At 41.7% G+C, this 144,179-nt stretch overlaps 8 protein-coding genes, 2 long non-coding RNA genes and 1 other non-coding gene across 17 annotated transcripts in view; 5 read left to right on the forward strand and 6 right to left on the reverse strand.

Moving 5' to 3' along the window:
* The window catches only part of cart4 (cocaine- and amphetamine-regulated transcript 4), a 14,254-nt gene extending 12,386 nt beyond the window's left edge, over positions 1–1,868 (forward strand). Inside the window, exons 4-6 of one of the 2 annotated variants that reach the window (XM_061908393.1) lie at positions 1–95; positions 724–807; positions 1,050–1,868. The exon at positions 1–95 is cut by the window's left edge and continues 8 nt beyond it. In XM_061908393.1, the coding sequence (XP_061764377.1) occupies positions 1–95; positions 724–807; positions 1,050–1,157 (287 nt within the window). In that variant the 3' untranslated portion in view covers positions 1,158–1,868. The remainder of the gene's footprint in view (positions 96–723; positions 808–1,049) is intronic. The other variant, XM_061908392.1, reaches the window with a different exon arrangement.
* Positions 1,869–11,928: 10,060 nt separating this feature from the next.
* LOC133558431 (zinc finger protein 84-like) lies at positions 11,929–28,592 on the forward strand. Its single transcript, XM_061909817.1, has 3 exons — positions 11,929–12,056; positions 15,739–16,563; positions 26,140–28,592. Exons 1-3 carry the CDS (start codon positions 11,996–11,998, stop codon positions 27,108–27,110), a joined length of 1,857 nt encoding a protein of 618 aa, XP_061765801.1. The 5' UTR covers positions 11,929–11,995; the 3' UTR covers positions 27,111–28,592.
* A 4,613-nt stretch (positions 28,593–33,205) lies between these two features.
* LOC133557697 (uncharacterized) lies at positions 33,206–35,345 on the reverse strand. The gene is made up of 2 exons (XR_009807831.1): positions 35,060–35,345; positions 33,206–34,445 (listed from the first exon to the last, which is right to left on the reverse strand). It is a non-coding gene; the product is annotated as an uncharacterized LOC133557697 (long non-coding RNA).
* A 446-nt stretch (positions 35,346–35,791) lies between these two features.
* On the reverse strand, positions 35,792–40,349 carry LOC133557696 (uncharacterized). The gene is made up of 3 exons (XR_009807830.1): positions 40,075–40,349; positions 39,066–39,134; positions 35,792–38,969 (listed from the first exon to the last, which is right to left on the reverse strand). It is a non-coding gene; the product is annotated as an uncharacterized LOC133557696 (long non-coding RNA).
* trnan-guu (transfer RNA asparagine (anticodon GUU)) lies at positions 39,726–39,799 on the reverse strand. The gene has a single exon. It is a non-coding gene; the product is annotated as a tRNA-Asn (tRNA).
* On the forward strand, positions 40,138–44,151 carry LOC133557695 (gastrula zinc finger protein XlCGF57.1-like). The gene is made up of 2 exons (XM_061908394.1): positions 40,138–40,543; positions 42,668–44,151. Exons 1-2 carry the CDS (start codon positions 40,489–40,491, stop codon positions 43,972–43,974), a joined length of 1,362 nt encoding a protein of 453 aa, XP_061764378.1. The 5' UTR covers positions 40,138–40,488; the 3' UTR covers positions 43,975–44,151.
* A 1,769-nt stretch (positions 44,152–45,920) lies between these two features.
* LOC133557699 (gastrula zinc finger protein XlCGF17.1-like) lies at positions 45,921–55,618 on the forward strand. The gene is made up of 2 exons (XM_061908402.1): positions 45,921–46,063; positions 54,599–55,618. Exons 1-2 carry the CDS (start codon positions 46,009–46,011, stop codon positions 55,543–55,545), a joined length of 1,002 nt encoding a protein of 333 aa, XP_061764386.1. The 5' UTR covers positions 45,921–46,008; the 3' UTR covers positions 55,546–55,618.
* A 7,573-nt stretch (positions 55,619–63,191) lies between these two features.
* On the forward strand, positions 63,192–69,437 carry LOC133557700 (gastrula zinc finger protein XlCGF8.2DB-like). The gene is made up of 2 exons (XM_061908403.1): positions 63,192–63,343; positions 66,768–69,437. Exons 1-2 carry the CDS (start codon positions 63,286–63,288, stop codon positions 67,637–67,639), a joined length of 930 nt encoding a protein of 309 aa, XP_061764387.1. The 5' UTR covers positions 63,192–63,285; the 3' UTR covers positions 67,640–69,437.
* LOC133557698 (polyhomeotic-like protein 1) lies at positions 68,956–90,472 on the reverse strand. 6 transcript variants are annotated; one of them, XM_061908397.1, is made up of 16 exons: positions 90,233–90,472; positions 90,037–90,145; positions 83,026–83,156; positions 82,800–82,916; positions 82,646–82,717; positions 82,434–82,562; positions 82,206–82,364; positions 82,071–82,137; positions 81,141–82,003; positions 80,955–81,072; positions 74,460–74,617; positions 74,332–74,389; positions 70,478–70,565; positions 70,209–70,392; positions 69,957–70,146; positions 68,956–69,888 (listed from the first exon to the last, which is right to left on the reverse strand). In XM_061908397.1, the coding sequence occupies exons 3-16, from the start codon at positions 83,149–83,151 to the stop codon at positions 69,737–69,739; spliced, it is 2,481 nt and encodes an 826-aa protein (XP_061764381.1). In that variant the 5' UTR covers positions 83,152–83,156; positions 90,037–90,145; positions 90,233–90,472; the 3' UTR covers positions 68,956–69,736. The 6 variants fall into 6 exon arrangements, with proteins under 6 accessions (XP_061764381.1, XP_061764382.1, XP_061764384.1 ...); XM_061908398.1 differs by lacking the exon at positions 90,037–90,145 and having other exon boundaries at positions 90,288–90,472; XM_061908400.1 differs by lacking the exon at positions 90,037–90,145 and having other exon boundaries at positions 74,460–74,599.
* A 711-nt stretch (positions 90,473–91,183) lies between these two features.
* On the reverse strand, positions 91,184–115,836 carry LOC133557701 (solute carrier family 2, facilitated glucose transporter member 1-like). Its single transcript, XM_061908404.1, has 11 exons — positions 115,581–115,836; positions 115,340–115,444; positions 109,515–109,616; positions 102,316–102,476; positions 101,950–102,190; positions 101,718–101,880; positions 101,198–101,385; positions 93,869–93,973; positions 93,694–93,792; positions 93,414–93,617; positions 91,184–93,334 (listed from the first exon to the last, which is right to left on the reverse strand). The coding sequence occupies exons 2-11, from the start codon at positions 115,349–115,351 to the stop codon at positions 93,023–93,025; spliced, it is 1,587 nt and encodes a 528-aa protein (XP_061764388.1). The 5' UTR covers positions 115,352–115,444; positions 115,581–115,836; the 3' UTR covers positions 91,184–93,022.
* A 16,008-nt stretch (positions 115,837–131,844) lies between these two features.
* The window catches only part of si:dkey-14o18.2 (neuronal pentraxin-1), a 19,704-nt gene continuing 7,369 nt past the window's right edge, over positions 131,845–144,179 (reverse strand). Inside the window, exons 4-6 of the mRNA XM_061908406.1 lie at positions 141,032–141,282; positions 135,474–135,653; positions 131,845–135,400 (exon numbers count right to left, since the gene is read on the reverse strand). Coding sequence (XP_061764390.1) covers positions 135,191–135,400; positions 135,474–135,653; positions 141,032–141,282 — 641 coding nt within the window. The 3' untranslated portion in view covers positions 131,845–135,190. The remainder of the gene's footprint in view (positions 135,401–135,473; positions 135,654–141,031; positions 141,283–144,179) is intronic.

A 144,179-nucleotide genomic window follows, 5' to 3' on the forward strand; every position in this document is an offset into this window, starting at 1 on the left:
CTTTGGAGGTGAGAGGAAGCCGGAGTACCCGGAGGGAACCAACACGGTCACGGGGAGGACATGCAAGCTTCACACGAACCCAGGATCTTCTTATTGTGAGGCACTAGCACTAACCCCCAACAACATTTCTTTGTACTTGTGCAATGATATAAAATATACATCCATCCAAAATAGAAAATGACACAATAAAAATAAGAAACATAAGAGTAAACATGATGAGAAGAACGAGCGCTAACCACTGTAACACGTGCTCTCCTGTCTTTAACCTTTTTTTTTTTTTTAAATGTCAGCAATCTGTGCAATCCTTAGGCTCAAAAATAAAGTAAAATCATTTGATTTTTAAGAAGCCTCATGCCTTTTGTTTATTTTAGTGTTTTAATGAGACGGTTGTAGAAATGAACACTACGGGAGTGTTATGGGCGGGGCTAGGCCGGGAAGTCTTCTCTTGTTATCGAATGTGACAACTGCTTGTTTTGTTTTTTTTTTCATTTATTTTAGTGCTGTTATGTAGCCCGCTGGCTTAGCATGTATTTATGTGCACGTTTCATTTTTATAATGTATCAAAAGTATTGATTTTATTATTGTGACTGCTTGGTAGCAATAATGTCAACGAAGCGACTCCTTAAAGTGTTTTTTCACACCAGCATCTGACAAAGATAATGAACTGTCACCTTGTTGTCATTGTGTGTGTGTGTGTGTGTGTGTGCGTGTGTGTGCGTACAGGCAGAGGCGCTGCAGGCTTTCGTGGATGAGGCAGAAAGCAGGGTGGGCCACTCGGTGGAGAAGAAGGCCAGCATCATCCCGCGGGTGAGGACGTGAGCGACAGCTGTCATTCAAATGTGTTTGTGTAGAGCAGAGTATGCGCCCCTGTCATTTTTGCCTCATCCTTCACTTTAAGCACTACCGACCTGATGTGATGATGCTACCTGGTGGTTGTTTGAGCTAGTACCGGATGCTTCAGTCACACGCAGGATTCTCACAAGAATGAGGCAAAAAATACAGTGTTGCTTACTGTGTGTGTTAAAAGAAGCACGTTTTTTGTGTCACAGTGTGATGTTGGCGAGCGCTGCGCGATGAAACATGGGCCCCGATTTGGCCGACTGTGCGATTGTCTGCGGGGAGCGGCGTGCAACACCTTCTTCCTGCGCTGCTACTGAGGGCACCTAAAAACATTCTCGACCCATTGTTTCAACTCAAATGTGTCCTTGTTGTCCTTTGTCAAATAAATGTTGTTCCCCACTTCCACTGTAAGACACCTAAACGCTCACACAGGACAATAAACATGTCCATTATGTCTTTGTCTTTGTCCATTCACCATGCAGCCGCGTCACTAATCAACGTGCGGGGTTATGTCTGGCTTTAGGTACCTTACCTCCAGGCATGGTCACCCAAAAAGGTACCCCAAAAAGGTCGCAAATTGCGTCCCTTTGTGTTGCTTGGTTGCGAGAATATTTTTGGCAATCACAAGTTGATCGTCCAATCAGAGGCGAGCGCGCTGAGGTCAGCGTCCTACGTTGAAGCTTCTTTTCGTTTCTCAGCTTCACACGCAGGACGCTTATCAACAGCATGACATTTATTCCTCAGATAAGAGCTGGTAATGACACACTCACACACGCACACACGCGTCTTCTAGCTGTGTGTCATGAAAGGACAACATGGCCTTTTCACAACAAGACTCCGGATGGACAAAATAAAATTTAAAGGTTGTCCTTTTTCTGTGTTCCTTTGAAGTCAAATGTTATAAACATGATTTTTATTTAATATAGAGGGACTTATTTGACTTTTAAAGATGAAACCAGAAGACAAACATGAACATGTATGGGTTGGGGTTCTAAATCATAATAAAAGTCCAGCCATCCATCCATTTACTACCGCTTGTCCATTTTTGGGGTGGCGGGGGGTGCTGGAGCCTATCTCAGCTGCATTCGGGCGGAGGGCGGGCTCCACCCTGGACAAGTCGCCACCTCGTTGCAGGGCCAACACAGATCTACCATGAATTGATTAACGTGGATCCCGACTTAAACAAGTTGAAAAACTTATTGGGGTGTTACCATTTAGTGGTCAATTGTACGGAATATGTACTGTACTGTGCAATCTACTAACAAAAGTTTCAATCAATCAATCAATAGACAGACAACACTCACACTCACATTCACACACTAGTGTTTTTAAAATGTAATAAATAGATATATAACAATTTATTTTATATTTAAGTCATACAATTATTTTATATTGTCCACATGTTTAATGTGAATGCCACTGTGACACTAATAATCCAAACTAAAATCTATTCATGCTGGATGCGGCGTAACTATTAGGGCTGCGAATCTTTGGGTGTCCCACGATTCGATTCAATATCGATTCTTGGGGTCACGATTCGATTCAAAATCGATTTTTTTTTTTCAATTCAGCACGATTCTCGATTCAAAAAGGATCTTTTCCCGATTTAAAAGGATTCTCTATTCGTTCAGTACATAGGATTTCAGCAGGATCTACCCCAGTCTGCTGACATGCTAGCAGAGTAGTAGATTTTTGTAAAAAGCTTCTATAATTGTAAAGGACAATGCTTTATCAGCTGATTGCAATAATCTAAATTTGTTTTAACTCTTAAACAAACCAAAAATATGACTTATTTTATCTTTGTGAAAATATTGGACACAGTGTGTTGTCAAGCTTATGAGATGCGATGCAAGTGTAAGCCACTGTGACACTATTGTTCTTTTTTTATTTTTATAAATGTCTAATGATAATGTCAATGAGGGATTTTTAATCACTGCTATGTTGAAATTATAACTAATATTGATACAGTTGATGATAATATTCATTTTTTTTTTCATTACTTTTGGTTTGTTCTGTGTCGTGTTTGTGTCTCCTCTCAATTGCTCTGTTTATTGCAGTTCCAAGTGTTGCTGGGCCAGGTTTGGTTTTGAAATGGGATTGCATTGTTATGGTATTGCTGTGTATTGTTTTGTTGGATTGATAAAAAAAATTTAAAAAATTAAAATAAAAAATCAATACATTTTTTAAAAATGAGAATCGATTCTGAATCGCACAACGTGAGAATCGCGATTCAAATTCGAATCGATTTTTTCCCACACCCCTAGCAACTATAGTGACACGGTGTTTTATTTTGAAACACTAAACTGTACATAAGGGCTTATTAACTTCCTCAAATAGTCGCGATGTAATTCTACGCACAGTAACGACGCAAATTAGCCCAAAGAATGGACCAAAGTACTCAACTGAAATCAGCGTTTGGGGGTTTGTGATATTTGTACTCTACAAACATATGCTTTACGAACTTAACAGCGACATTGATCGGCTAAATCTAGCTAAACGTTCATACGATACAACCCCCTTCTTCTGACCAAAATAGACTTTTTCTACACTTTGTTTGTCAATTGTTTTGTTAAACCAAGACTAGCTGGTAGTATGTCAGATTATGTTGTAAAAAAAAAGATTTTCCTCAGCAGATTAAAATCAATAACAGCCAGACACTTCCGGTTTACTTCCTGTTTTGATTGATTGATTGAAATTTGTTTTAGTAGATTGCACAGTATAGTACATATTCCGTACGATCGACCACTAAATGGTAACAATTCATGGTGTATATTGAAATGGATGTGTTATTGATGACATCATTTGGTTGTGTTTGTTTCAGTGTTTCCATCACACATCGTCAAAGTTGTCGTTGTGAAAGAAGAGCAGGAGCCAAAGCTGTTGAATGTTAACACAAAGCTGTTAAATGTGTCATAGTAGACGACAATCTTCATATTTTATAATCTTGTTAAAGAAAATGTTCATCAGTGTCATGGAAAGGACAAAACTGCCTGTAGGAGCCAAACGTCTCCAGTAGATGTCAGCATCACGACGTCACGGACAGAGTCGTGTATAAAGAGGGCGTGGCAAACTCAACAACAGGCGCCATGACTGCTATCAAGGATGTGTGTGGCTGTGCCCGGATACATGTGTCATGTTCTGTGGTCATGTTTTGTTTAGTTATGTTCTGTTTATTCAAGACTCCACTAGTTCCTGTTTTTGTGCACCCTGGTTTGGTTTAGTTTCCATGACAACTCATTAGTTTCACCTGCCTCATTTGTTTGGACTCACGCACCTGTAAATCATGACATTATTATTTAAGCCTGTAGTTGCCAGGTACTCGGCCTGGTGACATTGACAGTATTCATCTTTTGCTCTGCCCATGTTGGATCACTTGTTTTTGTTCGGTCCATGCCATAGTTCGGTAAGTGTTTTTGTTTCATGTTCATAGTTCTGCCTTAGTGTTAATTTGTTTCCTGCGTTACGTTTTGTGCCTCCACTATGAGCGCCTTTTGTTTATACCCTTTTTGAGTAAAAAAGAAATATGTTCTTACTGTCAAGCCACGACTGGTCTGGTCCGATTGCTTCTCGGGAAAACCATCCTCGCAGCAAGCTGCGAAAAAATCCACGTCCTTACAACATGAAATTGCAGATGTTTCGACGTTAGTTTTTCTGGCGAAACAAACCAAAACAATAGGTCTTCTTATAGGTTTGAACATACTCCAGCTAATAGGCTTACAATCAGGCATGTGAACACATTTTTAAACTTTAATTTTCACATCAAAATATCACTTTTGCATTTTTTTAAATGAAATATTGTAACGTGTAAGAACGGGAGTTGGAAAAGGAGTGTCAAAAGATGTAGTGAATGGTTTTAATGATATTCACACTTCGTTTTCTTACGAGCAATCGAGCAGTGTCTACACATCCATGACCTCTCAGCGCTGCAACACCGGAAATGTGTCGCGTGAAAACCTGTCTGCCTGAAACTGTCTAACAATAACAAAACGTACAAGGAATTATGTAAACCCAATACAATATAAGAAAAATGGAATCCAAACAAAATGTGTTAAAAGCTCACGTCAGCCACAGGCACTTTCTGTTTCTCTTGCCCAAACGACAAATTAAAATTTTCAGCACAATCCCATTCAAGATCAAACAAACATTACAGGGAGACAGAGCTGATGCAACCAGACACTTCTACATACAGCTATGAATAAAAACTAAAGGAAACATATCCACTGTTGTGGCCTCTGCGGTGTTCCACGCCATCGTCCAGTGGGGGGGAGGGAGCATGGCCAAAGACAGGAGCAGACCCAACAAAGCAACCAAGGCCAGTGTCCAGTCCGCATGGATGAGCGAGGATACGTCCAAGGTCACTGAGGTGTCCGACACCTGCTCACCCAGCCAAGACACCGCGAAGCCTCTTCGTCCCAGCGCTCAGTGCTAGCTCTGCAGCCCTTCCCCTCATCCGCATCTCCTCCAGTCCCTCCAAACCGACTGCGGTGTGGCAGACACCCGTCAGCTGGTCTCCATGGCCAAAAGGCTCCCGCGAGGCAGATCCAGAAGTCCACAAATTAAGCACCGTAGAGGTCACGAAAGTGCCACCCCTTGTCACACAGTCCCAAAGGGTCCCGCATCAAAAGGCAGACAAATATAATAACACATGAAAACAAGAGGGAAACACAAAAGGATGACACAAGAGCACAGAGCTCCTGCCAACAGCAGCCACTACAGAAGCGCCATCTTCGAAAAAAAAAAAACACCTTAACGTTTGACAACTAAACAATTACACAAAGCGAGTGTGGATGTTGTCTTTCTATCTGTGTTGGCCCTGCGATGAGGTGGCGGCTTGTCCAGGGTGTACGCCGCCTTCTGCCTGAATGCAGCTGAGATAGGCTTCAGCAACCCGGCGACCCCGAATGGGACAAGTGGTAGAAATTGGATGGATGGACTCGGTAAAGAATCTGGGTATTATCTTCCACCCAACTCTCTCATTTGAGTCACACATTAAGAGTGTTACTAAAACAGCTTTCTGTCATCTACATAATATCGCTAAAATGCGTCTAATTTTGTCCACCAGCGATGCTGAGATCATTATTTATGCGTTCGTTTCGTCTCATCTCTATTACTGTAACATATTATTTTCGGGTCTCCCTATGTCTAGCTTTAAAAGATTACAGCCGGTACAAAATGCGGCTGCTAGACGTTTGACAATAACAAGAAAGTGTGATCATATTACACCTATACTGGCTTCCTGTGCCCTTGAGACGTGACTTGAAGGTTTTACTACTTAAGTACGAAATACTTAACGGTCTAGCTCCATTCTATTTTGCTGATAGAAATCTGCGTTCGAAGAACTCCGGCCTATTAGGGATTGTCAGAGCCCAAACAAAGTCTGCATTCTTTAGAGCGTTTTCTACTCAGGCTCCAGTACTCTGGAAGGCCCTACAGGCAACAGTTAGAGATGTTACCTCAGTAGAAGCATTTAAAAGCCTACTGAAATGAGATGTTGTTATTTAAACAGGGATAGCAGGTCCATTCTTTGTGTCATACTTGATCATTTCGCGATATTGCCATATTTTTGCTGGAAGGATTTAGTAGAGAACATCGACGATAACTTTTGGTGCTGATAAAAAAGCCTTGCCTTTACCAGAAGTCGCAGACGATGACGTCACAAGGGTGAGGGCTCCTCACGTCCTCACATTGTGTTTAATGGGAGCCTCCAGCAGCAAGAGCTATTCGGACCGAGAAAACGTCAATTTCCCCATTAATTTGAGCGAGGATGAAAGATTTGTGGATGATGATATTGATAGCGAAGGACTAAAAAAAAAAAATAAATACAAAAAAAAGTAAATTAAAAAAAAGGCGATTGCATTGGGACAGATTCAGATGTTTTTAAACACATTTACTAGGATAATTCTGGGAAATCCCTTATCTTTCTATTGTGTTGCTAGTGTTTTAGTGAGATTATATAGTACCTGATAGTCGGGAGGTGTGTGTCCACGGGTGTCTTGAGGCCAGTCTCTGAGGGAAGTCGACGTCAGCTGCATAGACGACGCAAGCTCAGCTGATCTCCAGTAAGAGGTGCCTTTTTACCACAATTTTCTCACCGAAACCTGCCGGTTGACAAGTGGTTGGGAACCATGTTCGTTTGACCGCTCTGATCCATAATAAAGCTTCACCTCCGGGAATTTTAAACAAGGAATCACCGTGTGTTTGTGTGGTTAAAGGCTAAAGCTTCCAACCTCCATCTTTCTACTTTGACTTCTCCATTATTAATTGAACAGATTGCAAAAGATTCAGCAACACAGATGTCCAGAATACTGTTTAATTGCGCGATGAAAATAGACAACTTTTAGCCGCAAATGGTGCTGCGCAAATATGTCCTGACAGTCCGTGACGTCACACTCACGCGTCATCATTCCACGATGTTTTTAACAAGAAACTCTGCGGGAAATTTAAAATTGTAATTTAGTAAACTAAAAAGGCTGTATTGGCATGTATTGCAATGTTAATCTTTCATCAATGATGTATAAACTATCAGACTGCGTGGTCGGTAGTAGTGGGTTTCAGTAGGCCTTTAAGTCTCTTCTTAAAACTAATTTATGCACCCTGGTCTTTAAATAGACTTCTTTTTAGACCAGTTGATCTGCTGTCTCTCTTTTCTGCTCTGCCCCCCTCTCCTTCATGGAGAGATTATCAGATGACCACAGATGACGTGCTAGCTGTTCCAAGCCGGGAACCAGGATGGACCACTCCTCTGTGCATCAGTTGATGACGTCTCTGCGCTGCTGACTTGTCTCCATTCAAGATGATCTCCTGCTGGTCTCCCATTGGACTGAACTTGCATATGAAATCGGGATCCGGGGTGGACCGCTCCTTATGCATCAGTCAGTGACGTTTCTGTGCTCCGACATGTCAAAATGCAAGAGGATCACCCGGTGGCCCCACTTTAGATGGGACTCTCACATTATAAAGTGTACCACTCAGCATCCATTGCACCCACATTTGTGTTCCCTTCCAGGGTTTCTTGTTGTTTCCATTGGGTTGAGTTTTTTCTTGCCTTGATGTGGGATCTGAGCCGAGGATGTCGTTGGGGCTTGTGCAGCACTTTTAGACATTTGTGATTAAGGGCTGTATAAGAAAACTTTGATTGATTGATTAATTGATTGAACATAGAGGTTGACTGCTGTTATATCTGTGAAGAAGATGTGAATCATTTGTTTTTGGAATATGAGAATGCAGATGAGACAGGCACCCGCAAGCCCCACGACCCCGATAGGGACATGCGGTAGAAAATGGATGAATGGATGGATGGAGACTGTACATTTGTTTTGGGAGGAGATCTAAAATTGGCTAAGAGACAAGGATGTTGCGATTTCCCCATTTACAATAGAGGAGATCAAATTTGGCATATTTATAAATGATGGTGACGTAGAAATGATTGTTAATATTATGTTGCGAGCTAAATTGTGAATGGGTTATACTTGTGTAGCGCTTTTCTACCTTCAAGGTACTCAAAACATTTTGACACTATTTCCACATTCACCCATTCACACACATTCACAAGCTGATGGCGGGAGCTGCCATGCAAGGCCCTAATCACAACCCATCAGAAGCAAGGGTGAAGTGTCTTGCTCAAGGACACAATGGACGTGACGAGATTAGTAGAAGGTGGGGATTGAATCAGGAACCTTCAGGTTGTTGGAACGGCCACTCTCCCAACATGTTTTATACATAAATGTCGATTTCTGAAAGTAAAACCTACACTTTTATATTGGCTTAATGATTTCAAAAGTATTACAAAGCCCGTTTCCATATGAGTTGAAAAATTGTGTTAGATGTAAATATAAACGGAATACAATGATTAGCAAATCATTTTCAACCCATATTCAATTGAATATGCTACGAAGACAACATATTTGATGTTCAAATTGATAAATATTTTTTTTTGTGCAAATAATCATTAATTTTAGAACTTAATGCCAGCAACACGTGACAAAGAAGTTGGGAAAGGTGGCAATAAATACTGATAACGTTGAGGAATGCTCATCAAATAGTTTTTTGGAACATCCCACAGGTGTGCAGGCTAATTGGGAACAGGTGGGTGCCATGATTGGGTATAAAAGCAGCTTCCACGAAATGCGCGGTAATTCAGAAACAAGGATGGGGCGAGGGTCACCACATTGTAAGCAAATTGTCGAACAGTTTTAGAACATTTCTTAACAAGCTATTGGAAGAAATTTAGAAATGTTACCATCTACTGTCCGTAAAATCATCAAAAGGTTCAGAGAATCTGGAGAAATCACTGCACGTAAGCGATGATATTACAGACCTTTGATCCCTCAAGCGGTACTGCATCAAAAACCGACATCAGTGTGTAAAGGATATCACCACATGGGCTCAGGAACACTTCATAAAACCACTGTCAGTAACTACAGTTGGTCGCTACATCTGTAAGCGCAAGTTAAAACTCTACTATGCAAAACCAAACCCATTTATCAACAACACCCTGAAACGCCGCCCGCTTTGCTGGACCTGAGCTCATCTATAATGGACTGATGCAAAGTGGAAAAGTGTTCTGTGGTCTGACGAGTCCACATTTCCAATTATATTTGGAAACTGTGGACGTGGTGTCCTCCGGAACAAAGAGGAAAATAACCATCCAGATTGTTATAGTCGCAAAGTTCAAAAGCCAGCATCTGTGATGGTATGGGGGTGTATTAGTGCCCAAGGCATGGGTAACTTACACATCTGTGAAGGCACCATTAAAGCTGAAAGGTACATACAGGCTTTGGAGCAACATATATTGTCATCCAAGCAACGTTATCATGGACGCCCCTGCTTATTTCAGCAAAACAATGCCAAGCCACGTGTTACAACAGCGTGGCTTCGTAGTAAGAGTGCAGGTACTTTCCTGGCCCGCCTGCAGTCCAGACCTGTCTCCCATCGAAAATGTGTGGCTCTACATAAAACAAGAATGGGAAAGAATTCCACTTTCAAAGCTTCAACAATTAGTTTCCTCAGTTCCCAAACGTTTATTAGGTGTTGTTAAAAGAAAAGGTGATACAACACAATGGTGAACAAGCCTTATCCCAACTACTTTGGCACGTGTTGCAGCCATGAAATTCAAAGTTAATTATTATTTGCAAAAAAAAAAAATAAAGTTTATGAGTTTGAACATCAAATATCTTGTTTTGTAGTGCATTCAACTGAATTTGGAGTGAAAATGATTTGCAAATCATTGTATTCCGTTTATATTTTCATCTAACACAATTTCCCAACTCATATGAAAACGGGGTTTGTAATAAATCCTGGAAATGGTTAAAAGAAGAAAAGCCCTTACATTAGTATATTTATTGGATGAATCAAAATCTATGTAGATGATCCATATCTTTTTGTTTTGTATTGTATTGTTTATTATTCTTGTTATGTTTTCAACTCTCACTTGATCGGTCCGCAGTCGAGTGTGAGAATCAGCACCTTCAAGTCCGAGTCCATGGTTCTCACCCGGAAAAGGGAGGAGTGCCATTACCGGGTTGGGGAGGAGATCCTGCCCCAAGTGGAGGAGTACTACTACCTCAGAGTCTTGTTCACGAGTGAGTGAAGACCAGATTGTGAGATCGACAGGCAGATCGGTGCGGTGTCTGCATTGATGAGAATCGATCCGTTGTGGTAAAGAAGGATTTGAGCCAGAGGGCAAAGCTCTCATTTACTGCTCAATCTACATTCCCACTCCAACCTATGGTCATGCGCTTTGGGTTATGACAGAAATGACAAAATCACGGGTACAAGCGGCCAAAATGAGTTTCGTCCACCGGGTGGCGGGACTCTCCCTTAGAGATAGGGTGAGAAGCGCTGTCATCGTGGAGGAGTTCAAAGCAAAGCCGCTGCTCCTCCACATCGAGAAGAGACAGAAGAGGTTTGGGCATCTGCTCAGGATACCCCCTGCAAGCCTCCCTAGGGAAGTGTTTAGGGCACGTCCAACCAGTAGGAGGCCACGGGGAAGACCCAGGACACGTTAGGTAGACTATGTATACCGGCTCTTCTGAAAACGCTTCGAGATCCCCCGGGAGGAGCTGGACAAAGTGGCTAGGAAGAGAGAAGTCTGGACTTCTCTGCTTAGGCTGCTGCCCCCGCAACCTGACCTCGTATAAGCGGAAGAAGATGGATGGATGGATATTATTTTTTCAATAATCTATATGTATTGTCTTTAACTTTTTTTTTGTTGAAGACAATAATTGCTCAATCATGTGGATGTTTGGAAAATGTTGAGATGTGGTGTAAGTGCCTTGATTTGTGTCTAAAAAAAAATGGGGGGGAGTCCGTGGCGCCTCCGTGCATCATTAAATGCCCACTCCGCCCTCATTTTCTTTTATTTTTTCAATTTGTCGCACTTTTATTATTTCATTATTTTTTATTTGCAATTTTACTTTTTATCCGAACCCTTTCACTGTATTTCTTTTGCACTATCTTTCTGTGCGGAGTTTGCATGTTCTCCCCGTGACTGCGTGGGTTCCCTCCGGGTACTCCGGCTTCCTCCCACTTCCAAAGACATGCACCTGGGGATAGGTTGATTGGCAACACTAAATGGTCCCTAGTGTGTGAATGTGAGTGTGGATGTTGTCTGTCAATCTATGTTGGCCCTGCGATGGGGTGGCGATTTGTCCAGGGTGAACCTCGCCTTCCACCCAAGTCCAGCTGGTATAGGCTTTAGCACCCCCGCGACCCCAGGAGGGACAAGCGGTAAAAAATAGATGGATAAATGGATATCCTGTTTAGCTTATGCAATGTTTATGTTCTTTTTTTTGTTTGTTTGCGCTATGCTTTTTAACCTAAAGCACTTTGGTGCAATTTTAAAATAGTTGTAAACGTGCTATATAAATAAAGATGCCTGGCCTTCCCTAAATAAATGACTGAAGAAAGTTGTTGAAAATGTGGCGATAATACTCCGTTTTTTTTTTAATCCATCCCTTGTTTTTGTTTATATTCTCATTCCCTTGACCTCATAAAAAAGCAATTTTATACAAAACATAAACTATCACAGATTATGACGTCACAAAGCTTTGTTGTAAAAACAAAATGCAAGTCTAAGAAGTGCCGTCATTTCGCGCATGCGTAAACCGATCGTGTCTTCCTGTGCGAATGAGTTGGGAAAACCAGCACCAACAGAATGGAGACGGAACAATGCCTACATTTGTTTCGTAACTCTAAACACAAGTCAACGACGGAAGGTTCGTCACTTTTGTGCTTTGTTAAAAATATGTTATTGACGGAACTCGACGCTAAGCGAATGCTAGTTAAACATCCACACAGCTAGCTCATCATGCTATCGTGCTCATTACATTATAGCTAAAGTAGATATACAACAATCTTCATCGTTGTGCGCTTTTTGTAAATTTTACGATAAAATGACGAACTAGTTTGTGGAAAATGGATGTGATAGGGTCCATGTGAATGTAACATTTATGGTGGCTGATAGGGGCAAACGCGCAGCGACTTCCAGGCCACCGTACTTAATGGATCTAAATCAGGGGTCTCAAACTTAATTTACCTGGGGGCCACTTGATGCAGAGTCTGGGTGAGGCTGGGCCGCAAGAAAAGATTTATTTAAAAAAGTTTGCATACTAGTGATTTAGGGCTATATAAGTAAACATTGATTGATACTCCTCAGCATGTCTAGTTATATAATGACGTTTCAAATTGTATTCCTTTCTCTGTACAAATAAGACACGTCGGGGTGTCCCTGTGCTCAACAAAGAAATATTGCATCTCCCACTTTTCCTACAATTTTCTTTACTCATCACTATCCCTTCTCTTCACTGCAGGCTTTGAAAAAGACGTGTTTGAGGTTGTGAAATATATTTGAATGTATCCGACGCACGGAGAATAATGTTATTTCCGCAATGTCTGTCGTTCCGCTTTTCTTCCCTACAGCAACACGGTGGACAGCGGAAAAGTACCGAGATAGCGAGTGCAAAAAAGTGACGGCTCCCGGGGTGTTATCCGGCATCATATAGAAATATACGTAATGTTCATCGTGTGAGGCAATGCAAATTAAACAATAAAAAAAAATAAAAAATAACGGTTTGAATTGGTCCAGGTTATCAGGGACCGTTATTACTGACGGACAGGTGTCATGGTCTGACTGCAGCTGGGCATGTAATAAAACCCTCGTCTCCATGGCAACGTCTCTGTCGCGTTCACTCACTTGCTACTTGTCCACTAACGCAGGGGTAGGCAAACCAGAACGTTCAAAGAGCCATTTTGGACCCAAATAACACAACCCTGTCAACCGCCATTCATATAAAACTCGCGAGCCACACTAACATTAAACTTTCATATTATAGTGGGGGTCGCAAACTATCGTCTCGCGGGGTGCAATTGGCCGCGTGTCTGAGACCCCTGATCTAAATGATATAGAATACAATAGAATACAAAGTACTTTATTGATCCCTGGGGGAAATTCAGCACCATAGTTCGCTCACAATAGACAATAATAATAATAAATAATATATAACATATATTATATATATAATATATGAATAATATAAATATATTCTACATTTAAGTGCAGTCAAGAAGGAACATATGCATTATACAGTCTGATGGCTGTCGGTATGAAGGACCTCCTGTGTCGTTCCGTGTTACATTTTGGGAGTCTGAGCCTTCCACTGAACGTGCTCATTCTCTCCGCAAGGTCCGAGTGTAGTGGGTGGGAGGTGTTGTCCATAATGGCTAGGAGTTTTGCTAGACTTCTCCTCTCTGACACCACCGCCAGAGAATCCAGCTCCACTCCCACCACGTTACTGGCCTTCTCTACCAGTCTGTTTGTGTCCCTCACTCTTAGCCCGCTGTCCCAGCAGGCCACGGCGTGCAAGAAGGCGCCCGCCACCACCGGCTCGTAGAACATCTTCAACGTCTTTGTACAGACGTTGAAGGATCCTAGCCTCCTAAGGAAGTAAAGGCGGCTCTGTCCCTTCTTGTAGAGTGCCTCAGCGTGTTTTGACCCATTCAGCTTGTTGTCCATGTGTACTCCGAGGTATTTATAATCCTCTACCATGTCCACATCGACCCCCCTGATGGAAACAGGGGTCGCTGAAGTACTCCTCCTCCTTCCCAGGTCCACAACCAGCTCCTTGGTCTTCGTCACATTGAGCTGGAGGTGGTTCTTTCCACACCATGTGTCAAAGTCCTCCACCAGTGCCCTGTATTCCTCATCATCACCATCCTCAATACAGCCCACTATACCAGAGTCATCAGAAAACTTCTGAAGGTGGCAGGACTCTGATTGATAGTGGAAATCGGTGGTGTAAATGGTGAAGAGGAAGGGGGAGAGGACGGTGCCCTGTGGGGCCCCGGTGTTGCTGACCAGCCTGTCAGACACACAGTCCTCCTAAAACACATGGCACATAAATGGCGTGTAAAATTAAACTATACAACTCAGGGCGACAAACCAAGCAGTCCAGTTGCCAACGATTGAACACCCTGAGATGACAATGACCTGGATGAATGAGAACCTTCATAGGTATAATGATACTAAAATTTTTATTTGGGAAATAAATATTTAGCAGATTTTTCAGAGCTCTTTTAAATTTAAATATACATTACAAGGTCTCGAATCGTGACGCATCGATGGTTCCTAGTTTTTTCTAGTACAAGACGTTGCTGCATGTTTGCCTTTGTCGGCCACCGTAATAAAGCTATTAAAAATGTTTTCTGAATAAACAGCAACATATTCCATACATCCATTTTCTACCACTTGTCCCTTTCGGGTTGGCGGGGGCTGCTAGACCTTATCTCAGCTGCATTCGGGTGGTAGGCAGTGTACACCCTGGACAAGTCACCACCAGGGCCAACACAGATAGACAGACAACATACACACTCACATTCATATTAATTACGACAAATTAGACTTGTAGGATATTATTTGAAACATTAACGCACCGTGTCTTTTGGGGACGTTATACATTCAAACCGCTATTTAAAATTAAAATTAAAAGTATTTCTGAGAAATCAGTAAAATAGATTTTTTTCAAAATAAAACAATTTTATTCATTTTTTAAATTTATTTTCTGTAGTTCCTCTTTGTAGACAATTCCTGCGCACTCCTCTCAGTGATTCCTGCTGAAAAGGCAAATTGTTAGGTTCCCTGCTCAGAGCACAGATTTTAATTCCAGTGGTTAGAAAGATCTCTCTTTTGTGCTTTCGAGACACTTCATTTTTGAGTCATTGAGCCAATATCTCTGAATGTGCCAATCTCTTTCTAACTTTACCTTAATATTTTCAAACATAGAAATTATCTAACACCACAATTTACTCAATCTTATTAAACAAATACTATGGGGAGATACTGCAATTACATAAACACAGCAGTATTAAAACATTTGCATGACAGAAATGTGACGAGTTGATGGAAGGAAACAAAACAGAGGTTTCTAGAAACATGGAAGCTAAACCTGATCGTCCATCTTGGATTTCATTCTAATGCAGATTCCTATTTATTAATGTGTTTGTTGTGGCCTGCCATGAATACATATGAACCGCCACAAACAGATTTGTTCATTTTAAATTGACATGCATAATGGACAAATATGCAAATTGGACAATGCAACTCAATGCCACAGATGTTTTTCAGTCCTGTGGGTTGTGCTAACATTAGATTTTTTAATCGATTGAGCTCTAAAATTGTGAGATGTTAGGATAAACACCTTTTTTTGCCAAAAGTCAGCCAAATGTCTACTGGGCATCTCGCTCAAGGAGGAACCTCCTTCTGGTCTGTCTCCCCTGGTAGCCTCCCTAACTTTTGTTTGGCGAATTGTGTTTTATGGTTCGGATCAATTGTATTGCGCGTTTGAATGTAGCTGTGTTTGCCCCCGTCAGGATATTTTATTGACAAGAACGTGTGTCTGTCAGTTTTACCTGCAGATGTTAGAAAGGTGATTGTTGGAGAAGACAAACAGCAGGGTTGTATCTCCAGGCTGGAACAGCAGGAAGACATGGAAGAGGAAGAGGGGGAGGCTGACGTCAGCAATTCCCATGTGAAGACTGAGGAAGAGCAAGTCGAGTGGTCACAGCTTCATCACAGAGAGGAGGAGACGCTGAGGTATCGCGATGCTCTTGTGGGAGGAAAACCTTTTTCTTGCTTGCTTTGTGGCAAAAGCTTTTCTCGCAAAGGACACCTGATCACGCACACACGAACTCACTCCGGAGAGAAAACATTTACTTGCTCAGTGTGCGGCAGAAACTTCTCAGATAAGAGCAACATGAAGACACACACAAGGACGCACTCTGAGGAAAAACCTTTCACTTGCTCTGTTTGCGGCAAAGGATTTTCTGTCAAGAGATATTTGGTGTCCCACATGAGGATACACACGGGAGAAAAACCTTATTCTTGCTCAGTGTGCAACGCAGATTTCAGTTACCGCATGTCGCTGGTGCTGCACATGAGAACGCATACCGGAGAGAAACCTTACACTTGCTCGGTTTGCGCTAAAGGTTTCTGCCAGAAGGGACAGCTAAGAGCACACATGAGGACGCACACGGGAGAAAAACCTTTTTCCTGCTTGTTCTGCGGGGAGCTGTTCTCTCAGAAAGGACACATGATGTCTCATGCGAGAACACACTCGGGAGAAAAACCCTATTCATGCTCATTTTGCGGGAAGGTTTTCTCTGATAAGCGAAACATGACAATACACACGAGAAGACATGCTGATGAGGAGAAGTGTGTGTGTGATGGATGATGGCCGCCTCTGGTGACAACCACATGATGCTGACAGAAGATGACAACTTCCATGAGTAGCACCAGCAGACATCTTCATCTCTGTAGATTTTCCTTACAAATGTTTTAAGATTAGTCATCATGTGATCCTATACAAAGTCCTGAAACTCTGGCAAATCAACACATCCACATTCTGTTTTTAAATGAGCTTATTTATATACAAAACCCATTTCCATATGAGTTGGGAAATTGTGTTAGATGTAAATATAAACGGAATGAAACGATTTGTAAATCCTTTTCAACCCATATTCAATTGAATGCACTACAAAGACAAGATATTTGATGTTCAAACTCATAAACTTTATTTTTTGTTGCAAATAATAATGAACTTAGAATTTCATGGCTGCAACACGTGCCAAAGTAGTTGGGAAAGGGCATGTTCACCACTGTGTTACATCATCTTTTCTTTTAACAACACTCAATAAACATTTGGGAACTGAGGAAATTAATTGTTGAAGCTTTGAAAGTAGAATTATTTCCCATTCTTATTTTACGTAGCGCTTCAGTCGTTTAACAGTCTGCTGTCATATTTTACGCTTCATAATGCGCCACAAATTTTCGATGGGAGACATGTCTGGACTGCAGGCGGGCCAGGAAAGTACCTGCACTCTTTTACTACGAAGCCACGCAGTTGTAACACGTGCTGAAAGTGGCTTGGCATTGTTTTGCTGAAATAAGCAGGGGCGTCCATGATAAAGTTGCTTGGATGACAACATATGTTGCTCCAAAACCTGTATGTACCTTTCAGCATTAATTGTGCCTTCACATATGTGTAAGTTACCCATGCCTTGGGCATTAATACACCCCCATACCATCACAGATGCTGGCTTTACAACTTTGTGCCTATAACAATCCGGATGGTTATTTTCCTCTTTGTTCTGGAGGACACCATGTCCACAGTTTCCAAATATAATTTGAAATGGGGACTCGTCAGACCACAGAACACTTTACCACTTTGCATCGGTCCAACTTAGATGAGCTCTGGCCCAGTGAACCCGGCGGCGTTCCTTGGTGTTGTTGTTGAATGGCTTTTGCTTTGCATAGTAGAGTTTTAACTTGCACTTACAGATGTAGCGACCAACTGTAGTTACTGACAGTGGTTTTATGAAGTGTTCCTGAGCCCATGTGGTGATATCTTTTACACACTGATGTCGGTTTTTGATGCAGTACCGCCTGAGGGTTCAAAGGTCCGTAATATCATCGCTTTAGTGCAGTGATTTCTCCAGATTCTCTGAACCTTTTGATGATTTTATGGACCGTAGATGGTAACATCCCTAAATTCCTTGCAAATGTTGTTCTAAAACTGTTCGACAATTTGCTTACAAATTGGTGACCCTCGCCCCATCCTTGTTTGTGAATGACTTAGCATTTCATGGAAGCTGCTTTTATACCCAATCATTGCACCCACCTGTTCCCAATTAGCCTGCACACCTGTGGGATGTTCCAAATAAGTGTTTGATGAGCATTCCTCAACTTTATCAGTATTTATTGCCACCTTTCCCAACTTATTTGTCACGTGTTGCTGGCATCAAATTCTAAAGTTAATGACTATTTGCAAAAAAAAGAAATTGTTTATCAGTTTTAACTTCAAATATGTTGTGTTTGTAGCATATTCAATTGAATATGGGTTGTAAATGATTTGCAAATCCTTGTATTCCGTTTATATTTACATCTAACACAATTTCCCAACTCATATGGAAACGGGGGTTGTACTTATACTAAAACACCACAAAAGATAGCAAATTATGCGGAAAGTAGAACAAAGATTAACAAAATTATTTACTATTCCGTGCAAAGACATGCACCTGGGGATAGGTTGATTGGCAACATTAAATTGGCTCTAGTGTGTGAATGTGAGTGTCAATGTTGTCTGTCTATCTGTGTTGGCCCTGCGATGAGGTGGCGACTTGTCCAGGGTGTACACCGCCTTCTGCCCGATTGTAGCTGAGATAGGCACCAGCGCTCCCCGCAACCCCAAAGGGAATAAGTGGTAGAAATGGATGGATGTTTGAAAATAAATGCTGCTGCATATAGGTTTTCATAGATACATGATCTACACATTGGTACTTTAGCCGTAATTGCGATGTATGGTGGGTTGCATATGACTTCACAACTGTTTTCTTCTTCGCGGCTTAATTCACATGATGGTCAAGCAGCTTGAGCATAGCATTAAATCAAGTGAGAGTGAATGGAGAGTTTAATCAGAAAACGCTGAATTCCTGTTCTGTTCTGGGGTGTTCCAGTTGTTCATACAGAGTGATAGGAAATAGCTTTCATAGAGTCCCTAAAGAAGTGGCTCCTAAAAGTAATAAAGTCAGGGGAAAAACGAAAGTGCTTTGAAGGAAATAGCTCTTAAAAATATCACTTTTGCCATCTTGTGGAATACAATCAAACTACTTGTGTCTGCAACGATGACTTTGTAAAATGTTTGTTTGGAGTTTGCATGATCTCCCCGTGACTGCCTGGGATTTTTCCGGGTACTCCAGCTTCCTCTCACCTCCAAAGAAATGCACCTGGGGATAGGTTGATTGGCAACACTAAATTGGCCCTAGTGTGTGAATGTGAGTGTGAATGTTGTCTGTCTATCTGTGTTGGCCCTGCAATGAGGTGGCGACTTGTCCAGAGTGTATGCCACCTTCCGCCCGAAAGCAGCTGAAATAGGCTCCAGCACCCCCCGAGACCCCGAAAAGGACAAGCGGTAGAAAATGAATGGAGGAACGTTTGACAAACTTTCTGTGATGCAATCGACTTTACTCTGTACTATTAGTAGTGTTTGAGAGCAGAACTAAATGTGAAGAAAGGACAATACATCGCATGAGTTTTTTGTTATTTTGTTGTTGTTATGCCTAAATATAAACATGCTTGTGCAAATAAACTAATGTCATGTTAAGTCCTCGTAATAAATATTGTAATTGTTGGTACAATCCACCATATTTTTGTTGTCGATTTTCATAACAGTAACTAAAAGCTTAGTTGTGCAGGAAACCAGGTGCTTTATTCGACATTGGTGACCACATTATAGCGTCTTTGGAGCAATTTGCTAGCATTAAGAACATATCCTTAATAGAATTAATAAACTAGATAAATACATCTCTTGTAGGCTCAACAGCATACATTAAATCTTAATATTACTATTAAACATTGCTGAAAAACAGGGATAAATAAAGCTAAATAATGGGGGGGAAAAAACTTCACAGCATAAAATAACTACAAACAAGGATTGTAGATTCGATTAATTTTTGTAGCGGGAAATCAACTTCAAACGTCACTTTTTCTCATTAGCATCACGATCACAGCAGCAAAGTTGGACGTGTCCATATAAATCCATCTTTGTCTTTCACAGATTGTTTAATTGTGTAAAGACATGATCTGCCTTCAATCTTTTCTTGTCTAAATACCGAAGGTGTGAAGCGAGGTAGCAGTAACATCTTGGTGATGATAAATTATTTAAATCTTTTTAACAAATATTTTTCATTAGAGTGTAAAAATTTCACTCCATCCCATTTTAAATATGTTTTCATGATTGCTTGTATATTGGCCTCTAAATCTTTCAAAATAAGCCTATATATGCAAGGATTCAGGTAAATAAACAGTTGCGTACTAGGCCCTAGGGCAGACATGGACATACTACGGCCTGTTGAACATTTTAATCCGGCCCGCAGAACCTGTCCAAATTATAGATTTTTTTTTTTTTTTTTTTTTACAAAAAACTCTTATCAATCTGTTGAATCGCTTAAGCCGCTGAAATCCGAGTCTGAATGCGAGCTAATGTCGCTATATCTTACTGTGGTATCCACCATGTTGTTTGTATTGGCAGCACTGTATGACGTCACAGGGAAATGGACAGTTGCATCGCAAATAGCGAAAATCAAGCACTTTAAAGCTTTTTTTAGGGATATTCTGGGAGATGTAAAATTTGGAAAAAAACTTCGGAAAATAAAACAAGCCACTGGGAACTGATTTCTATTGCTTTTAAACCTTTTGAAATTGTGATAATGTTCCCCTTTAAGGCTTCTGCCTCCCGTATGCGTTTTCAGCGCTTGACTATCATTAAGGAGGAGCCACCCATTAAATTATATTATTAAATTACATTTCATATTATTATCGTCGGTAAACCTCGTACATTTCACTATATCCCTGTAATACTGCGTTTCCCATGGCGCTCATTGACCTTTTTGGCCTGTGGGATATTACTCCCCTTGATTGATTGATTGATTGAAACTTTTATTAATAGATTGCACAGTTCTGTACAATTGACCACTAAATGGTAACACCCGAATAAGTTTTTCAACTTGTTTAAGTCGGGGTCCACGTTAATCAATTCTGTTTAGCTTTGTCCTGTGAATCCCCTCTGTAAAAATTAGCTTATCAAAGCAAAGAAAAGTGGACAGTGAGTGCTCATTATTTAATGCAGAGTGGACAACAATTTTTTTTTTACTGAAGTCCGATCAAGGCTGTGTGTCTGATATGTCAAGAAACTGTCGCGGTTTACAAAGAGGACAATATCAGCCGCCAATTTGTTACAGAAGATGCTAACTTTGTTTGGCTCGACCTACGTCTGTGAGCAGACATTCAGCGTCATGAACATCAACAAATCCCGTCACAGATCCAGGTTAACTGACCAGCATCTCGGAGCTATCCTGAGAAGTGCCACAACCAAACTCACTCCAGACTTTGATGCATTGGCCAAAAAGGGAGATCAACAACACTGTTCCCACTGAAACTGTGAGTTTCTCTGCTGTTATTTTGTGATAATCAAATGTAAATAACTCAAGAAAATCAAATGTATATTGTGAATTTCTCTACTGTGTTTATTCTTAATCAAATTAGATTAATGCATTTGAAAAAAAAAATGTACAATGAGCCTTGCTGCTTACTCATGATATGGTACATGTTTGTAGGCCAAATCCTCTCATGTAATGGTTTTTACATGTAATTTATATTATTTCACACAAACACTCCATCCATCTGTTCCTGGCCCGGCCCCCCTGTCAAATCTTAGAACCCAATGTGGCCCTCCTGGCAAAAAGTTTGCCCACCCCTGCTCTAGGGGCTCTAGACTAGGGTTTTTCAACCTTTTTTGAGCCAAGGCACATTTTTGGCGTTGAAAATATCTGGAGGCACACCACCAGCAGACATCATTAAAAAACGAAACTCAGTTGACAGTAAAATGTCGTTGTCGCAATTGTTGGATAGGACTTTAAACCATCACCAACTATGTATCAAAATAGCTTTTGTTTCAAAGTAGCTCTGTCACCACCTGTCACATCACATCATTTTTTGCTTTTTTCCTGTGTGTAGTGTTTTGGTTCTTGTCTTGAGCTCTTATTTTGGTGGCTTTTTCTCTTTTTTTGGTATTTTCCTGTAGCAGTTTCACGTCATCCCTTTGAGCGATATTTCTCGCATCTACTTTGTTTTAGCAATCAAGAATATTTCATTTGTTTTTATCCTTCTTTTGGGGACCTTTTTTTGATTGTCTTGTCATGTTCTGATGTACATTGTGGACGCCGTCTTAGCTCCACAGTAAGTCTTTGCTGTTGTCCAGCATTCTGTTTTTCTCTACTTTGTTGCCAGTTCCGTTTTAGTTTTGTTCTGCATAGCCCTCCCTAAGCTTCAATGCCTTTCGTTTATTTTTGGTTTAAGCATTAAACATCTTTATACCAGCACACTGCTTCCCGCTGTTTCCGACATCTACAAAGCAATTAGCTACCGGCTGCCCCCTACTGATACGGAAGAGTATTACATGGTTACTCTGTTGATCTCTAGACAGCACCGACACTCAACAACAATACTTAATTTGCAGACTATAATTACTGGTTTGCAAAAAATATTTCTAACCCAAATATGTGCATGCGGCTCTTTGATCACTCTGGTGTGGCTCAGCTGTATACTTGCCGACCTTCCCGAATTTACCGGGAGATTTCTGACCTCAGTGCCTTTCCCTAAAATTGCCTGGGGTATGCATACTGCGATTTTCACTCGGACAGCAACATTGAGTTTGTGCTGTGGTGGTAATACTCATAACATCTTCTAATACATGTAGTTGTGCCCGCTGTTACACAACACTATGTGCGTGCCAGCCGGTCAAGTATTGTGTGAAACCTCTATTACAATCATCCAGCGCAAGGCATACTTGATCAACAGCCATACAGGTTACACTGAGGGTTGTGATATAAACAACTTTAACACTCGCCACACTGTGAACCCACACCAAACAAGAATGACAAACACATTTCGGGAAAACATCCGCACTGTAACACAACATAACAAATACACAGAATCCCATGCAACCCTAACTCTTCCAGGCTACATTATTCACCCCAGCTAGCACCAAACCCCGCCCCCCAACTCTGCCCACCTCAACCGACGCAGGGAGGGCAAAATGGGGAGGGGGGTGGGGGGGGGGGCGGGGGGGGGGTGGTAGGGGGGTGTAGAATGTAGGCTGGAAGATTTAGGGTTGCATGGGATTTTGAGTATGTGTTATGTTGTGTTACACTGCGGATGTTTTCCCGAAATGTGTTTGTCATTCTTGTTTGGTGTGGGTTCACAGTTTGGCACATATTTTTAACAGTGTTAAAGTTGTTTAAACTGGCACTCTCAGTGTGACCTGTATGGCTGTTGAACAAGAATGCCTTGCAGTCACATACATGCGTCTACTGAAGCTAAATACAACACGTGACTTGATTGGTAAGCTGTTTGTACAAGTTGTGCTTAAGACAGTGCCATCGAAGCACACCCTTAATTTTATTGTAAGAGTATTACTCAGCAGACGTCTAAGGGAATAGTCACTCTGTAACCCGCGAGTCTACTGGACAAATCGGGAAGATTTGTATGCGTGATGCTAATAAGGGCCATCCTAATAAAACTCACTGGCCGCACTAACATCAAATCCTCATAATTAATTGCGGGCCGCGTGTCCGAGTCCCCTGGTTTATACATAGCACAAAGCAAAAAAAACCAAAAACTCTGTATACAGTGTTATTTCATTATAAATTTCAAGAGTTGTGGCTCCCATTATTTCCTTTATTTTGTGAAACAGTCAAAATGGCTCTTAGAGTGGTAAATGTTGCCGGCCCCTGATCTAGATGCCCCCATCTCCCAAATTCAGAGGTTTCAAGGTTGACAAGTATGGTTTCACCACATGTTGATTTTATTTTGAAAAGGCATTGGCACGAGAATATGTATTTTCTTGTTAAACTGCAAAGTAGACTGTCAAGCTGGACTTGTCAATTAGCCCGTGCTCACGTGACAATTTGTTGGTGTTATTTCAAAATAAAATCTATCGCGTTCCCTTTTTGATTAAAAATGTATCCGCGTAATAGCTTTTACCTGTACATTATGATAAACCATATGAATATTAATAATCAATCCGAATATATTAACCGTAACTGTGGTTTCACGATGTGACAAGAACGCTGTTGGTTCCCGTTGTTTATTTTATTTTGAAAAAACAAATGGGAGGTACAGAACATGTACTTCCTTATAATGGATGACGAGGGAGTGCACTGTCACAAGTGATCTCAATCGATCATTATAAAGGAAGAAGAAATGGAAAGACGTGTGCAATTGAGTTTACGTTTCCAACCTAATTCGAAAGCGGAAGGTTTGTAATCGCTGTAATCTCAAATTGTGTTTTATGAGCACAGTGGATACCCAGTGCTATGCTAAGGCTAGCTAAGCGGCGACTAATATTTGTAGCCGCAGCTGTGCAACATGTGCAATGACACTTTATTGAACGCTTATTTATATTTATTCACACACGCACACACACTGCGTTTGTATTGCATCAATAGACTACCTTTACAAATCGCCCGTGATTAGGAAAATCGTTCTAATTTTTATCACAAAAGATAACCATAACCTCTCGATGAAGTGGCGACTTATCCAGGGTGTACGCCGCCTTCCGGACGATTGTAGCTGAGATAGGCGCCAGCGACCCCAAAAGGGAATAAGCGGTAGGAAATGGATGGATGGATGAATAACACATAAATATTAGGGCTGTCACGTGGTTACTTTTTAAAATCAGTTTAATCACACTCTTCAACTTTGGTTAATCATGATCAATCGCAGCTTCCTATTTGCTTGCATTTATAACATTTGCTTAAGAAAATACCCCAATATTTGGATACAAATGTAATCATGTCATGCGGGAATGTTTATGATTGTTATACTGAACTGCAAGTCATTGATTTGCTCAAAACTTGGTGACAGTAAGTATACTAAGAATTAAGTGTACATTTTGAAAGTCTTAGCTATAATGTCCATGGTTCTCGCCTGGAAAAGGGTGGAATGCCATCTCCGGGTTGGGGAGGAGACCCTGCCCCAAGTGGAGGAGTTCAAGTACCTAGGAGTCTTGTTCACAAGTGGCGGAAGAGTGGATCGTGATATCAACAGGCGGATCGGTGCGGCGTCTTCAGTAATGCGGACGCTGTGTCGAGCCGTTGTGGTGAAGAAGGAGCTGAGCCAGAAGACAAAGCTCTCAATTTACCGGTCGATCTACGTTCCCATCCTCACCTATGGTCATGAGCTTAGGGTCATGACCGAAAGGATAAGATCACGGGTACAAGCGGCCAAAATTAGTTTCCTCTGCCGTGTGGCGGGGCTCTCCCTTAGAGATAGGGTGAGAAGTTTGTCATCCGGGAGGAACTCAAAGTAAAGCCGCTGCTCCTCCACATCGAGAGGAACAAGTTGAGGTGGTTCAGGCATCTGGTCAGGATGCCTCCGTAACGCCTTCCTAGGGAGGTGTTTAGGGCACGTCCAACCGGTAGGAAGCCACGGGGCAGACCTAGGACACGTTGGGAAGACTATGTCTCCCGGCTGGCCTGGGAACGCCTTGGGATCCCCCGGGAAGAGCTAGACGAAGTGGCTGTGGAGAGGGAAGTCTGGGCTTCCCTGCTTAGGCTGTTGCCCCCGCGACCCGACCTCGGATAAGCGGAAGAAGATGGATGGATGGATAGCTATAATGTTTGCTGGCTTACCTACTGTACATTACCTTTTGCATTGTATTATTAATATTATGTGTTGTCTACCTTGTACTTTTTTATGTAATTCCCTGAAATAAATGGGAAAAAAATGAATGAATGAAATTAAATGTAGCAGACTATTAATATATGGACTATATCAATGAATAAATTAAGAAAGGCCTCATTAAACAGTGTGACATAATTTATAATTTACATCTGCATTTACTCTTCCCTAGTTTAACCAGTTATTTTACCAGACGAGCATTTTTACTTCTTTATACGACAGTGCTGGTCTTTTTTTAATTAGCTCAGTTTTATCCAAAGTTGCGTGGGAGTTTGAAGGCCGTAAAGCACAGCACGTTAAATACACTGGGGTGTGACGTGATCATTGCATGTGCAATGTGTGCCACCTTCTGGCAGTCCAAACAAACACTGTGATTAATTTTCTTTTTTTTTTTTTTTTATTAATCACAGGCGTTAACCTGTTAACGTTGATAGCCCTAATGTTATCCGTCCATGTGTCCTAATTTTATTCCTTTATTTATTCATGTCGTGTGTGTGTCTGTGCCTCAGCTTTACCATCAGACGTGTTCAAAGTGATTGTTGGTGAAGACCAGCAGCAGGATTGCAGCTCCAGGGTGGAGCAGGAGGAGCCACAACCCCCCCACATCAAGGAAGAAGATGAGGAGGCTCACGTCGCCAAGTTCCGTATGAAGAGTGGAGGTGATGAAGAGCAAGCTCAGTCGTCCCAGCTTCATCGTCGCAGCCGAGACTGCCGAGAAGGAGCTGAAGCAGACTTTCATTCAGGTCCGGTCTCGGATTCTGATGACACCGACTCTAATGACGATTCCAAAGTGGACAAAAAGCAGTTCCGCTGCTCTGAATGTGACAAAATATTCGCTAATAAGTATCAGCTGGTCTACCACATTAGAACGCACACCGGAGAAAAGATCATCTGCTGCGTGTGCGGCAAGGACTTCTCCAGCAAGAGCAATCTGAGGACTCACATGAGGACGCACTCGGCGGAAAAACCGTTCACTTGCACTGTTTGCGGCAAAGGATTCTCAGTCAAGAGATATTTGATGTCCCACATGAGGACGCACACAGGGGAAAAACCTTATTCCTGCTCGGTGTGCAATGCAGATTTCAGTTATCGAATGTCGCTAGTGCTGCACATGAGAACGCACACCGGAGAAAAACCTTTCTCTTGCTCGGTGTGCGCCAAGAGTTTTTGCCAGAAGGGACAGCTGAGAGCGCACATGAGGACGCACACAGGAGAAAAACCTTTTTCTTGCTCGTTCTGCGGGAAGACTTTCTCCGAACGTGGACACATGATCTCACATGTGAGAACGCACACCGGGGAGAAACCGTTCTCCTGCTCGCTGTGTGGGAAGCTGTTTGCCACGAAGAGGAATATGATAATACACACGAGGACTCACACTGGAGAGACACCTTTCAGTTGCACTGTGTGTCACAAAAGATTCCCACACAAGTACCAGATCACCAGACACAAGTGCGTGCATGACAGCAGCAGCAGTCAATGATAGCTGGACATGTCTTCACAAATGTCTTTGTACTCAATTGAAGTAACTTCTAATGACGTACTCACAATTTTCCATTCGTAACGTGATGAACTTTGGCGCAACACCCGCTCTTGTGCTTATATTGTGCTATTTTACTGCAATTTCCCTGACTTTGGATATTATTTCCACTCTCACGTTGAGTATTTCTGTTTATTTCCACTGTAAAAACGGGAGGTTGTCATTACTGTATTTTCCGGGCTATAGAGCACATGGGTATTTAACCCTCACACACCAAATTTTAGAAAAAATAAATATTTTAACGTTTATTAGCCTCACCAAACTATAAGCCGCAGATATATACAGGTACGAAAGATTTTGCAAATGTTTATTCACATACCTTAATTGTTTCCAAACAGTGCACATGGTAGTAAAACGGCGGATAAAAAAAAAACAGAAGTCTTTGTCATGGACCCACTAGCTGCGGAAACTAGCTCTCCAATCAGCTAAACAGATTTAACAACTCCACGGTGACATTTTGGTGAATTTACTGAACGGAAACCACACAAAAACAATGCCGTTGTAAGTTATTAATACTAACACTGACACTTGTAAACGTGTTAACATATTGCTTAGGCTAACAACGCTGGCTTGATTACATTACAATCGCACACACACACATGCGTAAAAACATTCCTACAGACATCACACATAGGATGGTTTCATAAGTATTACTTGTTTTAGTTATATTGTAAGACTTAGAAAAGTTGCTTGGAGTGATGAATGAAGAATCCTTTGCGAGCCAAAATGCTACAGATCAGTCCTTCTCAAATAGTCGGGTGGGGCGTGTAACCTCGGGGGAACATGTTTTTTTTTGTCATACCAGAATATGTTCACGTGTATGTAGCGTACGGCTTCACTGTAACCACGGTGGGAGGCGAGGAAACGCTGGTGTGTCGTTCCTTTTAATGTTAATAAACTTACAAAGTTATGCAAAGGTGTAATTATAAAACAAATATAGACAAATTATACTATTTATAGTCACAGCGGAAAGTGGGGTGTGGGCACAAAATATTTTCTTCTCCCTAGTTGAGAAGCACTGCCATAGAGGAATACTTCCACAGGGTTTAAAACATGGGAGAAAGTAATGGCTTATAATCCGGAAAATATGGTATTCACTGGGAGGAGCAACAGCATCAAAATAAAAGTTAGTAAATGTAGTGATGGTTTTTTTTTACTGTTGGATAACGTTCTTTGTATTTCATTTCCATTATGAAATATATTGGTTATCATTCATAACTGGTGAGGAGCGATCACATTTGGACTCATGCCAATCCCCAGACCACCTCTTCAAAACCGTGTCAAAGAAGGGGAAAGGTGCTGTACTTGGGCTCGTGTCAGTGCACTCACTCTTGCTAAATACCCTAAATAAAGTAAACCTGTCAAGTGATGTAAATGTTGGTTCTTGTCACTCAATAAATACTTTGTCTCAGTCGTCCCACTTTATACAGTATTTCCACTTAAGTCTTTTGAGTGAATAAGTGCATTTACACTCTATTCACAGTACAACAAAATGCAGTGCAATGTCGGCAACCGGATGTTGCACTTCGAATGTTGAGTGCAGAGATGAACACTTACTACACACAGGTGTTTCTATCTTGGCTACAAGCTGAAGGGGAGAGACTAACTTGAAATGATGGTGCTTGAGAAGCAACCCTTGAACAAAGGAAGAGGGTGAACAGCAAAAGCATAAGGCATATTTAGCCATTTGGGGGCCCAAGGGAAACCTTGTCATTGGGGCACATTCCATTAGAAATACAACATTGTAATTTAGCATGTTGTTCCATACAACCGTGAGAGCTGCACAATAAATAATTGGTTGATTGAAACTTTTATTAGTAGATTGCACAGTTCAGTACATATTCCGTACAATTGACCACTAAATGGTAACACCCGAATACGTTTTTCAACTTGTTTAAATTGGGGTCCATGTTAATCAATTCGTGGTACAAATATATACTATCAGCATAATACAGTCATCACACAAGTTAATCATCATAATATATACATTGAATTATTTACATTATTTACATGCCGGGGGGTGGGATGAGGAGCTTTGGTTGATATCAGTACTTCAGTCATCAACAGAGAAATGGACATTGAAACAGTGGCATGGCGTAGTGGGTAGAGCGGCCGTGCCACAAACCTAAGGGTTGCAGGTTCGCTTCCCACCTATTGACATCCAAGTCGCTGCCGTTGTGTCTTTGGGCAGGACACTTCACCCTTTGCCCCTGGTGCCGCTCACACTGGTGAATGAATGATGAATGAATGATAGGTGGTGGTCGGAGGGGCCGTAGGCGCAAACTGGCCGCCACGCTTCCGTCAGTCTACCCCAGGGAAGCTGTGGCTACAGATGTAGCTTACCACCACCAGGTGTGAATTAATAATGGGTTCCCACTTCTCTGTGAGCGCTTTGAGTATCTAACAATAGAAAAGTGCGATATAAATCTAATCCATCATCATCATCAGTGTAGGTCTTACTTAGTAGGATATGTACAGCGAGCAGAGAACATAGTGAGTTCAGATAGCATAAGAACAAGTCTATACATTACAAATACATTGGATTATTTACCTTAGGTTATTTACAATCCGGGGAGATGGGATCGGAATGGAGGAGGGTATTAGTAAAGGGTTGAAGTTGCCTGGAGGTGTTGTTTTAGAGCGGTTTTGAAGGAATATAGAGATGCACTTACTTTCACACCTGTTGGGAGTGCATTCCACATTGATAGAAAGAGAATTAGTTAAGACCTTTGTTAGATCGGAATCTGGGTTTAACGTGGTTTGTGGAGCTCCTTCTGGTGTTGTGGTTATGGCGGACATGCACTTCGGTACCAGGGAGGTCTAGCGGGTTTTATAGACTAGGCTCAGTGCAAGTTGTTTAACTCTGGCTTCCACCCTGAGCCAGCCTGTTTTGGAGAAGTGGGTTGGAGTGAGGTGTGATCCGGGGTGGAGGTCTAAAGGTAACCGGACTAGCTTGTTCTGGGATGTTTGGAGTCTAGATTTGAGGGTTTTTGGAGGTGCTGGGGTACCAGGAGGGGCAAGCGTAATCGAAAAAGGGTTGAATGAGAGTTCCCGCTAGAATCTTCAAGTTGCTTTTGGTGACCAGAGAGGAGATTCTGTAGAGGAATCTCGTTCTTTGGTTGATCTTTTTGATTACCTTGGTTGCCATTTTATCACAGGAAAGATTGGCCTTTAGAATGGAACCTAGGTAGGTGATCTCATCTTTCCTGGTGATAACAATGTCACCCACTTTTATAGTGAAGTCACTGACCTTCTTAAGGTTGATGTGGGACCCAAATAGGATGGATTCCGTTTTACCTAAGTGTATGGATGCCTTGTTGTCAGCGAGCCAGGTGCAAATACTGAAGAGTTCGGATACTAGCAGGGCCGAGTCACCCGCAAACAGGAACAATTCACAGTCGCATGCTGATGGCATGTCATTTACGTATATTAGGAACAGTAAAGGTCCTAGTATACTGCCTTGGGGGACTCCACAGCTTACTGAGAGGGGAGGGGACACGGTGCCGTTCACCTCTACCACCTGTTTCCTCCCCTCTAAGTACAAACCCCGTTTCCATATGAGTCGGGAAATTGTGTTAGATGTAAGTATAAACGGAATACAATGATTTGCAAATCCTTTTCAACCCATATTCAGTTGAATGCACTACAAAGACAAGATATTTAATGTTCAAACTCATAAACTTTATTTTTTGTTGCAAATAATAATTAACTTAATATTTCATGGCTGCAACACGTGCCAAAGTAGTTGGGAAAGGGCATGTTCACCACTATGTTACATCAACCTTTCTTTTAACAACACTCAATAAATGTTTGGGAACTGAGGAAACTAATTGCTGAAGCTTTGAAAGTGGGATTCTTTCCCATTCTTGCTTGATGTAGAGCTTCAGTTGTTCAACAGTCTGGGATCTCCGCTGTCGTATTTTACTCTTCATAATGCGCTACACATTTTCGATGGGAGACAGGTCTGGACTGCAGGCGGGCCAGGAAAGTACCCGCACTCTTTTACTACGAAGCCACGCTGTTGTAACACGTGGCTTGGCATTGTCTTTCTGAAATAAGCAGGGGCGCCCATGATAACGTTGCTTGGATTACAACATACTGTATGTTGCTCCAAAACCTGTATGGACCTATCAGCATTAATGGTGCCTTCACATATGTGTAAGTTAGCCATGCCTTGGGCACTAATACACCCCCATACCATCACAGATACTGGGTTTTGAACTTTGCGCCTATAACAACCCGGATGGTTATTTTCCTCTTTGTTCCGGAGGACAGCACGTCCACAATTTCCAAATATAATTTGAAATGTTGACTCATCAGACCACAAAACACTTTTCCACTTTGCATCAGTCCATCTTAGATAAGCTTGGGCCCAGCGAAGCCAGCAGCGTTCCTTAGTGTTGTTGATAAATGGGTTTGGCTTTGCATAGCAGAGTTTTAACTTGCACTTACAGTTGTAGCAACCAACTGTAGTTACTGACTGTGGTTTTAGGAAGTGTTCCTGAGCCAATGTGGTGATATCCTTTACACACTGATGTCGGTTATTGATACAGTACCGCCTGAGGGAACAAAGGTCTGTAATATCATTGCTTACGTGTAGTGATTTCTCCAGATTCTCTGAACCTTTTGATGATTTTATGGACTGTAGATGGTAAAGTCCCTAAATTCCTTGCAATAGCTCGTTGAGAAATGTTCTAAAACTGTTCGACAATTTGCTTACAAATACGTGACCCTCGCCCCATCCTTGTTTATGAATTACTTAGCATTTCATGGAAGCTGCTTTTATACCCAATCATGTCACCCACCTGTTCCCAATTAGCCTGCACACCTGTGGGATGTTCCATATAAGTGTTTGATGAGCATTTCTCAACTTTTTCAGTATTTATTGCCACCCTTCCCAACTTCTTTGTCACGTGTTGCTGGCATCAAATTCTAAAGTTAATGATTATATGCAAAAAAAACAATAAGTGTATCAGTTTGAACATCAAATATGTTGTCTTTGTAGCATATTCAACTGAATATGGGTTGAAAATGATTTGCAAATCATTGTATTCCATTTATATTTACATCTAACACAATTTCCCAACTCATATGGAAACGGGGTTTGTATGATTGCATCCAGCTCGATGAGGTTTTATCGAATCCGATTGCTCTGAGCTTATCCAACAGTATAGCGTGGTTAACGGTGTCAAAGGCCTCTGAATGTCCAGCATGACCATGCCGCAGTATTTGCCCGCATCCACCTCATGTTGGATGTGGTCGGTCAGATACAGTTCCCAACACATTTACACTAATGATAGGAAGTTACAAACATTTAATAAAGTAAAAGCCATATTTGGAGAGCATTGTTTTATTAGCACAGTTGGACAGGATGTAACACGTGTCGCTATTATTGTGAAGGCTGGAAGTGTGTGACTGGTGGAAAACAGAGATCTCTTTTTGGTGGCCGTGAACGAGAGATGAGACTGTTACTTTTTTTTAAATTACATCTCAAGCTCCTACCTGCCAAGCTTGCCACATCTTACCAGTTTAGCATTTTGAGTGATAGTTTTATTAAAAACGGTTTGCTTTCTTTTTGTTTTCTCCTCTGCTCCACTTGGGTAACTGTGCTTAGTCTTTAGAAAAACCTCTCATAACTGTGCCTCTGTTTTGGTTTGTTTTCCAAAATCAAGTCTGCAAATGTGTAATAGCATGGGGAAAAAAAAAGATCATGATCGATGAGGTGGTGACTTGTCCAGAGTGTACACCGCCTTCCGTCCGATTGTAGCCAAAATTGGCTTCATTGCCCCCGCGACTTCGAAGGGAATAAGCGGTAGAAAATGAATGGATGGATGGATTGATTTAATATTTTTAATTAATTTATGAATAATTAGTACCTGCGATGAGGTGGCGACTTGTCCAGGGTGTACACCGCCTTCCGCACGATTGTAGCTAAGATAGGCACCAGCGCCCCCCCTGACCCCAAAGGGAATAAGCGGTAAAAAAATGGATGGATGGATGAATAATGAATTAAGTAATTAAAGATAGAAGCATACACATTTAGAGAAAAACGTGTTTATTTTTTTTTATTTTTTCGGGGTCCCTGGAAATCTCTGTCTGCACCTGAACAACAGAAGATGTTCATGATGTCATCGTGATTAATGCAGGAAGTGTGTATCTATTGACACACACATCCTGCATTAATAGTTTGTAACAAAGTGTACTTCCATTATCGCAAATTAACAAACATACTTTACTTAGTTTTATTGCAAAGTGAACTTGTCACTCCCACCCACACGCACACACTGAGAATGTTCACATTTTGGAATTTTTGTGTATTTTGTTGATGTGATTCAATGAACTATTGACCTCATTTTGTTGGAACAAGTCAAACAACATCTGAAAACCTGTTTTCTAACTTCAACCAGGAATGTAAATGTTTTTTCCTGATGCAAAAAGCGAGCCTGTCTGCACAGTCCAGCCTCTAAAATCAGCATTGAACCAGCGACCGCGACTCCCTGGTGAATCAAAGTTAAGTACAGGCACTACACAATGAGTAAAAGCCCTGAGTTATCAGCTCATTTTCTACCGTGGCTCCCAAGGCATAACGTAATCCAGTAGACTTTGTCAAGACAAAATAAATCGTAATGATAAATGCACCTGGGGATAGGTTGATTGGCAACACTAAATCGGCCCTAGTGTGTGAATGTGAGTGTGAATGTTGTCTGTCTATCTGTGTTGGCCCTGCGATGAGGTGGCGACTTTTCCAGGGTGTACCTCGCCTTCCGCCCGAATGCAGCTGAGATAGGCTCCAGCACCCCCGCGACCCCAAAAGGGACAAGTGGTAGAAAATGGATGGATTGAAAATAAGGAATAACAAGTCAGGAGAGTCCAAATGTTCACAGTTTTGTGTGGAGTCTCATGTGCCAAACTGACGTGTACGCTATTGGAAGCGCTTGTGACAAATGGTGCAGAGTAAAGGTTTCTCTCCGGTGTGGACCTTTAAGTGAGCAATGAGTTCTCGGTGCTGCTTGAATCTTTTGGCGCACAGCGAGGAAGGGAACTTTCAGGTGCTTCCTCAAGTATGACTTACGGCTGAAGGTCTTGTTGCAGGTGAAAGGTTTGACGTGAGAGCGTGCGTATGTCAATCCTGGACCTGTCTTGTTGGACCAGTCCTGATCATCCAGGGCAAGTGTGACTCGGCTCCTCCCCATCATCTTATTCTTCTTTGATGTGGGGGTCTAAGGCTCGTCCTGTTCCACCCTGGAGGACAAGAAGAATGAGGAGTCTTCTGGGCCTCTGCAGAACACCAGGACACAAACACGTGATTATCTTATACACAGTAACTGATATTTGACGGACACTTTTTCAATAGTAATATATTTTCTTTTTTTAATTAAACAATGACTATACAAACTAAAGGCCTACTAAAATGAGATTTTCTTATTTAAACGGGGATAGCAGGTCCATTCTATGTGTCATACTTGATCATTTTGCGATATTGCCATATTTTTGCTGAAAGTAGTAGAGAACATCGACGATAAAGTTCGCAACTTTTGGTCGCTAATAAAAAAGCCCTGCGTTTACCGGAAGTCGCAGACAATGACGTCACATGTTTGATGGCTCCTCACATATTCACATTGTTTTTAATGGGAGCCTCCAACAAAAAGAGCTATTCGGACCGAGAAAACGACAATTTCCCCATTAATTTGAGCGAGGATGAAAGATTTGTGTTTAAGGATATTGATAGCGAAGGACTAGCAAAAAAAAAAAAAAAAAAAAAATCAAGTTAAAAAAAAAAAGCGTGACATTGGGACGGATTCAGATGTTTTCAGACACATTTACTAGGATAATTCTGTGAAATCCCTTATCTTTCTATTGTGTTGCTAGTGTTTTAGTGAGTTTAATAGTACCTGATAGTCGGAGGGATGTGTCCACGGGTGTCTTGAGGCCAGTGTCTGATGGAAGTCGACGGCAAATACAAGGACGGCGCAAGCTCAGCTTATCTCCGGTAAGTGGCGACTTTTTACCACAATTTTCTCTCCGAAAACTGCCGGTTGACATTTGGTCGGGATCCATGTTCGCTTGACCGCTCTGATCCATAGGAAAGCTTCACCTCCGGGAATTTTAAACAAGGATTCACCGTGTGTTTGTATGGCTAAAGGCTAAAGCTTCCCAACTCCATCTTTCTACTTTGACTTCTCCAATATTAATTGAACAAATTGCAAAAGATTCAACAACACAGATGTCTAAAATACTGTGTACTTATGCCGTTAAAGCAGACGACTTTTAGCTGTGTGTATGCGCAGCGCCAATATTTCCTAACAGTCCGTGACGTCACACCTACACGTCATCATTTCGCGACGTTTTCAACAAGAAACTCTCGGGAAATTTAAAATTGCAATATAGTAAACTAAAAGGGCCGTATTGGCATGTGTTGCAATGTTAATATGTCATTATTGATATATGAACTATCAGACTGCGTGGTCGGTATTAGTGGGTTTCAGTAGGCCTTTAAATAAGGCACTTTCAAGGCAAATAAACAAATGATATCAGGCTGGCAGAACATCCATCCATCCATTTCCTACCGCTTGTCCCGATCGAGGTCGCGGGGGGTGCTGGAGCCTGTCCCAGCTGCACACGGGCGGAAGGCGGCGTACACCCTGGACAAGTCGCCACCTCATCGCAGGGCCAACACAGATAGACAGACAACAGTCACACTCACATTCACACACTAAAGGACTATTTAGTGTTGCCAATCAACCTATCCCAAGGTGCATGTCTTTGGAGGTTTGAGGAAGCCAGAGTACCCGGAGGGAACCCATGCAGTCATAGAGAGAACATGCAAACTCCACACAGAAAGATCGAACCCAGGACCTTCGTATTGTGAGGCACATGCACTAACCCCTGTGCCACAATTAGTTAAATTTTAGGCCTAGATAGAACAATCCCATGATACAAAATAACCTGAGTAGAGTGGAAATAATAGGCTACCTCCTTCAGAGCTGCTTCAGAACGGTTATGGTGTTGGACTTGGTTGGGTGGGATTGCAAGATGGGGGACAGAGAGGAGGAAGGGGAATGGTTGTCAGCTTCATTGGGGTCATCAGGTGGGCATCCTCCTTCACCGGCGTTTCAATGATAGGCCCACGACACCTCCAGAGGGCTCATCAGCAACACCTGGCATCCCAGGTGAGCCCCCCTCTGCCTCTAACCATTATGTGATGTAGGTCTTACTAGAGCTCCAGATGGTGTCTCTCCTCTTCACCCATAGCCACCGACTGACTGTCTCTGCCGCTCCTGAGAGGGCTTTGATGGTGTTTCGCAGGGTTTGGCCTTGAACTCCGATGTCCTTAAGCAGCATGATGGTTGTCCGGCCCACAAAACCTCTGCAGCCAACTTCCATTGGGCAGACCTTGGCTTTCCAACCAATCTGCTTGGCATCAGCTGCCAGTTCGGTGTACTTAAGGCTTTTGCGTTCGAATGCCTTTTCCACCGCAGCCTCCCAGGGAACCGTGAGTTCTATTCTATACACAATATGCAGTGAGGAGGACCAGAGCACAAGGTCTGGTCTGATGTTTGATCTGGCTATTTCTGAAGGAAAGCAGAGCTTTTGATCAAGATCCACCGCCATTTTCCAGTCACGAGCCATTCCGAGCTGGCCTATGTCTGGTATATGGCCTTTGGTGGACTCTGCACCTTCTCGGATTAACTCTCTTGTGGCTGTATGATGTACTTTTGGCGGGGACAGGCATTGATCTTCACTCTTCTGGCCTCTAACGTGGCTGTAGACACTTCAGAACCTGGTTGTGCCGCCAGATGTGGCGCCCTTATGACAGACTTGTCTTGCAGACAACCAGAATGTGTTTGAGGTTAGCTGGAGATGGACAAAGGGGGCATGTGGGGTCCTCTCCGTACCACTGTTTGAGGTTGGAGAGGAAGGGAAGGACATCTTAAGTGGCGCGTATATAAATAAAAAACGTAACAGACATATAAAAAAAATCCATAACGAACAAAATATGTTCAAGAAAATAAAATACAAAAATACAGACGAAACAAAATAAAAAAGTCTTATAACATAACAATTTGTCTCATTTAAAAAAAATGTGAATATTGTTTTTTAGCTTTAGTTTTAAAGGCCTACTGAAACCCACTACTACCGACCACGCAGTCTGATAGTTTATATATCAATGATGAAATATTAACATTACAACACATGCCAATACGGCCTTTTTAGTTTACTAAATTGCAATTTAAAATTTCCCGCAAGTTTCTTGCTGAAAATGTCGCGGAATGATGACGTGTACGGGTGACGTCACGGACTGTCAGGAAATATTAGCTCTGCACCAAACACGGTTAAAAGTCGTCTCTGTTCATGGCGTAATTTCACAGTATTTTGGACATCTGTGTTGCTGAATCTTTTGCAATTTGTTCATTTAATAACGAAGACTATAAAGAACAATGCTGTTGGTGGAAAGCGGTGTATTGCAGCTGTCTTTAGCACCGAGACACAGCCGGTGTTTCTTTGTTTGTTGTGAAGCTTTAACACAGAGCGGTCCAGTGAACATGTTTTCTCTACGTCAACCAGCATGTCTTTGGATGGGGAAATTGTGATATATATCTTACCGGAGAAATCATTGGATTATTCGTCGTCCTGCAGCAGCTGTTTAAAAGGCAGCTGTGAGCTTGGCTCCTCGGCTTCTCTCTGAGACACTTTGTGTTCACCGCAGCCATCCGACCTTGAGGTATGTCTTTACAATCTTTAAAATCTCACTAAAACACTATTAAAACAATAAGCAGAGAAGGGATCTTCCAGAATTATCCTAGTAAATGTGTCTAATTACATCTGAAACGCTCACACTGCCGCCGCTTTTTTTTTTCCCTAGTCCTTCACTATCAATATCCTAATTCACGAATCTTTCATCCTCGCTCAAATTAATGGTGAAATTGACGCTTTCTCGGTCCGAATTGCTCTTACTGCTGGTGGCTCCCATTAAATACAATGTGAATATCTGTGGAGCCCTGCAACTCGTGACGTCACACGCACATACTTCCGGTAAAGGCAGGGCTTTTCTATTAGCGACCAAAAGTTGCAAACTTTATCGTCGATGTTCTCTACTAAATCCTTTCAGCAAAAATATGGCAATATCGCAAAATGATCAAGTATGACACAGAGAATTGACTTGCTATCCCCGTTTAAATAAAAACATCTAGTTTCAGTAGGCCTTTAACAAGCCTGTGTTCATTGGCCCGAGAATAAACGTCATCAATGTGTGTCTTTACCAAGCGAAAAGGCGGGAGTTTCAAAACCCTCAAGCAGAGCAAGGATGACCATGCACCACCCTGCCCGGAACTCATTAGAATAAAGTTGGAGGATTGATTGATTGATTCCTTTATTAGTATATTTTGTACAATTGACCAATAAAGGCCTATTGAAACCCACTACTACCCACCACACAGTCTGATACTTTATATATCAATGATGAAATATTAACATTGCAACACATGCTTCTTAGTTTACTAAATTACAATTTTAAATTTCCCTGGAATTTCATCTTCAAAACGTCGTGTAATGATGACGTGTACGCAAGACGTCACAGGTTTTTAGGAAGTATGAGCGCTGCGCACACACACAGCTAAATGTCGTCTGCTTTAACGGCATAATTATACAGTTTTTTGGACATCTGTGTTGCTGAATCTTTTGCAATTTATTCAGTTAATATTGGAGAAGTCACAGTAGAAAGATGGAGTTGGGAAGCTTTACCCTTTAGCCACACAAACACACGGTGATTCCTTGTTTAAAATTCCTGGAGGTGAAACTTTCCTATGGATCAGAGCACAGTCAAGCGAACATGGATCCTACTGAATGTCAACCAACAGGTTTCAGTGAGAAAATTGTGGTTATAAAGTCAGTACTTACCGGAGAAAAGCTGAGCTTGTGCCGTCCATATCTGCCGTCGACTCCCCTGAGACACTGGCGTCAAGACACCTGTGGAGACACACCTTCGAATATCAGGTACTATTAAACTCACTAAAACACTAGCAACACAATAGAAAGATAAGGGATTTCCCAGAATTAACCTAGAAAATGTGTCCAAAACATCTGAATCCGTCCCAATGCAATCGCGTTTTTTTATTTTTAACACTTTTTTTTTTTCTAGTCCGTAGCTATCAATATCCTCAAACACAAATCTTTCATCCTCGCTCAAATTAATGGGGAAATTGTCGTTTTCTCGGTCCGAATAGCACTTTTCTTTAGAGGCTCCCATTAAAAACAATGTGAATATGTGAGGAGCCATCAAACATGTGACGTCATCATCCGCGACTTCCGGTAGAGGCAGGGCATTTCTCTTAGCACCGAAAGTTGCGAAGTTTATCGTGGATGTTCTCTACTAAATCCTTTCAGCAAAAATATGGCAATATCGCAAAATGATCAAGTATGACACATAGAATGGACCTGCTATCCCCGTTTGAATAACAAAATCTAATTTCAGTAGGCCTTTAAATGGTAACACCCTAAAAAGTTTTTTAATGTGTTTAGATCGGGGTCCACGTTAATCAATTCGTAGTAAAAGAAATTCGTCCCTGGGTGGGCTTGAACCACCAACCTTTCGGTTAACAGCCGAACGCGCTAACCGATTGCGCCACAGAGACATTGTAGCACTACCCTTCAACGTTTTGACTACTTGTCGATTTTCCCAATGCTCTGAGCCCAAAAGGGACAAGCGGTAAAGAATGGATCATTGGATGGATGATTTGGTTGGAGTTGAAGGCGCAACTATCTCTTTAGTTTGATGTCGCCATCTTTGAAGCATAGTCACGTTCTTTTTCCATCGTGTCTCGAATTCCCACTTCAATACGTCAGCCATAACCTTCCTTTCTTGGGCCACAGAGCAGACTTTAAGTTAATGTGTTCAAATGTGACACACCTGTGTATGGCCGTTTTATTTAAGCTCTTACAAAAACATCTAGCAGCTTCCAATTATGGCGCTCCTCTTCCTATTCCATAAGTGTCCTCTCAAAGTATTCAAATGTTTCTACGAAGGCCGCGTTCAGACGCTGGCTGGCGAATATGTTTAGCGTCTCGAATTCCACAAAGCCAAAAGACGAAAACTGAACTGTGTATCTTGTTGTAAAGTTAAATTATGGTTATAACGCCAAACAATAGCAAGCGAGAGCGGATGCCTGGGCAAGCTTTCAAAGTAAAGTCTTAGACCGCGCGCATCAACGGCGCCTATTCGCAGCAGTTTCTTTTATTTTGAAAAACATTTTTCGGATGTTTAGAAAACAACTCGACGAAGCCAAATCGTGGGAAACGGTTCGGTTTAAAAGAAAACAAAAACATGGATCAACGTCGTCAATCCGTTTTAAACCCCGAACCCAAGTTAAAACGTGAAGGTTTGTAAAATTTCAACTCCTGACGTGTTTTACGAACAATTGAGCCAATTGGCCCTGGTGTGTGAATGTGAGTGTGAATGTTGTCTGTCTATCTGTGTTAGCCCTGCGATGAGTTGGCGACTTGTCCAGGGTGTACCCCGCCTTCCGCCCGATTGTAGCTGAGATAGGCGCCAGCGCCCCCCGCGACCCCAACAGGGAATAAGCGGTAGAAATGGATGGATGAGCCACTGCTATGTCCAACAAGCTAAAATAAGCTAAACATTCACAATAAGACTACTCGCAGCCTCTAGCTCCTGCTGCAATGTTTTGCTGACATAAGACGCATTTTGTACACATCTCAATGGGTTTATCTTCTACCTCGTTCTTGTGTAACTCATTTAAATATTTCCTGGTTATTATGCTGTATCCCCAATAAAAGTGCAGGGTGGTTTCTGCACCCTCGGGCCGCAGAAGCAGTGTTACCATTTGGGAAGGGGCACATTATCGTCCCAGAAGCTTACAATTATCGTATTTTGGGATAAACTATCTTACATATCCAGTGTTGGCGCTAGGAATTTTCAAAATCATATCATAAAAATGGGGCCCACATACAGTACATTTTTGGGGTCCCACTTCTTTGGAACCGTTTTGAAAACAAATGATGGATGTATGCATTATCCCGTTATAGCTTACATTCTATATTGAGTTTTGGAAAAAAGGTTGTCATAAACGTTACGCAATTCATTAAAAAGTAAAATAGAAGAAAACACATTTGCATGCATAAGTAAATTTATTCAGTTATGAACATGCATCCACTTTCTTCTTTCCTTCATGGATCTAAACTTTAACGTTGCTTGTATTTGTTTCCTATATTTTCATTTAATGAGTTGTAGGTGTATTTATTTCAGTATAAAAGTGTAAAGTTTTTTTGCTTCGGTCATGAAATTATGATAATGGTTTGCCAGGGCATACATGCACATGACATATTTAATTGATTATTCTCACCTGTATGTACATTGGGGCAAAAAAGTATTTAGTCAGCCACCGATTGTGCAAGTTCTCCCACTTAAAATGATGACAGAGGTTTGTAATTTTCATCATAGGTACACTTCAACTGTGAGAGACACAATGTGAAAAAAAAATCCAGGAATATACATTGTAGGAATTTTAAAGAATTTATTTGTAAATTATGGGGGAAAATAAGTATTTGGTCAACCATTCAAAGCTCTCACTGATGGAAGGAGATTTTGGCTCAAAATGTCACGATACATGGCCCCATTCATTCTTTCCTTATCACGGATCAATCGTCCTGTCCCCTTAGCAGAAAAACAGCCCCAAAAGCATGATGTTTCCACCCCCATGCTTCACAGTAGGTGTGGTGTTCTTGGGATGCAACTCAGTATTCTTCTTCCTTCATACATGACGTGTTCAGTTAATACCAAAAAGTTCTATTTTGGTTTCATCTGACCACATGAGATTCTCCCAATCCTCTGCTGTATCATCCATGTATCCATTTTGGTATAAACTCAACTCGTCGTGTTTGGAGGAAGATGGATACTGAGTTGCATCCCAAGAACACCACACCTACTGTGAAGCATGGGGGTGGAAACATCATGCTTTGGGGCTGTTTTTCTGCTAAGAGGATAGGACGATCGATCCGTGTTAAGGAAAGAATGAATGGGGCCATGTATCGTGAGATTTTGAGCCAAAACCTCCTTCCATTGTGAGAATGGTTGACCAAATACTTATTTTCCACCATAATTTACAAATAAATTATTTGAAATTCCTACAATGTGAATTCCTGTATTTTTTTTCACATTCTGTCTCTCACAGTTGAAGTGTACCTATGATAAAAATTACAGACCTCTGTCATCATTTTAAGTGGGAGAACTTGCACAATCGGTGGCTGACCAGATACTTTTTTGCCCCACTGTATGTGTGTATATATATATATATATATATATATATATATATATATATATATATATATATATATATATATATACTTATATGTATATTTGCCCATCATGCAATATTTAAGTGCCTATGAAAAAAAAACACACACTTTGCATTTTATGAGTGAGGTGGAGTTGTTTGGTAATTGCCTTCTAATCAATTTAATTGATGGGATTTGATTTGTTTCAGTGCTGCCATCAGATGTCCTCAAAGTGGTTGTTGTGAAAGAGGAGGAGCCAGATCCCCCTCGTGTGAAAGACAAAGACAAGGAAGCAGAGAAGTTCTGTGTGAAAAGTGAAGGAGATGACGGAGACCAAGCCGAGTGGTTACAACTTCATTGCAGTGAGGAGACCAGTCGTCAAGACTATGTTTTAAGTCCATCATCAGACTGTGAAGACACAACGTCACAATCTACTGACAGTGATGACAGCGACCACACTGAAGAACCTCCAAAGACTAACAAACACTCGGAAGGGGACCACAGCAAACCCTTGAAATGTTCGCAGTGTGACAAAAGTTTTTTTCATGAGAAAAATCTGACGAGACATGTGAGGACCCACGCAGGAGACCAGACTCTGGCTTGTTCATTTTGCAGCAGGACGTTCAAGCAGCGTTCAGATTTAATAGTTCACCGTCGCATTCACACTGGAGAGAAACCTTTCACTTGCTCGGTTTGCGGCGGAAGCTTCTCCCAAAAAGGCAGTTTGATGAGACACACAAGAGGACACACAGGAGAGAAACCTTTTTCATGCTCAGAGTGCGACGCAAGCTTTCGTCGGCGATCAGCTTTGGTGAAACACACGAGAACTCACACTGGAGAGAAACCTTTCCCCTGCTTAGTGTGTGCTAGAAGGTTCTCTGACAAAAAAAACATGACGGTTCACATGAGAACGCACACTGGTGAAAAACCTTTTTGTTGCTCGGTTTGTGGTGAAAGATTCTCTGATAAGAAAAATATGATGATTCACATGAGAACGCACAGCGGAGAGAAACCTTTTTGCTGCACAACTTGCGGCGAGCGATTTTCTCAGAGGTGCAGTTTGATGAGACACATAAGGACTCATACGGGGGAGAAACCTTTTTCCTGCTCAGTTTGCACCAAAACCTTCTCAGTGAAGAAAAACATGATGACGCACATGAGGACACACTCTGGAGAAAAACCATTTGCTTGTCCAATTTGTGCTAAAACTTTTTCAATTAAGAAAAATATGATGACGCACATGAGAACACACACTGGAGAAAAACCGTTTACATGCACGGTTTGTGCGAAAAAGTTCTCAGATAAGAAAAACATGATGATACACATGCGGACACACACAGGAGAAAAGCCTTTCCCTTGTCCAGTGTGCGCTAAGAGTTTTTCTGTGAAAAAGAACATGATGAGACATATGAGGACGCACACTGGTGAGAAACCCTTCTCCTGCTCAGTGTGCAATGAAAGGTTCTCTCAAAAGGGAAGCATGATGAGACACACAAGGACACATTTTCCTCATTGACCCAAGCTGATGAATGAGGTCCATGTAGAGAAACAACAAGATGTTGTCATCATTGGAAGTAAAAGTGATGGACATGACATTATATAATTTGTTTTCTACTCTTTCAGTGGTACGCATCATTTACTGACAGGTGTGTGATGTATCCTGTTCCTTGTTACATCTAATAAAGTATTGTCTTCACTGGAGAACTGCATACATGTGAATTCAAACCCTGGCCGAGTCATACCAAAGACTAAAATTGGGACCCATTGCCTCCCTGCTTGGCACTCAGCATCAAGGGTTGGAATTTGGGGTTAAATCACTAAAAATGATTCCCAGGCGCTGCCACCGCTGCTGCTCACTGCTCTCCTCACCTCCAGAGGGTGATCAAGGGTGATGGGTCGAATGCAGAAAATAATTTTGCCACACCTATTGTCTGTGTGAAAATCATTGGTACTTTAAAGGCCTACTGTAATTAGGTTTTTGTTATTCAAACGGGGATAGCAGGTCCATTCTATGTGTCATACTTGATCATTTCGCAATATTGTCATGTTTTTGCTGAAAGGATTTAGTAGAGAACATCGACGATAAAGTTTGCAACTTTTGGTGCTGATAAAAAAGCCGCTCCTTTACCGGAAGTCGCAGACGATGACGTCACAAGGGTGAGGACTCCTCACGTCCTCACATTGTATTTAATGGGAGCCTCCAGCAGCAAGAGCTATTCGTACTGAAAAAAAGGACAATTTCCCCATTAATTTGAGCAAGGATGAAAGATTTGTGGATGATGATATTGATAGCGAAGGACTAGAAAAAAAAATAATACAATTTTAAAAAAAAGCAACGGCTCCGAGAGGCGGCAGTGTGAACATTTCAGATGTAATTAGACACATTTACTAGGATAATTCTGGAAGATCCCTTATCTGCTTATTGTTTTATTAGTGTTTTAGTGAGATTGTAAAGACATACCTCGAGGTCGGATGGCTGCGGTGAACACGCAGTGTCTCAGAGAGAAGCCAAGGAGCCAAGCTCACAGCTGCCTTTTAAACAGCGGCTGCAGGAGGACGAATAATCCAATGATGTCCCCGATAAGATATATATCACAATTTTCCCATCCAAAAACATGCTGGTTGACGTAGAGAAACATGTTCGCTTGACCGCTCTTTGTTAAAAACAAAGAAACCCCGGCTGTGTCTCGGTGCTAAAGACAGCTGCAATACACCGCTTTCCACCAACTGCATTGTTCTTTAAAGTCTCCGTTATTAATTGAACAAATTGCAAAAGATTCAGCAACACAGATGTCCAAATGACTGTGTAACTATGCGTTGAAAAGAGATGACTTTTAGCCGTAACTTGTGCTGAGCTAATATTTCCTGACAGTCCGGGATGTCACGTGCACGCATCATCATTCCATGACGTTTTCAACAAGAAACTCCGCGGAAAATTTAGAATTGCAATTTAGTCAACTAAACCGGCCGTATTGGCATGTGTTGCAACGTTAATATTTCATCATTGATATATAAACTATCAGACTGTGTGGTCGGTAGTAGTGGGTTTCAGTAGGCCTTTAACCTTAACATGAAGAATACAAGCGTTGCAAAGGCAGCCAAAAGCCACGACGCCTAGCGGGCGCCAAAAAACATTGTAAGAAAGAGTCAAAGACACAAAAATCAGTAATATTATTACATTAAATAGGATACGTCCTTATTAAATCGTATTCTATACAACAATTGTCAAGTCTGGACATGGCTTCGTCACAGTCAGACACCAACTCACTATACGTGTGTTACTTTAAATAATTAAAATAAATAAGACCATTCCGATTCCTAACAAAGTAACCGAATAGGAATATCCGGAGAAAAAATTCTAAATAAACTAAAAAAAAAAAAAAGACCCGCCGCGGATACTTTCTAGTAGTTTAACTGCTAGTCGCGGCTGTGAATTTTATTTTGAAAAGTGTTTCCGGATGTTGAGACAAGCACAGGGGTCGCGCCCACTAGAGACAATGGTAGCGTGAAAAAATAAAACAAAGACGTAAACATTAAGTTTAAACCTGAGATGGATCGAGAGCTGCCACCAAGTGTGTATCCCGAGACACAGTTACAAACGGAAGGTTTGTGACATTTTTACTCCTTACAATGTTTACGACCATAGCATATATATATATGCTAAGCTAATGCTAGCATAACATGCACGGAGACGCTGCAAGCTCAATTTTCATTTGCTGACGCAATGACTCTTTTCTGCACGCTTTTGGTGTCAGTGTGTTTATAATGCTTCCTTATGCTCTACCTCCTTGTTCAGCAATCACACACTTATCTAGTGGTTGCGTTAAAGCAGCCGATCTAAAGCTGTTACAAAGCAGGGATCCACTTGTCCCTGGAAAGCTTGTTTTAAAATATATTTTTTTATGCAACCACAGCAAATTTAATGTAAATAATGCAATTAGGATGGCGACTTGTCCAGGGTGTACACCGCCTTCTGCCCTAATGCAGATGAGGGGATGGGTCCAAATGCAGAGGACACATTTAACCACACCTAGTGTGTGTGTGACAGTCATTGGTACTTTAAAGGCCTACTGAAATGAGATGTTCTTATTCAAACGGGGATAGCAAGTCCATTCTATGTGTCATACTTGATCATTTCGCGATATTGCCATATTTTTGCTGAAAGGATTTAGTAGAGAACATCCACGATAAAGTTTGCAACTTTTGCTTGCTAAGAAAAAAGCCCTGCCTCTACCGGAAGTCGCAGACAATGACGTCACATGTTGATGGCTCCTCACATATTCACATTGTTTTTAATGGGAGCCTCCAACAAAAAGAACTATTCGGACCGAGAAAACGACAATTTCCCCATTAATTTGAGCAAGAATGAAAGATTCGTGTTTGAGGATATTGATAGTGAAGGACTAGAAAAAAACAAAAAAAACAAGTTAAAAAAAAACGCGATTGTGTTGGGACGGATTCAGATGTTTTTAGACACATTTACTAGGATAATTCTGGGAAATCCCTTATCTTTCTATTGTGTTGCTAGTGTTGTAGTGAGTTTAACAGTACCTGATAGTCAGAGGTGTGTGTCCACGGGTGTCTTGACACGCAGTGTCTCAGGGAAGTCGACGGCAGCTTTATGGGCGGCACAAGTTCAGCTGATCTCCGGTAAGAAGCGACTTTTTACCACAATTTTCTCACCGAAACCTGCTGGTTGACATTCGGTCGGGATCGATGTTCGCTGTGATCCATTGTAAAGTTTCACCTCTGTGAATTTTAAACAAGGAATCAACGTGTGTTTGTGTGGCGAAAGGCTAAAGCTTCCCAACTCCATCTTTCTACTTTGACTTCTCCATTATTAATTGAACAAATTGCAAAGGATTCAGCAACACAGATGTCCAAAATACTGTATAATTATAGATGGATAGATAGATAGATAGATAGATAGATGGATAGTACTTTATTGATACCTTCAGGAGAATTCCTTCAGGAAAATTATGCGGTTAAAGCAGACGACTCTTAGCTGTGTGTGTGTGTGCAGCGCTCATATTTCCTAACAGCCCGTGACGTCAAGCGTACACGTCATCATTACGCAACGTTTTCAAGAATAAACTCCCGGGAAATTTAAAATTGCAATTTAGTAAACTAAAAAGGCCGTATTGGCATGTGTTGCAATGTTAATATTTCATCATTGATGTATAAACTATCAGACTGCGTGGGGGGTAGTAGTGGGTTTCAGTAGGCCTTTAACAAAGATGAACTTTAACGAAAGGGACAAGCGCTAGAAAAATGGATGGATGGATGGACATGCAAGCTGCACGGTTGTGGAGATTTCTGCACGCTTCCACGCCTCGTCTCCCCTGTGCCTTGCTCGACTCCTTGTATTTTTCTTAGATTAATGCAATAAATACTTCCTGTATTTTCCTTTTCATGCTGTGTCCGATGTATATTTGAAGTAATAATAGGATAGGATAGGTTTTTAATGTCATTGCACAAGTACAACAAAACTTTGTTTTCAGCACAAACCTGTACAAGATTAGACAAACAAACAGTGTACAGGGTTACAGAACAGGAACGCTGATGGGTCGCCATAAGGCGCCCCGTAAAAGATGGGGAAAAAGGTAAAACGCTGGGGAAGGATGAGTAAAAAAATATGATCTAGACTGGGCTGCTCAGAGGCCCCCGCCTGGAGTGGGGAAAAAAACCTCAATAGCAAAGCACATATACATATTACAACATACATCTCGAGATATCTAGCAACAGATGGAAAGGAATGCGGGGTCATGGTGGTAGGCCGCAGCTCTCAGGCGCTGACCATCCTTTCATCACCCCTATGGGATTTGCGTCGAGGTCGTGGATTGGGGGTGGCGGGGCTATGTATGTGTGTGGCGTATATTTTTTGGGATGAATGTTTGTGTGTAAGCCTTCAGTGTGTCTCTGTTTTCGCTGCCTTGATGTTGTGCAGTCGTTAGTCCAAAGTCAACAACAACAGGTGTGTGTCCATGAGAGACAAGAAGGGAGTTAGTTGTGTTTTCGCCGCACTGTCCTTCGGGAGAGTCTCGAAGCCAGGGAAGCAATCCAAGTTAGAATGTTTTGCATACGAGTGAAAATTGAATTTGCTTTTCACTCTAAATTGGCTATGATTTTTCTTCAAACCTGCGGGGCAGACAATTCCATGTGATCCGAAATCACAAGTGTCCACAGTTGTTTCCGCATTCCCCAATCATTTTGTGGCAGCTTTGGGGTACTTTGAAGACTGCCAGCAACTTCCAATTTGTCGACAAACCAGAGCAACGCTTACTCCAATCAGCAGATGTCCTGTTGTCATAATCCCGAATTGGTGGATATTTTCACGTCCTCGACTAAAAAGGGTCACCAAGCACGCGGCACTCCTTCTTCTCCCAGGAGTCCGTCGTGTGTCCAGCAACAACCGCTCCGTCACGACAAGCAGGTTCCCCTAAATCCAAGATCTTGTCAATGTCGTTGAGGCCAGTTAAATAGTTCCAATGTTGATTGGGAGAGCAGTGCAAAAAGAGGCAACAAACAAGTTAAGACAAGACAAGAAAAAGAAGAAAGAAGGATGGATAACGGAGAGGAAAGGGAAGCGTCCACTCTCGATGAGTGCCAGAGAGAAAGAAATGATGCCGACCTTCACTTCACAGGTCGTGACCAATCTATTTGTGGCAGTGCAAATAACGGACTCATATTATCAGTGCTGCAGCAAGCCACCTTAAATGCACCTTAGATGCAATAATCCAGAACTGCCTCACTTGTCAATGCAGTGTACTGACAGAAGTATTTCCCCAATTTTGGAAATTCTTAAAGGGGAACATTATCACCAAACCTATGCAAGCGTCAATATATACCTTGGATGTTGCAGAAAAAAGACCATGTATTTTTTTAACCGATTTCCGAACTCTAATTGGGTGAATTTTGGCGAATTAAACGCCTTTCTGTTTATCGGTCTTTTAGCGATGACGTCAGAACGTGACATCACCGAGGTAACACACCCACCATATTCATTTTCACATTACAAACACCGGGTCTCAGCTCTGTTATTTTCTGTTTTTTCGACTATTTTTTGGAACTTTGGAGACATCATGCCTCGTCGGTGTGTTGTCGGAGGGTGTAACAACACTAACAGGGAGGGATTCAAGTTGCACCACTGGCAAGAAATCTGCCGCCAGACCCCCATTGAATATACCAGAGTGTCTGCACATTTGACCGGCGATGCTAAGACAGACATGGCACAGAGATGTATGGATAACCTGCAGATGCATTTGCAACGATTAAGTCAACAAAACTCAACAAAAGGTGAGTTTTGTTGATGTTGTTGACTTATGTGCTAATCAGACATATTTGGTCACGGCATGACTGCCAGCTAATCGATGCTAACATGCTACGCTAATCGATGCTAACATGCTATTTACGCTAGCTGTATGTACATTTGAAACTAGATACCCACATATAATGCAAAACAAACACTTACCAATCGACATATTTAAGTTGCTCCAGTGTGACAAGATGCGAAAGTCCTGATCGTTTGGTTTGCACATTTTACCGGCGATGCTAATAAGGCAGCCATGCTATGGGCTACTTCATTAGGTACACCCACGCTATGGCCGAATAGCGTCAATAGCTATTCGCTCAATAGCTTCAATTTCTTCTTCAATTTCGTTTTCGCTATCTGCCTCCATACTCCGACCATCTGTTTCAATACATGCGTAATCTGTTGAATCGCTTAAGCCGCTGAGATCCGAGTCTGAATCCGAGCTAATGTCGCTATATCTTGCTGTGGTAACCGCCATGTTGTTTGAATTGGCAGCACTGTATGACGTCACACTGCGATGAGGTGGCGACTTGTCCAGGGTGTACCCCACCTCCCGCCCGATTGTAGCTGAGATAGGCGCCAGCGCCCCCCGCGACCCCAGAAGGGAATTAGTAGTAGAAAATGGATGGATGGATGACGTCACAGGGAAATGGATAGTGGTTTCGAAGATAGCGAAAATAAGGCACTTTAAAGCTTTATTTAGGGATATTCCGGGACCGGTAAAATTTTGAAAAAAACTTCAAAAAATACAACAAGCCACTGGGAACTGATTTTTATTGTTTTTAACCCTTTTGAAATTGTGATAATGTTCCCCTTTAACTGTCACATCCTGGATCATTTCTCCAAGTTAGAATTAAGCTTCCAGGTGTAAAACCATGGATATGTGTTGTTTTGCAAAAACTTGGTCAACTTAACAGTCGCACAATGATCATTAGCTTTTGTTGTTAGCGTTCCGTGTTGTTGGGATTGCTTGTATATGTTTCCATTCCGCATCGCTCTAGCCTAAACCATGTTATTGATGTTGAAGAATTAAAACTAATTCATCTCCATTATGCCAGTTCATTGTCTTATTAGCCTAAAGCGTTGCAACGTGTCCGATGCTGCGATAACGCTCGTGTCATCAGTGAGGATATGGGTTATTGACAAGGCAGGAGTTGAAGATGAAGCTCATCAAAAAGTTGTTCTGCCTAAAGTTCAGTGTTTCAGTGTTCTCCGAGCCACAACGTTGACGGCCATCTACTTTGCTGCTAATCATATTTGGATAATTACCATCCGAACACTCTTAGTTCCGAACCAGTTGTAGTTCTAGAGCAGAGGTTTCAAAGTCAAGGCCCGCGGGCGGGATCTGCATGAATTATCCACTATCCCCCAGGATGATATTAGAGTAGTATTAGAACCGGCCCGCAGGCCACAGCGGCCTGCTGCTGTTTTGCACGCACCAATACACCATCAGTGTTGGCGCTAGGAATTTTCAAAATGGGGTCTTGGGGACCCCATCAAGTCATAAAAATGGGGTGCTACAGTACATTTTTGGGGTCCCACTTTTTTGTAACCGTTTTGAAAACAATGTATGCATTATCCTGCTATATCTCACATTCTATATTGTGTTTTGGAAAAAGATTGTTATAAACGTTACTTAATTTGTAAAAAAAAAAAATGAAAAAAAAAAAAATTGCAAATGTAAATGTATTCAGTTATAAACCTTCATTCCCTTTCTTCTTTCCTTCATGGATCTAAACTTTACCGCTGCTGGTATTTTTCCCCCATATTTTTACTATAATATTTTCAGAATGTGTCTTTTCTATTTTTGGCCAAAGTAAGACAACTAAAACAATCTTAAATTGTCTTTATTTTTTAGTTTTTATTCTGTGATTTTAATATTCCGGCAGTGTGCAGATTTCCCTCCATGTGGCCCATGAGCTAAAATGGTTTTGACACCCACTGCTCTGGAGCATTTATTAGTATCCAGCAAGAAGGTATATTTTTGATGTGGCTGATAAACTATATTACCTGAGGTGGCTTGGCTACAAGATAGAGTTTCCGAAAGGTAAACATTTTCTGAGTTCTTAGCATGCATATTATAAAATTTTACATGACATTTCCAATGATAATAAATAGAAATGTCCGATATCGTCCGATAAATGCTTTAAAATGTGATATTGAAAATTTTATAACGCCCCTGTGTACACGGACGTAGGGAGAAGAACAGCGCACCAATAAACCTTAAAGGCACTGCATCCGCGTGCCATGAATTGATTAACGTGGACCCCGACTTAAACAAGTTGAAAAACTTATTCGGGTGTTACCATTTAGTGGTTAATTGTACGGAATATGTACTGGACTGTGCAATCTACTAATAAAAGTTTCAATCAATCAACCGGCGCCAATATCTACGGCTTTTTACACACACAAGTGAATGCAAGGCTTACTTGGTCAACAGCCATACAGGTCACACTAAGGGTGGCCGTATAAACAACTTTAACGCTTACAAATATGCGCCATACTGTGAACCCACACCAAACAAAAATGACAAACACATCCGCACCGTAACACAACATAAACACAACAGAACAAATACCCAGACCCCCTTGCAGCACTAACTCTTCCGGGACGCTACAATGTACACCCATTCCCCCGCTATCCCCTACCCCCCACCTGGGGACGGCGTGGCAAAGTTGGTAGACTGGCTGTGCCAGTAATCTGAGGGTTAATGGTTCAATCCCCACCGTGTACCATCTTAGACACGTCCGTTGTGTCCTTGGGCAAGACACTTCACCCGTGCTCCTGATGGGTCCTTGTAAGCGCCTTGCATGGCAGCTCCTGCCATCAGTGTGTGAATGTGTGTGTGAATGGGCGAATGTGGAAATACTGTCAAAGCGCTTTGGGCTCCCTAAAAAGGGGTAGAAAAGCGCTATACAAGTATAACCCATCAACCCCATCCCCCTAACCCCGCCCACCTCAAACTCCTCATGCTCTCTCAGTGAGTGCATGTCCCAAATTCCAAGCTGCTGTTTTGAGGCATGTTAAAAAAATAATGCACTTTGTGACTTCAATAAGAAATATGGCAGTGCCACGTTGGCACTTTTTTCCATAACTTGAGTTGATTTATTCATGGAAAACCTTGTTACATTGTTTAATGCATCCAGGGGGGCATCACAACAAAATTAGGCATAATAATGTGTTAATTCTACGACTATATATATCGGTATCAATTGATATGGGTATTGATTAAGTGTTGGACAATATCGGAATATTGGCAAAAAAGCCATTATCGGACATCTCTAATAATAAATTATTTACAAAACAAATCTGTGGTACATTCATGGGACACAAATGTGTCCAAAAGACAGGCAAAAGGGGTTGGTACATGAGATTAAACCTAACAGTAAAATATAGTGTAGACATGCACCCAATTGCAGGAAACGTAGTCTTGATTTTCTTCAGAGGTTTGCATAGACAGAAATGTTACTTTTTTTGTCAATTTTCTATTTATTAAAAAAAAAAAATGGTGTTCACATGCCTACATATAACACTGACCTGGTAATGCAGACCTGGACAAATTAAGGTCCGGGGGCCACATGCAGCCCGTTGAGCTTTTCAATCCGGCCCGCCGGACATCCCTAAATAATTTTTTTAGATCATTAGGATGGAAACTGTAGCTGCCATTATGATGTGCAGTGATGTTTTCTAATGACCGTAAGTCTTGAACTATACAAAGTATTTCAATGGTTGGAATCTGTGCTTATGGATGATATACCAGTAGTTACTATGGTAATCTAATTAGTTATTATGGTAATCTAAGTTACAGCAGCTCAGACGAGGCACCAAGCAGTGTGGGCAGGAAGGAAGGAGATTTCACAACAAAATTCTAAAGCTTAGTGATGTATAGAATATAATAGAAAGTACTTAATTGATCCCTGGAGGAAATCCAGCAAATATCAGATACATCAGATTGTAGGTGGATTTATTTGGTACCTTTCGCGTTAATTTTTCACTGTTTGTTGCATTTTTGTTGCGTTTCACTTGATTGTAAAATATGTCGATCAAAAGGGGTGTGACGTTCATATTTTGTCAATATTCAATGTTTTATGGTTCATAGATAATATTAAAATTCCATTACGTTTTCTTTGAGGCAGTCTGTCATAACGTTTTAATCATTCAGTCAGATATTATTGTGAGGTTTTGTATTAGTGTTCCTAAAAATAGATTTACTGGCCCCCAAACACATTTTTTTCTCTCTATGTGGCCCCCAGGCCTGTGGTAATGCCTCTTCCGCCACAGGTATTTTAGTATTATGTGAGGAACACTGAAGTTAGTCAAATAGATTTTTGTGGTGAAGCTGCAGTAGCGCCAAGATTAGCCGACATGTTTTTTGCATTTAGCTCTAATCCGGAAACAGAAGTTCCGCTTTGTAAATATCTTTATCGATCGCCACGGCATAGTAATAGAAAACAAAACAATCTTGCACTGTAATAAATATAAATACTTCCTGCTTTTGCACTCAGTATCAACGGTTGAAATTGGAGGTGAAATCACCAAAAATGATTCTCACGCGCCGCTGCTGCTCATTGCTCCCCTCACCTCCCAGGGGGTGGAACAAGGGGATGGGTCAAATGCAGAGGGTCATTACACCACCCTTTGTGTGTGTGAGACTATCAGTGGTGCTTTAACATAAATAAGACATAACACTTGATTTAGACCACAAATATGTAGAATCTACGTTTTGGACAAACTCCGTTATTAAGTGAAGCCACAATATTTAAAGGGACTACTACTGATGAACAAGACTTCCAGTGTTTCCTCGGATTAATGCGTGCGTTTTTTTTAGTGCTGCCATCAGACGTCCTCAAGGTGGTCGTTGTGAAAGAGGAGCAGCAGGAGGAGCCAGAGCCCCCTCGTCTGAAAGAGGAAGAAGAGGAGTCCGACATCAGCCAGTTCCAGAGGAAGAGTGAAGAAGATGAAGAGCGAGCCGAGTGGTCACGGCTTCATGGCGGCAGGGAGGCGACAAGTGGACAAGAAGCTGATCTTATCTTGGGCTCGCTGGTTCAGGCTGACGATGTGACGTCGGAATCTGGTGACACGGACGTCAGCGATGACAGCTGGATCAGCACCACCGCGCCCGCTTTAAACCCCGGCGACCACAGAGAAGCGGCTGCGGGCGAGAAGTTCGAGCCTCACGAAGCGTCGCTGACGTGCTCGCAGTGTGGGAAAACCTTCTTGTCCAAGTCGAGCCTGAAATGGCACAAGAAGGTCCACGCTGAGAAACTCTTCAGTTGCATCGTTTGCAGCAAAAGATTCCGGAAGCGCTCGGATCTGGTGGTTCACTTCCGGATCCACACTGGGGAGAAACCCTTCTCCTGCTCCGTTTGCGACGCCAGCTTCGCCAAGAGCAACGCGTTGGTTCAGCACATGCGGACGCACACCGGCGCCAAGCCTTTCAGCTGCTCCGTTTGCGCCAAGAGCTTCTCTCAAAAAGGCCACATGAACATACACATGCGCACGCACACCGGCGCCAAACCTTTCTCCTGCTCGCTGTGCGGGCGAACCTTCTCCGAGAAGGGTCACCTGACCAGACACGTGGCGGCGCACTCCGGAGAGAAACCGTACGCCTGCTCAGTGTGCGGCAAAAGGTTCTCTCAGAATGGTCACAAGACCACGCACATGGTGGCCCACACTGGAGAGAAACCATTCGGCTGTGACATTTGCGAGCAGCGCTTCACCTGGCACTCGCAGTTTAAAAGGCACAAGTGTGTAGAAGGGAACAGTGCCACCTAGTGGTTCTGGCATTGTCATGTGGCACTTGCGGAACATTTATTCCACTTCTAACTTAATACACCACTAAAATATTGCATCTTCACGCTGCTTTTGTCAGACCTCTTTTGTTTGTATGTTGTGACACATAAGACATAAGCTTCCTTCTTCCTCTTTCCTGCTGGTCTACCTGTCCTGTGGCCTTTGCCATGGCAATGTTACTGTTAGTCCTAACTCATCATGCAGATACATTTATTCAGTGACGTGCTGTGAGGTTCATGGCTGGTGAGGTTAGGCCCCGAGTCAGCCGCTTCGTTTCGAAGTTGAGCCAGTGAACTGCGTGCCTCATTGTACGTTATACAGTATATTCCGGCCAGACAAAATACAGCCAAACTTTCCAGGCAGCAACCTACTAGGTGCTAACATTACGCATACAATTAATTCTGATACACGATTACTTGCTTCCTCCTCCTCCCATCCCGTGATATGTCACACACAATCTCTAATGAAAAAAATCACTCTGCAGGCCCTACTCAGAAAACAACATCTTCGGTGAGTAATGACAATGTTTACAAGACCCTTCATCATGCCGACAATACGTGGCTCGAACCAGATGACATAGACCCAGACACAATTTTTTTTCCACACAATTAGCAGTATTTCAGTGGCCTATGGTTAGAGTGTCCGCCCTGAGATCGATAGGTTGTGAGTACAAACCCCGGCCGAGTCATACCAAAGAATAAAAATGGGAGCCATTACCTCCCTGCTTGGCACTCAGTATCAAGGGTTGGAATTGGGGGTTAAATCACCAAAATGATTCCCGGGCGCGGCCAACGCTGCTGCTCAATGTTCCCCGCACCACCTAGGGGGTGAGGGTGATGGGTCAAATGCAGAGGATAATCTCACCACACCTAGTGTGTGTGAGACTTTCACTGGTACTTTAACTTTAACAATTAGCAGTATTCGTCACAATTACACAGTGGAACAATAAAAACACACATTCAAATCTATGATACACTTCAATAGCAGAAGCATGTATGCCAACTTCTTGAGACAATGAACCTTTTAAAGTAACTACAATTACAGAGACATGGCTTGATGTAGAAAAGGGACTCAAGTTTGAGTTGGAAGAATATGAATTTAACTGCATTAACAACATACTTGCCAACCCTCCCAGATTTTCCGGGAGACTCCCGAAATTCAGCGCCTCTCCCGAAAACCTCCCGGAAGAAATTTTCTCCCGAAAATCTCCCGAAATTCAGCTGGAGCTGGAGGCCACGCCCCCTTTAACTCAAACATGCACGGTTTGAAGCTTGAAAAGGAGGATTGTAGGCTGATCTGACGGCATTTAAAGTCATTTTTAAAAATGACTGCTATCCTCCTCCTTTTCGACCAGACAAACGCGGAGAAATGAAGTAGGAACACTCCGGAGGCAGAAGTTCACTAAGAGAGGCGGACTCACCGGTTCTCAGCCATGTTTCCGTCACACAAAGGAAGTCAAGTCCGCGGGAAGTGAAGAGATCCTTCAGGATAAAGGTTTTGTTTGTCAAAGATCTTGCGTTCACAAGACCGAACCTGGCGGGGGCCAGCACGTCCAAGGGCGCAGCTAATCCAGGTGGGGCCCGACACACATCCCGTAGGTGGCCAGGGAGAGTAGCCACGAGGCGGGAAAGGCTGTAAATATATTCCTCCCCTCTTAACCACGCCCCCAAACCACACCTCCGCCCCACCTCCCGAAATCGGAGGTCTTAAGGTTGGCAAGTATGATTAACAGAAACCATAAGAGGGGGTGGAGTAGGGGTATATATATATATCCATCTTCTTCTGCTTATCCGAGGTCGGGTCGCGGGGGAAGAAGCCTAAGCAGAGAAGCCCAGACTTCCCTCTCCCCAGCCACTTTGTCCAGACCCTCTCTGGGGATCCTGAGGCGTTCTCAGGCCAGCCGTAAGAGATAGTCTTCCCAACATGTCCTAGAGTCTTCCTCATGACCTCCTACCGGTCGGATTTGCCCTAAACACCTCCTTAGGGAGGCGTACGGGGGGCATCCTGACCAGATGCCCAAACCACCTCATCTGGCTCCTCTCGATGTGGAGGAGCAGGGGCTTTACTTTAAGCTCTCCCCGGATGGCAGAGCTTCTCACCCTATCTCTAAGGGAGAGCCTCGCCACCCTTCGGAGGAAACTCATTTCGGCCGCTTGTACCCGTGATCTTGTCCTTTCGGTCATAACCCAAAGCTCATGACCATAGGTGAGGATGGGAACGTAGATCGACCAGTAAATTGAGAGCTTTGCCTTCCGGCTCAGCTCCTTCTTCACCACAACGGATCGGTACAGCGTCCGCATTACTGAAGACTCGCATCGATCCGCCTGTCGATCTCACGATCCACTCTTCCCCTACTCGTGAACAAGACTATGAGGTACTTGAACTCCTCCATGTGGGGCAAGATCTTTTCCCCAACCCAAAGATGGCACTCCACCCTTTTCCATTTGAGAACCATGGACTCGGACTTGGAGGTGCTGATTCTCATCTCAGCTGCAAACTGATCCAGTGAGAGCTGAAGATCCTGGTTATGTAGTATGTGAAAAATAATATCAGGTAGTAAAAGATCAAACAAAGGCTAATGAAAACATACTAGAGTGTATAACGATAGAAGTCCACCAGGAGAAGAACTATTCTCATTGTCAGCTGCTTGCTTTTACAGAACACCAAAATTAGTCAGAAAAATGCATGGACTGGATCAAAACAACTTACACAGATAATAACCCAAAATGTTTTTATATGCGGGGATGTTAACATGGATTTTCAAAAGCATTTGACACAATCACGATATCCTAAAACGATACGGCATTAGGGGATTGGTTCTGAATTGGGTGAAACGCTAATAAACAGGAATCACAATATGTGAGCATAGGAGAATACACATCAGACTGCTTAGTTGTTGTTATTATTACCTCGATGGTCACTTCTGGGCCAAAAACTAATAAATCTAGACCTCAAGTTAAAACTATTTGCAGATATCACCTTCGACTCAGTGGAAAACACACAGGAAGACATGAAAATAGTGCAGGTAGAAATGAAAAACCTAAAACTGTTTTGATGAAAAATGATTACCTTTGAATGTAAATGTGGAGAGGCGGAGCCGTAGAACGAGCAGTGGGGCGAGGAAGTGGAGAATGGGGCCGAGCGGAGCGACGCCGCTAGTCAAGTGCAGGTGGGTGGATCCCGCACCGGTACGCAATTAACATTTCTCTCCTCCTTCTCCCCTTTTATACAGTGTGAGGACAAATGGTAATTGTGTACCGGTGCCCAAACCACGCACCTGTACTTGACTGCGGCGTTGCACCCGGCCACATTCTCCGCCTCCTCACCGCCATCTTGGGCCGGGCCCCAGCGTGCCCTGCCCCGCTGCTCGTTCGCCGGCTCCGCCTCTCCACGGTAAGTAAAAGTAAAATATTGTGGAAAAGATAAGACAAATAGTCAAACACAAATACAAATAGATAGGGTAGACATTGACATGGTTCAAGAAAACTGATTTTAAGGAGTCATAATAGACAATAAAATGAGCTGGAAACCACTCAACTACATACAACATGGTAAATAGTCTTTGTTTATAGTGCTTTACTATAGCTGCACAATACCCAAATCACTTTACACTATACGTCACATTCACTCATTCACACACTGATGGGAGGAGTTGCCACGCAAGGCGCTAACCATGACCCATCAGGAGCAAAGTAGGTCAAGTGTCTTGCCCAAGGACACAACGGATGGCGGAACACGCATTCAAACCAGGAACCCTAAAGTTGCTGAAACAGCTGCTCCACCATCTGAGCAACGCTGTCTATAAAGTGCAATAAATATTTCAGTATGGAGTAAGACAAAATAACTTCTGAGTCAAAAGTCACTTCATAGTCTGTACTGTTCTTTGGTGTTACAAGACCTGAGATACTGTGTGGAGATATGGGGGAAGGATTCAAAGAGTACTGCAGAAAAGATCGGTCAAAATAATACACAAATAGAGAACACACAAATTATTTGTTCATTAATTCTGAAATATTGAAAACTTGTGACGTGACGACCTGTCACTTCAGGTCTGGTCATGTTTCCTTAGTTGGTGTTTATTTCCTGTCAGCGCGCTTATTTTTGTTCCACCTCCTGCATGTCTCCCTGAACGCTCATTTTCCTCACCTGTCCCTGATTGGCAGCCTGGCACACCTGGTTGCAGTTGCCAATCACGCTGCTATTTATGCCTGCCTCGCCTGCTAGTCAGGGCTGGAGGATTGATTATGTTGTGGACCTTTTGCTGCTCCTATTTGGAGTTCTATAAAAGACTCTTACCCGCACTTCGCCCTCCTGTTTCCTGCATCTTGGGGTCACAACTACCTCTCAGAGTTCCTAACAGAAACCAACAAATCTCGTACATTTTCAAACTGCAAACATCACGTAAAAAGCCAATATAGAGCTGGCCAGAAATGTACAATACCTCTCCACAAGAGAAGGAAAATACAATTTTAGGAATAAATGATGTTTGAAGCATGCTTATGCACACACACAATTTTGAAGTTATTTAGTGTGTTTGTATGTGGGATTTCTATTATAAAATGGATTTAGTAGAGATCTAAATGAGTTATCGGTTTAAAACATTTAGGATCAAAAGTGCGAGGTTCTCGGCGAGGCTGCTGCTGTGCTGTGGCAGCAGTCTTGCATTTGTAAAAAGAAGACTGTTTCAGTTTCAGTGTACTTTTGCAGGAGTGAGACCAACGCTTTAATGTTTACCTGTGACCGTTTTCTTTTTTTTTTTTTAATTAATCTAATCTTTCTGTGGACCCAATCTGACTGTTTGACCTTAATTCAACCGACTTTGATCGAATTTTAAATTTTAAAAAACACAACTGCTCCACGATTTAGAGCAGGAGTCTCAAACTCAATTTACCTGGGGGCCACTGGATGCATAGTCTGGGTGAGGCTGGGCCGCAAGAAAGGATTTCTCAAAAAACAACTATTTTTAAATGTGTTTATTTTTATTTTCAACACAAAATCAAAATAGAAATATAAATGAATAAAATGAGAATTAAGTAAATAAATCAGTCATAAGTAATAACAATAATAATTCGATTTCTCCAGGCAGCTACAATTTACACAGATACATACTGTGATGTTATGAGCTAGGGCAGTGGTTCTCAAATGGGGGTAGGCGTACCCCTGGGGGTACTTGAAGGTATGCCAAGAGGTATGTGAGATTTTTCTTTAAAAATTCTAAAAAAATAGCAACAATTCAAAAATCTTTTATAAATATATTTATTGAATAATACTTCAACAAAATATGAATTGTAAGTTCATAAACTGTCAAAAGAAATGCAACAATTCATTGTTGATGTTGTAGGCACAATACCAATGTGCAATCTTTTTGCAAATTGCTACCAGCTATATATTTGAATAATGTGTGGTGCACATTTTGCAAACCAATGGGCACAAATACATGTTTTTGGTGTCAAAATAATTTATTAAATACTTATGTAAATCTATTCATTTGTAGTCGGGACAATATAACTGACTATTGCCCTCAAATCAGTCCAACCCCAACCCTAACCCTAACCCTAACCACCATACAGTATACATCCACGACTAAACTACTGACTAAACTACTACCACAACTTGGTTTACTATTTATAAAATATAATAATGTAGGGTTACTGACTAAACCATCCACAAAATCTCGTCTTACGATGTGCAAATTGCTTGCACACAATGGAAATGACGTATAATTTGCAAAGTGCGCGAGATTGGCAAAATGCTTACAACATTTACACCTAGATTTTTTGTGGACATGTTCTATAAATATTGATGTTAAAGATTTCTTTTTTTGTGAATACATTTTTTGGATTAAGTTCATGAATCCAGATGGATCTCTATTACAACCACCAAAGAGGGCACTTTAAGTTGATGATTACTTCTATCTTTATTTATAATTGAATCACTTGTTTATTTTTCAACAAGTTTTTAGTTATTTTTATATCTTTATTTCCAAATATTTCAAGAAAGACCACTACAAATGAGCAATAGTTTGCACTGTTATACAATTTAATAAATCAGAAACTGATGACATAGAGCTGTATTTTACTTCTTTATCTCGTTTTTTTTTTTAACCAAAAATGCTTTGCTCTGATTAGGGGGTACTTGAATTAAAAACATTTTCACAGGAGGTACATTACTGAAAAAAAGTTGAGAACCACTGAGCTAGGGAATATAAGTACTACACTACCCAGCATGCAACATGTCAGCAGCTAGAATGTGATTATGAGCACGCTTTGGAGTTTACAGTTACTGTAGCGCAATTAGCCCCAAACGGGCTAACATCACGACTAATGTGTTACATGTCCGATTCGCCCAGCGACTCTGTCGGGGGTATCAGCACTGGGGTCCAGTGCACCAAAGTTTTGTATTGTCACTCGGTCCTTCGGCGGAGTCATTCGGAAGCTACCGATCTGCTTGTCTCCCCGGCCTGGACTGTTACAGCGGCGCCAACAGAGGGAGCGGGAGAGACACACACACAGTGACAGAGAGAGAGTGAGCGCAAAAGCAGCAAAACGTTTCTCTGCTTGCATCACACGAGCGACGTCAATGTTCGCCTTCCAGAGCCACATACCACACCGTGATTGGTAGATTCCTTCAGCTTCGCACACAACGCTGTCAAGCGGCATTCATATAAAATTTGTGGGCCGCACTAACATTAAACTTTCATATTAAGGTGGGGGCCGCAAAATAATGTCTCGCCGCAATTGGCCCCCGGGCTTGAGACCCCTAATTTAGAGGCTTTTGAGTTTTTGTCACCAAAGCATGGTGCTAAGTTTGAGTGATTTGTTGAAAGTTTGGTACATTAATTTATATGTTCAGATTTGTCTAAAAATGTATATTGATAATTAAATATGGGCAGCACGGTGGAACAGGGGTTAGTGCATCTGCCTCACAATACGAAGGTCCTGAGCAGTCCTGGGTTCAATCCCAGGCTCGGGATCTTTCTGTGTGGAGTTTGCATGTCCGCCCGTGACTGCGTGGGTTCACTTCCAGGTACTCCGGCTTCCTCCCACTTCCAAAGACATGCACCTGGGGATAGGTTGATTGGCAACACTAAATTGGCCCTAGTGTGTGAATGTGAGTGTGAATGTTGTCTGTCTATCTGTGTCGGCCCTGCGATGAGGTGGCGACTTGTCCCGGGTGTACGCCGCCTTCCGCCCGAATGCAGCTGAGATAGGCGCCAACGACACAAGCGGTAGAAATTGGATGGATAGATGGATAATTAAATATATAACAATATTTAAATATAACGTTATGCAAAAATGTGGACCCCCCCACCCCCCCCCCCCCGCCCCACCTATATATGTGGAAATAAACAAGAGAAATGTATCAATTTAATTAAAATCCTCTCAAGTTGATAAATGATACTACCATTTCATCAAAATTGGAATATGGCATGGAAACCTGCAACACTTCCACAGGTAGCACGCTAAGAAATAACATGAAGCAACATATGTATTAATAATACACGATAGTATGTAAGACTTCAGTATTAAGTTTCTAAAGTCCAGTGAGAAAATTAGAGGCTAGAACAATTTCTGGTTTGAATTTCAAAACAAGGCACGAAGATAGTTTGTCTCTTGAACCTTAAGTGCGAGGTCCCAGTACAATGTTTTATTTTGAAGAGCCTTTCCGGATGTTAAAAATAACGACATCACGTAAAATATCTACGACAGTCTCTGGGACATCATGATGGACCACCGCCTGCAAACATGTTTATGTCCTGAAACGATGCTGAAATGTGAAGGTTTGTGGTATTTCTGCTCTATAAAGGAACATAGCGTTGCTGAAAACATGACAAATAACGAATAAAGCAACCACTGCTAAGCTAAAGCTAGCTAAACATCCACACAGACTCCAAGCCTCAGCTAACTCAATACTGCCATGTTTACATGCTGACTTAAGGAGAATATTATTATTTTCACTTTTTCTTTGTCTGTGTGTTTATAACGTCTACCTGGTTTTGTAACTCATACATGTTGTACTCTGCATTGTTCAACTGTAAAATTGAATTGTTTTGCTAAGTTCAGCATAAATACCTGCTTGAGTGCAATAGTGATGGAAATAATCTTCAATTTCAATGTAAGTTTCTCAATACCCGACCTGTGTTTTTTGCCTTTAAAAAAAGATTTAGAACTCTACATTAAAACACTTTCTACCTCTAACAACCAAAAAGCTGTGAAAATGATGATGCTGTGTTCCAAATTTTAAGTTATTTACTGAAATTGAGTGAGCCTATGGCTTTGCACTTTATTTTGTGTGTGTGTGTATATATCCATCCATTTTCTGCCGCTTATTCCCGTTCGGGGTCGCGGGGGGCGCTGGCGCCTATCTCAGCTACAATCGGGCGGAAGGCGGGGTACACCCTGGACAAGTCGCCACCTCATCGCAGGGCCAACACATATAGACAGACAACATTCACACTCACATTCACACACTACGGCCAATTTTAGTGTTGCCAATCAACCTATCCCCAGGTGCATGTCTTTGGAAGTGGGAGGAAGCCGGAGTACCCGGAGGGAACCCACGCATTCACGGGGAGAACATGCAAACTCCACACAGAAAGATCCCGAGCCTGGATTTGAACCCAGGACTGCAGGACCTTCGTATTGTGAGGCAGACGCACTAACCCCTCTGCCACCGTGAAGCCCAATATATATATACCCCAGAGTGTGTGTGTGTGTATATATATATATATATATATATATATATATATATATATATATATATATATATATATATATATATATATATATATATATATATATATATGGCTTTGCACTTTGTTTATTATATATATAGAATAGAAAGTACTTTATTGATCCCTGGGGGAAATTCAGCACCACAGTTCGCTCACAATAAACAATAATAATAATAAATAATATATGAATAATATAAATATATGCTACATATATTCCACATTTAAGTGCAGTCAAGGAACATATGCATTATACAGTCTGATGACTGTCGGTATGAAGGACCTCCTGTGTCGTTCCGTGTTACATTTTGGGAGTCTGAGCCTTCCACTGAACGTGCTCATTCTCTCCGCAAGGTGCGAGTGTAGTGGGTGGGAGGTGTTGTCCATAATGGCTAGGAATTTTGCTAGACTTCTCCTTTCTGACACCACCGCCAGAGAGTCCAGCTCCACTCCATCCACGTTACTGGCCTTCTCTACCAACTTGTCCAGTCTGATTGCGTCCCTCACTCTCAGCCCGCTGCCCCAGCAAGCCACGGCGTACAAAAAAGCACTCGCCACCACCAACTCGTAGAACATTAATAGAATAATATTAAAGTATATATACATATATATATACTTTAATATTATTCTATATTGTAATATTCTATTTTAGTTCATTTGAATTTACAACCCCCTGGCGCTGTTTTATATTTATTTTGATTATTATTTCTCAACTGTTTGTAAATATCGAAATTTATAAATAAAGGTTTGAAAAAATACTCAATTTGGAAGTTTACCACCTTTACAAAACATTATTCAGGTAAAAATATATGGCAGCTAAAACATTAAAATCAGTGGGAATGAACACTTTAAAAATTTGTTTTGATTAAAAAAACAGACAATGTTTTAATGCAAGCAAAACTTAAAAACAATGTTATTTGGTAATAGTAGAAAATACACACACAAGTTGAAAGACTGTAGACATTGACAAACTACACATTACAAAAGACAATTGTAGTTGGAAATCCATTGTATTTTGTTCTAGTTAATGATTTTTTAAAAATAATATTTGTATTTTGTTTATTATTTTTTTGCCTTTATGTAATTTTATCCTTCTGTAAAGCACTTTGAATTGCGTTATAGACGACACAAAGTGACAAAAACTCCAATACTGACTGAAGCAAAACATGTTTTGAATCAGTGGCATTACTATAAATCTGTATTATCGTGTGGAGATAACTATTATTAGCTATACCTACAAACATTAACTTTACTGTTATACATCTTTATCCGTTTCTTTCACTTGTATAGTATGTTAAATACAAAATACATGATGTCCCAGAGACTGTCGTAGATATTTTACGTGATGTCGTTATTTTTAACATCCGGAAAGGCTCTTCAAAATAAAACATTGTACTGGGACCTCGCACTTAAGGTTCAAGAGACAAACTATCTTCGTGCCTTGTTTTGAAATTCAAACCAGAAATTGTTCTAGCCTCTAATTTTCTCACTGGACTTTAGAAACTTAATACTGAAGTCTTAAATACAAAACAACAAATCAGTCATAGCTGAGACGGGTAGGATTTATTAACTCTGTTTCTGTTAAACCATTTTATAGGAAACAGCATTATTAAAAAGTAATAACACATACAAACAGAGTAGATATTGATAGCGTGAAATAAATCTTTTTTCTGTTTGTAATAATATATGATCAAATTAACTGGAAATATCATATACAAAATATACAATATAAATTGGCAATAAATATTTCTATAATAACCAAAGCAAATTATGTTGTAGACCAAAAATCACTTCATATTCTCAAAGGCTCCATCGTGTTACCATGTGAGTTATTGTGCAGAAATATGGGGAAATAACTAAAAAAAAAGTACAATTTATTCAGTAACCCTGTTACAAAGTCAGTCAGTTAGAATATTACATAAAGTTAGATAAAGAGAACATTCACACCTTTTATTTATTTAATTCAAATATTGCAATTTGATGAATTGGAGGAGCACATGTAAACAACATACAGCAATTCCCCAACAAAAGAGGAGAAATATAAGCTTACAACACATACAACACTTAAAACCTTTAGCAAAGGAGTACGTGGAATTAAATTATGGAATGCGTTAGGAAAATAAATCAAATAATGTACTAATATGATTCAGTTTAAGAGGCTCGCAAACTATAAGTGTTTACAAAGTACAAGGAAGAATAATTGCGATAATCATAACTACACTAGTATATACTATAATAGAATAGGTACACAAAAACAAATACAGTGGTACCTGGGGTTTCAATAGTCATCAGATCTTAAAGTTCCGACAAAGACATAATTATGCAAAAAGGGGGGTGTACAAAAAACTGAGGTACCACTTGTACTTGACCAATACTGTTACCGGAACAAGAGGAAAGTATGCTATACTTTAGTTGTGCCTGGCATTTGCTAATAATAACTAAGCTTTATCTATATTTTTGGTCTGTGTTTTAGTTTTACCATCAGATGTGCTCACAGTAGTCGTTGGTGAAGAAGAGCAGCAGGAGCGCAGGGTGAAGCAGGAGGAGCCACTGCCCGCCTACGTTAAAGAGGAAGAGGAGGAGCACAGCATCAGTCAAGAGGAAGAGGAGCTAAAAGGGTTTGAGGAGGTGGACATAAGCAAGGTCCAAGTGAAGTATGAAGAAGATGATGAGGAGCGAGCCGAGTGGCCACATTTTCATCACAGTGAGGAGATGAGAGGCGAAGACTACATTTTAGATCCACTGTCAGACTGTGAAGAGACATCACAATCTACAGACACTGATGAAGAACTTCTGAAGACTAAAAAACACTCGATAGGCGACCACGACAAACACTTTCAATGTTCTCATTGCAACAAAAGTTTTGGAAAAAAAAAGAATCTGACAACACACATGTCGCTTCACACGGCAGAAAACCCTTTTAGTTGCTCGTTTTGCAGTAAGACATTTAAGAAGCGCTCCAATTTAATCACCCACTGTCGTATTCACACCGGTGAGAAACCGTTCTCCTGCTCGCTTTGCGGCCTTAAGTTCTCTCAGAAAGGCAGCTTGGTGAGACACACCACGACTCACACTGGAGAAAAGACGTTTACCTGCCCGGTCTGCAACGTCAGTTTGTGTCAGCGCTCCGACTTGATCGTCCACTCTCGCATTCACACCGGAGAAAAACCTTTCACTTGCTCACATTGCGGCGTCAAGTTCTCTCAAAAAGGTAGCTTGGCTCGACATAGGAGGAGCCACACCGGGGAGAAACCTTTCTCCTGCTCAATCTGCAACACCAGCTACAGTCGGCGGTCAGCTTTGGTTCATCACATGAGAACACACGCAGGAGATATTTGTAGTTGAGTGTTTGATGATTAAAAAGTCTGAAAAATATGCAACTATTGGTACTTTACTACATATGTGTGGTCTGTTAAATCCAACACGCTAAACAAATGTTCAAACATTCCTTGCCCTAAGGCAGCAGTGTCCAAAGTGTGGCCAGCAGCTTGTTTTTTATGAGCAAAAAAACCATAAAAAAGAGGAAACTTAAAGAAACGTCGTAACTTAAAGCTGCATTATTTCTAAATGACCACCAACGTCCCTCAAACGCTTTACTTCTATTCCTTTGTGGGCTTGGGAGAGAGACCACTGCACTGCTTTATTTTCGCCAGAGCGGGTCTTTTCCTATCGTTAAAGATACCGTCTTTATCCTTCAGTCGCAGTGTTGATTTCTCTACTTTCTTAACATTTGACTATTTCTAAATTCATTTCACTTTCATTTTCATTGACGCACTGCCATCAGAAAACTCTGCCTCCTGCTTGGAAGATGCAATAATGGGGGAAAAGGGAAGCGCACGTTGCTGGTTGTCTTTTTAAATAAAATGATAAATGGGTTGTACTTGTATAGCGCTTTTCTACCTTCAAGGTACTCAAAGCGCTTTGACACTACTTCCACATTTACCCATTCACACACACATTCACACACTGATGGAGGGAGCTGCCATGCGAGGCGCCAACCAGCACCCATCAGGAGCAAGGGTGAAGTGTCTTGCTCGGGACACAACGGACGTGACGAGGTTGGTACTAGGTGGGATTTGAACCAGGGACCCTCAGGTTGCGCACGGCCACTCTACCACTGCGCCACGCCGTTTTTATACAGTATTAATCATTTGTGGGACTGCATCAAAATCATGAAATGAAAACATGAGTTCTGCCTGTAAGTTATCTATGTTTTTTTTTAAAGCGTTTTTACAATATTTTAAATGAACATATTTAAATTTTTCAGTATGCTTCCCTTGGTGGAAAAAGGGATCATGTCGTCATGACTGTAATATTTTTCCAGAGATTTGTTGAATATTTTATGGCAGTAAAACCCTGGTGTTAAATGATTATGTAAACTTGTCAGCATCCAATCAGAAACTCTAAAAGGACCACCACATTTTACAGCAGTGCTTTGTGAACTGTATTAAAATCTTACCTGTCAAGTGTGAACACAGATGTCCAAACATGTCTGGTCATCTGTTGAGGTCTTCTCCTGCCACATGTAGGCAGGGGGCGTTGTTTCATGTAACACAAACGGTCTTAAGAATACAGTAATTTGTAGTTTATAGAGGAAAAGCCCTGTATCCATAGCAACAGCACAGGCAGGAATAAAAAGCAGCATCAAAGCAGCAGTCGGCTTCATTTGAATCAAATCCTCCATTTTTTATTTGCTTGAGCTAACATTCTGAACACGTTGAATGTCATTGCAGGCTTTTTGTTGTTCTTACACAGCTAAGTGCTTTGGAGTTTATAAATAAGTCAGTTTGTGCTTCATCACTGTGTCAAACATCTGACAATGACTCAAGAACCTTCTAGAAGTTACTAATAATGATGAATAGCGCTACCTAGCAAGCTAACAAGTATTGCTATGTGACAAAACCCTTATTAGGGACGATCTAGTCAGTCGTCAAGGTCCACACGACGAACATACACAAATTTAAATAGCTGTACACACGCACGCGCACACGCACGCACACACACGCACACACAAACACACACACACACACACACACACACACACATTACACAGAACATTAGAGTAGACTTGGGGTCACGCTACAAGTCCAAGTGCTTGTTTAGTCTGATGTGATCAAGTCCAGATCTGGATAAACCTGGTGGTGGTGTTCATAAAAAATATTTCTTTTGGAGGTGAGGTCCAAAAATGTGCGAAAACCTTGATGTTCTGTGTTTAAATTGAAGGAAAAGAGTCAATACCAAGGATGTGGTCCTGTCCAAATAAACCACTTAAGACTGAAGAGTAAAACTATGCTTGTCTTTCTAGATTCGGTCCAACTTTTGTCACATGATGAATTGGACGAAAACGTGAAGGAAAGACAAAAACCCAGACCAATTTTCTCTTTTAGAAGTTCTAAAAAATACTTGAACAGGACAAGTTCAGTACCTCTACTTTGAACCACCTTAGTCCCTCAGGTTGTTGATGTGAGCGCAGATTTTGAGGGCGGGTCCCAGCTTGATGTTCATGGTGGACATGAGATGTTCCTCCTTTAGCAGCAGCAGGGCCTGTCCGTCAATCTCCTGCGACAGGAAGTGCAAGGCCAGCTCCTCGCAGCCTGCAAGGAGGGGTAGATTAAAAAAAAATGGTGGGGCAGGGACATTAAGAAACCAAGGATATCCGCACCTTGTAAGGAGGAAATATACTGTGACACTTGGTCAACACTCCAGTGGGCGGGGCTAGAAGATTGGGAGCTGAGGCTGGGAGTCTCCTTGGCGTGGCAGGAAGCTAAAGAAGCAGGCGAGAGAGACATGGGGTTGTCCTCTTCCTCCTCGCCGCTGGATTCTGTGTCAGAGTGGCTGGACTCGGAGTGGCGCTGTGGTGCAGAGCAGGTCATAGGTCACAACTTGATCAATTTCTTTTCTAAAGCTGTCTCACCGTGACAGGAAGGGATCTTCCCGCTATCTTGGCACTGGCTATCTCTGAGCTGGTCCTGCGAGGAACGCTCCTCCTGGCTACCCTTGCGTCCTCGTCTGAGTGGGACAGCTGATCTTGACGGGGAGGCTGGTGGCATTCCTGAGCGTGCCGTACGCTCAGGGGTTGCCTGAAGCTGACGTTGTATCTGAGGAAACATCGTAGACGCACACACTTAGTTGTGATTAGAACAAGATGAGGACATGCATGCAGGATTATGTTGTTGTTTGTACCTTTTTGCACACAACATGGAGCAGAACCTTTTAGTGCCTCGGAACTGGCTGGCGGGGGCAAACTTCTTACAGTACTCACATTTCAGCACTGCGGGGGACGGGAGACATAAGGATGTCACCAGTATTGTTCAAACATGTGACGATGTGGGGTACCGTTCACATTTGAACCAATACAGTACCAATACCCGGTATCTGGGACTCGATATTGGTACTCAGTACCAATTTTTGTTACTTCTGTGTGTGTTAATAAATGTTAATTTTATAGTTTAATGTAAGATTTAAAAAGGAGCTGTTTATGATAACTAAGCGTGTAATGATTTAATCAGTGAATCGATTCATATTCCTTAGATTGAACTACAAACCCCGTTTCCATATGAGTTGTGAAATTGTGTTAGATGTAAATATAAACGGAATACAATGATTTGCAAATCATTTTCAATCCATATTCAGTTGAATATGCTACAAAGACAACATATTTGATGTTCAAACTGATAAACATTTTTTTTTTTTTTGCAAATAATCATTAATTTTAGAATTTGATGCCAACAACACGTTACAAAGAAGTTTGGAAAGGTGGCAATAAATACTAATAAAGTTGAGAAATGCTAATCAAACACTTATTTGGAACATCCCACAGGTGTGCAGGCTAATTGGGAACAGTTGGGTGCCATGATTGGTTATAAAAGCAGCTTCCATGAAATGCTAAGTAATTCACAAACAAGGATGGGGCGAGGGTCACCAATTTGTAAGCAAATTGTCGAATAGTTTTAGAACATTTCTCAACGAGCTAATGCAAGGTGTTTAGGGATTTTACCATCTACGGTCCGTGAAATCTAAGATGGACTGATGCAAAGTGCTAAGGTGTTCTGTGGTTTGACGAGTCCGCATTTCAAATTATATTTGGAAACAGAGGACGCAAGGGTGAAGTGTCTTGCTCAGGACACAACGGACATGACGAGGTTGGTACTAGGTGGGGATTGAACCAGGGACCCTCGGGTTGCGCACGGCCACTGCGCCACGACGTTGAGTGTTGTTAAAAGAAAAGGTGATGTCTTTTCCCAACTACTTTGGCACGTGTTGCAGCCATGAAATTCAAAGTTAATTATTATTTGCAAAAAAAAATAAAGTTTATGAGTTTGAACATCAAATATCTTGTCTTTGTAGTGCATTCAACTTAATATGGGTTGAATTGGATTTGCAAATCATTGTATTCTGTTTATATTTACATCTAACCCAATTTCCCAACTTATATGGAAACGGGGTTTGTACATTAATCTGTGCTCGGCAAGTTTGCTTCCAGGAAGACAGGTTTCGATCCAACATTGTTTTGAAAGGCAATCAATAAATTTTATCGATACTACAAAAAGTAAAACATTGGATTTAAGAACATACTTAATGTGAAGTTCAGCACTTTTAACGGTAAGGTAGTTAAACCTTACTCAAGTCTGTCTGCCCATCTGTGGCGTCATCGCCGTCAGTCATCCAAACAAAAATTGCTAATACCTACGATGGCCAAGAAAAGTCAGATAACTTAACTACTTTCAGCGACAGTATGAATGGAAAAGCCACAGCAAATATAAACGCCACAACACAACTTTAAGCCACAGAGAACGCAATGGACAAAACGAAAGTGACAGCGGAGAATGTTACGGCGACGGACCGACCTCCTGAACCGGGAGGTTGAAAACAGTATAACGAACAAAGTATATTATTATTATTGAATAAGTTATTTATGACTAAAAAATTAGACGCGCTTTTCTTACTTTTTCAACTTTGTTCATTTCACCGTTTTCAACATACCGCTTTAGGATGTCGGTGAGTCGATGAAAGTTGTCCACTCTCATTTTCATTCCGTCTTCATATTGTTGTGACATTTGCATTTATTGTGACTTTTCTCTGCTAGCGTAGCTGTTAAAATAACAGTAAGAGCAGGACAAACCACTGCTCATTTAACATGAAGAGATTTGTTGTATTTATTTTTTAATAATAATTTGATTTGTATTTGTATTATCTGTATCTTAAAAAACAACCGAAAAGTAGCAGTTAAACCAACTGTTAATTTAACCTGAAGAGATTGGTTTCACCTTATTTTATATATCAATATTGTAATATTTCATGTTTAAAAACAAAAGCAGAAGTAGCAGGTAATATGAAGCAGCTTTTTCAAGGAACCTCTATGTCAGGGGCCGCCAACTCGCGGCTCTTTAGCGCCGCCCTAGTGGCTCTCTGGAGCTTTTTCAAAAATATATGAAAAATGGAAATGATGAGGGGAAAAAAATATATTTTTGGTTTTAATTTAGTTTCTGTAGGAGGACAAACATGACACAAACCTCCCTAATTGTTATAAAGCACACTGTTTGTATTAAACATGCTTCACTGATTCGAGTATTTGGCAAGCACCGTTTTGTCCAATTAATTTTGGCGGTCCTTGAACTCACCGTAGATCGTTTACATGTCTAACTTTCTCCAACTTTCTAGGACGTGTTTTATGCCACTTCTTTTTCTGTCTCATTTTGTCCACCAAACATTTAACGTTGTGCATGAATGCACAAAGGTGAGTTTTGTTGATGTTATTGACTTGTGTGGAGCGCTAATCAGACGTATTTGCTTACTGCATGACTGCAAGCTAATCGATGCTAACATGCTATTTAGGCTAGCTGTATGTACATATTGCATCATTATGCCTCATTTGTAGCTATATTTGAGCTCATTTAGCTTCTTTTAAGTCCTCTTGATTCAATTTATATTTCATGACACACTATCTGTATGTAATATGGCTTTTAAATTTGTTTTGCGGCTCCAGACATATTTGTTTTTGTATTTTTGGTCCAATATGGCTCTTTCAACATTTTGGGTTGCCGACCCCTGCTCTATGTGGTATGTTGCGCCATACAAAGGCTTTAGACTGTATTAAAGCTGATAACACACTAGCTGTTTGAATGTAACATTCCCACACAGCAGGAGACTCCTATACGGATCCGCCTTCAAGTCGCCCAACCCGCGTTACTGTCACATTTGTTTTGGCTCCGCCTAGAGGATCCGCTGCGCCTATGAAAATTGTACGGTCAGACAGCGGATCCTCAGTGGACCAGTGTCTGATCGGCGGACGCGGCAAACCAAACTGGTATGCGCCGCCTAGAGTATCACCTCCGCCTATGCGGATCCTGAGCGGACCCATGTCTGATCCGCGGACGTGGACGCGCCTGTAGTTCAAGTACGCACATGAGCCAAGATCGATCATTTCTGGACTTTTTTTGCTGGAACAAGAACGTAGGTATAGATTTATTGATTTATTGCTACATTCACAGTAAAGATCGGCCTTTGTGTTTCCATCATCATTTATGTATGATTGTAATGACGTTGTTTGATATTAGGACTCGCAGTAAAACTTTATATTCTACAAAATGAAAACTACAGCTGATATTGATATCAGCTGTAATTTTCATTACCAAATTTGAAGTTGTTGAAATTTCCATGTAAAATCACTCATGCTAAAAGTAGCCTGCCAATGGCAAACCCAATGTCAGTTAGCATCAAGCTAAAGCGTTTTGGGAGATTGAAGCCTTACTTTAAGTTACCAAACATACTTGTTTTGTTTGTGTGGAAAATTGCAAAATGACTTTGAGAGTTTGGCTGAGTCTGCCATGACTACTGCTTGAGTGATCGATTCCTTGAGCCTGTCACGGTCTGCAACGGAGGTGACGTCACATGCAGCAAAGGTATCGAAATATGTCACTGTTTGATTTTACGTGAATCGATACCCGGTAGTACCGACGGAATTTGGTCCGTGCCTATAAAAGTATAGAATTCCATACCCATTCCTTGTGTCTACTGTCAGTGTGAGAGGCACTGACCTATTGTTGTAGTAACAGATTGATCTTCCACGGCTGAGTCTTTTATTGTTCCACACACCTGTCAGTCAAGCATAAGAGACAAAACTCAGTTTGAAAAAGTGTGACATTAACACATCCCGGGAACTCACGGGGAAAGGCTCCGGCCCTTCCTGGATGACGAAGCCCTCAATGAGGTGCGTGAGGACGTGCGGTTTGATAACGGCTTGAGGGGGAGGAGCCTTCTCTCTACGAGCGCAGCCACTGCGGGACACTGGCAGGGTTGGGTAGGCTGGGGGAGGGGCAGAGTCTGGAGGTAAGAGAGCGGGAAGACGTCATAGTTGTCAAGATCAGGGGGGTCCAAAGTGTGGCCTAGGGACAATGTATTTGTTTCAAGTGAACAAGAAATAAATCAACAGCAATAATGAAGGAAAAAGTAGTAGACACAACTACTACAACTATCATTGTAACTGAGCTACTGTGTTGAACAATTTTCCTTGTGGATCATTAAAGTTTGTCTAAGTCTAATTTTAAGTTTAATAATAATAAAAGGCCTGGGCGATAAATAGATTATTGTCAATAAATTAAATATTTTTGTTCCATATTATTAAAAAATGACAAAATTTATGTTTTTCTCTTTTTGTTATGGCATATTTTTTGCCAAGAGGAGCTTCCGTAGATTTCACCAACTCCTTTGTCTCCTTAAAGCGATTCAGACACAGAAAGCTTAACATGGCTAATGCTAACGCTAACAAGAGAGAGATCTCTGTTCTAAAAAAAAAAGAAAAACTGTTGTCAGTGGTTTGGTTTTGGGGTGACAGGCATGGAACACATTACTATCCCCTGAAAAGTTTGTTTAAAAAAGGCAGCAGCACAACAAACATACGCCAGCATCTGAAACAGGAGCATCCAGCAGAGTAGTGGAAATGCAACTCTTTCCAAGGCAAACAAGACCATAACAACAAATAAACTAAATCCAGCTAAAAAGCAGCTTATCCTGGCGGAATCATTTACACAATGTACCATGTTTGACAAGAGAGAAGCACAGTGGCGAACGATCACTAAAGCATTCGCACTGCAAGTTGCTAAACATGTGGTGGCCAAACAGTGAAAAAGCATGCGTTTATCCACTTACTAAACTTAATACTACATTTTTATTTACATAAGTATTATATTGAAGACATAAGTTACTTTGCCTCCCATAGGAAGCTCTGTATTGAATAATAACTATTTGCTTAGGACAATGCACATTGATCAATATAAGAGCAAAAGCATCACAGTAAATATGCCACACTTAGCTACTACAACAGCTAAATGTATTTTGTTTCATCCGTTAAAAATATTCGATACAAAGTCGAATAAAAATTTGAATTTTGCTAAGAGTAAGATGCGGTATATGCAGTACACTAGTTCTTCATCAAATAAAAACAAAACTTTCCCTAACATTTAGGGTAAAAAAAAAAATTGAAAAAGAAAAAAAAGTAAATAACATTTTTACACCATATTGCCTAAGCCTAACTACTTCTACAAAACCCAAAACCAGTGAAGTTGGCTCAATCAATCAATCAATCAATCAATCAATCAATCAATCCATTCCTTTATTGTAATTGTCATAATAACACTTAAGTCATACATGTCAACGAGATTTCGTTCGAGCTTTGTCTAGCGCAGTGGTTCTCAAACTTTTTTTGTCATCCCCCACTTTGGACAAGGGGGAATTGTCGAGCCCCACCTGCCCCCATCGCCTCAACAGAACGCTAATGCCAAGCTTAACATTTTCAAATTTATTGAACATCATGTAACATCAAGTTGTATACATTCAAACTCAATAACATAAAATAAAATCAAGTTCAATAATAAATAAAAAGACTGTGCAGCTGTGGTATAACTTGCATCAAGTTCAATAATAAATAAAACAAAAGTGTTATAACTTGCATCAAGTTCAATAATAAATCAAATAACTTGCATCAAGTTCCACAATAAATCAATTAAAAGTGTCACTTTTTCGTGTTTTGATAAAATTTACCGCACTCACATCTGTTAAAACCTCATTGAGTTCGGGGCTGAACTGCCTTGACGCGAGTGCTTCCCGGTGAATGACGCAGTGTGTCCAAAGCGCATTTGGCGTAACCCTCTTTATTAGAGCCTGTAGCCCGTTTCTTGACCCTGCCATGGTCTGTGCGCCATCAGAGCAAAAGCCCACGCAGTTTTCCCATTTATGGTTGTGTTATTTGAGGTAACTGTATTATCTTGAACAGCTCATCAGCAGTGGCTCTATTTTTTATGTATTTCCAAAACAGTAAATCCTCGCACAGTGACTTGCCATTCACAAAGCGGACGTACGCGATGAACAGGCAGTCTTTATTGCTGTCAATAGCTTCGTCCACTTGTAAAGCAAAACGACTTTATTTTAATTTGTCTAAGACAGGGGTCGGCAACCTTTACCACTCAAAGAGCCATTTTGACCCATTTGACAAATTAAAGAAAACAATGGGAGCCACAAAACTATTTTGAAATTTAAAATGAAATAACACTGTCTAATCCCCCTCTGATTCCCACAATTTCCCCCTCTGTCTTCCTTTTTTTTCTCTTTCTATCCCTTGCTGCTCCAGATGATAATATAAATAAATTTAGTAAAGTCAAATTTAAATAAGGCAACAAGAGAAGTATCCTACACTTCTCTTCTGTAAAGTAAATTTGAACAGCCGATATAGGCATCTACATCAACTATATGATTTGCCTGGGAAGCTGGACAGGACAAAACAATTACAAAATAAAATAAAATAAAAATAAAAAATAAAAAAAATGAAATAACACTGCATATAAAGTTTTCTTTTTGCCTTGTGCTATGTATAAACAAACTCTGATGGGTTACGTTTATTAAATCAATGAACGACTGCAGAAAAAATTTACTAAAATGTCTGCATGCAACAAAACGTTTTAACTCCGAAAAAGACGTCGGGTTGAAGGTAAAGTAAAATACTTAATGTCTATTTAAGTCCTCCTTGTAGTAATGGAAAAAAAAAACGCCAAACTTAAATTTTTCACTGGCAGAGAACCAAAAATGCCTTAAAATGTCTATTTCACTGAACAATTAAAAAATGTGAATATATGCAACATTATAGGAAATTAAAATATTTATCATACGTGGTCAATGTGATTTCTGCTCCTGAACCGCAGAGCACAGCGTCTCCACATCCGGGCTGTATGACGTCACCTTTATCTTCACACAGGATTGTAAGCTCTCATCTGTGAGGCGTGTGCCATGTTTGTTTTTAATAAAGTTAATGTTGGAGAACACCTCCTCACATACATATGTGGATCCAAAGATCGACAGGACTCCAAGTGCATACTTTTTCATGTTCACATAAAAGTCGGGGATAGCGTTCCAAGTTTCGAACACAAGTTTGTCTGGTTTGGGGAGGTTTTCAATATCACACTATTTGTGATTCTGAACAAGAACAGCCTTCTGGCGTGAAACATCTTCAAGGTGCGCTGTCAGGCGCTTTAACTTGGACACCCACATGTCTTTGACGGAGACGCACGCGGCCGTGGGCGTGTCCCGAGGTTTGACAAGCAGGATGACAGGCTGTGCTGGTCGTGACAAGCTGAGTCGCATCAGAGTGATCAAAGAGTCGCATGCAGCTCCGGAGCCGCGGGTTGCCGACCCCTGGTCTACGAGTTGTTCCTCAAGATCACTTGCAATGTCGCATATATGTCTCGCAACTGTGTCGCTTGACAGTGGGGCAGCTTTTAATTTTGCTGCGCTTGTCTCGTCAAGCATGACTGACACCATGTCTATTGCAGCGGGGAGAATCAGCTGCTCAGCAATTGTGTGTGGTTTTTTGCATTGAACAATTCTGTATGCATCTCTATATGAAGCCGATTTATCCATTTTGTGTAATTGTGGTCCACAGATTAGCCTGCTACCCATCCGCGCGAAAGTTTGTTCCGCTCAGCCCCGTCCCCATCAGTTACTGTTGCGTCTGTCAAACTTTCGCTCCTACCTAGAAATGTAAAGCCTACAGGAAAAATAAGTCATTTACATTCATTTATACATCAGATTTCACAGAAAGAATCACAAAGTGATTTACAGTTTGTGTAGAAAACGGGGTTGTAAGAAAAAAAATCTAAGAATTAAAAAAAAAAAAAAAAAAATTAAAGTGGAATCTCCCCCCGTTTCTCGCGCCCCACCTGTCATGTCTCTATTCCCCACCAGTGGGGCGCGCCCCACACTTTGAGAAACGATGGTCTAGCGGCATAGAAACTGCAGTGATGACAGGTTGACCATAGTTTACAGTTTAGCATTGTCAAGAAGATCGCGTATAGAGGGGTGAGGGGTGGGAACAGTAAGATGTCTGATGGGTGTTGCGTTGATGTTGCAGCAATGCAATGTCCAGAGCACAATTATTGAGGTGGTGAAGAGTGAGGTAATAAGATGGTCGGGCGCAGTAAAGGAGCAGGCTGTTCACTTAGCAGTCTCACAGCCTGGGCATACAGACTGTGAGACATTCTGGTGGTCCTGGCGCGAGTCGATCTATACCTCCTTCCAGAGGGTAGCCGGTTGAAGAGGCCATGTGCTGGGTGGTATCTGTCCTTCAGGATGTTGCGTACTCGCTTTAAGCAGCGAGCTGTGTACATGGCACTCATCTCTGGGAGTATCGTCCTTGTAATTTTCCCCGCCGTTTTAATCACTCGCCGGAGGGCCTGTTGGTTTGCTTTAGTGCGGCTAGCAAACCATACTAACAAGCCGTAAGTTAGGACACTGCTGATGGCACAATTGTAAAAGTTTACCATTGATTTCTGCGGAATGCTTTCGCATTTTAGTTTCCTTAAAAAAAAAGACGTTGTTGGGCCTTTCCGATTGTAGAAGCAGTGTTAATGTTCCAGCATAGATCTTCTGTTATGGTCACCACTAAAAAATTTAATTGTTTGACCATTTGTATGAGATTGTTATTAATTAAAAGTGGAGGGTGTTTTTTCTGCCCTTTCCTGCGGAAGTCTAAAATTAGTTCTTTGGTTTTGTTAGTGTTAAGAACCAACTCGTTTTTAGGACACCATGAAGCCAGCTGTTGGACCTCTCCTTGTTGTACAAATTGTAAATAAAAACAGAATACAATGATTTGCAAATTTAACTTATTTTCATTTGAATAGATTGCAAAGACAAGATATTTAATGTTCGAATTTAGAAACTTATTTTTCTTTGCAAATAATGATTCACTTAGAATTTAATGGCAGCAACACATTGCAAAAAAGTTGGCACAGAGGCATTTTTACCTCTGTGTTACATGGCCTTTCCTTTTAACAACACTCAGTAAACGTTTGGGAAAAGACGAGACCAATTTTTGAAGCTTTTCAGGTGGAATTATTTCCCATTCTTGCTTGATGTACAGCTTAAGTTGTTTAACAGTCCGGGGTCTCCGTTGTCGTATTTTACGCCACACATTTTCAATGCGAGACAGGTCTGGACTACAGGCAGGCCAGTCTGGTACCCGCACTTTTTTACTACGAAGCCACGCTGTTGTAACACGTGAAGAATGTGGCTTGGCATTGTCTTGCTGAAATAAGCAGGGGCGTCCATGAAAAAGACATTGCTTGGATGGCAACATATGTTGCTCCAAAACCTGTATGTACCATTCAGCATTAATGGTGCCTTCACAGATGTGTAAGTTACCCATGCCTTGGGCACTAATACACCACCATATCATCAAAGATGCTGACTTTTGAACTTTGCGCCTATAACAGTCCGGATGGTTCTTTGTTGTTTTGTTGATAAATGGCTTTCGCTTGGATTTACAGATGTAGTGGCCAACTGTAGTTACTGACAGTGGCTTTCAGAATTTTTCCTGAACACATGTGGTGATATCCTTTACACACTGATGTCGGTTTTTGATGCAGTACAGAAGGGATCAAAGGTCACGGGCATTCAATGATGGTTTTTGGTATTGCCGCTTACGTGCAGTGATTTCTCTAGATTCTCTGAACCTTTTGATGACATTGCGGACCGTAGATGGTGAAATCCCTCAATTCCTTGCAATAGCTCATTGAGAAATGTTGTTCTTAAACTATTTGACGATTTGCTCACGCATTTGTTCACAAAGTGGTGACCTTCGCCCCATCCTTGTTTGTGAACAACTTAGCATTTCATGAAAGCTGCTTTTATACCCAATCATGGCACCCACCTGTTCCAAATTAGCCTGTTCACCTGTGGGATGTTCCAAAAGAGTGTTTGATGAGCATTCCTCAACGTTCTCAGTCTTTTTTGCCACTTGTGCCAGCTTTTTTGAAACATGTTGCAGGCATCAAATTCCAAATGAGCTAATGTTTGCAAAGAATAACAAAGTTTATCAATTCGAACGTTAAGTATCTTGATTTGCAGTGTGTACAATTTAATGTAGGTTGAAAAGGATTGTCAAATCATTGTATTCTGTTTTTATTTACGATGTACACAACGTGCCAACTTCAACCCGTTTTGGGATTTGTATAAATAATTTGCCTTGTCACCTATTACACAAAGCTGACATGTAGAATATTTTACAAGCAACGTATTAGCTTTATCAACACAGATTTTTTTTAACCTTTTCAGGAAAGAAAAACCATCAAAATGGACCTACCTGTTCTAGAGTGAGAAGTATCTGCTAGTTTACCTGTTTCCATGGAAACGCTGGTGAGTACTGAGGAACAATTTTTAACGGGCAGCGACTGTGGACGAGAGGGGCCATCTTCATCCAGCTTGCGTTTAAGAATGCTGGTCGCTTCTTTTACCTACAAAAGGCCAAAGGACAATTTTTTTTTATAGAGGAGCCGAACCATGACCTCTTAAGGCAGCTCACCTGCACCGTCCGACAGCCCACTAAGTCGCCATTTTCCGCCAAAGGGAGGGGGGCGCTAGCCAGCAAGGAGGAGGGGGAGGAGACTGTTGCAGACTGAGAGGAGGCGGCACTTACAGTGAGGGGTCCATTTTCACTCTGATTGGCATGAACCTTAGAAGTCAGGGATGGTGGGTGGGGCTCTTGGGACAGCGCCTTTATGCCCACCCCTCCACTCATGACCCCGCTCTCTCTTGAGGCAATGGATGCTACCATGGTGAGCAGGCTGGACGAGCTGGTGAGGATGGCGGCCCCTTCCTGGCTGCAACCACCCCGGGCTAAGGCTAAAGCCTGGCTGCTTCCCAGCGTGCTCTGCCTGGCGCCAACAATCTGAACGGGGATGTGCGGTGTCATGGCGGAGCTGCTGGCTGGCGTCGGAGCAGGCATGATGGGAGGGGGGTTCCTCAAAGGTAGCTGCTGGTTCAGGCGCAGACCCTGCAGTGTTTTAGGCTGGATGGGGACAGGATTGTTGCCATGACCCAATTTGTCCCCACCCAGTGAGCTCTTCTGCAGAGGCTGCACTACCAACGTCTGAGCACTGACTGCCGGTTTTATTGTCGCCGTGCAAACTGGGAACGTGTGGGCCTGCGATGCCCCAGTGGATGTTAGAACCAGGGCGTGTGTCACGGCGGGAGCAGTAGTTTGATTACTGTGAAGAAGAAGCTGCGTAAGAGGGACGGAGGAAGCCGCGGCGCTAGTGGAGGACAGGGGAGGGGGTGCTTTGATGTTGGCGGGCTGAGGGTATGTTGGGATCTTGATGGGGGGTGCCTGAGGCTGACTGGCCTTGTTGGGAGACCGTGGGGTGGAGTGGACTAGTGGGTAGGCAGCTACACAGAAAAAAAGTGCTTTTATTTTAGAGAAAATCCTCACTTACTGAGCAAAGTTTTGGCTCACCAGCATCGCTCCTCTCAGTTTTGACACATTTTGGACCAGACACGTTCCGCACAGTCAGGTTCTGCACCTGAAGAAAACGAGATAAAAATGCGTCCTAGTGGTGATAACTCCATTATGGCTGCTGGCGTCACTGACCTGATCGCTATCAGTTTGGCAGCCGGAGGACGATGTGGCCGCTATTTCAGGTTTACGAGGCTGAGGAAGCTGAGGGAGGGTCGCCACGGCAGCGGTCGCCGTGTTGCCACGCATGAAGATGAGCTGCGGGGAGATGGGCGCTCTCAGCGAACGGTTGACCTGCATGAGCGAGGTAATGTTAAGATCATGACAAAACCTTGACAAAATGTCGAGTAAAAAGAAACAGACCCTGAGGTACATTTGACCCCGGCCCCCAGCGCCCCCGCCCAGCAGTACCGACTGACTAATGGTGGTCGTCGCCGAGACGCCAACAGGGCGGTTGCTTGCTGTGGAGGCGGAGCTAGATGTCGCACAGGCCTGAAACAGACACCATCAAGACGTCATCTAACCCAATTTCTGTCATTCACGTTTAACTTGCGGGAAAATAGCATGGCACTTACTGCTGAAGTGACGGCAGTCTGAGAAGGGCTACCGCCGGATTGGCTGGGCTGACAACCTGCCGCCAGACTGGCCTGGAGGGACAAGAAGTTGAACCAGCATACTATTTGCATTTTGATGAGAGGCGACACGCTAAAGTAAGACGAGGACACACACCTGGACCTGCTGCACGGCTGCCAGGTTCTGCAGCTGCGCCTTGTTGATGTGCTGCTGCAGCATGAGCTGCTGGAAGTACTGAGCGGCGTGCGGCTGCCTCTGGAGCGCCTGCAGGGCCTTCATGGGGGTGACACAAGTTAACCACCATGATGGTGATGATGAAGGTCAGAAGACACAGACACACACACACGCGCACGCACGCACACACACACACGCACACACTTACCTGCACAGCCTGCCTTTCGTACAAAGACATGGAGTTCATGGCAGAGGAGCGGGCACTTGTTCCAGATAAAGCACTGTCATTGGCCGATGCCTCCTGCGGCTGGTTCTTCTCGTCACCCGTATCCATGGTGACTGTAAGCACATAGCAAACGTCAAAAAAAAAAAAGACAGACATCTGTCAACAATGTCAGCGCTACAGGCAGCACCTGGCCATGACCTGTGAACAGGGCAATAAGGTAGCAAGCATGGAGGAGTTCACTGAGCTTGATAGGATATGATAAAACAATAACATATATTCATATAAATATTTACACCCATGTATACGCATAAATATATAAGTAAAAAGTACCAATGATTGTCACACATACACACTAGGTGTGGTGAAATTATTCTCTGCATTTGACCTATCCCCTTGATCACCCCCTAGGAGGTGAGGGGAGCATTGAGCAGCAACGGTGGTTGTGCCAGAGAATCATTTTTGGTGATTAAACACCCAATTCCAACCTGAGTGTCAAGCAGGGAGTACACATACATATGTACATATAAACACATATATAAATACACACATATATCCACATTCATATATATATATATATATACTATGTATATATAGATACTATAGATACTATATATACTATAGATACTATATATACTATATATATATATATATATATATATATATATACTGTATAACGTTTATCTAAAGGCTTTTTACTAGACATTACAATTTTTTTTTTTTTTTTTTTTTTTTTTACAATTGTTTTTAACATGGCTGTGCAGCACTTTGGAAACGTTATTGTTGTTTAAATGTGCTATATAAATAAAGTGGATTGGATTGGATTGGATAGATGATGGTATTATGTACCACAACACTGCTTTACCTAACAATCAGTAATCATGATTTCAATATTGATAACAATAATCTTAATTATTACTTTGGCCCATATACATACTATTTGTATGTATATGGGCAAAAAGTGCAGTTACGTATGGCCATCAGGTGCCATCTTTCAACTTTTCTTTCCTGCCTCGAAAGAAAATAATCATTGCCTTGGTACCCTTCTAACTTGCCTCGGTTCCCTGAAATGAGCCCTCATTTAAGGGAACGCTTTCCTTGACCTTAAAAAGTTACAATTCGTGGCCTGACACACATACATATAGTACATACATATATATATATATTCACACACACACATCAGCGTTTCCCCCAGAACATTTTTTAGTTAAGGTGGTGACTCTCCGGGGGAGGGGGCCAAGGAAGGAGGTGGGTGGGTGTAAGGATCGGTGTATCTCGGCCTGTCGCCATCACATCTCCACCTTGTGGCTGCCACTACAGCCTGGGGGGCAATAGAATACAGACTGTGGTGACGCAGGCCGGCTTCGTCACGTGAAGAAGCCAACAAATTTTAGTTGTGTTTGCCGCTCCATTTGCTGAATGGCAATATACGATTTATATCTTGATATTTTTTCCGTAAAGTAAAAACAAAACAGTCGTAGTTACCTGAGATACTAAAAGAATGACTTACAAAGTCAAATTAATGACTTACTGTAAGTTAGTGTTTGCAATAAGCGTTTGAAAAAAAGAGTTAAAAGTGGGGTCACATGCTGACACATGCTCAACTCTATCCATCCATCCATTTTCTACTGCTTGTCCCTTTTGGGGTCTCTGCTTAATTTATTACAACATTTGGAAAACCTGTAGTTGATTATTAATATGTAAATGTTATATCTTTATTAACATGTGATAGCAGGGACCCTGCCATTCAAAACTAGGCTGCTACATTACTAATGATTAATATAACTATAGCTGAAAAAAATAGTACAATAGAAGTAGGAGAGATTCACTTTTTCAAAAAATGTTTATGTTACAGCCCTATTACAAAATGCATGGATGTAAGCATCCTTTGAAAAAAAAAAAACGAAAATTGATAAACATTTCTTATCAGACTGAAGTGCTGCCACACAAACCCCAAAATAACATTTGAAAACATTTACTGCAATTGGGTGCATTTCTAAAATATATTTTACCTGTAAATGTATTCTCATCTCCCTACCTATTTTGGCAGTCTTTTTGACACTTATCAATCAATCATCCATCCATCCATCCATCATCTTCCGCTTATCCGAGGTCGGGTCGCGGGGGCAGCAGCCTAAGCAGGGAAGCCCAGACTTCCCTATCTCCAGCCACTTCGTCTAGCTCTTCCCGGGGGATCCCGAGGCGTTCCCAGGCCAGCCGGGAGACATAGTCTTTCCAACGTGTCCTGGGTCTTCCCCGTGGCCTCCTACCAGCTGGACGTGCCCTAAACACATCCCTAGGGAGGCGTTCGGGTGGCATCCTGACCAGATGCCCGAACCACCTCATCTGGCTCCTCTCGATGTGGAGGAGCAGCGGCTTTACGTTGAGCTCCTCCCGGATGGCAGAGCTTCTCACCCTATCTCTAAGGGAGAGCCCCGCCACCCGGCGGAGGAAACTCATTTCGGCCGCTTGTACCCGTGATCTTATCCTTTCGGTCATGACCCAAAGCTCATGACCATAGATGAGGATGGGAACGTAGATCGACCGGTAAATTGAGAGCTTTGCCTTCCGGCTCAGCTCCTTCTTCACCACAACGGATCGGTACAACGTCCGCATTACTGAAGACGCCGCACCGATCCTCCTGTCGATCTCACGATCCACTCTTCCCCCACTCGTGAACAAGACTCCTAGGTACTTGAACTCCTCCACTTGGGGCAGGGTCTCCTCCCCAACCCGGAGATGGCACTCCACCCTTTTCCGGGCGAGAACCATGGACTCGGACTTGGAGGTGCTGATTCTCATTCCGGTCGCTTCACACTCGGCTGCGAACCGATCCAGTGAGAGCTGAAGATCCCGGCCAGATGAAGCCATCAGGACTACATCATCTGCAAAAAGCAGAGACCTAATCCCGTGGCCACCAAACCGGAACCCCTCAACGCCTTGACTGCGCCTAGAAATTCTGTCCATAAAAGTTATGAACAGAATCGGTGACAAAGGACAGCCTTGGCGGAGTCCAACCTTCACTGGAAACGTGTCCGACTTACTGCCAGCAATGCGGACCAAGCTCTGACACTGATCATACAGGGAGCGGACTGCCACAATAAGACATTCCGATACCCCATACTCTCTGAGCACTCCCCACAGGACTTCCCGAGGGACACGGTCGAATGCCTTCTCCAAGTCCACAAAGCACATGTAGACTGGTTGGGCAAACTCCCATGCACCCTCAAGAACCCTGCCGAGAGTATAGAGCTGGTCCACAGTTCCACGACCAGGACGAAAACCACACTGTTCCTCCTGAATCCGAGGTTCGACTATCCGGCGAAGCCTCCTCTCCAGTACACCTGAATAAACCTTACCGGGAAGGCTGAGGAGTGTGATCCCACGATAGTTGGAACACACCCTCCGGTCCCCCTTCTTAAAGAGAGGAACCACCACCCCGGTCTGCCAATCCAGAGGTACCGCCCCCGATGTCCACGCGATGCTGCAGAGTCTTGTCAACCAAGACAGCCCCACAGCATCCAGAGCCTTAAGGAACTCCGGGCGGATCTCATCCACCCCCGGGGCCTTGCCGCCGAGGAGCTTTTTAACTACCTCAGCGACCTCAGCCCCAGAAATAGGAGAGTCCACTACAGATTCCCCAGGCACCGCTTCCTCAAAGAAAGACGTGTTGGTGGGATTGAGGAGGTCTTCGAAGTATTCCCTCCACCGATCAATCAATCAATCAATGTTTATTTGTATAAATATCTAAATCACAAATGTCTCAAAGGACTGTACAAACCACTACGACTACGACATCCTCGGAAGAACCCACATACATTTCCCGTGTAATTTACCATAGAATGTTTAGGGTTTTTTAGTAGATCATTTACTAACAATATGTTATTATCATTGAAAACATAATTTAAAATTCTGTAACATGCATGAAAATAACTCCCATTTGGCAACTCTATCCTGTAGCCACACCCCCTCAAGTAATATTCTTCCAGTGCTGTGACCTCTGTTTACATCCGTCACGTCAAAAATATACCTTCTCGCTGGCAAATACTCTACAACTAACAGTGTTCGGATTGTAATCATCTAAATATGATTAGCAGCAAAGTAGACAGCTGTCGCCGGAGGTGACAACAAGTAAGCTAACTATATGGTTACCTAACTAGGGACTTTGTTTCACTGCCCCCAATAGTCTCCCCCTCCTACAACTCAGTGTGGCGTTTATGCAAGAGGAACAGAGAGTACCTGCGGCCGGGGAAAGCGTTAAACAACTTTTGTTTACATCGTAATTTTATTGATATTTCATTAAAAAAACGTGGACATTTTATTTAGGTGCAAACAATGTCTATAAATGCATCTTCCTGGCCATTTCACATTCCTGAAAATTTAATGAATAATTTTTTGTCCACAAAACCAGTACTTCAAAATGACAATGTGAATTATTTTTTTTTAAATCTGCAATTTATTAAAAAATGAATAAAAGATCGTAATTTTATTGATATTTCATTTTTAAAAAATGCGGAAATTATATTTAGACCCAAACATTTTTGTTTATAAAGGCGTTTTTGCGGACATTTCACATGCCTGAAAATTCAATAAATATTTTTTGTCCTCAAAACCAATACTCCAAAAAGACAATGTGTATTTTGATTTTTTTTAAATCTGCAAGTTATTTAAATTAAAAAAAAGAATGTACATTAACATTTACAGCTTTTTCTCAGTGCTTTGCTATTGGCAGCAAGTAAAGCCTCCAATCTTTTTAAATACGATGTCAGAAGCTTAACACCTATCTTTGGGCAGTTTAGCCATTTCCTCTTTGCCCATTCCTTTCTGCAGCATCTCTAAAGCCCTATCAGGTTTGATGGGAAGCATTGGTTTGCATCCAGGATATCTCTGTACATTGCTGCATTCATCTTTCCCTCCATCCTGACTAGTTTCCCAATTTCTCCTGCCGAAAAACACCCACAGCATGATGCTGCCACCACCACCATGCTTCACTGTAGACATGGTGTTGGCCCGGTGATGAGCGGTGCCTGGTTTTCTCCAATAATGTTACCTGGCATTCAAACAAAAAGTATAATCTTTATCTCATCAGACCAAATAATTTTTTTCTCACGGTCTGAGAATCTTTCAAGTGCATTTTGGCAAACTTTTTACTAAGAAATGCCTTCAGTCTGGCCACTATACAGGCATGACTCAGTGGCCTAGTGGTTAGAGTGTCTACCCTGAGATGGGTAGGTTGTGGGTTCAAATCCTGGCCGAGTCATACCAAAGACTATAAAAATGGGACCCATTACCTCCCTGCTTGGCACTCAGCATTAAGGGTTAAATCACCATAAATGGACAAAACGCCAGCCATCGCTGCCTGTCCACCTCCCAAGACAAAAAAGGAGGTGAGGCAGTTTTTGGGGTTGGCGGGCTATTACCGCCGGTTCATTCCCCAATTCGCGGACTGGACCAGCCCACTGACTGACCTCACCCGAAAGGGTGCTCCAGAACTGGTCCAGTAGACGGAGCAGTGCCAGTGGGCGTTTGAGAAGGTGAAAACAGCACTCTGTGAGGAACCGGGACTGCACATGCCAAAATTTGACATCCCTTTCTGTCTGCAGGCGGACGCGTCGAGCCGGGGCCTGGGGGGGTGCTGTCCCAGCGGGTGGAGGGCTTCGACCGCCCCGTACTCTACATCAGCCGAAAGCTGTCGGACCGGGAGGCGAGGTACAGCACAGTGGAGAGGGAGTGCCTCGCCATCCGGTGGTAGGTGGGAGCCCTCCGCTACTACCTGCTTGGGCGCGCCTTCAGTCTTTACTCAGACTACAAACCGCTACAGCGGCTCCACCGCATGAAGGACGCCAACGCGAGGATCACCCAGTGGTACCTGGCTTTCCAACCCTACAATTTTCGGGTGTTCCACAGGCCGGGCGCGCAGATGGCCGTTGCCGACTTCCTCTCGCGCCCAGGAGACAGATGCCCGGCCTGAGTCCGGCGGTGGAGGCATGTGGCGGGGGGCGTGGTCCGCGCGTTCCCTGCGGGCGGGGTATGTGCAGAGATCGGTTGTGAAGCAGCTGACAGGTGAGTGGATAATCTCAGCTGGAACGAGTTATTTAATCACCTGTTCCTTTATTAGCAGCGCGGGAGACCTTGTTGGGAGAAAGGAATGCGGAAGAGACGCAAACACGCGGCACAAGCGGGAGGAACGCAGAGTGCATGGACAAACCAGAAAAGGACTGATGATTGCAAGTATGGGCTGAACAGTCCAAGAGACATTTGAGTGTAACGAAAACATATTTGAACATAATGAAAAGATATTTGAGTGTAACGAAAAGACATTAAAAAGTGTAAACGCTGCCTGGAGTGTGCCACCTTCCTGTGATCTATCAGAACCCAACCAAGCACAAGCATTGCTACAACAAGATTTAAGACGAGATTTTGTGGATGGTTTAGTCAGTAAACCTACATTATTATATTTTACAAATAGTAAACCAAGTTGTGGTAGTAGTTTGGTCAGTAGTTTAGTCGTGGATGTTCATTGTATAGTGGTTAGGGTTGGACTGATTTGAGGGAAATACTCAGTTATATCGTCCCGACTACAAATGAATAGATTTACATACATTATTTTGACACCAAAAACATGTATTTGCGCCCATTGATTTGCAAAATGTGCAGCACACATTATTCAAATATATAGCTGGAAGAAATTTGCAAAAAGATTGTGCATTATACAAATTGGTCACATTGGTATTGTTCCTACAACATCATCGTATTCAAAATGACTAGAGGCTCTAATTGCTGCCATCGGAGCATCAACAAAGTATTGAGCAAAGGCTGTAAATATCAATAAATAAATTTGCAACTTCTTACAATGTCATTATGGGGTATTTTCTCTAGAATTTTGAGAGCAAAATTGAATGTATCCCAATTTGGGATATTGCTGTATAACATAAGAAAATGTTACAGCCATCACAGTCTATCAATTGTGGTTGGAGTCATCCAACCATTTCTTACCGCTTGTCCCTGGTTGGAGTCATACAGCATACAAATATGAGTATATTGACTCTTAAATCTTCAACAGGAGTCCTTTCAACATTTGTAGCAAGTATAAAACTTAACAAAACTAAAAAAAAAAGACATATTACAGGGTGGACAAGCCCTGCCAACCAAAGAGTGACTATTTAATCAGGGAGTTGGCAATCTTACTCACAAGCTAACGTTAGCAAACTAGCTAGCTAGCATCCCCGACAAGCTTCCTCGCTCACCGACACCGGACCTCCTTTTCAGCCCCGCACCGCTCCGGCGGCCACCGAGCAGTCGGTGCGGCGCAGTCGATTACGGGACGTCTTTCTTGGGTTCCGCTAGAACGTTTCCACCGGACAGAGCCGCACAAGCAGTGACAGATCTGCGGCTGATGTTCACGCGGCCACGCCCACCTTTGTGCCGGCGCTAAAAGATGACGTGGCAGTCATATTTTTCGATGAGGACAACAAATATTTGTACAAATTTGTGCTTTGTTTTAAAGATGTGATTTTTGGTTTTACACTGTATGAACAAAAATTTGAAAAGGAATTCTACCTTTGCAACCTCATTATTTATTGGCTAAGTTTTATATTCATAAATGTAAGTTTCTTAATACCTGACCTATCTTTTGTGCCTTTAAAAAAGATTTTGAACTTTACATTAAAACACTATCTACCTCTAACAACAAAAAAAGCTGTGAAAACGATGATGCTGTGTTCCATATTTAAGTTGAATAATGAATCTGAATGAGCCAATGGCTTTGCGCTTTGTATATTATATATATATATATATATATATATATATATATATATATATATATATATATATATATATATATATATATGTATATATATATATATATATATATATACATACACACATTTGTATTCTATTTTTGTTATTTTGAATTTACAACCCCCTGGCGCTGTTTTGTACTGTTTTTATTATTTTTTTATATTGTTGTTTGAACTACTGTTTGTAATTGTTGACATTTATAAACATTTAAAAATATATATATTTGTACATGTTTTATTTACTATTGATGAAGACAACCATCAACTAAAACTATTCCTTATTATGAAGTGTTCTTCTTAAATGAACCAATAAAAATTGTTATGTTGATATATATATATTTATATATATATAATTTATTACAGAACATTATATAACGTACAAAAGAATCAACAAGCAATCAACACACAAGCTCATCGACACAACACCACGATGTGAACATTTCAGTGTTACTTAGGCGCAACATGACATCACAAAGCCTGCCAATTAAATAAGGTTTAAAAGCAAACCATTTTACATTATAATTCCATCCTCCTGTACACACAAGCAGCCTGCATACAACAACAACACAACTCACTGTGCATTTTTGCAAAAAGTGGTATTTAGGTTTTGAGAAACAAAAATGTGTGTACGTGTGTGTGTGTGTGTGTGTGTGTGTGCGTGTACATGTGTGTGTGGAACTGTAGATTCCACAGGATGACCACAACACACACGAATGCAAAAATACACAACTTGCACCGAAAGAAAAAAAAAAAACACATCAGTTAAGGTCGACGACAAGGCCGCACAAAGTTGTCCCACAAATCCAATGAAACACACAGTTCGAACAAGACAACATAAACGCTGTCAGTGTGTTCAGCTGCTACATGTTAAACGAAAAATAAATTAATTTGTCAGTCCGTATTAGAGAACAATACTGAGGAACACTTCAATTGCGACGTCAACTACTACAATCATGCATCAAAACACCTGTAGTTTCAAAAAAAAGCATTGGAGGAATTTTAAGTTATTCCATTAAATACAGCGTTTTGCACAGCATTTTTGGTTATTCTATCATTCAGAGAGCTCTTTTCTCACAGAACAAATTAGCGTCCACACCTCGGATTGTTTAAATAAATAAATCACGTTAAACACACCGGAGAGACACATAAGGACGTACACAAAATAAGTCGTACCTCGACAATAATCAGTACATGAGCTTGAGTGTTAGCTTACAGGCAACTGAAGGGCCTGACCTATGTCTAGTTTTGCGCGCAATTTTGGTCTTGTTTTAAAATGTAAATTATAAACAAATACATTACTGTACTTTTGACGACCACATTGTCTAACAATTCATATGAAACTAGAATAATTCATGGATGACAAGGCAACAATTGAAGACGTACATACATTAGCATATGTAATTTTGTTATTAGCACTTGCCCTTCACACGTAGTAAGTTGCAAAAACACGTACATTTTTAACGGTTAAGATTGACGAGGCCGAATAGGAGCACCTGATTAGGTAGACATTTTGGATTAAAAGTGCTAAACAATTTATTGCGATTGCTTTGCTGCGTATGTGCTCAGCTCAATGATAACATGTCAGCATAAGCCAACCTTTAGACTTACTAATCGTAAATATATTCTTAACATCTAATAAATATCTCTCTCTACTCTTCAATAAATAATTTTCATATAGTAGTTTAATAAAATATTTATTTATGGCGAACATAGGTGATTTGTAATAAATATGTTATATAACAAAAAACTTTGGTATCCTGATGAGCGGTGCTCGCTCGGCCAATGATTGAAGGCAAACGTGGACGCTTGCGGAAACGCGACCAACAACAGACCAACACAATGCGGCGTCAGCAGGTGGCGGCGTAGAACTCAACGATGACAGCGTATGGTAGCGTGGCGAAACTCAGCTAGGTCGTGGCTACAGCAGAGGGACGTCACTGCTTCGGTTACGATCGAATTCACTGATAGAAAATTGGATTTTCGGAACACACTAAAATATCACAAAGATTAACTGTCGCATACGGTCGTCATGGTGATCTTTCCTCAAACACACACCTGTCAACAGGTGTCATGGCGCCATTGAAAGGCTAACGAGCGCAATGTGGTTTGGAAATTTGAGCAAAGAAAGGAAGGATTTAAACGTAAACGATTTAAAATCCCCTTCCTTCATTCACGTTCGCAGCCTACACGCTCTCCTGCGGCGAAGGCTTGGATTTATCCTCAAGGGGCGTGGTTTCAGCCAGCTCCAAGGTCACCCCGGCCTCCTCCACCAAGGGAACCTTCTCCTTGGCCGAGGAGGCGAGTGGCTCGCCGGCGGCAGGCAGACTGGCGGGCGGGACCTCTTCGGAGGGGCCGGTGGGAAGGTCGCCACCAAAGCTGCGGGCGATCTCGTCGAAAGTCTTGCCTTTGGTCTCCGGAACTTTGAGGTATGTGAAGACGAAGAAGAAGATGAGGAAGGCGGTGAAGATCAGGAAGACCCACGGACCGCACAAATGCTGCGGATAAGGAGAGACAAAGTCAAGTCCATCAAAGGTCCGCCAGGTCACTTTGGGGAAAACGTCCGACCCCTCTCACCTCCAGTTTGGGGAAGCTTACTCCAACCAGGAAGTTGGCCGTCCAGTTGCAGCAGCCAGCCACGGCCATTGCTGCTGGGCGCGGCCCCTGCGAGAACAGCTCGGCCACGATGAACCACGGGATTGGACCGGGGCCCAGTTCAAACATGGCGACGAACATCATGACGGCCAAGATGGCCACGTAGCTCATGGCGGCGATTTCCTTCTGCTCCGACAATGAGGGAAGAAAGAAGCGACGTTTAAACGCACTTCACAGGAAACGGGAGGAGACCTTCGCTCACCTGCATCAGAGAGACCGTCATGAGCAGAGCGCTCACCGCCATGCCGCTCAGGCCCAAAAGGTGCAGCGTCCTCCGCCCCGCCTTCTCCACCAGGAAGAGCTGAGAGACACAAAAGCGAGCACGCCATGACGCAGAAGCGCTCGCGGCAACGAGAGCGAATTCCGCCTTCACTCACCGACACAACCGTGAAGATGGTGTTGACGATGCCGGCGCCGATGGTGGCTATGATAGGCTGTTTGACGCCGGCTGAGCTGAAGATGCTTGTGGAATAATAAAACACCTGAATCACAGGAACAATTATCTCAAATGACATCTTTCAGGCTGTGCATAAATACATTGGCACACTTGCATACTTAGACACTTTTGAGTACACGTGTTCACAATGAGAATTATGGCAACATGAAGTGCACTGCCACCACCTGGCTATGACACTCAAACTGGTCAAAATGGTGTCTGTGCACACTGCTGGTCGCTTTTATTGTAATCGTCATCTTGGCTATGCAGCTGAAGGGGAGTGCCTAAATCAGGGTTTGGCAACTTGCGGCTCTAGAGCCGATGCGGCTCTTTAGCGCCGCCACAGTGGCTCTCTGGAGCTTTTTCAAAATTGTATGAAAAATGTAAAAAGATGAAGGGAAAAAAATACATTTTTTGTTTTAATATGGTTTCTGTAGGAGGACAAACATGACACAAACCTCCCTAATTGTTATAAAGCACACTGTATTAAACATGCTTCACTGTTTCAAGTATTTGGCGAGCACCATTTTGTCCTACTAATTTTGGCAGTCTTTGAACTCACCATAGTTTGATTACATCAGTGTTTTTCAACCTTTTTTGAGCCGAGGCACATTTTTCGCGTTGAAAAAATGCAAAGGCACACCACCAGCAGAAATTATTTAAAATTGAAACTTTCTTAACAGTAAAATGTGGTTGTCGCAATTGTTGGATATGACCTTAAAGCATAAGCAAGCATTCATAACTATAGCTCTTGTCTCAAAGTAGGTGTACTGTCACCACTTGTCACATCACATCATGACTTATTTTTACTTTTTTGCTGTTTTCCTGTGTGTAGTGTTTTACTTCTTGTCTTGCACCCTTATTTTGGTGGCTTTTTCTCTTTTTTTGTTGGTATTTCACTGTAGCAGTTTCATAAATGGGTTGTACTTGTATAGCGCTTTTCTACCTTCAAGGTACTCAAAGCGCTTTGACACTACTTGCACATTTACCCATTCACACACAGATGGAGGGAGCTGCCATGCAAGGCGCCAACAAGCACCCATCAGGAGCAAGGGTGAAGTGTCTTGCTCAGGACACAACGGACGTGACGAGGTTGGTACTAGGTGGGATTTGAACCAGGGACCCTCGGGTTGCGCACGGCCACTCTCCCACTGCGCCACGCCGTCTATATTAGATATATAACAACGGGCGGGTGGCGGGCGGTTGTGGCTTTAAAAAAAAAGTTGGTTTGGGTGTATGGCGGGTGGATGACGACTTTAGTGATGCAGTTGCAGTTGATATAATTGCCTATCCGCTAGGGGTGTAACGGTACACAAAAATTACGTACCTCGGTTCAGAGGTCACGGTTCGGTTCATTTTTGGTACAGTAAGAAAACAACAAAATATACATTTTTTGATTATTTATTTAAGAAATTTGCTAAATCTTCCACCAAAAAAATTTTTCTTAGTGGAATATTTGATGTGAAGTAATCGGAAACTTGGATAGGTCAATAATTCATAATAACATTGATTTTGATTCAATATTATGTTTTGAGCAATGACAGTGTGAAAGAAAAAAAAAATAGCTTTGTTTTAATAGTCAACGTTGCAAATTTTTCTAAATTACATTTAGGCTTTAAGCTTTTTTATTTCAATTTTATGTTTTTGTTTATTTTAATAGTATTTTTAGAATTTGTCGTGGGCCTTTAAAACATTAGCTGTGGGCCGCAAATGGCCTTCTGGGGCTCAGTTTTGACACCCCTGCTATAGATAATAAAAAATAAAATCTGATACATCTATAGTTAAAAAGCAGGGCCTGGCGACGCATGCGCGTTTATCATAACTCTCTCTCTCTCTGTCTCTGCCCTCCCTCACCAATGTTGCTGCCGTGCAGCACTTTTTTTTTTTTTTTTAACCCCTTCTTAACCCTGAACGTATATTGAAAATACACGCAACCCTTATCTTAAAATGCCGGACATTTGAGGCATTTAACAAACTCCACCTGGACAGCTCCGCAAAGAGGACATATCCCGTGAAAAGAGGAGGTGTGGTCAGTCTATCATATACCTTGATCGCTGCTAACAAGGAGATAATGAACAAGAAGAAGCTTATCGACTATGATGTCGACACGGACTACAAAGACGAACGCGCGCAATTTTTCAGGATTTATGCAGATCCCAAATACAGATCAGCAGGTACCAGAAAGTAAGAGAAGTTGCTTTTGCATAATATTGCGAAACAAAACGCCAAATATGTCTTACCTTACACACACACCATAAAAATACTTGTATGTTTAATGCGCCGACAATTCATCAAGCGGTACGGCTTCATAGCTTACCAAATCGTACTAAAACATTTTGAAAGATGTTTGAGCGCCGTATTTAATTCTCTATACTTTCAATGGAACACATAGAATGTTGGTATTGTTTACTTGAGTCATATTGCCATCATAGTGCAGCCTACACTTGTCTCTTATGTGTGACTGCCATTTACTGGTCACACTTACCATTATACCATGCACCAAATAAAATTGCTTTGAGTTTGGTAAGCAAAACCAGAATTATTCCGTACAATAGAAGCACCATTGGGCTTCAGGTGGCAGAGGGGTTAGTGCGTCTGCCTCACAATACGAAGGTCCTGCAGTCCTGGGTTCAAATCCAGGCTCGGGATCTTCCTGTGTGGAGTTTGCATGTTCTCCCCGTGAATGCGTGGGTTCCCTCCGTGCACTCCGGCTTCCTCCCACCTCCAAAGACACGCACCCGGGGACAGGCCGATCGGCAACACCAAATGGTCCCCAGTGTGTGAATGTGAGTGTGAATGTTGTCTGTCCATCTGCGCCGGCCCCGCGACGAGGCGGCGACCCGTCCAGGGTGCACCCCGCCCCCCGCCCGACTGCAGCTGAGATAGGCGCCAGCGCCCCCCGCGACCCCGAAAGGGAACAAGCGGCAGAAAATGGACGGATGGAGAAGCACCATTAGAAGCATAAAAAAGACATATCAGTTCTTGTTTTACATAGAGATTGAGAATAATAGGTACAATTCCAAGAAAACAGCAGTTCCTCTTTAAGCCCGAAGATTATGACTAATAATTTATATAATGTGTCATGTATTTTCATTTACACTCTAATAAGGCTCACTGTCTAGTTTTGAGGAAAAAAAAAGGATTTTAAGTGCACCGTATAGTAAAGAAAATACAGTGTATATTTTTTCTACAATCAAACTTGAAATGAAATTAATATGTCTTCCTTTAAGCGATATTTCCCGCATCTACTTTGTTTTAGCAATCAAGAATATTTCAGTTGTTTTCATCCTTCTTTGTGGGGACATTGTCGATTGTCATGTCATGTTTGGTTGTACATTTGCTCCACAGTAAGTCTTTGCTGTCGTCCAGCATTCTGTATTTGTTGACATTTGTAGCCCGTTCAGTTTTAGTTTGGTTCTGCATAGCCTTCCCTAAGCTTCAATGCCTTTTCTTGGGGGCACCCACCTTTTATTTTTGGTTTAAGCATTAGACACCTTTTTACCTGCAGTCTGCCTCCCACTGTTTCCGACATCTACAAAGCAATTAGCTACCGGCTGCCACCTACTGATATGGAAGAGCTCTAGACAGCACCAACACTCAACGACAACACATCATATGCAGACTATAATTACTGGTTTGCAAAAAATATTTTTAACATAAATAGGTGAAATTAGAAAATCTCCCACGACACACCAGATTTTATCTCATGGCAAACTAGTGTGCCGCGGCACAGTGGTTGAAAAACACTGGTTGACATGTACAACTTTCTCCGACTTTCTAGGACGTGTTTTATGCCACTTCTTTTTCTGTCTCATTTTCTCACCCAATTTTTAACGTTGTGCATGAATGCACAAAGGTGAGTTTTGTTGACGTTATTGACTTGTGTGGAGTCCTAATCGGGCATATGTGTTTACTGCATCACTGCAAGCTAATCGATGCTAACGTGCTATTCAGGCTAGCTATATGTACACATTGCATCATTATGCCTCGTTTGTAGGTATATTTGAGGCCATTTAGTTTCCTTTAAGTCCTCTTAATTCAATTTATATCTCATGACACACTATCTGTATGTAATATGGCTTTTAAAATGTTTTTGCGGCTTCGGACCGATTTGTTTTTGTGTTTTTGGTCCAATATGGCTCTTTCAACATTTTGGGTTGCCGACCCCTGGCCTAAATGGATTGGTGACAATTCACAGTATTCTGTATTCCTGGAAAGTGCGGAACGGCAGTAATGAATATGGGACAAACCATTATAAAATTCACACCCTCAGGTATTAAGTATGCAACTTGCCAAGTATGCATACTTAAGTGTAAGTGTGGAAGCGCACGATGTGAAACACCGCCCACGGCTGTTTCTCAGTTGGCACACTCACGTACTTACTTTTAGTCTTTTGAGTGCATAAGTGCGTTGGCACTGAGAAGTAGTGCGAAACGACAGCAATTGATTTGGGACAGCACTTTTTTGTAATTCACGCCCTCAAGAACTAAGTACACATACTTAAGTGTACTTGTGGAAATGCACAATTTAGAACACAGCCCATAGAGTTTCTCAGTTGGCACCCTTACAAAATTACTCTTAGTGTTTTGATTGCGTAAGTTCGTTTATCCTGAGAAATGCAGTTCAATGTCAGTACCTCAATGTTCCACTCAAAATAATCAAAAAGAGGAGCGTGCACTTGTACTAGCCTCAGTTGTCACCATCTTGGCTATGTAGAGCAAGGGAACAACTAACATGAAATAATGGCAGCTGAGGAGTAGCAGGTAGGAAAGCACTGTGCAAAAGAAAAAGAAGCTGCTAATTATTGGTTTTGTTGTTGGAATAGCACTACAGTGTCATACATTCACACACTCAAAAAAAAAGTGCACACTAAGGGCCTGATTTACAAAGATCCAAATACCACGTGCTAAAGAGCGTGTGGAATCTTTAAAATAGCCTGTACTATTTAGTGGGCCTGTTGCGTGTGATTTACTAACACTATGTGCAATTGTAAAGTGGTTCCGACCGCCTTAATAATAATAATACATTTTATTTGGTATAGCGCTTTTCAGTGTACTCAAAGACGCTTTACAGGACAAAAATTAAAATATGAAACAGTTCAAGGTAATGATACATAAAATAGGAAAAATAAAAGCACTACGTAGTACAGGGGTCACCAACGCGGTGCCCGCGGGCACCAGGTAGCCCGTAAGGACCAGATGAGTAGCCCACTGGCCTGTTCTAAAAATAGCTCAAATAGCAGCACTTACCAGTGGGCTGCCTCTATTTTTTAAATTGTATTTACCTACTAGCCAGCTCAATATTTTTAATTCTAAGAGAGACAAAACTCAAATAGGATTTGTAAATCCAAGAAAATATTTTAAAGACTTGGTCTTCACTTGTTTAAATAAATTAATTTATTTTTTTACTTTGCTTCTTATACCTTTCAGAAAGACAATTTTTGACAAAAAATACGACCTTAAAAATGATTTTAGGATTTTTAAACACATATTCCTTTTTACCTTTTAAATTCCTTCCTCTTCTTTCCTGACAATTTCAATCAATGTTCAAGTTATTTTTTTTAATTATTATTACTGTCAAGAATAATACATACATTTTAATTTAATTCTTCATTTTAGCTTCTGTTTTTTTCGACGAAGAACATTTGAAATATTTCTTCAAACTTATTATGATTAAAATTCAAAACTATTATTCTGGCAAGTCTAGAAAATCTGTAGAATCAAATTTAAAGCTTATTTCAAAGTCTTTTGAATTTCTTTTAAAATTTTTGTTCTGGAAAATCTAGAAGAAATAATGATTTAACTTTGTTAGAAATATAGCTTGGTTAAATTTTTTATATATTCTAACAAAGTGCAGATTGGATTTTAACCTATTTAAAACATGTCATCAAAATTCTAAAATTAATCTTAATCAGGAAAAATTACTAATGATGTTCCATAAATTATTTTTTACATTTTTTAAACAGATTCGAATTAGCTAGTTTTTCTCTTAATTTTTTTCGGTTGAATTTTGAATTTTAAAGAGTCAAAATTGAAGATAAACTATGTTTCAAAATGTAATAATCCTTTTTTTCGTTGTTTTCTCCTCTTTTAAACTGTTCAATTAAGTGTTTTTTCCATAATTTATTCTTTACAAAAACCTTCCGTAAAAGGAAAAAAAATGTACGACGGAATGACAGACAGAAATACCCATTTTTTATATATATATATTTATTGATTAAAGGTAAATTGAGCAAATTGGCCATTTCTGGCAATTTATTTAAGTGTGTATCAAACTGGTAGCCCTTTTCATTAATCAGTACCCAAGAAGTAGCTCTTGGTTTCAAAAAGGTTGGTGACCCCTGACATAGTAAAATACATAGTAAAACTGGACATTACAAGACAATTATTTGAATGAGAATTTTACGTGTACTATACAAGGCATCAATCACCATGGAGATACTTTCATTTACCTGACATCCATTTTAGAGGCAGTCATGTGTTTATGTCTTTTTACAGCTAAAGGCGCGCTCATTGGTGAGAAGCCATACTTACACCGGCTCAAGACGCAATAAAATTGATACAACTACTTAAAGAAGTTTTTTTTTTCATCTAAGAAATATTTAAATAATATACTGTATATTCAATGTAACCCCCTTCAAAAAAAATTGTAAAGGACACCAAAACGCATCTATTGAATTTGTTTGAATCAGCCCCTTAAAGTATCAATAGAGTGGAAAAAAGTGGACTTTATATGCTTAATTGTTTTTCATTGTATATATTAAACCATATCCAATTGTATTTATATTTCGCAAAGTATGTAAAAACACAGTTTAAACATCACAAAATGTCACAAATTCAGTCAGCAGTTTTGAATATTCCACTCTGAATATCTTCGTCTATTTTCGGAGATTGACATAAATCACATTGTGTGTGTGATAAATAATCTTCCCCCTACCAGTATTGTGGGCATATTTTTGATCAGCATATATTTTGCATATTAATAAAGATAGAGACGCAAAATGAATCGCACACTTTATTCTGCCCACTTGACAAATGCCCTCAAGTTTGCATCTGCCATAGTACACACACACCTTTAGTTAATCAGGGCCTAAGTGCATGGAATACTAATAGAAGTATTCCATTTGAGACACAGCCGAAGGACATTTGTGAACATGTATGAAAAGGAGTAGGAAGAAGCAGAGCTCATTTAATCCCAAAGGGCCGTATCAGTTGTGAAGTGTGCATTGAAAACAGACCAAAGATGTGAGCGTTGGTAAGTGTGGACTCACCGCATTGATGCCAGACAGCTGCTGGGACAGCTGCAGCATGACGGCGATGAGGAGCGGCTGGCGATAGGCCGGCGAGCGGAAAAGCTCCAGAACAGTCACCTTCTTCTCTAGAGCCATCTTGTTGCTCTCCTCCTTCATCTCCTGCAGGTCTCTGCTCACATCCTCACTCCCGCGCAGACGCACCAGCGCTGTTGACAAAAACAAACATCACACCTGATGGATTGTCTCCACTTCCACGACCTGGTGATCGATATTCCATTGATATTTTCTACCACAGAGCATCGTATATGTTCTCTGTTTCTTCCAGCGTCACAGAAGACTACACATGCCGTTTGTCAACATGTCAGCATGAAAAATCCTGTGCTTCCCACAAGGCCCCCATGTTTATCTCCTGGTGCTTGCTTAGGTTGACAAGCGTAAAAAAGAAGTGCCTTTAACGTGTGTCAAAACCTTCTGTCAGCTCAAGGATGCTTCACTTTTTCTCCTTCCTGCAGTCACGTGTATCATTTTTTTTATTTACCTTTGCGTGCCTGCTCCTCCTGCTTGAGGTTGATGAGCAGGAACCGAGGGCTCTCGGGGCAGAAGGGCAGCAGGATACATTGCACCACGGCAGGGGCCACAGTGAGGGCCAGCAGCAGGGGCCACAGCTTGGAGGAGCCCAGCAGAAATTCCAGGCCGAAGATCTGAACGACAATGGAGGTAGTCACATTCCCTGCACATGTGGAACCTCCTCTTCCCATGCCCTCTCTCACCTGCGCAACCAGAATGCCCACCACTACACCCAGCTGGTGCAACGTGCCAAAGGCCCCCCTGAGCGGGGTGGGTGACACCTCACCCACGTACATGGGGGTGAGGCCTGTAAAGAGGCCGCAGAAGAGTCCGATGACCAAACGGCCAGCGATGACCATCTCGTAGGAGGAGCAGATGGTGGAGAAACCCATCAGTAAGCCGCCGATCACCGCCAGTATGTTGACCAGAAACATAGATCGTCTCCTGCAGAGGACGGGCACCATTAGAACAGCACAAAATCAAGGGTTATTCATTGATGACACAAAAAGGTATTTCCTTTGCTTTTCACAGTCATTTAATTCAGTAAAGGAGGAAAATCCGCTCCCCACCTGCCAAATCTATTGGCCATGACGCCAACACTAAAGGAGCCCACCATGCCGCCCACACTAAAGATGGCCACCGTAATGCTCCAGACCATAGTGCACACGTCCCAGCTGATGGGGGTGCCGTAACGCTCCATCCAGGTGTCGTTGAAGAAAGCGCGAAGTTTCTGGGGAAGAGAAGAACAGTTAGGCCTTCTGCAGTGGAAACTTGATTTACAAACCCCCCTATTGGCAAACATTTTGGTTTAAAAAACTTGAGCCAAATGTGCCCAGTGTACAGACGCTTCATTCATTCTTAGTGTGTCCCGCTGGCAGCCATTTTGTGCTTGCTTGGATTGAAGAGACTGACGAAGCTTGCAGCCTCCTAGTGCAGGACGTCTCCAGTTATTTCATTTCACCGTATTTGTCCAGCGCACACAAACGCACACCCAGCCCACCAACCTCCCCCTCTTTCTCGCTCAGTGCTCTGTGAGGCACGGCGCAGCGCGCCAAGCCCCTCCTTTTCAGACAGTCACATTTGCATGTAGATGGCGGTATTCCATGTTTAAGTGTTAACGGTTCAAACACCTGCCCCTCTTCACTCTCCTATGCGCTACGCTGAGCGCACCTCAGGACACGACCACGGGCGTTCCTCTCCTGCTGCAGCCGCGCCTCAATCAATCTACAATAAACACACCTGATGCTGATGAGATTCCTGCCACCATAAGCCAGAGCGTCCTGCGTTCCAGTGCCAGAACATAGCTACTTGTACCTGTACAGTAAGCCTTACATGTCTAGAGCTTTTTTGCTCATGTGCTTCCTTGCTCTTTGAGGTTTCCCCTCCGTTGTGCTCATTTCGTCGTCATCCAGTAGGCCGTTGTCATCCCCTGGTTTCGAGCTGTGTGTCTCGTCTCCCTGGATCCCCTCTGGACTCCTTGCTGCCTTCCTGGATCTCGGCCTCACGCCTGACCCCAGACAATGACGCCTCGCTCCAGCCCCTGACCTCCTGCCTGTTCCTGGACTTCCGCACCGTTCTCACCACGCACCCTCAACACCACCCAGTAACACTCCACATATAATTGCTACACGTAGTCACACCGTATACATTTGGATTAGTCACACATGTCATTTATATATTTTAATGAACACGCTGCAAGCTAACGACGTCCCTGCCTCCGTGCCATCTCCTTCTCCCACTGTACCGTTACATTAAGAGTGTCAACACAGTGTTATGTTTACAGAAAAAGAAACTGCTTTATGGCAGACCAAACCTGACTGTCGCTCTTGTGTGTTGTTACAGGGCTGGAAGGGAGATAATATAAATCACCTACAATAAACCCGCATGACGAACCAAATACTCACCCTTGATCATTATACATCGTGTCCGAGGTGGCCAATGAGTTATGTAACTGTAATCCCCCGGCAAAATTTGCATTTGACAAGCTGACGGAACGGCTAGACTGCAGACAGCCCTTCAAGCGGTACAGGTTAGCAACACAACTCAACATTGAGCATGGAAACGTGCAAGTGAGCTGCCTGATTTATGCAATGGGCAACGAGGCAGAAAACATACATAAATTGTTCACGTTTGCCGAAAATAGACAAAAAAACCCAACTTTGATCGCTTGGTGAAGAAGTTTTACCAGTATTTTTTCCTGAGGAGGAATATTATCCGTGAGGGGATATTTTCACTAGCTTGTACAGTGGCCATGGCAGAAGGCAGACTGTTTTATCCAAGCCCTATATGTTCTATTAGAGAGCTGTGACTTTGGTATCAGCCGAGATGAAAATATCCGTGACCGTATTGTTGTCGGGATAATTGAAAAGGAACTCGCGGAGGCTTCAGCTAATGCAAGACCTAACGCTCGCACTGATATTTCAGACGGTCGGGCAATCAAAGGAGGTTGCTGCACAAGTAAACCTGCAGGGGGGAAATATCGGGTCAACACAGGTGTGTTACGAACAAAAAAAAATATTTAAAAGCAGCAGCGACAACAACCAGGCAAGACAAAAGATTGAAAATCGGGGAATGACAATAAATGTTACTAAATATGGGATAAAAAGTGCCCTCAAGGAAAGCTACATGCCACAACTGCCATAAAATTTGAGTCTGTCTCAACAGCATTAGATCAGTGAATGAAGTGACAGAAACTGAGCAGGCTGAACAGACAAGACGTCCTATTTTTTAAGGTCAGTGCGCAGTGCAGATGAAGAAGAGCAGTGTACAACTACAAGTTGATTCCATCCCGCTTTAATTCAAAGTCAACACAGGAGCTGATGACAGTGTATTAATCGAGGATGCATTCCAGACACTGACCGCACAGAGCACTGAAATCTGCTGACATTCCTTTGGACAGTGGAGGCGAACTGGTGTCTCTGGGCCGCGTTAAAGCGACAGTGAGCTAAAAAAAAAGCAGAATGGCCACTTAAAAGCAAATGTGTTCCGCAGCTGGAGTGTCTACCATCCACTCAGCTGGTCCCTGTCAATTGGAATGAACTTGATGCGACAAGTCGACGAAGTAACACACAACATCAGCAAGCTTAAGGTGAACATGGTACACTAAAAACTGAACCAGTTAGAATGCTTTGAGCTTTGAGACAGCTGCAAGTTAACTTTCATCACACTGTTTGGCAGATACTGTTTCAAGAGATTACCTTTTGGGACTACCAGTGCACCGTAAATCTTCTAGCGGAAAAATGCTGGAGACACTGCAAGGGTTAGAAGGCTTCTAAATTTTCATTGATGACATCCTGGTCCATTGGACCTCGATGGAGCAGCACAATATCAGGCTTGAGAAGGTAATTCAACGGGTTGAATCAGCAGGCGTGAAGCTTAATAGAGAGAAATGCTCCCTCAGACAAACACAAACTATGTTTTTTGGGACATCTAACTGATCAGTCAGGGGTTGAGGGCATTCAACAGCAGGCCCCACCTGAAAATGTCCAGGAGCTAAAAAGAGTCCTGGGCATGGTGAACTCCCTGGAGACGCACGTTGCCAGCCTATCTACATACAATAGATCAACTATACAAGCTTTTGGAAACCAAGAACATCTGGACGTAGATCCACACACAGCAGTCAAATTTTGAAAACATTAAGGAGATGCTGACCAGAGCGTTGGATAATTCCTTCTGCAAAGCTGTGTCCGCCGATGGCAGTAGCTCCTCACCGAAGCCGAAACACGCTATCCCCAGATCAAGAAAGAGTGTCTGGCTGGCGTATGGGCCAGTGAGAAATTTTGACAAGTATCTTTGCGCCTTGAACCACTTCAAGCTTGGGACCAATCACAAACCACTAGTACTGCTTGTCATCAACAGAAGTTTAGACAATGTTCCCTTGAGATGTCAGCGCTTACTGATGAGAGACTCTTTAGGTACAAACCTGTAACAGAATTTGTGCCAGGAAAAACTCTTGTAGTTGCTGAGGCCCTGTCTCGTAGCCCTCAAACAAACACAAAAGGAGAGACTGACACTTAGGATGATGTAGGGTGCTACGTAGCCATGGGTGATGCAGGACATCACAGCATTTCCAACCAGAATGTAGAGCATCAGAACGACAATAACAGCCGACAGCCAGCTACAGGCGGTGATCAAACTTATCAGGTCAGGATGGCCATAATACATTGGTAAGGTCCCACCATGTGCTTACTGAAATTCAAAAACAAACTATCAAGACGGTGTTGCTTGGTCACACGAGGAAACAGGATTGCTATTAAGAAGTAATTAAGAGCAGAAATGTTGCAGAAAATATACAATGGACAGACCTCAGGACCTGCTCAGTGGCTTTGTGGTTAGAGTGTCTGCCCTGAGATCGGTAGGTTGTAAGTTCAACCCCGGCCGAGTCATACCAAAGACTATAAAAATGGGACCCATTATCTCCCTGGTTGGCACTCAGCATCTAGGGTTGGAATTGTGGGTAAATCACCAAATATTATTCCCGACCACCGCTGCTGCTCACTGCTCCCCTCACCTCCCAGGGGGTGGAACAAGGTAATGGGTCAAATACAGAGAACAAATTTCACCACACGTAGTATGTGTGTGACAATCATTGGTATTTTAACTTTAACACACAAAGTGCAGACAAATGGTGGCCAGGGCTCTCTCTAGAACTTAACATTGTAGAGTCATGCAGGACCTGTCAGGAGCAGAAGCGGGCTCAGCAGCAAAAGCCACTCATCTCCACACCTCTATATTATGATATACCTCTGTGCGTTGGTTGAGGTGGGCGTGGTTGGGAGTGCGGGGGTGTATAATATAGCCTGATGGAAGAGTCATGGATGCAAGGGATTCTGGCTAGTTGTTATGTTGCGTTTATGTTGTGTTACTGTGAGGATGTTCCCCCGAAATGTGTTTGTCATTCTTGTTTGGTGTGGATTCAGAGTGTGGCGCATATTAGTAAGAGTGTTAAAAGTTGTTTATATCACAACCCTTCAGTGTAACCTGTACGGATGGCTGTGTACTATTTGCCTTACAATCTCGTACGTGTGATGATAGAAGCAGCAAGATGCATACGTCCGGCAGATAGCATGGTGTAAAGGCGGGCGATGACATGTTGTAGAGGACGTTAAAAGTAAAGCCATCACGACACTCCTCAATATTGTAGTCCGAGTGAAAATCAGAGAATGTTATCCCGGGTGATGTCCGGGAGAGGCACCAAAATCCGGTAACCCCCTGAAACAATCGGGGGGGTCGGCGATTATGCAGCTGAGCCACATCAGAGTGGTCAAACAGCCGCATGTGGCTCCGGAGCCGCGGGTTGCCGACCCCCGCTCTAGGGGAATGAAGAAAAAAAAAATGAGACAACTACCTGCTCACTTTGAGAATGCACATTAAGTCATCTTTACCGAACATTTGTGTAATGGAGTTAGAGCTTCTGAAGATGTAGATAGGAGGACTTGCTTCCTGAGTAATTTGTAACTTACCCGCGATTACAGAAGATTTAAATTGAACTTAATACAGAGCTCACCTTCAGTTTGAAAAGAAGACTAAATGACGGAGTGCCATCACAATTGTAATATTGTTTATTTTTATGGACCTTTTATTACCTAAGTTGGATACACTCTGCAGTTATTAGTGATACTTTGAAAAGTAGGGCGATGTCACATACGCATAAAGGTGGCAGTTTTCCATGTTTCAGAGTGTCATGACAGTCACGGCAGAAGAAGGGGTGGCACTTTCGTGACTTCTTTGGTGCTTTTTGTGGACTTCTGGATCTGCCTCTGGGGAGCTTTTTTGCCATGGAGACCAGCTGCTGGGTCTCTGCCACACCAGAGTCAGTTTGTAGAGACTGGAGGAGATGCAGATGAAGAGACAGGGCTGCGGACCTAGCTCTGAGCGCTGGGACGGACAAGCTTCACAGTGTCTTGGCTGAATGAGCAGGTATCGGACACCTCAGTCTTCTTGGACATATCCTCGCTTAGCCATGCAAACTGGACACTGGCCGAGAGTTGGTTGGCAACCGAGAGGGGAGTGTTGTAAGAGGGTTGTGTACTATGGCTATGAGTTGTTGTTCTTTTCCCTTGGCCTCAGTCTGGACCCCCTCTCTAGGGGGCCCAGGCTTAGACCCCCCCCCCCCCCCCCCCCCCACACACACACTTGTTTACCTTTTTTGTAAGGGGGCAGACCCGTCAGCGATCTTGTTCTGTCTCCCTATAATGTTTGTCTGAACTTGAATGGGATTGTGCTGAAAATTTGAATTTCCCCTCTGGGATTAATAAAGTATGTCTGATTCTGATTCTGATAAACCTGCAGGAGAAACCAAACACTGGCCCTTGATCATTCTGAACCAGGACTATTCAACTACATAATGAAGAGGGCCGTAGTTTCAAGAGCCCAAAGGGGCTCAGGAGTCGGACATCGAAATGTAGATGTTTCGTCAGAAAGTTTCTCCGCAGTTATATTTCTTATAAAGTAAGAAAAGTAAATGCATCGGCTTTCACTCGGCACTGTTAATAAATTCTTATTCTAACCTCGCTACTCATTTCCAGCGTGTGCAGTGAGTTAACAGTATGAAGAAAAATAAGCTTTAGTTTTTGTTGAGGACTTAATGTTCCGTCTTTTATATTATTTTCCTTCATTCATTTTATTTCTTTACACTTCTTCCTTCATTTACGTTTGTAAGACTGAAAATATAAACATCAAATAATCATAAAAGTATAACAGCCATTGTGTATTTTACATAATGTCCATTGTGTATTTTACATAAATAAAATAGAATGTTTAGTGTTAATATATTCACACTATACACGTTTAGAAATTACACAACCTTCATACACCAAACATTGTATGACTCATCACCATTAGTGTTGTCGCTCTCTACCGGCCAAATTTAGCACTACACATGATCGTTACTCTTAAGACAAAAAAAACACGACCTCGAATACAAAAGACATTATGAAGTCAGCAATTTCAATACAAAACAAACTAAATATCTTTATGCACAAATTATATTTACTTACAATGTTTGACCAAGTTTTGTGATGAAGCTTACACGATGGGGTTTTGCACCATTGTTGCTTGTCTGGATCAATGTGTCAGGTGTGTATGCATTCTGTCATGATCCGTTACGCGGGTCATTGCTTGATTTATCTTTTGTGGCTTTTTTTTTCTACATTAGTCTGTTTCCGTGCCCTAACCGCTTTCCTTTAGTTTACTTTTGGTTTCCATGGACACTAATTCTCCACACCTGCCCTTGTTTTAGGGGACGGCGTGGCGCAATTGGTAGAGTGGCCGTGCCAGCAACCTGAGGGTTCCTGGTTCGATCCCCACCATCTACCAACCAAGTCACGCCCGTTGCGTCCTGATGGGTCGTGGTTAGAGCCTTGCATGGCAGCTCCCGCCATCAGTGTGTGAATGTGTGTGTGAATGGGTGAATGTGGAATTAGTGTCAAAGCGCTTTGAGTACCTTGAAGGTAGAAAAGCGCTATACAAGTACAACCCATTTACCATTTTAGTAATTAGTGTTCCCACATGCTGTTTGGTTAATCACTACCCTTCATATGTGCTGGTCACCCAGAACAAGTCAATGCTCGTTTTGGTATTTTGGGACTTGCCTCAAAGAACAAAAGACAAGACTCCTACGTGCACGTAGCCCCTTCTCGTCTTTTTGCATTGGAGGGAACACAACCATCACAGCCCAGCGTAATACATTCCTACATACACACCTTCATACATTCATTGACACACATCAATACACAAATATACACATTTGATACACTATGACAGCTACCGCCTCTGGTGCATTGATGACTCCTGTGTTGTAACCAAACTGCAGCGAGCCGATCACGGCCGTACCCAGCGAGAAGAGGAGGTAACCCGTGACCTGGTTCTCCTGCAGGGCGAGGATGAGAAGACAGGGAGGAGGAAGGAAAAAGAGGTGTAATCATTATCAACGAAGAAAAACAGACCACTCAGATGAAACCAATCCAATTATGTGGTATCAGTAAACTCTTGACTGTCCTCATGGCTGCCACACACATATTAAATAACGCAAAACAATATCTTCATATTAAAACTGTGAGTCATGCTCCATTCATCTCGTTAACAAAATCAACGTCAGTATTAGATTAAACCTGGCTGTTGTCATGGTAACAGAACTGAAACCAATTGCCAGTATCTCTTTGCCCGCAGCACACATCATTGAATGATCGTTAAAACTAACTCTGGTTTGTTATAAACAACCTGTTTGGTTTGTTGTGATCTGCACCCACGTATTCCAACTACAACGCTACAGTGTTTTGTTCGGATTGCTTCTGATATTCAACGTAATTGTTTTGCAAAAAAGATAGTCAAAGATCATCTTTATGAAAGCAGCATATCTTTTTTAAGACTCTGCTGCAAAAATGTGGGACCCTTACAATTTTTTTTTAACTGAACTTGTGGGCCACCAGTTAATAGCCCAAAATGATGAATAAGAGAGGACCTAAAAAGGAGTCTAAGTAACACTACTGGTTTAGCTAAAGAAAATGAACAAATGACTTAAGACTCCATCTGAAGTAAACAAGCTCCAGCAACACCCAAATTTACATAAATCCTACCAAAGAGGAGGACGTAGAGGCCACCACCACTGTGTAGGTGAGTGTTAAAATTGTGTTTTTGTTTTGTTTTGTTGTTTGTTTATGCAGTGTGCAATATTTTTTAATGCTCATTTTTTGTTTTGTTGTTGTGTTTTACTTTTGTAGCTGCATGCAGACATGACTCTGCTAAATTGTCAGCCTGTTGCATCAGCTCTGTGCTCCGTTGATGTCTTTTATGTCCTTTGTGTTCTTTAATGTTTCCCTCTTGTTTTCATATGTTTTAACTAATTTTTCTGTGCTTCTTGAATCTGTACTGCAACCATTTAATGTACCCAATGCAGGAAAAATAGAGGTGACTTGAGGGATGTCTTGGTTATGTAAATAACAAGTTTGGACCAGTGTCCTGTTTGTCAGCAAGGTTAAAAAGTCATTGTCGGGATCTGCGTGGTCCAAGTTCCTCTATACAGCAGAAGCACTCAAATGTTTTAGGAACTAGCTGCAAACATTTTGTCTCCAAAGTAAAGAACTAAACACACATTCCCCCAGGCCACATGTTGAATATGAATACATTGACCTACGCTGAATTGCCGTATCTTAACTGTATAAAAGGCATCAAAGGACTTTAAGGGTCAGTCACACGTCTATCTGAGGAGACTTTAAGGACCAGTATGAAAATTCTGGCCGGTCATAACAGTAGAAACTGGGCCAATGGGTCTCTTGTTTGCGTTGAGGTCAGCGATGCACAGTCACTGGCGCTGATGGAGCATAAAATGGAAGCATATCAGAGGACATTGAAGGCCGCCCTTCCTCCATCAGATGATACCAGTGCCGCGTGGGGTAATGTGTAAGCTCCATCAGCCATTGGAGTTAAAACCATTGTATTGGTTTGCGCGCATTAAAGCCTCGCTGCAAACTAACCTATGAAGAAGGGATGTTACGAGGTTGGAGAGGTAGACGGTGGCAGAGAAGAGGACTGTGGAAAAACTAGTGAGCATCATGGATGATGACAGTTACCCTCTGCATACCGTTATGAGTAGCCAGAGGAGCCTGTTCAGTGTTAGACTGCCTCATCTATTTAAGTGCATGACTAATAGACTATAAAGAAACTTCTTTGTCCCACACGCCATCAGACTGTACAACTCCTCTCTGGGAGGGAGGTGGGTACGAGGAGGACAGGGGATGCAAAACAATAAAAAAAATGTTTTAAAAGTGACATGTTCATAACATGGTCACTACTGCCTAGTTTCTCTAGTTATATTCTTATTTTTACAGTTATATTTTTATTCTTATTGTTGCTTTATATTTTTATTCTAATTGTTATATATGTTATATATTTTTTTAATTCGTTCTCAATTTTGTACACTGCTGCTGGAATTTTTATTTTCCTGAGGGAGCTCAATAAAGTATCTATCAAGTATCTATCTATCTATCTATCTATCTATCTATCTATCTATCTATCTATCTATCTATCTATCTATATATCTATCTATCTATCTATCCAGCTCTCTCTCTATCTAGCTCTCTCTCTATCTATCTATCTATCTATCTATCCATCCATCCATCCATCCATCCATCCATCCATCTATCCATCCATCTACCTATCTATCAATCAAATATCTATCAAATATCTATCTAATATCCATCTATCAAATATCTATATAGATATTTGTATATAGAGTGAGCACAATGTGTCCATCATGTCCTCATGTGTCATGTCTTTTTATTTTTTCGGACTATAATGTGCAATAGTGTTATATGTGTGTGTGTATATATATATATATATATATATATATATATATATATATATATATATATATATATATATATATATATATATATATATATATATATATATATATATATATATATATGCATTTGTATGGATATATATATATATATATATATATATATATATAGATCCATCCATCCATTTTCGACAGGTCTGGACTGCAAGCCGGCCAGAAAAGTACCCACAATCTTTTACTACGAAACCACGCTGTTGTAACACGTGGCTTGGCATTGTCTTGCTGAAATAAGCAGGGGCGTCCATGATAACGTTGCTTGGATGACAACATATGTTGCTCCAAAACCTGTATGGACCTTTTAGCATTAATGGTGCCTTCACAGATGAGTAAGTTGCCCATGCCTTGGGCACTAATACACCACCATACCATCACAGATGCTGGCTTTTGAACTTTGCGCCTATAACAATCCGGATGGTTATTTTCCTCTTTGTTCTGGAGGACACCACATCCTCTGTTTCTAAATATAATTTGAACTGTGGACTAGTCAGACCACAAAACACCTTTCCACTTTGCATCAGTCCATCTTAGATGAGCTCGGGCCTAGCCAAGCCGGCGGCGTTTCAGGATATTGTTGATAAATGTGTTTGGCTTTGCATAGTAGTTCTAACTTGCACTTACTAGGGGTGTAACGGTACACAAAAATTTCGGTTCGGTACGTACCTTGGTTCAGAGGTCACGTTTCGGTTCATTTTCGGTACAGTAAGAAAAAAAACTAAATATAACTTTTTTGATTATTTATTTAACAAATTTGCTAAATCTTCCACCAAAAATATTTTGATGTGAAGTAATCGGAAACTTGCATAGGTCAATAATTCATAATAACATTGATTTTGATTCAATATAATGTTTTGAGCAATGACAGTTTGAAAGACAAAAAACAGCTTTGTTAATTAGACAACGTTGCAACTTTTTCTAAATTACATTTAGCCTTTAAGCTTTTTTATTTCACTTTTGTTTATGTTATTGTTTATTTTAATAGTATTTTTAGAATGTGCCATGGGCCTTTAAAACATTAGGTGTGTGCCGCAAATGGCCTCCGGGGCACACTTTTGACACCCCTGCTATAGATATTAAAAAGGTAAATCAGAGCCTGGCGACACATGCATGTTTATCATAACTCTCTCGCTCTGTCTGTCTCTGTCCCTCCCTCATGAATGTTGCTGTGTGCAAAAATTGTCTTGTTTTAAACCCCTTCTTAACCTTGAACGTACATTGAAAATGCACGCAACCCTAACTTAAAATGCCGGACATTTGAGGCATTTAAGAAACTCCACCCGGACAGCCCCGCAAAAGAGGACATGTCCGGTGAAAAGAGAAGGTATGGTCAGTCTATCATAGCCGAGTCGTTGCTAAAATGCCGTGTGTTGTTTTTTTTTTTTTGATTGATTGAAACTTTTATTAGTAGGTCGCACAGTACAGTACATATTCCGAACAATTGACCACTAAATGCTAACACCCCAATAAGTATTTCAACCTGTTTTAAGTCGGGGTCCACGTAAATCAATTCATGGTGCCTCGTAGGGGTGCAACGGATCTAAAAACTCACGGATTGGATCATTTTTTTTCGGAACAGCAAAAAAAAAAAAAAAAGACAAGACAAATAAACAGAAGTTTTGCCGTTTTGTTTTGTAACACTTTAAATTGTTAAATTAAAATATATAAAATCTACTTCAAGTGCACAAGGCATAATATCTTCTTTTTAACATAATTAATGAAAAACAGTGCCACATAAAAAGGGATTTCTCCTTTCCTCCACTGCTTGTGTCAGTACCTGCACAAGGTGACTCTCGTAGAGGGGGCGTGTCTTCACGTCTCCCACTCTGCTGTGATGAAATGAGCGTTTATCGTCACATAGTTCCCCTGGACCTCCACCCTTCTGTCGTGAGCGCAACAGATGACGCTCTGGATAGTTCGTCCACAACTTTTTTCTTCTCTTGCTCGTAAACATCTGGCACGATCTTATCGCTGAAGTTGGTGCGCGACGGGATGTCGTAATGTGGCTGAAGCACTTTCAGCATGTGTTTAAAACCTTTCTTTTGCACAATCGAGTCTGCACCTATAAACACACCGATTAAATGGCACGGGACGTTCAAGTTCCTCCGTTACTCCGCTTGCCATTACCACGCTGTGCGAACAACTTTTTTTTTTTTTTTTCATAAATCAGACCGCGGATCACGTGTGTGCCGAACCGAAGATATTGATCCGAACGGATCACGGATCAATGTTGATCCGTTGCACCACTAGTGCCTCGGTGTGCATTGTTTACAAAACGTGCGCTACTTAATATGTCCGTGTCGTTCGGTACACCTCCGAACCGAACCGAAACCACCGTACCGAATCGGTTCAATACAAATACATGTAGCGTTACACCCCTAGCACTTACAAATATAGCCACCAACTGTAATTACTGACAGTGGTTTTGTGAAGTGTTCCTGAGCCCATGTGGTGATATCATTTACACACTAATGTCGGTTTTTGATGCAGTACCGCCTGAGGGATAAAAATTCCGTAATATCATCGCTCACGTGCAGTGATTTCGCCAGATGCTCTGAACTTTTTGATGATTTTATGGACCGTAGATGGTAAAATCCCTAAATTCCTTGCAATAGCTAGTTGAGAAATGTTGTTCTAAAACTGTTCGACAATTTGCTTACAAAGTGGTGACCCTCACCCCATCCTTGTTTTTGAATTACTTAGCATTTAATGGAAGCTGATTTTATACACAATCATGGTACCCAACTGTTCCCAATTAGCCTGCACACCTGTGGGATGTTCCATATAAGTGTTTGATGAGCATTCCTCAACTTTATCAGTGTTTATTGCCACCTTTCCCAAATTCTTTGTCATGTGTTGCTGGCATAAAATTCTAAAGTTAATGATTATTTGAAAAAAAAAATGTTAATCAGTTTGAACATCAAAAATGTTGTCTTTGTAGCATATTCAACTGAATATGGGTTGAAAAAGATTTGCAAATCATTGTATTCCATTTATATTTACATCTAACACAATTTCTCAACTCATATGGAAACGGGGTTTGTAGAAGCGCCCCCTGACCCCTGTCAATAGTCTCTCTTCTGACTGTTTGATAATATCAAACATTCTTGTGCTGAATTGAAATGGCACTCTTATTAAAGCCCACTTTCATCTAAACGGAGATGATATAACATACTGTTGAAGTTGTGCATGAAGCACATTGTTAGCTTATCTGGCGCTCATACGTGCACGACACTTGCCTTTCCTTCCATCTTCTTCCTCAGTCAGTCGGCTTTAAAGTGAGAAGCAAACCGCGATTTCAGCTGGTTCTTCTGCAGGCAGGACCCACCCTTCTGAGCTCGCTCCTGCGGGGAAGCGAACGCACCTGCTTAGGCGCTGTCCGTGGTGCTAAAAACGTGCTAAAATGTCCTCCGCGTCCAAGAAGCACGTCATCGTTCACAAAATGGTAAAACAAGATGGTGGTAACAAGATATAACTGACCTGTGCGTCCTCTGCGTGGGCGATCCTCAGGGATGAATGCCGCCTGTCCTCGGCTTCGTGAAGAGCCGCACGTACACCACCTTTTTTTATCCCTTCTTCGCTCTAGCATCCTATAGAAGACTGGTGAGAAAAAAGGATGTCGTGACGTAGCTCCGCCCCCCGGTCGCGTGACGTGCACGTCGTCGTCAGCATCATCATCATCATCCTCATCATCACGTCCTGCTGTATTTGCCTTCAGTCGGTGAGTTGGTCAGCCCACTGAAAGATTGGGCGCATGCGCGCTGTAAACACGCCGATCACCTGACATTCCCGTGATGCCCCGCGCTTGCGACCTTGACTTTTGCCGCGCTGGTTGACTGTTGCTGATGCTGCGCAGGATGACGTAACACCGTGCGCCCGGCCGTTTCCAGGACAACAGAGTTTAAGGGTGCGCCACCCCTTAATACAATTACATTGTAATACAAAAAGATAAACAATGAGACGTATAACCACATTTTTTTTTAGTTTGCAGGTGTTTTTTTGTTTTACTACGTATTGAAAGACATCCGATTGACAAAACATATATGCACGGATGTAAGACATAATAATATGCGTCTTAAAGCAATGCAGAGCAAGAATTAAATGTAATCATATATTGTTTTGAATAATTAAAGGATTTAGGTGAACTGCATTTTTTTTATTTTGCCTATCGTCCATAATCATTATGAAATACTTTTTGAATGCATTGTAACTATTTTGAATAGAATAGAATAGAATAGAATAGAATAGAATAGAATAGAATAGAATAGAATAAAATAGAATAGAATGGACTTTATTGTCATTATATGTACATATAATGAGATTAAGGACTCCAATTTAAGGTGCGGTAGTGTGAACAAATATGGGTAAAAATAAATAACACAAGAGGTAATAAAGGAAAAACTAACAATTGAAATAAACAGACTACTATCCAATAAAAGTAGTAGTAGTAAATTATATTTATATAGCACTTTTTCTCTAGTGACTCAAAGCGCTTTACAGAGTGAAACCCAATATCTAAGTTACATTTAAACCAGTGTGGGTGGCACTGGGAGCAGGTGGGTAAAGTGTCTTGCCCAAGGACACAACGGCAGTGACAAGGATGGCGGAAGCGGGTTTCGAACCTGCAACCCTCAAGTTGCTGGCACGGCCACTCTACCAACCGAGCTATACCGCAAATAAGCAATCCTGTACAATATACAAAAAACTATAGAAATCAAAGTTCAAGGTTCAAGGTTCAACTTTATTGTCCCCACGGGGAAATTTGTCTTGGACACAGTGCGTCATTGCTTTCTTAACATGCACAAAAACAACAGAACAAAAACACAAGCACAGACACAACCACAACCAGACAACTAACATTTAAACATCAGAACATGGAGCTTGATAGACATGGGTGGCACTTTGATGTAGGCATAAAATCTACAGTATGGAGATAAAGATAAAGTACCAGTGTGCATTGCACTAGAGCTCCTGGATAAAGTGTTGTGTGCTAAAGTGTTTGGTTCTAAAGTGCTTTGTGCTAAAGTGTTTAGTTCTAAAGTGCTTTGTGCAAAAGTGCTATGTGCTAAAAAAAAAAAAAGTGCTAACCCATGTATTAACATTCTATTGCACATTGTTGGTCAGCTTAATGGAGGCTGGGACAAATCATAATTTAAGGCACTTAGACTTGCTTAGTGGGACCCGGAGTCTTCTCCGTGATGGCAAGGTTCCATATTCAGGGAAGAGTGGGTGTTGTGAATTGGAAATAATTGTCTTAGCTTTTTTCCTAACTGCCTGCTCATAGATGCTCTGTATAGGCTCATATTCTTTCCTCCCTACGATTTTCATTGCCGTTTTATGCATGCCAGCCAGTTGGCCTTTTAGCTTAACGGTTAGGTTGCCAAACCATGAGGTGATCCCGTATCTAATGATGCTCTCTACAATGGCACGGGAGAAAATCATCATGATGTGGTTGCTTACGCCGTACAATCTTAATCTTCGCAAAAAATATAGCCTCTGTTGCCGACTATTGCACAGTTTGTCAATATGTGTCTTCCAGCAGAGAAGATTATTTATATATATATATATATATATATATATATATATATATATATATATATATATATATATATATATATATATATATATATATATATATATACATATATATATATATATATATATATATATAATACAAAATACTGTACAATATACAGAACAAGACAAGACTACCGGAGAAATAAATAACAATCAGTGTCGGACGTATTGCACTCAAATTTAATAAATGTAATCAAAACTCAGCTTACAGTGGAGCCAATGGGAGCTCTATTATTTCGCCCATAAAATCCAACAAATAACCATTCAAAAAGTGCCAACATATCTATTTACATTTTGTGACTAGAATATTAACCAAGCATTAGTAATATTAATATTACACTCGCTTTGATTCCCAAGCGCGGCCATCGCTGCTGCTCACTGCTCCCCTCGTCTCCCAGGGGGTGGAATAAAGGGATGGGTCAATTGCAGAGGGTAATTTCAGCACACCTAGTGTGTGTGTGACTATCAGTGGTACTTTAACTTTAGCTAATACAGACAAATTATTTATAACGGCGCCGTGATCACTTCCTGTTTGCCGATGTTTACATCATTGACTGATCAGCTGCTTCCTCGTTTCTCTGCTCACTGTAAGTTTATTGTAGATCATAAATCATACCTCTTACCTGGACAGAAGGTGGCTGTTGGTATAATAGAATACAATATAATATAATTGAGTTTATTGTCATTACATTTCCATACAACGAGATTAAGGACTCCAAATTAAGGTGCAGTCTTGGAAACAAATATGGAATAAGAATAAACCACACAAGTAGTAATAAAAAAAATAAGAATTGATATAAACAGACTACTATATAATAAATCAATAAGCCTTTACAATCATGTACAATATACGAAATACTTTACAATACACAGAACAAAACAAGAGTACCAGAGTATTTAAGTAACAATAAGTGCACTAGAAGGGTAATATTGCACAGCAGGATATTAGGGTAGGATATTGCACTGGGTGAATTATTTATTACAAGTTTGAATTCAAGATAGTGACAGCTCTGGGAAAGAAGCTGTCGCTGAGCCCATTTGTTCTGGCTCTGATGCACCTTTAGCGCCTGCCCCACAAATCAAAAATACTAAATATGCTTGTAAATACAAACTCTGTTTCCATATGAGTTGGGGAATTGTGTTAGATGTAAATACAAACGGAATACAATGATTTGCAAATCCTTTTCAACCCATATTCAATTGAAAATGCCACAAAGACAAAATATTTGATGTTCAAACTTATAAACATTTTTTTTTTTGCAAGTAATCATTAACTTTAGAATTTGATGCCAGCAACATGTGACAAAGAAGTTAGGAAAGGTGGCAATAAATACTGATAAAGTTGAGGAATGCTCATCAAACACTTATATGGAACATCCCACAGGTGTGCAGGCTAATTGGGAACAGACAACACAACAAAACACCATTTACCACACACAAACCCAGAAGGCACAAAAGATCCACCCCTTGTTGCACAGCCCTGAAAGGCCGATCCAAGCCAGTAAATGTTTTGGTACCGTACTTGGACTTAAACAAACTTTATTGATCCACAAGGGAAATTGTTCCACGCATGTATGTCATGAGTTGCTCCATTGACAGGATCAAAAGAAACTCTTAATAATTTTGGTTTTGTTATCAGGGGTGTTAATCCCTCTCTATTTGGCAAGAATCTTATTGTTTTGTTGTTTTTTCTTACAAATGACAGTATTATACTGGAAATGCATATTTTTTTTTATTTGATTTCTTTCAATGGAGACTATTTTTGTTCGGTTGGGTCCGTAAAAAAAAAATATATATATATGGATGCATGTATTTGTTAGCTTTAACAGCTACCATTCAGTCGGTCTGACAATTGACGGTTTACATTCTCCAAGATACACTGTGTACCTTTGTTGAATAAGATCAGGTGAAAATATGTTATGAATAACGCAAAAAAATCAAACAGAAAATCTTTGTTTGTCTTCAAATATATATCCATGAGAAAGGTCTCATTTGATTACAGACGTCGCCATTTAAACGGAATCGTAAGTGAACCGGACGTCAGCATCCGTGGCTGTAGGCTGAGAGGGGCATTGAGTATGGTTGATTTACTTCATTTTATGACTTAATGATCATGTCTGGTCAGTAAGTACAAATAACTGAAATTGAACAGACAAGGACAGACATGCATTTGTTTGTGTTCGTGTAAACTCTGAGTCTTGTGTAGTTAGCTGAATAGCTGCAAAAGAAGAAGAAACAGAATGCTGCACTTTTAAACGTGTTTGTAAAAGTGTGTAAGGCCAAATGCTCCGAAAATTGGTGAATTGGCGACTATCTGCTGCTGTTGAAAAAATATTTGTCAAGATGGGGGGTTTGCAGCTTGCCTGGGGGGTTATTCTCCCAGGAAGGCAGACGGACTACTCGGGACATGGCGTGCAGGTATAAACATGATTTAATCTTAAATCTCAAAAAAGGTGAAAACAAAAAAGGCGCACAAGGCAAAAGCACAATTTGACGCAGGAAACAAAACTAACTATGGACATGAAACAAAAGTAGCTAACGGTGGCATGAATAAACAAACTTACTTGGCATAACATGAAACAAGCAAAACTTACCGTGGCAAGAACAGAGCATGAAACGAACAATGAAGCCAGGGCGACTGACTGGCAAAGAAGGGCTTAAATACTGTCTCTGATTAGTGCTCGGGAAGCAGGTTTAGCGGGCGAGCACTAATCAGAGACAGGTGAACACAATGAGTAACCAAGGTGACAAAACAAACAAGGAAGTGCAAACAGGAACTAATGGAGTCATCATGGAAACTACAACAAACAGGGATGCACAAAAACAGGAACTAACGGAGTTCAAAACTAGCAATAAAATAACAAAACATAATCCAGACCACAGATCATTACAGAGCACCCCCCCCCTTAAGTACAGATGTCGAAAAAAAACAAAAAACAAAGCAAGATCAAGAGTCATGGGAGGGCGGGAGTTGGACTTGGTGGTTGGTCGCCAGACCAAGTGTCCCTGAATCCACCGAGGCGTGGCGGACGACCAGGGAGCGGACACATTCGTGGCCGACGGGGAGGGAGGCGCGTCGTCGTCCTCGTGGCAGGCATGGATGCTGCACGCGTCCTCGTCGTGGCAGGCGGCGAAGCGCGGCTTGGGTCGCGGCTTGGGTCGCTGCTCGGGTCGCGGCTTGGGTCGCAGCTTGGGTCGCGGCGTGGAGCTGCGACTGGCGGCACTTGGCGGCTTGGAGCTGCGACTGGCGGCACTTGGCGGCTTGGAGCTGCGACTGGCGCCGTGGAGCTGCGACTGGCGGCATGGAGCTGCTACTGGCGGGACTTGGCGGCGTGGAGCTGCGATTGATGGCGTGGAGCTGCGATTGATGGCGTGGAGCTGCGACTGGCGACGTGGAGCTGCGACTGGCGGTGTGGATCTGCGACTGGCGGCACTTGGAGGCGTGGATCTGCGACTGGCGGCACTTGGCGACGTGGAGCTGCGACTAGCAGCACTGGCGGAGCTTGGCGTGGTGCAGCTGAAAGGGTCGCTAGCTTTGGTGCAGGTGCTAGCCTTGGAGCTGGTGAAGGTGGCCTAGCTGGGGGTTGCAGCTTGGCAGGCCGAAAAACTGGTGGTGGTGGCCGGGCCGGAGGTTGCGGCTTGGCAGGCCGAAAAACTGGTGGTGGTGGCCAGGCCGGGGGTTGCTGCCTGGCTGGGTGCAGCTGAGTCACCCTACTAGTACAGCTCCCGGCCCTAAAAAACAAACAAGGAAGTGAAAACAGGAACTAATGGAGTTGTCATGAAAACTAAAACAAACAAGGTTGCACAAAAACAGGAACTAATAGAGTCCAAAACTAGCAGAAAAATAACAAAACATAATCCAAACCACAGAACATGACAGAATTGAGTTTATTTGAAAGAACTTCGGCAAAATACGAGCAGGAACTTTCTCGAAACAAAGAGCAACGACGCAAACTACTAAACGCTGTTTTCAAGCCCCAAGTTTAAGCACACAGAGCAGGTTTTGTCACTTTTGTATCCACATCTTTGTCTTTTTTGCCATCATTTAGAGTCAATGTAAGCTAACGGAGATACTGCATCTTCTGTTTGTCCACTTGACAAAGTAGTTCTAATTTCTTATTGATATTAGGCATGAGCGATATGGCCTGAACACTATATCGAGATATATATTGCAGCCTCCTGCGGTAATGATGCAGTCTATAACACGGTATATTACAAAACCCAAACCATTTCCAACACATTGCAAAAAAGTTGGCACAGGGGCATTTGTACCACTGTGTTAGACGGCCTTTCCTTCTCTGTAAAGGTTTGAGAACTGAGGAGACCAATTTTTTAAGCTTTTCAGGTGGAATTCTTTCCCACTGTTGCTTGATGTACAGCTTAAGTTGTTCAACAATCCGGGGTCTACGTTGTGGTATTTTAGGCTTCATATTACGCCACAAATTTCCAACTGGAGACTGGTCTGGACTACAGGCAGGCCAGTCTAGTACCCACACTTTATTACAATGATGCCACAACGTTTGTAACTTGTGGCTTTGCATTGTCTTGCTGAAATAAGCAGGGGCGTCCATGACAACTTTGCTTGGATGGCAACATATGTTGCTACAAAACCTGTATGGACCATTCAGCATTAATGGTGCCTTCACAGATGTGTAAGTTGCCCATGCCTTGGGCACTAATACACCCCCATACCATCACAGATGTTGGCTTTTGAACTTTGCGCCTATAACAATCCGGATGGTTATTTTCCTCTTTGTTCCGGAGGACACGACGTCCACAGTTCCCGAAACAATGTGAAATGTGTAATCGTCAGACCACAGAACACAGAACACATTTCTACTTTGCATCAGTCCATCTTAGATGAGCTCGGGCCCAGTGAAGTCTGCTGCGTTTGTGGGTGTTGTTGATAAATGGCTTTCACTTTTCATAGTAGAGTTTTAACCTGCACTTACAGATGTAGCGACAAACTGTACTTACTGACAGTTGTTTTCTGAAGTGTTCTTGAGCCCACGTGGTGATATTCTTTACACACTGATGTCGTTTTTTTGATGCAGTACCGCCTGAAGGATCGAAGGTCCGTAATAATGAAAAACATTTGTGTAGCAATATTAAATGTCCTAAATATTACAATTTCATTATCAACACTTAAACAAGGTACAAATGTGCACTCATACATATAAACACAATGCCATTATAAGGCTTACTGTAAAACTCCATTAAACACAGAGAACGTCCCTAAACTGTGCTAACACTGTTGGTAACATGAGTGTAGGGCTGGGCGATATACAAACCCCGTTTCCATATGAGTTGGGAAATTGTGTTAGAGTTAAATATAAACAGAATACAATGATTTGCAAATCCTTTTCAACCCATATTCAGTTGAATGCACTACAAAGACAAGATATTTGATGTTCAAACTCATAAACTTTATTTTTTTTGCAAATAATAATTAACTTAGAATTTCTTGGCTGCAACACATGCCAAAGTAGTTGGGAAAGGGCATGTTCACCACTGTGTTACATCACATTTTCTTTTAACAACACTCAATAAACGTTTTGGGAACTGTGGAAACTAATTGTTGAAGCCTTGAAAGTTAAATTCTTTCCCATTCTTGTTTTATGTAGAGCTTCAGTCGTTCAACAGTCTCCGCTGTCGTATTTTAGGCTTCATAATGCGCCACACATTTTCGATGGGAGACATGTCTGGACTGCAGGCGGGTCAGGAAAGTACCCGTACTCTTTTACTACGAAACCACGCTTTTGTAACACGTGGCTTGGCATTGTCTTGCTGAAATGAGCAGGGGCATCCATGATGATGTTGCTTGGATGACAACATATGTTCCTCCAAAAACTGTATGGACCATACAGCATTATTGGTGCCTTCACAGATGTGTAAGTTACCCATGCTTTGGGCACTAATACACCCCCATACCATCACAGATGCTGGCTTTTGAACTTTGCGCCTGTAACAATCCGGATGGTTATTTTCCTCTTTGTTCCGGAGGACACCACGTCCACAATTTCCAAATATAATTTGAAATGTTGACTCATCAGACCACAAAACACTTTTCCACTTTGCATCAGTCCATCTTAGATAAGCTTGGGCCCAGCGAAGCCAGCAGCGTTCCTTAGTGTTGTTGATAAATGGGTTTGGCTTTGCATAGCAGAGTTTTAACTTGCACTTACAGTTGTAGCAACCAACTGTAGTTACTGACTGTGGTTTTAGGAAGTGTTCCTGAGCCAATGTGGTGATATCCTTTACACACTGATGTCGGTTATTGATACAGTACCGCCTGAAGGAACAAAGGTCTGTAATATCATTGCTTACGTGTAGTGATTTCTCCAGATTCTCTGAACCTTTTGATGATTTTATGGACCGTGGATGGTAAAGTCCCTAAATTCCTTGCAATAGCTCGTTGAGAAATGTTCTAAAACTGTTCGACAATTTGCTTACAAATACGTGACCCTCGCCCCATCCTTGTTTATGAATTACTTAGCATTTCATGGAAGCTGCTTTTATACCCAATCATGGCACCCACCTGTTCCGAATTAGCCTGCACACCTGTGGGATGTTCCAAATAAGTGTTTAATGAGTATTTCTCAACTTTATTGGTATTTCCCAACTACTATGTCACGTGTTGCTGGCATCAAATTCTAAAGTTAATGATTATTTGCAAAAAAAAAAAAAAAGTTTATCAGTTTGAACATCAAATATGTTGTCTTTGTAGCATATTCAACTAAATATGGGTTGAAAATGATTTGCAAATCAGAGTATTCTGTTTATATTTACATCTAACACAATTTCCCAACTCATATGGAAACGGGGTTTGTAGATCAAAACTCATATCCCGATATAGTTTGGCCCATAAACTAACCCATAAATGGAAATATTTGTTGACAAAACTTCACCATACCTTGATTTTAAATTGTCGGGACTAATGGTTATCCCAAATACACAAAAACAGGTACCAAGTAGGTTGTGTATAATAGGATCCAAATTTAAGAGGTGTTTTGTAATGAGGAAAAACAAAAACGCCTTTAAATTAATATAAGAAAAACAAATATAATCTCCAATATTCTTTAAAAAACATTTAACTGCACTCAGTTCTTCAGATAACAAAAACACAAAAGAACAAAATGTAAAACAAAAAAAAATGCCATGGTTTAAGAAGACATGTTTAAAAGTCAGCAGTGACATGAAAATAATTTACCTTTAACAATGTTTTTGTAGGCAACCAATATTATAGGACATACACAAAAAGGTTTTAGCCACGAAAACCAACCTGCCAACTGCTTCATGATGCTGTGTGGCAGGCTGTGTTCTGAAAATTACTTTAAAAAAAGTAATTACTTTGGTAACACATATAGTAAATAAATTATAGTTACTCCTTACTTTACCAAAATGTAAATGAATTACTATCATAATTAATTACTGTTTAATAAATGTATTTGATTACCAGATAAATTAATTCATGTGTTATTTAAAAAAAAAACTTCAAATATCCGGCACAATGCAGCATGTGCGTGTGCCTTTTAGAAGGCGGTGCCTGTTGCCTCGAGACGTGTGACGTCACCTTGTCCCCTCAGTAGTCGGAATTTGAGGTGTTTTTGTTAGCTTAGCTAGGGGATCAGCAACCCGTGACTCTCAGGCCGCATGCGACTCTTTAGTGCCGCCCTAGTGGCTCCCTGGAGCATTTTTAAAAAAGGATTGAAAATGGAAAAAGTTGGAGGGAAAAAAATACTTTTCTTATTTTTAGTATGTTTTTGTTTGACGACAAAAATGACTTAAACCTTCCCAATTGTTAGAAAACCCACAGTTTAATATGTTTGTGTGCATGCTTCACTGATGAGACTATTTGGTGAGATATGTTTTGTCCTACTAATTTGGGCGGTTCTTCATCCATCCATCCATCTATCCTATTCCACTTATCCGAGGTCGGGTCGCGGGGGCAGCAGCCTAAGCAGGGACGCCCAGACTTCCCTCACCCCAGCCACTTCGTCTAGCTCTTCCCAGGGGATCCCAAGGCGTTCCCAGGCCAACCGGGAGACATGGTCTTCCCAACGTGTCCTGGGTCTTCCCCGTGGCCTCCTACCGGTTGGACGTGCCCTAAACACCTCCCTCGGGAGGCGTTGGAGTGGCATCCTGACCAGATGCCCGAACCACCTCATCTGGCTCCTCTCGATGTGGAGGAGCAGCGGCTTTACTTTGAGTTCCTCCCGGATGACAGAGCTTCTCACCCTATCTCTAAGGGAGAGCCCCGCCACCCGTCGGAGGAAACTAATTTCGGCCGCTTGTACCCGTGATCTTATCCTTTCGGTCATGACCCAAAGCTCATGACCATAGGTGAGGATGGGAACGTAGATCGACCGGTAAATTGAGAGCTTCGCCTTCCGGCTCAGCTCCTTCTTCACCACAACGGATCGGTACAACGTCCGCATTACTGAAGACGCCGCACTGATCCGCCTGTCGATCTCACGATCCACTCTTCCCCCACTCGTGAACAAGACTCCTCGGTACTTAAACTCCTCCACTTGGGGCAGGGTCTCCTCCCCAACCCGGAGATGGCACTCCACCCTTTTCCGGGAGAGAACCATGGACTCAGACTTGGAGGTGCTGATTCTCATTCCGGTCGCTTCACACTCGGCTGTGAACCGATCCAGTGAGAGGAGAAGATCCCGGCCGGATGAAGACATCAAGACCACATCATCGGCAAAAAGCAGAGACCTAATCCCACGGCCACCAAACCAGAACCCCTCAACGCCTTGACTGCGCCTAGAAATTCTGTCCATATAAGTTATGAACAGAATCGGTGACAAAGGGCAGCATTGGCGGAGTCCAACCTTCACTGGAAACGTGTCCGACTTACTGCCGGCAATGCGAACCAAGCTCTGACACTGATCGTACAGGGAGTGGACCGCCACAATAAGGCAGTCCGGTACCCCATAATCTCTGAGCACTCCCCACAGGACTTCCCGAGGGACACGGTCAAATGCCTTCTCCAAGTCCACAAAGCACATGTAGACTGGTTGGGCAAACTCCCATTCACCCTCAAGAAGCCTGCCGAGAGTATAGAGCTGGTTCACAGTTCCACGACCAGGACGAAAACCACACTGTGCCTCCTGAATCCGAGGTTCGACTATCCGGCGTAGCCTCCTCTCAAGTACACCTGAATAAACCTTACCGGGGAGGCTGAGGAGGCTGTAAAATCTTCCACTCTCTATTTGTCGCATTTTGGCCACCAAAAGTTTTATGCTGTATGAATGCACAAAAGTGATCTTGGTTGATGTTATTGACTTGTTGGAGTGCTTCTCCGGCATATTTGGCCAGTGCACGACTGCAAGGTAATCAGTGCTAACATGCTATTTAGGCTAGCTGTATGTACATATTGCATCATTATGCTTCATTTGAAGGTATATTTCAGCTCATTTAATATCCTTTACTTATGTCCTCTTCGTATATAATTTAGTTTTGCATCTGTATGTAATATTGGTTGCATTTCAGATAGTTGTTTGTGTGCCATGTTGTTCCAGACCACAGCAAACATTACCTAGCTTGCCAAAGATTGTAATAAATCTATTAGAAGGAGACAGCCTGCTGTTTCCTTTAACTTCCTTTAAAATGTGTCAACATGCATGATCATGATATAACAATGTATTAAAAACCTTTATCGTTGGCCAAATTTGCATTGTTTATATCGTGCAACCCTGATAAATATGACTTTAAATTTTGTTGTGACATCCTCCTGTCATTTTCCTGCAGGTTGGAGCAGAAGTCTCCTCACTTTATAGAAAAATATTTGGAGGATGATGAAATCAGTCAAGGGACACTTGCTATTGTGAAGACTGAAGAAGATGAAGAAGAGCAACCAGAGTGGTCACAGCTCCATTACAGTCACAGCGAGACCAACTTGAAAGAGCCACGACTGTCTACAAGAAGTTTTGCTGCTCCAAGTTTGGCAAATGGTTTTTGTTACAAAAACTGAGTGCAGCTGTATCAATCAATCAATCAATCAATGTTTACTTATATAGCCCTAAATCACTAGTGTCTCAAAGGGCTGCACAAACCACAACACGAACCACTATGACATCCTCGGTAGGCCCACATAAGGGCAAGGAAAACTCACACCCAGTGGGACGTCGGTGACGATGATGACCCAGTGGGACGTCGGTGACAATGATGACTATGAGAACCTTGGAGAGGACGAAAGCAATGGATGTCGAGCGGGTCTAACATGATACTGTGAAAGTTCAATTCATAATGGATCCAACACAGTCGCGAGAGTCCAGTTCAAAGCGGATCCAACACAGCAGCGGGAGTCCTGTTCACAGCGGAGCCAGCAGGAATCCATCCCAAGCGGAGGCGGATCAGCAGCGCAGAAATGTCCCCAGCCGATACACAGGCAAGCAGTACATGGTCCCCGGATCGGACCGAACCCCCTCCACAAGGGAGAGTGGGACATAGGAGAAAAAGAAAAGAAACGGCAGATCAACTGGTCTAAAAAGGGAGTCTATTTAAAGGCTAGAGTATACAAATGAGTTTTAAGGTGAGACTTAAATGTATGAGGGAGAAAAGCAGTGGTGGGCCTTCAGTGATGTCCGACTTCAATGATTACCTCTCAAAATACCATCATTTATGTCACCACATGACCATTGCTGGAGAAATACTATACAGCAGGCAAAATGATTTCAGGGGAAGTGTCACTCGTGACATCACGAGTTTGACCCGGCGGTAATACTAAGCATGCGCTAATTATTTTGCGAAGCAAGTTCGACCCGGCAGTAATTCAAGGCAGGCACATATTATATGCCCTGCGGCAATTCAAGGAAATACGGTATATAAAAAAATGGGTATTTCTGTCTCTCATTCCGTCTTACATTTTTCTTTCCTTTTACGGAAGATTTTTTTGTAGAGAATAAATGATGAAAAAAAACACGTAATTGAACGGTTTAAAAGAGGAGAAAACACACAAAAAAAAGACTATTAAATTTTGAAACATAGTTTATCTTCAATTTCGACTCTTTAAAATTTAAAATTCAACCGAAAAAAAGAAGAGAAAAACTAGCTAATTCAAATCTTTTTGAAAAAAAATTAAAAAAAGAATTAATGGAACATTATTAGTCATTTTTCCTGATTAAGATTAATTTTAGAATTTTGATGACATGTTTTAAAAAGGTTAAAATCCAATCTGCACTTTGTTAGAATATATAACAAATTGGACCAAGCTATATTTCTAACAAAGACACATCATTATTTCTTCTAGATTTTTCAGAGCAAAAATTTTAAAAGAAATTCAAAAGACTTTGAAATATTCGACTGATTTTCTAGATTTGCCAGAATAATTTTTTGGAATTTTAATCATAATAAGTTTGAAGAAATATTTCACAAATATTCTTCGTCGAAAAAACAGAAGCTAAAATAAAGAATTAAATTAAAATGTTTGTATTATTCTTTACAATACAAGAAATACATTTACTTGAACATTGATTTAAATTGTCAGGAAAGAAGAGGAAGGAATTGAAAAGGTAAAAAGGTATATGTGTTTGAAAATCCTAAAATCATTTTTAAGGTTGTATTTTTTTCTCTAAAATTGTCTTTCTGAAAGTTATAAAAAGCAAAGTAAAAAAATAAATGAATTTAAACCAAGTCTTTACAATATTTTCTTGGATTTTCAAATTCTATTTGAGTTTTGTCACTCTTAGGATTAAAAATGTCGAGCAAAGTGAGACCAGCTTGCTAGTAAATAAATACAATTTAAGAAATAGAGGCAGCTCACTGGTAAGTGCTGCTATTTGAGCTATTTTTAGAACAGGCCAGCGGGCTACTCATCTGGTCCTTACGGGCTACCTGGTGTCATTGAAGCACATCAACAGTGTAATAAAACCAGTTATTTTCTGGCGCATTTAAAAATAAATTATAACGCATCAGCAATTAAAACATATCTTATGTGGTACTGTCACAACTAAAATGGCTTAAAACATATTAAAAGTGAAATAATTAAATATTTGAACTCACAATTTGTAGCACCTATTCGACGCTGTGTTAACCAGTGGTACACCTCGTCTCCGGCTTATTCTAGTGGAATCGGCGAGCATCTCCCCATTTCATCGCCAGAACAGCTGAGCTAGCTTCCGGGGTTCGTGGACATGGTCTCACAAGATGTAGTTTCTCTTTAAATATCCTTCTTGAAAATGGCCTTGCAAATATATATCTGCCACCTTATCAACGTTTTGTTCTTTGTCCTTCTCTGCTATCCCGGTCTGGCTACGGCGCAACACTTGTCACTCACTTTGGAGTGACAAGTGAGTATCCAATCACAGTCTCGTTAACCTCAAGCTGATTGGATAGGCTACTGTCAATAACTTGTGATCTGATTGGCTATCGCGACTGTCTCTCAACTGTATGTGTTCTCAAACTCATCCGCTAACGGTCCCGGTGAGTACCCAATGACAGGACAGCTGACCAACACGCCGGATTGTAGTCAGCTGGAGGCGTGTCTTAATAAAATTAAACAATGGATGTCCGCTAACTTTTTGCAACTCAACGCCAAAAAAACGGAAATACTGATTATCGGTCCTGCTAGACACCGAACTCTATTTAATAATACAACTCTAACATTTGACAACCAAACAATTAAACAAGGCGACACGGTAAAGAATCTGGGTATTATCTTCGACCCAACTCTCTCCTTTGAGGCACACATTAAAAGCGTTACTAAAACGGCCTTCTTTCATCTCCGTAATATCGCTAAAATTTGCTCCATTCTGTCCACTAAAGACGCTGAGATCATTATCCATGCGTTTGTTACGTCTCGCCTCGACTACTGTAACGTATTATTTTCGGGTCTCCCCATGTCTAACATTAAAAGATTACAGTTGGTACAAAATGCGGCTGCTATACTTTTGACAAGAACAAGAAAGTTTGATCACATTACGCCTGTACTGGCTCACCTGCACTGGCTTCCTGTGCACTTAAGATGTGACTTTAAGGTTTTACTACTTACGTATAAAATACTTCACGGTCTAGCTCCATCCTATCTTGCCGATTGTATTGTACCATATGTCCCGGCAAGAAATCTGCGTTCAAAGGACTCCGGCTTATTAGTGATTCCCAAAGCCCAAACAAAGTCTGCGGGCTATAGAGCTTTTTCATTTCGGGCTCAGTACTCTGGAATGCCCTCCCGGTAACAGTTCGAGATGCCACCTCAGTAGAAGCATTTAAGTCTCACCTTAAAACTCATTTGTATACTCTAGCCTTTAAATAGACTCCCTTTTTAGACCAGTTGATCTGCCGTTTCTTTTCTTTTTCTTCTATGTCCCACTCTCCCTTGTGGAAGGGGTCCGGTCCGATCCGGTGGCCATGTACTGCTTGCCTGTGTATCGGCTGGGGACATCTCTGCGCTGCTGATCCGCCTCCGCTTGGGATGGTTTCCTGCTGGCTCCGCTGTGAACGGGACTCTCGCTGCTGTGTTGGATCCGCTTTGGACTGGACTCTCGCGACTATGTTGGATCCATTATAGATTGAACTTTCACAGTATCATGTTAGACCCGCTCGACATCCATTGCTTTCCTCCTCTCCAAGGTTCTCATAGTCATCATTGTCACCGACGTCCCACTGGGTCATTATTGTCACCGATGTCCCACTGGGTGTGAGTTTTCCTTACCCTTATGTGGGCCTACCGAGGATGTCGTAGTGGTTTGTGCAGCCCTTTGAGACACTAGTGATTTAGGGCTATATAAGTAAACATTGATTGATTGATTGATTGATAAATGTCACATTCAACGTGAGGCCAGCAAGAAGGCTTTACTGACAACAACTCATGATCTGATTGGCTATTGCAACTGTCTATCAAATGTATGTGCCTGTTGACTTGCATGGACGCCCGCATTGTTGATTCTGAAGGCCTCTAGCAGATTTGGTACAGCATGGCAATATGAGCTCGCTGAATTCTGATTGGATACAAACTAAAACTAAAAACAATAGCCCTGGAAGTAACATAATATGACATGAAGAGATTATAAATATTTTTAGATATTTAGGGAAAGTAAATACAAAAATATTTTATCTTTAATTATGATCATGATTTCTGGTTATGTTAGGCCAGCAGAGAAGGCCTTGCTGGCCCTGACGGCACACCACCGGAGAAAAGACGTTTTCTTCTTCACTGTTCACTGTTAAAGGAACTTTGATACGACACACAAGGAAACATACGGTCGAGAAGCCGTTCTACTGCTTGGTGTATCAAAAGCTTCTGGAATAAGAAGAGCATGACAGTGCACATGAGAACGCACAGGGAGAGAAGGCCTTCGCCTGCCTCGTTTGCGCAAAAAAAGTTGTCGGTCCAGTCACACATGTTGAGACACATGAGGACACACACCAGAAAGGCCTTCAGCTCCAACGTGTGTGAGGAAAGGTTTCCTTACAAGTACCAGCTGGACAAACATGAGTGTGTCAGTAGTCAGGGAACATTCTAACATGGAAAATGTTTATTTTCTTCCTATTCTCATCAAGTTTAAAAAGAAGACCACTTGCCCCGAACGTGAAGGTACCATTTCAGAGGATTAAACTCAACCGTACAAATGGGAACCTTTAAAAAAAAGTGTTGATTTATAGCCATAATGATATTAGCTGGCACTCATTAGCTTGATTTATTTTTAATGGGATGATTGGCACCACTAAATTTTCCCTAGTGTGTGAATGTTGTCTGTTTATCTGTTTTGGCCCTGCGATGCGGTGGCGACTTGTCCATGATGTACCCCGCTTTCCAACCGAATGCAGCTGAGCTAAGCTCCAGCACCCCCCGCGAAACTGAAAGGGACAAGCAGTAAGAAATGGATGGATCCCCAAGTGCACGCGATCCAGCACATCAAAGGACTACCGGTGGCGCTAACCTCCCATATCATGAAGACCATGGAGAGGTTGGTCCTGGAACAACTCCGCCCTAGAGTCAAGCCCCACCTGGACCCAGTCCAATTCGCCTACCAGCCACGACTGGGGGTGGAGGACCCAGTCATCTACCTGCTGAACCGAGCCCACACCAACCTGGACAAGCCTGCAAGCAGTGTGAGGGTCATGTTTTTTTTACTTCTCCAGTGCTTTCAATACTACACGGCCTGGGCTACTGGGTGTGAAGTTGGAGAGGATGCAGGTGGAGGCCCCCTTGGTGTCCTGGGTTGTAGATTACCTGACTGACAGACCACAGTACGTTCGACTGCAGGACTGTGTGTCTGACAGGCTGGTCAGCAACACCGGGGCCCCGCAGGGCACAGTCCTCTCCCCCTTCCTCTTCACCATTTACACCACCGATTCCCACTATCAATCAGAGTCCTGCCACCTTCAGAAGTTTTCTGAGGACTCTGCGATAGTGGGATGTATTGAGGATGGTGATGATGAGGAATACAGGGCTCTGGTGGAGGACTTTGTCACATGGTGTGGAAAGAACCACCTCCAGCTCAATGTGACGAAGACCAAGGAGCTGGTTGTGGACCTGAGAAGGAGGAGGAGTATTCTGGCGACCCCTGTTTCCATCAGGGGGGTCGATGTGGACATGTTTGAGGATTATAAATACCTCGGAGTACACATCGACAACAAGCTGAATGGGTCAAAACACGCTGAGTTCCTCTACAAGAAGGGACAGAGCCGTCTCTACTTCCTCAGGGAGCTAAGATCCTTCAACGTCTCTACAAAGATGTTGAAGATGTTCTACGAGTCGATGGTGGCAAGCGCTTTCTTTTACACCGTGAGGGACGCAAACAGACTGGACAAGTTGGTAGAGAAGGCCAGTAACGTGGTGGGAGTGGAGCTGGACTCTCTGGCGGTGGTGTCAGAGAGGAGAAGTCTAGCAAAACTCCTAGCCATTATGGACAACACCTCCCACCCACTACACTCGGACTTTGCGGAGAGAATGAGCACGTTCAGTGGAAGGCTCAGACTCCCAAAATGTAACACGGAACGACGCAGGAGGTCCTTCATACCGACAGCCATCTGACTGTATAATGCATATGTTCCTTCTTGACTGCACTTAAATGTAGAATATATTTATATTATTCTTATATAATATATATTATATATGTCATATATTATTTATTATTATTATTGTTTATTGTGAGCGAACTGTGGTGCTGAATTTCCCCCAGGGATCAATAAAGTACTTTCTATTCTATTTTATCTATGTCACTGACCCCTGCTGGAGGAACGAGTTGGTGCAGCCAAATTAAATCACACATGTGGACTCCACTGTTTAGTTTTTTTCTTACTAATGTTGAATGTACTCATACATGAATAGGAACTATATTCATAAATGTACCTACATGTTCAGTGAACATTAAAAATGAGCTATAGGCCTGAGCAACGCCGCCCTCTCCTGTCTCATTACTGTACTGCATGCATGATTGAAAGCTGAAGAGAAAGTCATGTTCTCTCTTAAGTGTACCTGCTTCATATACGGAACAACTTTATTCAAAAAAATTGACGAATATTTGACAGCTTCTTCCTTGTTCAAGTTTTAAATTTACAAGTTTATAGTTTTGGCTTTCAAATGACTGTTGACTGAAGCCACTGTTGTACTCATATTTACATATTTCATATATTTACAGCAAAAGACACCAGGCTCTAGAAGCAATCAACTGCTGACAATTGCACCAAAGGCGAGTTGGGGCGCGTTTTAACGTACAAGCCGGGAAGTACAACATTGTAATTCAATATTGTTAGAAATATTACTAGCAAAGAAAATGCATCTGGCATTTGGCCCTCTCTATAGGAGAAATTGAGCTTAACTTGGCATTACAGTCAAAATGTGGTGCAGATATTTACAGCAGTGGTACTGATGCAGAGACATCTCTATGGCGACAATGTCTGAGGACAAACGCCTTTGTTGTCAAAAACGTGCTGTATACTTGTTGAAAAGTGCAAAACAAAAAGATATTAGATAACTCCATTAAAAATATAATGTAATTTGGTACTCATACAAAACCTTATAAAAAGTAAAGTGCAGCTAAAAACAGTTAGCAGATCAAAAAATAATCCTTCACCTGGCCTGCACCTTCAGTAAAGGTGTGTGTGTTTGTGTGTGTGAGAGAGCTGAGAATTAGGCGGGATCATGGCTGCACCAGCAAATCCTGTCGTAAGCCACCGGTTGCCAAAGATACGTCAGCCATTAGGACACGTCGAGGTAAAGTTAGCCTGGACGGGCCGCCTCATGTGGAACTTACGTAACCGCATGTCAGCTCACCCATCTTAAAACATGGCGTCCATTGACGAGTCCTGTCCAAAACTTTACGAAAGTGCTCCGTTTGGAATATTGCGAAAATGTCTTTGTGCAATTTGCCTTCAAGTCATAATGAAGACGCCCATGAGGCTATCATGTGTCTCCACCCGCCTCCTGCTATGCTACTGTAACATTGCTAAAGGCGCTAGCGTATGTCCAATCCTTGAAAGGACAATGTACAGATGTGCTCGGAGAAGGCAGACAGATTGGACTAGAATGGCGAAAACGACAAAAGTTTGAAAATCCGTGCTCAGTGGCAGGGGTCAAAGGGGAACTCAGTGAGGCCGCCATGGAGCTCCAATGATTCCTGCTCCCAGAAGACGATGTCCCCGACAAGGTGACCGCCGCATGTGGCTTGACTGTAGATCTCAGTGGGTGTGAGGACCCTGGACCAGAACTGTAGGTCGGACATTTCTCCCATGAAGGACTGTGTGACGTCAAAGCGTCCTCCCATTGTGTCCTGGAAGAAGGCGCCGTCGGTCAGGAAGGGGAACAGAGGATATTATTGACCTCAGATTATTTTGTGCGCTCACCTGCTCTTGTCCCAACAGAAATATCCCTCCTGGTTTGATGGCGTGCCATGCGGAAAGGTTCTGACCTGAGCCTTTCCTCGCCCCGTCCTGATAGACTTCCCAGACGCCGTCACGTGTCGACCACGTAACACACACGTGATGCCACTTCCTGTCCGTCATGGTCACAGGCAAGGTGACCGCCTACGAGGACAGGCTCAGTGATTAGCATGTTTATTACCATTTTGTTAGGTACTTTTGTCTGGCGTTTCATTGACAGCAAGAGAAGATGACTGCTTAAGATGAACTGAATTGATGGATTGAAAACATTGAGTCATGGGAAAATTTCAGGAACACCATAAATGTTTTCTGCGTATCTGCATTGGCCCTGTGATGAGGTGACGACTTGTCCAGGGTGTACGCCGCCTTCCGCCCAAATGCAGCTGAGATAGGTTCCAGCACCCCCCACAACACCGAAAGGGACAAGCAGTAGAAAATGGATGGAATTTTTGGAATGTCAAAAATAAATAGCCCAGATATTTTAAATGTGGAATGGTTTGAATCAGTCAAGAAATATGTACATACAGTAATAAGAATTCTTAAAATCAAAATGAATGTGTTCTACTGAATTTGGGGAATGTGCAAAAATTGTTAGTGTGAATGGTTTCATGCTGCAATGCTTTCAATGGGTTGGAAACTGGGAACAAAATAGCAGTCATGTAAAATAGGGATTTTGGTCTTGAATCTGGTCAATTATAGGGAAAAAATAGATGACCCAAATCTTTTTTTTTTTTACTAATGTTGAATGTACTCATATATGAATATAAACTATATGCGTAAATATACCTACATGATCAGTGAACTTTACAAATGAGCTATAGGCCATAGCAATGTCGCCCTTTTCTGTCTTATTGCGGTACTGCATGCATGATTGAGGGCTGAAGAGAAAGTCATGTTCTCTAAGTGTTATTGACCTCAGATTATTTGTCTGAGGTCAATTAATGAGCTCAATATTTTGATGCTGGAAGGGTTCAAATCAGTTGGGGAATGTGGAACTAGTAAGGACTTCCAATATGAAAGGGAATTTGTCTCAGGGAAACATGGAATTGTTAGCCGGAATGTTTTGATGCTGCAATTATTTCAATGGGTTGAGAAAAAAAAAAAAAAAAAATTGCATTCATTTAGGATTTTTGGACTGGAAACATGTGGAATTCCAGGAAACAGGACATTTGGGGATTATGAAATAGCCTGAATGAGTGGAATATGCTGGTTTTGGAGGAGTTTAAATCAGTTGAGATATATGTAAATAGTAAGAATTCCAAAGATCAAAAGGAAATTTGTGTCCGGGAATGTGAAAAATTGTTAGCGTGGATGTTTTGATGCTGGAAAGGTGTCAATGCGTTGCAAATTTCGAACACAATTTTGTATGTTTTTAAACTCCAAGAAAAATTTGAATTTAGAATATCAAAAAATTAATGATCCAAATTCTTTGAATGAGCTAAATAATTTTTGACGGTGCAATGGTTTAAATCAGCTGGAAACTTTTTAAGAAGATCTTTCTCTAAGTGGAAGAGTTCAAGTACCTTAAAGTCTTGTTCACGAGTGAGGATCGTGAGATTGACAGGTCTATTTGTGCGGCATTTGCAGTGATGCTGACCCCGTGTCGATCCATTGTGGTGAAGAAAGAGATGAGCCAGAAGGCAAAGCTTTCAATTTACCAATCGATCTATAGCCCTATTCTCACCTATGGTCCTTAGCTTTGGGTTGTGACCGAAAGGACAAGATCACGGGTACAAGAGGCTGAAATTAGTTTCCTCCGTCGGGTGGCGGAGCTCTCCCTTAGAGATAGGGTGAGAAGCTCTGTCATCCTGAGGAGTTGTTTAGGGCACGTCCGACAGGTAGTAAGTAGGCCATGATGAAGATCCAGAACACGTTAGGAAGCTGGACGAATTCATTGGGGAGATGAAAGCCTGCTGCCCCCGTGACCCAACCTCGTATAAGCGGAGGGAGATGGATGGATGAATGGAATGGTTTAAATAAGTTGGGGAATATGGAAGTAGTACTAATTCTAAAGATAAAAGATCATTTTTGTTAGGGAAAATTGAGAATTTTTGAAATGTGGAAAATTGTCTGCCTGAATGTTTTGATGCTGGAAATGTTGAGCAGGTTGAGAAATGTGGAAAAAAAAAATCCAATCTCAGGGAAATCAGAAATCCACAGCCTGAATGAGTTGAATATTTTGTTGTTGGAAGGGTTTGAATCAGTCTTAAAATATATCAATAGTAAGAAATCTTAAGATCAAAAAACGTATCTGTTATGGAAAATGGGTGCAGGGGGAAATAGGAATTTTAGGAAAGTAAATATTTGTGAGCTTGACTCTTTTGAAGCTTGAACATTTTCAGTAGGTTGCAAAAATGGGAAAAAAATGCATGTCATGCATCCTTCCATCCATTTTCTACCGCTTATTCCCTTTGGGGTTGCGGGGGGCACTAATGCCTATCTCAGCTACAATTGGGCGGAAGGCGGACAAGTCGCCACCTCATCACAAGACCAACACAGATAGACGGACAACATTCACACTCACATTCACACACTAGGGCCAATTTAGTTTTACCAATCAACCTATCCCCAGGTGCATGTTTTTGGAGGTGGGAGGAAGCCGGAGTACCCAGAATGAACCCACGCAGTCACGGGGAGAACATGCAAACTCCACACAGAAAGATCCCGAGCCCGGGATTGAACCTAGGACTACTCAGGACCTTCGTATTGTGAGGCAGACGCACTAACCCCTCTCCCACCGTGCTGCCCGTATGTCATGCATATAATTGAACATTTTGGTTTGGAATTTTTGGAATGTCAAAAATTTGATGAGCCAAATGTTATGAATGAGCTCAATATTTTCACGCTGGAATGGTTTAGATCAGTTGGAAAATGTTTGAAAGTAGTCAAAATTCAAAAAATCAAAGTGAATTTCAGTTAGGAAAAATTGAGGATATTGGGATAAATTGGAATTTTGCAAATGTGGAAAACTGTTAGCCAGAATATTTTCAATGGGTTGAGACGTGGAACACAAACATAATTAATTTAGAATTCTTTGACCGGAAAATGTGCTATCAAGTTTCTTTGCCTGAATAGGTTTAATGTTTTCTCCATAGGACTGTTAGGGCAGAAAAAATGGAATTATGATAAATGCCATCCATCCATTTTCTACCGCTTGTCCCTTATGGGGTTAGGGGGGGGGGGGGGGGGGGGGGATGCTGGAGCCTAGCTCAGCTGCATTCGGGCGGAAGACGGGGTACACCCTGGACAAGTCGCCACCTAATCGCAGGGCCAACACAGATAGACAACTTCCACACTCACATTCATACACTAAGGCCAATTTAGTGTTGCCAATCAACCTATCCCCAGGTGCATGTCTTAATTTGTGTTTTTGTCCTGAATGAAAGTAACGTTTTCATGTTGGAATGGTTTAAATAGGTCAAAACTTGTAGAAGCAGTCTAATATCAAATGACGACACGAGGGTTATTATTTAAGAATGCTCCTCGGCATTAACAACAACTGTGCTGGAAGTTAGACTCTAAACTCAGCTTCATATTCTAGCTGCCAAGTGTCAAATGTTCCCTCTTGAGCTCACTGACACGACTCTTGTGTTGTTGGCAGGGCGTGAGACAATATGGCGCTCCTACAACAATTAGGTCAATCAATTAAAGTAAGAGGATTCATAGTGACTGAAGCAGAGAAGAAGAACATACAAATGTCTTCCGTTTGGTGTCGAGAGCAACCAGCGTTTCTGAGAATGCAAGCTTAGAAGGTTAATGGAGTAATGAAATAACCAGACTGCTGACGACCAGGCGGAAAGTGTCACAGTTACATACTTGCCAACATTGAGATCTCCGATTTCGGGAAGTTGGGGGTGGGGCGTGGTTACGATGGGAGGAGTATATTTACAGCTACTAATATTATATAATATATATATATATATATATATATATATATGTATATATATATATATATATATATATATATATATATATATATATATACATACATACATATATACACACACACATATATAAGAAATACTTGACTTTCAGTGAATTCTAGCTATATTATATATATATATATATATATATATATATATATTTTGAATATATATATATATATATATATATATATATGTATATATATATATTAGGGGTGTGGGAAAAAAAATCAATTCAAATTTGAATCGCGATTCCCACGTTGTGCGATACAGAATCGATTCTCTTTTTTTTTTTAAAAATAGATTTTTTTTTTTTTATCATTCCAACAAAACAATACACAGCAATACCATAACAATGCAATCCAATTCCAAAACCAAACCTGACCCAGCAACACTCAGAACTGCAATAAACAGAGCAATTGAGAGGAGAAACAAACACAACACAGAAAAAAACAAAAGTAGTGAAACAAAAATATTATCAACAACAGTATCAATATTAATTATAATTTCAGCATAGCAGTGATTAAAAATCCCTCATTGACATTACCATTTGACATTTATAAAAAAAAAAACAATAGTGTCACAGTGGCTTACACTTGTATCGCATCTCATAAACGTGACAACACACTGTATCCAATATTTTCACAAAAATAAAATAAGTCATATTTTTGGTTTGTTCAATAGTTAAAACAAATTTACATTATTGCAATCAGTTGGTAAAACATTGTCCTTTACAATTATAAAAGCTTTTTGCAAAAATCTACTGCTCTGGTTGCAAGAATGGTGTTGAATTGAAAAAAAGTAAATTTGATTTAGAATCAAATCGTGACCCCAAGATTATATATATATATATATATATATATATATATATATGTAAATATATATATATATATATATATATATATATATGTATATATATATATATATATATGTATATATATATATGTATATATATATATAAAAGAAATACTTGAATTTCAGCGATCATTTATTTACACATATACACACACACATAACACTCATCTACTCATTGTTGAGTTAAGGGTTGAATTTTCCATCCTTGTTCTATTCTGTCATTTTTCTAACCATATGCATGTACAGTAGATGGCAGTATTGTCCTGTTTAAGAGTGTCACAACATTGCTGTTTACGGCAGACGAACGGCTTTACGGTAGACGAAAACGTGACTGCTGTCGTGTGTTGTTGCCGCGCTGGGAGGACGTTAATGAAACTGCCCAACAATAAACCCACATAAGAAAACAAGAACTCGCCCTCGACCATTCTACAGTTATAACGTCATTGGGCAGACACGCTATTTATATTGTGGGAAAGCAGACTTGAAAACAAGCTTTCGTCACTCAGGTCCGCATGGAGCTGGAGGGGACGTGGCCTGAATTTCGGGAGATTTTCGGGAGAGGCGCTGAATTTCGGGAGTCTACCAAAAAATCTGTGAGGGTTGGCAAGTATGCACAGTTAAGACCTGACAGTTCAACCAAAAACTGGGTCACCATTAATTGCTGACACTAATCTGCATAGCTCCACCCATTATAAAAAAAAAGTCAAACAATACTATTTCAATCTACGTGTTTGGCCTCTCTACCTTGTCATTGATGAGGAGCTCCATGGGGTTATTGCCCCACTCCATGAGCACTAACTCGTTGGCCTGGCCCTGCACGGCATAGGAGAAGGGCGTGCCCACACCGGGACCGGCACCCGCTTTGAGACGCAGGCAGACCGTGAGGGCGAAGATCTCCGTGACCAGGGAGCCCTTCATCCTGGCGTACATGTAGTTAGTCCTCATGGGGAAGTCCAGCAGGAACGCGCTTGAATTTTTCAGCTTCTTGTGGCTTCCTAGGAACAGAAGGAATTTATCAAAGCTGTGTCTCAATTGGCGCACTTAGAGCCTAATTTATTAAAGATTTGCGTGTACTAATACACGTGCTGATTTACTAAACGTGTGTAAATGACAAAGTCTATTCTATTTTATTCTAAAGTGGATTGCGACTGTCAAGTGAGCAGAACAAGGCGGGCAATCCATTTTGCGTCAATGTCTTCATTAATATGCAAAATATATGCTGATCATAAAAACGGCCACAATACTGGGAGGAGAAAATGCAAATATAATTATTTCGCACGCGCAATGTGATTCATCAACACTGATTGTTTTGCGAGCACTACCATATTTTTCGGACTAAAAGTCGCAGGTTTTTTCATAGCTTGGCCAGGGGTGCGACTTATACTCAGGAGCGACGTATGTGTGAAATTATTAACACATTACCGTAAAATATCAAATATTATTATTTAGCTCATTCACGTAAGAGACTAGAAGTATAAGATTTCATGGGATTTAGCGATTAGGAGTGACAGATTGTTTGGTAAACGTATAGCATGTTCTATATGTTATAGTTATTTGAATGACTCTTACCATAATATGTTACGTCAACATACCAAGCACGTTCTCAGTTGGTTATTTATTCGTCATATAACGTACACTTATTCAGCCTGTTGTTCACTATTCTTTATGTATTTTAAATTGCCTTTCAAATGTCTATTCTTGGTGTTGGGTTTTATCAAATAAATTTCCCCCCAAAAATGCGACTTATACTCCAGTGCCACTTATATATGTTTTTTTTCCTTCTTTATTATGCATTTTCGGCAGGTGCGACTTATACTACGAAAAATACGGTATATGGCGCTTTATTCAGCACGTGCTAGAAGGATGTGCAAGTTGACAGCTGCAGGATCAGGGCTTGCCCTACACACACACACACACACACACACACACACACACACACACACACACACACACACACACACACACTCACACACACACACACACACACACACACACACACACACACACACACACACACAAACGATGGGCAGGGAGAGAATCCTCTGTCCTACGTGTGTGTGTGTGTGTGTGTGTGTGTGTGTGTGTTAATATTTTGGTGGACTGTCAGAAATGAAAATATCAGCTCAAATCAGCAATTTAATGTTATAATTCTATAGCTATTGGATGACTTATGGTGCTGTTTAGAAGGAATTCAATTAATTCATGCTTGTTGGTGTCTGCTGGTGTTTTTTTTACTATTGTTCTTTTTTCATTAATTTATTCAAGACACACATTTCTACAATATACCTCCTATATGAAAACGCGTCTTATTATGGGTTAGTATATCACACGCAACATGACCAGTCATAGCACGCGTCATTTTATTTTTTGCACACGCTGGTTAGCCCGTGGTATTTGGATCTCATTAAATCAGGTTCTTAGTCTTTTAAGTTAAATTTAAAGTACTAATAATTGTCACACACACACACACACACACACACACACACACACACACACACACACACACACACACACACACACACGAGGTGTGCCGAAATTATTCTCTGCATTTGACCCATCCCCCATGATCATCCCCTGGGAGGTGAGGGGAGCAGTGAGCAGTTGCAGTGGCCACACCCGGGAATCAATTTTGGTGATTTAATCCCCAGTTCCAACCCTTAATGCTAAGTGTCAAGCAGGGAGGTAATGGGTCCAATTTTTACAGTCTTTTACAGACTTGGCTGGGGTTTGCACTCACAACCTACCGATCTTAAGGCGGACACTCTTTTGAGTGCACGTGTGCCAAATGAAGTGCACAGTGGGTATATACAGTCTGCATTTGTCATTTCCGGAAAGCGTGCAACAATGGCACTATAAGGACACTACCATGTCAAATTTCACAGCGTCAGGAAGTACTGTAGTACATAGGAGAAGGGGTAGTACATAGGGTACACAGTATACTTCTTGAAGCCTACTGATAGAGGTATTCCATTTGAGACAGCCTACAAACTATGGCTGTGTCTCACATAGTATACTGCTGTTTGTTCTGTTTCTAATCCATTACTTTCAAAATAACACAGTATTTACCCACTGCTTCTTCCATAAACTACTTTCTTATGCTACGAGTTGCCTCCTTACCTGCATAGTTTTAAATGAATCCTACTCCTTTCGCTACGTATCCAGTCAAAGATGTTAAGCATCCATCATTGCAGTCCAATACTATTTTGACGGTTTTGAGAGCAACTTGAAAGTACTTTTATAAATTCCAGTGTGCTGCATTTTGTCGTACTTGTCAGTGTGAATGCAGGATTAAGTGTAAGTACTTAAGTGTGCAACAAAGGAAAACGGGCTATAGTCGTAGAAAAACGTCACCTTTAAGTCGCAGAGTTTTCCAGGTTTACAGGACACTGGTGGGTCATTAAAAGGAGTCGATGTGATTGAAATGTTAAGGTATTGGCATACCATGAATTGAATATGGACCCCGACTTAAACAATTTGAAAAACTTATTCGGGTGTTACCATTTAGTGGTCAATTGTACGGAATATGTACTGTACTGTGCAATCTACTAATAAAAGTTTCAATCAATCAATCAAAGCAGGGGTCTCAAACTATTGGCCCATTAAACAATATTTTGTGGCCCCCACCTTTATATGAAAGTTTAATGTTAGTTTTATTGAAAGGCACTTCACAGTGTTGTGTGCAGAGCTGAATGTACCTACCAATTAATGGGGTATATTGCTCTCGGGGGCGGGACATCGACCAGGCTTGATGAAAGCTGGGAAACCTTTCTCAATGAGTGAAAGTTACAGCAGCGTTGCCATATGGAGTTTTTTTTAAGTTGCTGCCCAGTGGTATATAAGTATATACAGTATGTCTCTCTCTGACCCAATTAATTTAGAGGGACGCGTATGT

This window comes from Nerophis ophidion, linkage group LG08 (assembly GCF_033978795.1).
Source record: "Nerophis ophidion isolate RoL-2023_Sa linkage group LG08, RoL_Noph_v1.0, whole genome shotgun sequence".
In the NCBI taxonomy this organism is placed as follows: Eukaryota; Metazoa; Chordata; class Actinopteri; order Syngnathiformes; family Syngnathidae; genus Nerophis; species Nerophis ophidion.

What these genes read in the sequence shown, in the direction of transcription:
- LOC133557700 (XM_061908403.1), top strand. Translation starts at nt 63,286, where the DNA reads ATGATGGACCACCGCCTGCAAACATGTTTATGTCCTGAAACGATGCTG. An exon ending in AACGATGCTGAAATGTGAAG is followed by an intron (nt 63,344 to 66,767) that starts GTTTGTGGTATT and finishes TCTGTGTTTTAG; the next exon opens with TTTTACCATCAGATGTGCTC.
- LOC133558431 (XM_061909817.1), top strand. Translation starts at nt 11,996, where the DNA reads ATGGAGACGGAACAATGCCTACATTTGTTTCGTAACTCTAAACACAAG. An exon ending in ACACAAGTCAACGACGGAAG is followed by an intron (nt 12,057 to 15,738) that starts GTTCGTCACTTT and finishes TGTGTCTGTCAG; the next exon opens with TTTTACCTGCAGATGTTAGA. An exon ending in GAAGTGTGTGTGTGATGGAT is followed by an intron (nt 16,564 to 26,139) that starts GATGGCCGCCTC and finishes TCTGTGCCTCAG; the next exon opens with CTTTACCATCAGACGTGTTC.
- LOC133557698 (XM_061908398.1), bottom strand. Translation starts at nt 83,151, where the DNA reads ATGGATACGGGTGACGAGAAGAACCAGCCGCAGGAGGCATCGGCCAAT. An exon ending in CAGCGTTTCCATGGAAACAG is followed by an intron (nt 74,618 to 80,954) that starts GTAAACTAGCAG and finishes TCTTACCTCCAG; the next exon opens with ACTCTGCCCCTCCCCCAGCC. An exon ending in ATCTGTTACTACAACAATAG is followed by an intron (nt 70,566 to 74,331) that starts GTCAGTGCCTCT and finishes CGTCCCCCGCAG; the next exon opens with TGCTGAAATGTGAGTACTGT.
- LOC133557695 (XM_061908394.1), top strand. Translation starts at nt 40,489, where the DNA reads ATGGATCAACGTCGTCAATCCGTTTTAAACCCCGAACCCAAGTTAAAA. An exon ending in ACCCAAGTTAAAACGTGAAG is followed by an intron (nt 40,544 to 42,667) that starts GTTTGTAAAATT and finishes GATTTGTTTCAG; the next exon opens with TGCTGCCATCAGATGTCCTC.
- LOC133557701 (XM_061908404.1), bottom strand. An exon ending in TGGGCATTCTGGTTGCGCAG is followed by an intron (nt 101,881 to 101,949) that starts GTGAGAGAGGGC and finishes ATTGTCGTTCAG; the next exon opens with ATCTTCGGCCTGGAATTTCT. An exon ending in CCATCTTCACGGTTGTGTCG is followed by an intron (nt 93,793 to 93,868) that starts GTGAGTGAAGGC and finishes TGTGTCTCTCAG; the next exon opens with CTCTTCCTGGTGGAGAAGGC.
- LOC133557699 (XM_061908402.1), top strand. Translation starts at nt 46,009, where the DNA reads ATGGATCGAGAGCTGCCACCAAGTGTGTATCCCGAGACACAGTTACAA. An exon ending in GACACAGTTACAAACGGAAG is followed by an intron (nt 46,064 to 54,598) that starts GTTTGTGACATT and finishes CGTTTTTTTTAG; the next exon opens with TGCTGCCATCAGACGTCCTC.